General features: G+C 44.4%; 5 protein-coding genes and 1 non-coding gene across 9 annotated transcripts; 2 read left to right on the forward strand and 4 right to left on the reverse strand.

The window, feature by feature from the left end:
* Positions 1–11,924: 11,924 nt before the first annotated feature.
* spata20 (spermatogenesis associated 20) lies at positions 11,925–39,374 on the reverse strand. 2 transcript variants are annotated; one of them, XM_036530898.1, is made up of 16 exons: positions 39,164–39,374; positions 37,571–37,714; positions 37,351–37,415; positions 36,907–37,061; positions 36,337–36,480; positions 35,964–36,165; positions 35,581–35,711; positions 35,090–35,194; positions 34,206–34,280; positions 33,487–33,699; positions 32,810–33,002; positions 31,535–31,703; positions 28,513–28,721; positions 26,853–27,052; positions 26,289–26,369; positions 11,925–13,052 (listed from the first exon to the last, which is right to left on the reverse strand). In XM_036530898.1, exons 1-16 carry the CDS (start codon positions 39,349–39,351, stop codon positions 12,882–12,884), a joined length of 2,445 nt encoding a protein of 814 aa, XP_036386791.1. In that variant the 5' UTR covers positions 39,352–39,374; the 3' UTR covers positions 11,925–12,881. The 2 variants fall into 2 exon arrangements, with proteins under 2 accessions (XP_036386791.1, XP_036386780.1); XM_036530887.1 differs by lacking the exon at positions 39,164–39,374 and adding an exon at positions 38,327–38,493.
* Positions 39,375–40,553: 1,179 nt separating this feature from the next.
* Positions 40,554–44,178, reverse strand: LOC118777644 (pepsin A-like). Of its 2 annotated transcripts, none has more exons than XM_036528753.1 (9): positions 44,123–44,178; positions 43,144–43,294; positions 42,868–42,985; positions 42,578–42,696; positions 42,140–42,336; positions 41,772–41,888; positions 41,244–41,385; positions 40,803–40,901; positions 40,554–40,691 (listed from the first exon to the last, which is right to left on the reverse strand). In XM_036528753.1, exons 1-9 carry the CDS (start codon positions 44,176–44,178, stop codon positions 40,554–40,556), a joined length of 1,137 nt encoding a protein of 378 aa, XP_036384646.1. The 2 variants fall into 2 exon arrangements, with proteins under 2 accessions (XP_036384646.1, XP_036384652.1); XM_036528759.1 differs by having other exon boundaries at positions 40,554–40,677; positions 40,792–40,901.
* A 3,531-nt stretch (positions 44,179–47,709) lies between these two features.
* On the reverse strand, positions 47,710–71,748 carry pkd1b (polycystic kidney disease 1b). The gene is made up of 40 exons (XM_036527079.1): positions 71,667–71,748; positions 71,240–71,358; positions 69,655–69,802; positions 69,160–69,425; positions 68,041–68,817; positions 67,794–67,925; positions 67,417–67,592; positions 67,097–67,233; positions 63,282–66,940; positions 62,980–63,123; positions 62,679–62,810; positions 62,137–62,419; positions 61,814–62,045; positions 61,532–61,682; positions 61,296–61,430; positions 60,491–60,635; positions 59,675–60,295; positions 59,284–59,434; positions 58,737–58,989; positions 58,226–58,421; positions 57,823–57,990; positions 57,426–57,569; positions 57,013–57,223; positions 56,769–56,892; positions 56,414–56,563; positions 56,104–56,168; positions 55,621–55,838; positions 54,977–55,094; positions 54,356–54,522; positions 52,416–52,618; positions 52,086–52,283; positions 51,459–51,613; positions 51,138–51,250; positions 50,874–51,012; positions 50,606–50,731; positions 50,338–50,512; positions 49,879–50,166; positions 49,596–49,730; positions 48,604–48,918; positions 47,710–48,459 (listed from the first exon to the last, which is right to left on the reverse strand). Exons 1-40 carry the CDS (start codon positions 71,746–71,748, stop codon positions 47,710–47,712), a joined length of 11,901 nt encoding a protein of 3,966 aa, XP_036382972.1.
* Positions 71,749–75,986: 4,238 nt separating this feature from the next.
* trnaa-agc lies at positions 75,987–76,059 on the reverse strand. Its single transcript has one exon. It is a non-coding gene; the product is annotated as a tRNA-Ala (tRNA).
* Positions 76,060–77,408: 1,349 nt separating this feature from the next.
* galk1 (galactokinase 1) lies at positions 77,409–81,311 on the forward strand. The gene is made up of 8 exons (XM_036544037.1): positions 77,409–77,888; positions 78,435–78,624; positions 78,894–79,013; positions 79,645–79,780; positions 79,900–80,081; positions 80,256–80,406; positions 80,683–80,845; positions 80,949–81,311. The coding sequence occupies exons 1-8, from the start codon at positions 77,718–77,720 to the stop codon at positions 81,018–81,020; spliced, it is 1,185 nt and encodes a 394-aa protein (XP_036399930.1). The 5' UTR covers positions 77,409–77,717; the 3' UTR covers positions 81,021–81,311.
* Positions 81,312–81,573: 262 nt separating this feature from the next.
* On the forward strand, positions 81,574–105,002 carry llgl2 (LLGL scribble cell polarity complex component 2). Of its 2 annotated transcripts, XM_036525091.1 has the most exons (26): positions 81,575–82,004; positions 89,472–89,579; positions 89,756–89,853; positions 90,945–91,026; positions 92,054–92,169; positions 93,019–93,177; positions 93,820–93,982; positions 94,163–94,295; positions 94,413–94,467; positions 94,836–94,990; positions 95,105–95,316; positions 95,551–95,618; positions 95,794–95,947; positions 96,103–96,207; positions 96,625–96,917; positions 98,302–98,449; positions 98,829–98,976; positions 100,511–100,627; positions 100,736–100,902; positions 101,309–101,573; positions 102,645–102,807; positions 102,956–102,984; positions 103,687–103,734; positions 104,229–104,271; positions 104,383–104,444; positions 104,646–105,002. In XM_036525091.1, the coding sequence occupies exons 2-26, from the start codon at positions 89,505–89,507 to the stop codon at positions 104,648–104,650; spliced, it is 3,063 nt and encodes a 1,020-aa protein (XP_036380984.1). In that variant the 5' UTR covers positions 81,575–82,004; positions 89,472–89,504; the 3' UTR covers positions 104,651–105,002. The 2 variants fall into 2 exon arrangements, with proteins under 2 accessions (XP_036380993.1, XP_036380984.1); XM_036525100.1 differs by lacking the exon at positions 103,687–103,734 and having other exon boundaries at positions 81,574–82,004.
* The last annotated feature ends 6,812 nt before the right edge of the window (positions 105,003–111,814 follow it).

Below are 111,814 nucleotides of genomic sequence, written 5' to 3' on the forward strand. Positions count from 1 at the left end.
AAGTGGAGTCGCGGTTCTAAAGGGGAACCACGGCTCCGCTCTTTCAGAGCCCTAACGGTAATTAAGGACACTTTCAAATTGTTTCAAACTAGGTACTCCACTAGAGGAACTGAGCTGTTATCAGACACGACATCAAAGGAGATGTTGATTGGGCCTTCCGCCTAAGAAGCAGCAGCACTCAGACAGCAGTGCAAGGAAACCACAGGCACAGAACCACAAAATGCAGTTGGAGCAATGTGAGCGGCAGCTTTGGACCGCAGACTAATCAGCTCAGTGAAATGATCTGTTATTACATACATCATTTATTTGCAAAGGTGATGCTGGTTAGCTATATTAACCAAAACAAAGGCATGTTCAATAAGATATATTCAATAAGATACAGGGCATTTTAAATGTACAAACACAGGTTAATCCTCCATACTTACGAAGACAGGATATGTGAAAAAAATTCACTTCTGTCTGTATGGTACACATAAAAAGATATTATGGTTATGGTGTAATAATTAGAACTCTGGCACATTCTTCCACCCTTTTCATAAAATTGTTACATTGTGTGTGTGTGTGTGTGTTTGTGTGTTGGGGGGTGGGTTAAACCCCCAACACGCACACGCAAATACATTATATGGACAAAAGTATGTGGACACGTGACCATCACACCTATATGAGCTTATTGGACATCCCATTCCAAAACCATGGGCATTAATATGGAGTTGCCCCCCCCCCCCCCCCCCCCCCCCTTGCAGCTATAACAGCCTCCACTCTTCTGGGAAGGCTTTCTACAAGATTTTGGAGTGTTTCTATGGAAATTTGTGCCCATTCAACCAAAAGAGCATTTGTGAGGTCAGGCACTGATGTTGGACGAGAAGGCCTGGCCCATCCCAAAGGTGTTCAATGGGGTTGAGGTCAGGGCTCTGTGGAGGCCACTGGAGTTCGTCCACACCAAACTCGTCAAACCATATCTTTATGGACGTTGCTTTGTGCACAGGGGCACAGTCATGCTGGAACAGGAAAGGGCCTTCCCCACACTGTTGCCACAGTTGCTGTGGTGCTAAGCAACAGGTGCTAAGTTGGAAGCATACAATTGTCTAAAATGTCTTTGTATGCTGTAGCATTAATGTTACCCTTCACTGTAACTAAGGGGCCTAGCCCAAACCCTGAAAAACAGCCATAGACCATTATCCCTCCTCCACCAAAGCTTACAGTAGGCACTGTGCATTCTGGTAGGTAGTGTTCTCCTGACATCCGCCAAACCCAGATTTGTCCATCAGACTGCCACATAGTGAAGCATGATTCATCAGTCTAAGAGAACACGTTTCCACTGCTCCAGAGTCCAGTGGCGGCGTGTTTTGCACCACTCCAGCTCTTGCTTGGCATTGTGCATAGTGATGCTGGGCTTGTGTGCAGCTGCTCTATGGAAACCCATTTCATGAAGCTCCCGACGCACAGTTCTTGTGCTGATGTTACAGCCAGAGACAGTTTGGAACTCTGTAGTGAGTAATTCAGCAGAGGGTAGGTGGTTTTTACGTGCTACGTGCTTCAGTGCTCTGTAAGTTTGCGTGGTCTACTGCTTCATGGCTGAGCTGATGTTGCTCCTAGATGCTTCCACTTGACAGTAATAGCACTTACAGTTGACCGGGGCAGATCTAGCAGGGCAAACATTTCACAGGCTGACTTGTGGCAAAGATGACAGCCTATGACAGTGCCACGTTTAAAGTCGCTAAACTCTCCAGTACAACCCATTCTACTTCCAAGGTTTGTCTATGGAGATTGCATGGCTATGTGCTTGATTTTATGCACCTATTAACAATTGGTGTGGCTGAAACACCTGAACTCAATAATTATGAGGGGTGTCCACATACATTTGGATATATAGTGTATATACAGACAAGACAACATTCCATCACAAAAATCCAAACAATGCAGTCTCTTCTGATACATCCCTACTGTCCTTAAATGATGGATCCAGCCTCCACATTTTTCTTGACATTTAGAATGAAGGGAGAGGAATCAATATCCCATCACAATGAATAAAATGTCTGTGTGTTTAAAGGAAAGACCATCCGCATAGGATAATCAGGGGACAAAAGCTGGCGGCTGGTGGAGGTGATTGACCTACGGCTCTGGGGGTGAGAGACGATGAGACACCTGCGGACCCCCAGCACTCTCCTGGCACCTCTAGCTAATGGAGTCCTGAGAGGAATTAATGACTCTGTGACACTCCGCTGCCTCTCTGCTCCTCAGCTTGGCTACATCCTCTTCTACCCTTTGTGTGTTATGTGGCCACAATTCATGTCTGGGGTAAAGCGATCTGCAGGCCCTGGCATGTATATTTATTTCTAGGGGTTTCAAGCCGTGATGGGAGGTATATTACATGTCGGTGTAACAGATGTGATCCCCTCCCCACTTGCTATGGCCTCTCCAAAAACACGCCGTGGATGTTTATCCTTTAAGGTGGCTTTCTTCCTTGCTACAGCCTCTCAATTCTTTCTTCTCTACTGATCTGTTGTTAAGTAAACAGACAATGTGCAGGGGTAACCACTGTTTAAAAAGGTTTTTTTTTTTCTGTCACAGGTTTCTAGCTCACCTCTCTCCCCTCCTCTGTGCCTGTCTCCTTTCTTTACCTCTCGGTCTTTTGCTAAATGAACTCGGACTTCAGCTTCACCCCAATGAGTTTGCGTGACTGTGCAGTCCAGAACGTGGGGCTGCCTCCACATAAATTGCCTCCTCTCATCAAAGTGCGTCGATAAAAATCACCAGGCAAGAATGTAAATTGGAAGCAGATCAGAAAGCAATGAGGGGAGGGGGGGCATGCGAGAGAGGAGGTTTCCAAGGAGGGGAAAGAGACAGATGTTTTGTTAAAGGTGCAGTGCTTCCCGTTCAAAAGCCAAATCCCGTGCCTGCGCTCTCTGCCCCTCTGCCCCACCATGCGCATTGAGGGCACGCTGTATACGTGCACTGCATGTCACAAGGTCAAACTGCACATCCATGCGTGACAAACAGGCTGGTTACTTTGCTTTTTCGACAACTGGTGCATCCAAGCCTGCAGAGCTTGCGTGTCAGCAGAGCGGAAGAAAGCGGAGCGAGTGACTGCTGGTATGCCTTAGCGTCTGGGCTGAATCTCCGTGGCTGCGCAGCTCGGTGCTACCTGATTACCATTTGATCCTTTCTGAGTTGTAGAACTGCCCTAGTGTATGGAGTGAGTACAAATACAGAGAAAAGCTACTACTTCTTCTGTGAACGGCTGTTTTCTTTGGGTCTTTTTTTCCATGTCACTCTACAAACTTCCCCCTTCACATAAATTGACTGGACTGGTGCCCTGTATGTACCTTAAAGTACTGCATCATTGTGAGTAAGGAAATTAAGTTACAAAGACATGGGATGCAGCAAATTCAGTTATATGACAGAGGGACAACAATCATTAAGATTGTGTACTTTTTTGAACAGATTGACCCATATTGAGGAAGTATTGGTGGATAATATTGATGCTATTGTCTGCCCTCAGACCTTAACCCCCTCTTGGGTTACCTTAATCTATTTCAGCATAGCATCTTAATTTCTCCAGTAGTATAACGATTATAGCCATTACTATTCTTTTTACTTACGATGTTTAAAATGTATACCAGTTTATTATAATGGGTGAGCTCTGCTGGGACTGTTTCCAGGTCTTCCTTCCAGTACATTTGCAAGCATGTGTCTGTGCCGTTCTGGACATATGGAGGGACCCGCATGATGTCAGTCTGTGATTCCAGTCCAGTGGTGCTCCTCTGACAATGCGTTCACAGCTCATTAGACTGACAGTGGGCTGGGGTTAGCATTACCTCTAACTTGCCAAGGGTCTGGTTTGTGCTGTTGCAACAATGCTGCGGAAAAGCAAGAATTCTTTCTCAGAAAACATCCAAATGAGAAATGGTTTTCTGTTCTCGGTCCTTTGGTGCTGTGGTCCCAGCTGTGTTTTTCGAGCTTTAACTTTTAACAAAGAGAACAAAAGCAAATATGTGGCCTGTTTATTATTGATTGTCACTGTCATGTCAGCTCATTCTGTAGCACTGCAGTTGTAGACATGCACTACCACATCAGAAGCTCTCTCTGTCTCAATGAGGACATCGACTCCAAGGACAGGACTCCAACAACAGAGCTTATGATGAACTGAGATAGTCCCATCACATCTACAAACACAATAACTCTCACAAAATACTGCATCATTAACATCACCATCCTCATTATCATTACTGCCATCATGCCTGCTCTATCAGGGCACAGTGGAAGCGTTCTGTTACTTATTTTCTGATGACATTATTGTGTATGCGTGTAGTAGTAATTTTTGTATAAATATTTTCCAGCAGTTTCACTTGATCATCTCTTTGTTAGGCGTCAAGGAATAATTTTCCGTTATTCCCAGACAGTACTTGTTTCTCAGTTCCCACTGGAAAATATCTGTACAGTGCTTTACAACAACCCTAGTTGTAAAAAATACTATGCTAAATGTTGTTGTTGTAATCTTTGTGCAAATGTTCCAGTTTTAACCTGTGTACTCCCAGGCATTCTGGAGCCATTCCCATTATGTCTTTATGGGAATCGCCAAAATTCAAACTCCTACCGGCATTGAACCTTGTTGTTTAATTAGTGCTGTTTTACTTGTCACCCAGCTACCATACTGTGCCAGCCAGGCATACTGTAATGATCAGCTCCTGGGACCTACTACAGGCTGAGGTGAAGTGATTAGTGCTGAAATCTGATGACCTCAGTTCTGATCCATGCGCAGTGCTAGTGACAAACCTGTTAGTAGTGTGGGCAGGCAAAAATCAACATCTTAGATTTCAAAGTTTTCTCCACTGGGGTCTCCACTGACAAGATGGTGTTGTGTTCTCAAATGTATGTTGTGTCAACTTAAATATGGGCATATGCAATTATCTACATTAACAAAAATACGCTAGGGAATTTTAAAGAAATATACAGAATCCTACAGTCTTCTAGCCTGAGGGAAATTTATCACATTTCAAATTGAACAACATTGAGAGTCAGACAAAGAAAGATGAAGAAACAGAGAGAAGTTCAATAACGATTGTAAGTATTGTGATCTTCATTGAAGTATCATATCCTGTCTTTATACATGTATAACAAGAGGTCCTCATATAGTTGTCAATGGATAATGTTTTAGTGATGTGAAGCATGAGTTACACACCATATTACTACCAGTGGAAATGGCTGTAAAAGAGCAGTGCTGTTTGTACAGAGTGTGAGAACAGGACCAGGCAGGGTGATCTATGGCCTGTCCACCTCCTGCTCTTATCAGTAAAGGTGTTCTGGGCTTATGGTGGCGTTAAACAGAAAATGGAAAGCGGGTGACTAACTGGGTCAGAGAAAATGCAGAAACAGGCAGCATTACCTACAGAAGCAATGTTCTCCAGCAATGTGCTTGATTTTCCAGGCTGCTTTCACCAGTTCTGGTTTTAATTTTTCAAGGATACAACCATCATGTAGGCCGTTATACTTCGGTTACTGTTGCCAATGCGAGTCACACAGTGTCACACTACTATGCTGTTTCAAGGTCATCAGGCTCCACCCACCGTTTGCCCTCCATAACCCTGACATGACAGATGTCGCTTCCTGCTGACATTTGGGCACCCATATCCTTTTCATTTTTCATCAATTTATAATTTCTCTTGTTTACATGTGTACAGAAATGTCAACAAATGTCAGGGAAATGTCACGGGCCGGCCATGCCCAGTGTAGCCTCTGCTCTCTCTGTGTGGCAGGAAGCTTGCCAGGCTCCACAGACGTGCTATGCCCATCACCATGGCCCTCTCACACAATCTTCAATGGTTGTCAAAAGGTGTCTGGTGTCTTATTCCGCAATAAAGCACAAATAGGCGAATGCAAAACAACATAAACCGAACAGATGTTGGAAAAGAGTAAAATATCACATGCTGTTATGATGATGATGATGATGATGATGACGATAATGGCGACCATGGAGATGACAATGATGATTATTATTAGTGGTAGTATGCCACACTGTTACACTGAACAGGTCAATACTTACATTATACTACAAACATAGAGTAACAAAGTTGCTACTTGTTGCTAATTGTTCATTTCTACTTGTGTAACTGTAACTGTTGATGTTGTGTAATTACATTGTATAATTGCTGAATAACATGCTACATGTAATAGAACAATCATTTGAATTTGAAAAGAGCAAAGCTTAGATGAATAAAATAATTATTTAAATAAAATAATATTATTTAAAGAGGAGATGGATGGAGGTAGGGCACTAGTGTTAACAGGCAGTCCTTCCTACAGAGGAGCTCGGGAAGAAGGTCTAGAAATGACCCAACAGAGGAACATTGCACCCCAAGACAGCGGAGGGCCTTTGAATGGTAATACAAATTTAAGATAATAAACATCAATAGAACAAATAAAACAGCACTAAAAAGTGAAAACAAGAAGTTGAACAGAATAGTAAATACAGTTGAAGAGGATGGATGGCATAGGCACGTGAGCATGCAAAACCAGTGCCTGCAGCTTTTATTGATTCTCTCTGTATACACACAGGTACGCAACATAAAGCTACGACTGAAAAAGTAGGACAGCCACTTCCAAGTCCCCCTCCCCTTCTCCGCACAATTATTAACACTGGTTGTTTGTACGAGGTGAGAATACAGCTTGCTCTGCATTAGAGGGCACGTGTGACGCGCGCTGTGCAAGCAGTGTGACGCTGCATGCGGGGAGTCATGATTGGCCTTAGGAGCCACCCTCCTCCCTTCAGATAACTAGGCTAACATGATGAACTAGTCTTTGCTTCCCTCAATAGCCCCCATCGCTCTAGTTATCTCCAATCCAGCATGCAAAAACTGCACCGGCAACACCCAATAAATCCTGTTGCCGAAAAAAGAGCATGAATGCCGCAGTTCCTACCGTGATGGATTCTCTCTTCTCTCGGACCTCTCCTCCATGTGTTCCTCTCTGATGTGCAGCTGAAGAGCTGTGATTCTTCCATATAGTGCGAGCAGAGGAGCCCCATCAGGTTCCTTGAGCTCCATCACAGCTTACCTTTTGGTGAAGCCTGCAGTGGTCTCGCCATGGTAAAGGAGGTCAGTGAGAGAGGTGTACATGGCATGGGTCTGGACAATAGAAGGCCTCCTCAGAGGCAGAAGGTTTAGTGATGCACAATATGTGTTATAATAAGGTGTTTGTTCACAACCTGGACACATAGGAGACTCAAACCCTCTCTATAAGGACCAAATTTCAAGGTTCCAAGCTGCCGCGAAGCATCCCCTAGAAATCCAACAACCAAACCTTCCCTGGGGAAATAAATCTTTTTTTAATCATTAGTGAGCAGAAAGGTATGCATGTGAAAAGAAACTCAAGTAAGCTAATAAATGACACTGGTGGTAGGACTTGGTTTTCTTTTCTCAGTACTACGAATTTCACAACATGGATTACAGAGACACCAATTTTCTGTCTGCTGGAGCGCTCACGCACTGTACCCATTCTTGTTTTCACAGAGCCGGAGGAATCTAAGCAACCAGCACTCAAAGGGGAGGCTTCACGTGGAGAGAGAGAAGGCCTGCCCACTGTGTTCCACTGCTGAGGCGTATCAGGAGAGTACGGATAAAGGCGTCTGACTCTCGCTTTAGTCACTGTCTGATTTTTCAGTCGGAATTATTTTGAGGAGACTGACAGGGGCATGCATCGAGTTTCCTAACTCATTATAAAACAGCGGGCGATGCTTCAGAAATCATTGTGCTGCTTTACAAAAACCACTAGTCCACCAGTCAAGCTATTTGCAATGCTAAAGATTAACAATTTTACTAAGGTAATAGCATTACTGACATTGCAATTCAGACTGCACAGCATAGGATGGATTGCTTTTGTATTGCAAATTTCTTGGACCTCAAAGCCCTTCAAGTGAAAGGAAGGTGACTCACTTCAACTACCTCCAATGTGTAGCAACCAGCTAGGTGATGCACAACAGCTGCTTGCTGCCATAACGCTCAACACACATCAGCTGAGGTAGACAAGGAGGGATTTATTAAGATCGTTATACTAGGGGATGATGGGATGGCCAGGTCACCAGGGAACCCCCTTCTCTTCGCAATAAGTACCATGCAGTCTTTAATGACAGAAGTGAGTTAAAGCCTTGGTTTATCATCTCATCAAAAAGTCCTTCAACATGTCCTTCAAGACAGTACAGTCTCTCATCCATATACTAACTATGCCCAGCCATACTCAGTTTCAGCATCAGGCAGGAGAAACTTACAGGATGGTATGGCTACATGGACAATACTGCAAGTAAATACTGATGGCAAAAACAAAACAGTCTGACACCAAAGCCCAATACAAGAGCCTCACATTATGATCTTCTGCATAGGAGTACGTTTTCTACACAAAATATGATTAAGTGGCAGATACTAATGCCCACTCCACCTCTCTCTATTAGGGCTGTCCTGGACATAAATTACATACTGACAGAACTGATATCCTGGACAGTCAGGTTAAATCTGACAGATGAAGGTTAGGAAGACACAAGGACACATATGTCAAGTTATGCTCTGATCATCCCTCTCTTCTGCTGGAAATGTTTATGTTGACCACAAAAAATGCACTTCCCTTGTTTCTCAAATGAAATCATTAGGCATTGTCAAAGGGAATGGGTAAGACCATCGACCTTGACCTCAGAATTTGGTTTTGCTTGGATGCTTGGAGAACCAGAACTAGGGGAGGTGTACTCCTAACAATCTAGATGAGGGAAATTAGAAAGCAAGTTAGAAAACAAAATGGGCCTATAAGGTTTTAAAAGACATACTGTGTTGTTTAATGATACAGCATTTAAAAAAAAAAAATGTGAATGCAGCAGTGGCGTTCCATCTTTTTTGCATAATCTCTGAATAATGGAATCTGAGAAGTAGCTGGAAGTGCAGGCTGCCCTTGGACGTTCAGCCTAACCATACCTGACACCTACAGATGATTTAGTCACTTGCTTGCCGAAGCAACCAGGAGTCTGTGAGCGGAGACAAAAGCAAGATTGTCCCCGCTCGTACAGTGAACTCAGCGAAGTGTCACATCTCTGGTGGCACCGCGGAGCAGTGGAGTGAATTTACTGCCGCGCTGCAGCCCCTGTGTTTGTGCTCTCCCTCTATGACCTTCTGCGCTGATGAATATGCATGGACAGACTCTCCCCTTGCATCTTCCCGGGCTCGGGCAGTGAAGAATACTAAAATCAGATCAATCACCTTCGAGTTGACACGAGGACCCTGAGCTCTGCACAGACTCCCCCCTTCTCCATCCTTCTGACACACAGTGACCCTGGGAGGTCTCCTTGCTGAGAAGAGGCGAGACATCACTGTCCGGTGCAAAGAGTTAATGCTGGTGCATTAGGCTGATAAGTACAAGTGAAGCAACAACTTGGACTATTACACCACTACTTAGATTATTACACTGCAGCTAATTATGATTAAAATAATACTGGAGTGCTTCCTCTTATGTTGTTTGCAGAAGGTGAAAGCTTAAATTATTGCCCATCTTGTTATAAGGCTTGTAACAGGAAGTCATTGAGATACTACACGCTGATTACAGAGTGAAACCGAAATAGAGTTGAATGATTCTGAGTAATTACAAAGACTAGAATAGAATGTAACAGTATGGAAGCTAATTGAAATTCAGCTGATAAATCACAGTAAATACCAATGTTTTAAGCGGCTGTGGAGAGCGGTTCTCTTTAAGCCTCTACTCCCAAACATAGAGCTTGAGGAAAAGCCCAGGTGTTTATGAAAGTTGGGCATTCAGGTGATCAATGGAAGCTCAATCTATAATCAACCTGCTGTGGGCACTGAGCCTCTGCGTCACAGGTAGCACCAGCAGCCAATCAGCCCCAGCCCACAGAGGAGAAAAATCAATACGTCCACTCAGCAGCTCCTACCAGTCCTCGTGTGCCCTTTCTGAGAAAAAGTCCCACGTTGGAGGATGTTTGGAAGGGCATGCTTCCAAATGGCATGGCTCTGTATAGCCATCCACAACTTCTTATTTAAAAAATAAACAGGAACTGGATCATCAATACAGCGTAGAGGTGGGAGTCCCGTCCTTGTTACTAAAAATCAAACATAAAATTGAAAAGTGGGTGGGGGAGGAATTGGAAGACCAAAATAAACACACAACAAAACGTTGATAAAGTCATTTCCATTTCTAGAGGACATCTTGTTGATTCAATTGGCCTAGTAGTTATGCTCATGAAATGGTTTTCCAATAGATTTCCTGCTCGATTCTCTCTGCCCCTTTCTCTTTCTGCTGTTCCCATTTTCCCTCATGTTTCTTAACTTGTCACACTTTCTAGCCTCAAACGTTTCCCTCTGCTGATGTCTCCATTTCCGCCGTTTCTTACCTAACTACCCCTGCTTGTTCCCCCTCTCAACCCCCACTACCCCGTTCCTCCCAGTCTCCCGCCATTTCCGCCTCCCTGCTCGTGGCTGGCTTGTCTCTGGGTGTCGTGGGCCTCCTGTGGGCTCATTAGCAGTCTGGCAGGATAAGGGAAAGGGTCTATCAGACAGACACACAGACTTCCCCCTTCTCAATAATGATCTCTCGGGGGACCTATTGTCCCAACATCCCTTTTCCTGTTGTCTGAATGGGATGCAGACAGTGGAGGTGTCTGCCATATGAGATGGGAGTGCTTGCACCCTTGAGGACTCTGTCTGTCTGTCCGTCTGTTGGCTGGCAGTTAGCCTTGTCTCCCTCTTCTCAGCAGTCACGTCATCCAAAACTAAGAGCCCATGAAAATCATTAGCGAAATCATTACCCGATAATCTTTGGCAAAGGGGTTTGGGTATCCATTTTTTAGGAAGCTATGTCCAATGGTTAGTTTAAGGGCAGACTTACTCATCTCTTTTACATCTCGTCACAATCATCAGATCTGATCTGACTGGATAACAGAGAGAGTCACTGGACTCGCTGGCCCAGAGGTACTGATGCGGCCATGAGAACTGACCTCATCACAGAGCAGGAAAGCTGGTGAAGAGGTTCTCCACACACTTCATTTTGACTGTGCCTTTGCACACTGGTTTGTGCAAATTTAAGCACATTCTGTCTGTAATGTCACTTTTGTGTATGTGTAGCTCTATTACGCATGCAAGCATGTTTGTGAGCGTATGTTCAGCTTGCTGAACTGATGCAAGAGACTCGGTTTTGTGGATCATCAGAAACAAGTCTTGAGACCTCCCAAGGGTAAAATCCCACCAGGCATCATTAAAGTCATACACCTAAAAAAGTGCCAATACGTGAATGTTTAATATCCACATCTTTGAGCAGGGAGAGAGCCTGATAAATAAAGCAAGGCCTGCAGATACCCGGAGATGTGTCTGACCTGCTTGTGGAGCCGGAAGAGGAGGCGTTTGAGGAACGAGATGAAGAGGAAAAAAGTGACAAAAGAGTGACTGTACAGAACCTGACATGTACCAAGTAAAGTCAGGACACGACAGAACTAGAACAAACCCCCCTTCTTCCTCCACATAAAAAAAAACTCTTTGCCAGCACACGTTTACTGAGAAACATGGCCCTCGGCGTATCTGCCAGGAAGGAAATTGGCAGCCGAAATAAGCGTCTAAGAACAGCAAATTTGTCTGGATTGCACAGCCTTGCTGCTGTGCGTTGGCGAGGCTGATCCTCCGCTCCGCACCGAGATGGGACCGCGGTGGTGTCACAATGGCCCCCTCTCACATTGTGCTTATTCCCTTTTGTTCCCTTCCAAGGCCCAGAGCAGGGCTGGTATCGCGGTCCCGCCACATCATCTGCTCTTCCAGCTGCCACTGCAACTTGCTCTTCGCTCACAGACACAGAGTGCACATCACTCACGCACCCCACATACCTACAGACATGGCTTAGATATTACATAGCCAAAATAAAAAAAAAAAAGTAAAAACACCAATGTGTAGCTTCAGAGGAGTTTTATTCTGGTGAAAGATTTCAGGCCACCTGGAGATATGTCAGCGACAGTGAGGTAGAAAGAGTGAGGGAGTATGGAGTGTGTGAAGAGTGTCCACACCTGTGTAGAACAGCTCTGTTTATGTAATGCCTACCTGGTGTATGTGGTACCCACAGCAGATGTGACAGATGGGTTGGGAACTACTCTCTAGTACCCAACCAGCCTGGTACTTCATGTCAACCTACTGACACAGCAGGGCACAGCTTGGCATCCAAATGAGTGGTTTATGGACAGAAGCTGGGCACAGACACAGTTAGCAAATTAATTTAATAAAGCAATGGAAGATTAGTCATGAGAAGCACTTGCTTTTTATTATACTTGCATGTCACGGTATTAGTATTCTGTGTTTTTCCTAAAATCTACAGCACACTTTGTGTGGACATCTGCTTCCATGCTAGGAGTGAGGGAGAGTTTAGCAGAAGCAGCACTTTTCGTTCCAGTCCAGTGCAGCACAGTGACAGCTGGCCAGAGCGAGTCCCTGGCGAGAGAGGACTGTCCTCTGCGTTTAAGCGCTCATTCACTGTGACACTTGTCCCCTCACACAGGGCTACTGCTGTGACTCGGTGGCCACCCCTGGTTCAGGGAGAGACACGCAAGGGCGATGTGCCTCTATCATGGCACAGACTCGTGGGAGGGGGGAATGGAGGGGGACAGGCGCTAAAGGAGCGGGAGGTGTGAGGAGGCTGCTGGGAATCAGAGGTCATCCGTGAGGGAAAAACTCCTACACTGCAATTCACCCATGCATTTCACGGCCTACCTGTGTGCACGCTCTCAACGTAACTACAAGCGGGGAGGACAACGCCACTTGGGCTGCAGCCGTCTTTTGTCACAGAACGTTTGGGAAGCTAAGAAGCATGCCCGATTATCTAAGAACCACCTCTGCCGCAGCACATGCTGACATTATTCAGTCCAGCAGCTGCCTCCTCAGCTCCTGGGGGCAGGTGACGGGGAGGGCGCAGGTGAAGTTCTGGCACACGAAGGCCGTTGCTTTGCCCTCCAGGGGCCTCAGAGAGGAGAGGACGGGCAGCCGCTGGTATAGGAAGCCTTCTGTGTTGCCATCTGCCAGCATCAGGACCTGAAAGAGAGAAAGAGAGATAATGATGGGAAGGGGAGAGGACGGAGGGAAATGGAGAAAAAATGATGGGGGGGGGTGGGTGGGGTGGAATCGATATAAATTGGAGAGGATGGGAGACAATGGAGATGGGGAGAGAGTGAGTAGGTCCCCCATGAACAGAGGTGGCCTCTACTGAACTCCAGTGTCCAGATCCTTTTGTGGATTATTACAGGAATATGTGGGATGGTCAGGAACAGGCAAACATGCCTGGTACCGTTTCACAAAGCCTGGTCTTGATACTTCCCTAGCTTGTCCTCGGAAAAGTCAAGCTGCTACCTGTAAGAAAGCGTGAACAGAAAAAGGAACTGCCTCCTCAGTGTGCCAGTTGGTGCTTACTATTTTACGCACACTCGGCAGAATATGTGCTGAAACCCCTAAAGCCTCTGCTGAAGAGGTGACCATGACCTGCCCTTGAACACATACAGCACCCTGCATACATCCACCACAGATCCATACCACTCTCATGTGAAGGGTGATACACAGCTAGCGGTGGCCATGCATCACACGTTGCCTTTAATAGCATTTTCCCGCAATATAGACACATTTCCCCCTATTCATCTTCATTTCTCGCCGACTACCAACGGACCGCGCAACACTGTGGGCACTGGGAAAAGTAATTTTCTTGCGCTTTCTTTGCGCACTCCTCAGCTCGTATCGACCCCCATCGCAGAAGGAGCCGCTCTCACAGAAATAACTAAATCAGGCACAGTTCCGAGTCAGTGGCGCTGCGGTCGATGGGCGTCTGGGGCACTCCCGCGGCCCAGACGGACGCAGCAGCAGGGGAAAGGCCAGGGCTGATGCGCCATGATTTCTGCCCTGTTGTTGCAGGGGAGAACTCGCCAGGCCGTCGTCTCCCCCACAATAGATCAGCGGGGGTTTAATCTGCAAAAAAAAAAAGAAACGCTGAGCCGGTCCTGTCTGCCCGGTGCGCAGAAGGAGGAGGGAGAGTAGCCCTGGTTCTTGAGCGACTCCTTTCACTGTTGTGCGCCTGCCTCAAGTGGCTGCTGGGGGTCGATTCGCACCTCGGTCAACCGATGGCTGACACACCGGAGCTCCGAAAGTTACGTGGGCTCCACCAATGGCAAGAGGGAGATGTTTGTGTCACACATAACATGGGCCAAGCACCAGACTCCCCAGGAGGAGACGTGCAGAGCTCAGTCAAGCATGTCCACAGTAAGCCGAGTGTCGGCCTTGTTGCTTAGATGCTCTGTGTGAGGGTTTCCTGAATTGCCGCTCGGTGGCAGAGGAGATGTGCACACGGTTAATTTCCTGTACGCAGCCTGGAGCTGCCTTCAGCCAAACATGTGAAACCCACCGAGTCCGTCAGCTGCACAATGAAGATGCCACCACTGCCAATGTGAAAAGCATCATAATGGCGTGGTAACGCAGAGAAGAGAGAAGCCCTGGTGTTAAAAAAATAACCTCAGTGTGTCTTCCCTGTGTTGGAGAGGTACAGTCTGAGGTCGCAATCAGGCTCTCATGAAGCATAGCAACCACATCTAAGACACTCTAAACAGAATATAACATAATGCTGATCACTCCCTTTTTCAGGAAATCACTGACAGAGATGGGGACAATGTACAAGTCAGTGCAACAGCTTCTATGGAAATACATGAAGGCTTTCTCCACCTGATTGGCTGGGATACCATTAAAATCACTAAGCTGTCTTCAGGAAAAATACAAATATACAAGAAAAATATAGCTGCAAGCAGCGATGAGGGGGCCAAGCAGTCCAGCAGGGCAGAGTCGCCATGGCAACTTGATCTGATCACATTAAAATGCCAAATTTGATGAAGACTGGATAAAATTTGTGGCCTGTGAAATTTTTTTCATAAAAAAAAAAATAAATAAAAAATATGGCAGCCGTGTCAATTAAGTTGATTTGACAATTTGTCATGTCTCATCTTTGGGATCTCCCAAAGTATCACCTGACACCGTTGGCAATTTTAGACTCTTTTTAGGAGTGCTCAAGCACACCTAAATTTCATCTCAGCATCCCTAAATAATAATAATAATACTAATAAATTATTATTTTTATTATTATTTTCTGAAATCATTTTTAGCCCTCGAACGTTAGATTTTGTGAACTTGTCTGTTAGAGATGGGACAAACAATTACAGATTCAAATGCCTTTACTTAAACAGGTTTAACATCCAGTGTTCTTTATAAAGTCATGATGTTACACACTCCGGTATAACAGGTGCCATGGTGTGAATAGTGTCAAAGAACATTAGCTGACGTAGTTCGCTAGAGATTGTCAGCTAATGTTAGCTTTCTGAGCTAGTCTGCTTGCACAGTTGCCAGCTAAGGAGCTAACTGATGCACTTCATTATTTTAGTTAAAGTAGTCACAATGTTTCTTATTCTGATAGAACTGGGCTTTATGCTATATTTACAGTACATTTATGGACACTGAAGCATTGGAACAAACCCTAACTCATTGGAAATGTCTGTTTTTCCACAGATGGATATATGTTTTTTTTTTTTTTTTTTTTTTTAAAGAAAACAGCCAGGTTCAGGTGAGAGAGTAAGGTCAAAATGAAGTTACCTCACTGCATTGCCCACAGCAACTCAATATTCAATTAGAATAATATTATAAATTGATATGGATCAATCTATACCTTAGATTATAAATTCTCTGTTTGGTTGTTACGTTTGCCTTTTGGTTGACAGCACAAATATGGAGAGAGTAGGATAGAGAGGGAGAGAAGGAGAGAGAGCATGAAAAATATTTTGTGGTGTAAAACTCATGTTACTTACTAGTAATTCATTAAAAGTATTATTGTTGTAAATTAAAATATCATATATAGAAAAATATTAATGTATTAATTGTTATCCAGTGAAATGAGTGATTTAACAGGGGGGGTGAACACTTTTGCAAGGCACTGCATGCATGTCACATTCTCATTAGGGGCTGAGCCCCCCTAAAGGTCTGACCCTAGAATCGCCCCTGCCTGACACAAGAATCTCTTCTGCCAAGGGAAACACATTGACACTTACAATGCAAAAAGATGTTTTTGCTTATTGCAGTGCCCCCCAGTGTCCAAATGACAAAAAAATTTGGCACAACCTCAGGAAGGCATACCAAGTCCATTTACCAAGTTTGGTGTCAACACACCAAACAGTTGCTGAGATCACTGATCTCACTTCCTGTTTGGCGTCTTCGCCTCCGATTTTGATTGGCTATAACGGACAAATGGTTTCAAAAATCAAAAATCCATATGATAACTTTTTCGAGGCTTGGTCTGAAGACCACGTGTAGCAAATTTGGTGAAAATTGGACAAAATTTGTGGCCTGTGAAAATTTTTTAAACTTTTAAATAAAATCCAATATGGCGGAAAATCTAATATGGCGGAAATTGACATCATGGGTGTGTTGAACTCGGCTTGATCCAAGGAATCCAACGGTACCTCATTTTTTGAAAATCGGGCACAAAGTTCAAAAGTTAGGTGCGTAAACATACCTACAACTTTGACCCGTTGGTGGCGCACGAGTGTTCGAGGCCCTGACATCAAACTGAAAAGAATCAAGGGACCGTCCCCAAGGTAGAAACACAATGGGTGCCTACGCAACCTCGCTGCTTGGCCCCCAAAATATATATTTAGCCATATTCAGTCAAATCAGCCTCATCCACATGAGGGAAAGGATGCCAGAGGACTGCACATGCCTCACTTACTCTTCCCATTGATTGCTGATTTTTGTTTTCTTTTTTGGTTTGACTATGTGTACTAAATTCTCTAAAAAGGCAAGACTTTGGCAAGACTGGTCAACTTGCAATTCCAATATGTTTGCTGATAGCCACAAGCAAGCTGCCTCAGCTGTTGTCCAAAATTATTTATTGGTAAGATCTGTACTTGTTTGTAAAATGACACAGTTGTTTTTTAATCCTTGGTTAAGTCTATACACTGATCTTTGCCTGGAATTCTGTCCATTGTTTTAATGTCACACAAACAGGAAGATCGATGATGCAAGAATGTATTTACAGTCACTGTCACTCCTGCTGTCCAGTGTACTGTAAAGACGCTGTCATTACCACTGGAAGTCAGACAATGAGAACTGCTCTCCTGGGTCCAGTCTTGACAACTGTGACAAAATAATCAGATGCTCATCGTCCCTTCATACGCACACACACATGCACACACACACACACACACACACACACACACACACACACACACACACACACACACACACACACACACACACACACACGACCTATCGACCCTACATGCACACAGACAGAGACCCTAACCCCTTGTGATGTCATGTCCCTCAACCCTGCCCCACATTCCCATAGGCTCTGTGCCAATGCTATCACTCCATGTCACCCTCCTCCCAGTCTGTCAGCTCAATCTCTCACACACTGAACAGGAACACACACATGCACACACAATCACACAGAGTGGAGCCGAGACTTTTCAGCAGCTCTCTCTCTTACTCCAGCGATGTAGACCCCCAGCCCCCTCCTCCCCACAAAGTGCTTATTGCTGTCAGCAGACCAAGGTGGAAAGAACTGTACCACCATTACTCATTCAATTATCTATATCAAGTTTATTTCTGAGGCCATAATACATGTTCGATGTATGTCTTGTCTGAAATCACATTCTTGTTTGTTCTTCCTGAGAATAACGCAGAGGCATGAAAATGCTGTTGAGTGAAAGAGGAGGAGGTCTGGGAGAAAGGAGGGAAAGGCCAACAAATTCCTTAAACCACCTTAAATGATGAAATGGAATCTCACTACCAGCAAAGCTTCTGGGCTAATGAAACTCAAGATCAATAAAAGGGCAACTGCCTGACTAGGAAACATTTTCTTTCCCCTCTCATTTTCTATCTCCATTTCTTAAGAGAATTTCCCCCACAAGCTGGGGCTTAAGAGCTCTCACTGCAGCCCATGCAGGCTTTGACAGTGTTCTCTCTGGGGCTGGCGTAGAGGTCTACCCAGGCCCACACAGCAAAGAGGAGGAAGGTGGGGTTGGGGGATACATCTCGTGCCCCTTCCCACAAGGACACAGGCAGGATGGGAATGTGAAGAAGCTGGATCTGGCTGAATTTAAATACACTGAAACTGGTGCATAAAGACGCCGCAACACTTAAGACTCTCTCTATCTTTTCTCTGCTGCCTCTGCTGTGGGTTGCTCATTAAATTCTGTCAGGGAGCCCTGGTGCAGCTCCTCTCTGAGGGGACATTTCCCACAACTTCCAATACCTGCGGGGATGCGCAGGAGGGGAGAAACAAAGTCTTTCCACTTTCGGTGTGCAGCCTCATATCAGACAAAACGCAAGGTCTATGCTTCCATATTAACGCACCCTACATGAGCTTAACATGTCCCACAGAATCAGTGACAGGCCACGATGAGGCACAGCAAGGAAGGTCCTGATTTGCAATGCCTTCTGGGAAAGCTGGCACGCTCTGTCATCATCTCCACAGGACAGGGCTTGGGAGTACACAGAGCAATCACACTGAATTATTGAGATTGCTCCTTAATTATTACTCCTGACAGGCAAGTAATTACATTGTAAAAGGTTTAAAATGAACCCATTCATAAATTCATTGACAAGGAAGCCATATGTTGTCCATATGATGCATTAGTAGCATCTTATGAGCCTAGTCTTGAATCAACATAATCCTGACAGCTCAGAGACCCAAGACTCTTCTTCTCTTACGGCATCGTTTTTATACCACTTATCTTCCTTCCATATCTGAGTGCAGTGCTGCCATGATTACTCACACCTGCCTGTACTTCCCCATCAGCAAGCCAGCAAACAGATGGCATTCTGTAAATAAGTCCATGACTAAATGCAGAAGGAAATTACTTTTCCAAGTTCTATGAAAATAATGAATGGAGACACACCGAGGTTCCAAACTGGCAGCGTCTGATTTGAGCAGAAATGGATGAAAAGATGACACACTATGATTCTTGCATGATATTCCCTAGAGACATCCAATCAGGCTCATAAGGCTTGACATGTTCTAATGAAAGGCCGGGTGAAAAGACTCAGTCCACACTGAAAACCTGGGATGTGAGAGAGAGTGTGCTGGAGCTTCACTAGGACACGGCCAAAACGAGGGAAACCCGCATTGAGGACAGCTGGAGAAACACAGCAGCTATACACATGCGCCTACGTCCAGTCCCAGCAATACTGGGCATCTGGATGGAGCCTACAGGCCACAGACATGACATGTGGTGAAGACAAAAATAAAGACAAAGAAAAAAGAAAACACACAGCTCCTGCGACACACATGTAAATGCAAGCAGCTGCACACTAGCCGCTTTCTCCACTTCATAACCATATTCTCAGAGGGAAAGGCAGACTGTTGCCCTGAACAGCAAAGCTGTCAGCTCCAACTGCCGACAATTTAAAAACCCGCTGATTCAGACCATTTCCGCCCAACTAGTTACTTTCTCACTAATTACACACTACAATTAACTTCGGTAGTTTCACCTTGTCCTGAACAATCACATAAAATCAGTCATTTACACAGACACCCACAGGCAATGGTAGAAGTATATCGGCGAAAACTAATTACACTGTGACCGTAAAATTTAAGGACACAAATTAGCTCTTTCGCATTACTATCTCCGTATTTTTCATTTAAGTAACCTCAGCCACGTTCAAAAATGTTGAAAACAGAAAACATGAATGGCACAGGAATAAACCTGGGACTTTCAACAACAAAGCCGGATTAGCGCAGCCAAGGAACCTGATTAGGACGCATTTTCTCAATATGCTCCCTAGAAAAAATGCAGCCTGAGAATGATCCGGAACTCTGAAAGCTGACTGAGACACAGATGATATCAGCACTGGCAGCAAAGGGGGGAGAGAGAAGGATATTGGGAGTCTGATCGGGCTCATTGACTGCCTGCCTGAGAGAGTGGGAATCAGTGTCTAAGATCAGCCCAGCAATCAATCCTCATTGTTCACTGGATTCACATGGCACATGTTCTCTCTTCCCCTGGGAAAAAGCCATCTATACCTGTTCCTTATCTTTTAAATTTCAGTTATTTACAAAGCATCAGCCTGGATAACTGTCTTCCAAGAGTGACAAGCAATAGATGATACATTTTAATGCCCTTCAGGTCACTGCATCTTTAATTTGAATACACACACACACACATATATATATATAGCTTGTTATATGCAGAAAACTACATTTTCCATCCTCATGGAAATTCTGCAAGTCATGAGACACAAAACGAATGATGACGTTGAAAAAGAATAACCCCTGTTCATGAAATCTGGAAAGGGCAATATGCTGGAGATGTCTGCTGCAAGACAAAGAGGATGAGGAGGTGAAAGATAAGGAGGGGACGATGAGGAGGAGGGGAAAGAGTAGAAGGGGGAGGAGAAGGAGGAGGAGGAGGAGAAAAAGGTTAGGAGAAGAGTTGGTGGGCCATGCCTTGCCATGTTGAGTAAGGCTGGTTTAATCCCCAGCACTGTCTGGGGGTTCATTACTGCTGCTTGAAGCTAACCCTGCTCGATCTCCCACTTTTCTCTCTTGTGCTGGCCTCTCCTTGCTGTTTTATGTCTCCGTGGTCTTATTAGGGAATCGGGTCCATTCATCTCCACAGTAATCAGACGAAGTTTAACACTCTTTCCCGTCTGCGAGGCCAAGCTCTCTGTCTCTCTGGCTGCTTCCATCCGCATGGAGCTCGAGGAAATACCATCAACCGATGTCCCCACTGCACTCTTCAATTAGACACCTACCGTGCTTTTATAGTCACACCACCCGCTCCACTCAGCTTCCTACAGTACCCCTGGGTGCGCTCAGACACCCGCCCGCTGCATTCAGCTGGCCATTGTGCTGTGTGCAGAGGCAAACAAACCTGATCCAACAGCAAACCAACATCAATCTTGTTCAATGAATCATCTCTGGCATGTTCTACATTCAGTTACCTACAGTAGTGCACAGTGCAGTCAGATACCTGAGACACTTATGCACACTGAACTAAATGTAGGGATGCGTACAGTGAACTAAAGCAGTGCTACATACACTCAGCTAGCTGTAGCATTGCATGCAGCCACAACCCAGTGTGCTCCACCCTGTGACAGTCTATTCTGTGCATTCACGCAGTATCCAGTAAGCCCGTCTCAGTTATCTCAGTTGCCTGCAGAGAGAACTGTGGTCACACAACAAAGTGATTTCATCAGAACGTTTTTTAATAAAGGCTATAACTACTTGCGTGTTAAGCAGACATCTAGACGTCTAGTTTTACCTGAGCCGGTTTGGCACGTCTCTCAAGAGATAGGAGACTTACTGTGTATAATAGGGGGCAGCTGGTTCTCCTTAACAAGATATGAAGCTTTTGTTATACCCACCCAATCGTCTCTGCTCTAACCTGCCCCAAGGGTCAATCCTACCACAACATGCAAAGCATACGATAAAAAATGCTGTGCAGTAATAAAAAATTAGCAAGATTTATTACTGCAATTTCAATCAAGCTCAATTTTCTGCTTCACAATTTGAAGCATTAATTGATTTCTGGGACATCTAAATTCTACTCTCCTGAAGAGAATCAGAATTAAATAAATAAAAGTTGGCAAAATTAAAATACGTCAGACTCTACACAGTTCATTCCCCACAATTAAACCCTGAGCCCCAAAACGAACGAACAGACGACACAATAATTGGATTTAAATTAAAAAACATTTTCTCGTCTTGGTGCTTAATGTATCGTGGAGAATACTGTGCCTTCCACTCCCTCACGCCCATGTCTCTGTCTTCCACATATGCGTGCATCAGATCAGCCTCTAGGGGGCACTAGTCCTCTCTTTTGCTTGCTCCTAACTAGAAGTCCTTTACTAATGCCTTGATGCACTCTTCAATCATTAACAATTAAGAGTTATCTCCAATTGTTTTGCTTGGAATGGAAATGAATATTGATCCCAATGGCGGACCTTTACTGGTTTTAATAAGCTGAGATCCTAATCCTTTTCCTGCTCCTGACGAATCTCAGGCAGGTTTATTGCTCATCCATCCCTTTTCAGCCAATTAACGTTTTATTAACCGGACCAAAAGCACAACGCCACTGAGCTGCAAAGAGAAGGGATATCTGGCATGGATTTTGCCTCAGGCTTTTCACGAATCCTCTATCCTCTATAAATCACTCTGGATTAAGGATTCTGTCAAACTACACAATAACACTAACCCTACTACTAATGATAATATGGAAGTCCATAATGCCAGTGATAATACAGTGCTTGCTACCATGCGGTTATCTGTCTGTCATAATATTATATTAATATGATATCATGCGCATAACTTATTATTTAGGACACTCAGGGATTTTCCAGGGATGGCAGAGTGAACTACATCAGGCAACAATTTATCTTCATATCTGGTCAACTGTACTGTGAGACAGCACTGCCGGGCTGAGGTAAATGGCTTAAAAAAAGGCATTATATGAGGCTTCACCAGAGACTGTGGGTCTATTACATAGACATTTAAATGAAGAGGAGCGGTAGACAGCGCTGGAGCTCCAGAACGAGGCCTCGAGGCACAGCTGCCTGCCGTTGACATTGAGCCGTGGCGTGCGGACCGCCCCCCTGAACTCTGTCACTCACCGCATGACGAGAAAATCTCATCAGCAGTAAAAGCACCGGGCCTAAAACTCAATTTCACATATTGCACAGTGAAGCAGAAATTCATGGCTAGCATCGCCCCGTCGGTATCAATGCGTGTGTGCAAATTTGTGTGCGTTTGTGCGTGTGTGTGAGAGAGTAAACCAGTGGATTAATCTGGATATTTAAGTGCATGGTAACACCACATATTCCCTCTTCACGGGAGGCCAGGCCAGGATGCCCATGTCACTGGGGTTACCCTGAATGAAGCACCTTCAGAAGCCCGGGAGAGCCATGGTCAGTTACCATGGAGGCAGAGCAGAGAGAGAGCTACTGGGAAAAAGGCGTACAATCCATCGCCTCACTCTCAGAATCAGCTGTCAGCTGGGTACAGTAATTAGAAATAATGCCTTTTATTACAGCTCACTAATTCAAGTGGCAACTCTGCAGGTGATTTCTTCTCCAACAGTGATTTCTATCTACCTCTGGTTGCATCATCAGACGAGCGATAAAACTCGATCATCCTTGGTTAATTTCACCGTACCAGAGACACAGGTTTTCTCAAGCTCATTCTCAGAGCTCTCTGTTATTCATGATAGACGTAGGCAGATATGAATATTGTATGTGCACACTGTTCCAGCAAACACACCACCAAAAAAATGTGACTCGACTAAGCAGTTCGCTTTTTTTTTTCCTTTTTCACTGGTCCCCCCTAAGAATAGATATTTACACCAGGGACTTAAGGATGCGATGATTTGACTGCAGGTTCAGCTCAGTGAAAAGGGAATCATCTATTTTTCAGCAGGCTCCTGCGACTTTGCAATCAACACTGTAATTTGGCTCACTTTTTTTTGGTCGTGTCCAAGTCAATTAAGCAAACAATTTACCCAGAGCCCATCTGAGGCCGAGCCGCGGACAAGCCCGGATAAGCACAGACTGGGTTTCCCCATTGTCGTTCAGACAGATGAAATCCACTGTTGTAACAGCCCTTGGTAACTCATTACCGATGGCCTTCTCTTCCCCTCCTGAGTCTCGGCAGCATTAGGAGCTTTTCCCCCTCACAAATCCTCTGCGGATTCAGAGCCCCATGACTCCACCGGAGCTGCTTCGCGCGCTGTCACCGAGTGTTGCTGTTTTACCGTGGCAAAAATCCGCCCGGTCATGGTTCCTTCTGTCCAGGCCTGAAAATACCCCTCTGGACTGAACTCAAAAATCATATACAACAGGCATCGCACAAAAAGGTAATGTACAGAGAGAAGCACCGATCAACCCCCAGGCTGAGAGCTTTTTTAATAGCACTGCATTGACCTTCTTCCTTTAGGAAAATATTACTATCGTGTTGTCTCTGCTCATGTTCTCTACTATTCTGACTGCACTGTGCAGCTACATACTTCCTCCATTCTACACAGCCTAATGACAGCAGAAAAACTCTTTGCTCCACACGTGCCACACCTGCACAGACACTAGTCCTGCTTCACATACAGATGAGTGCCTACCCCGCCCTGGGGCAGCCTACAACAGGCTACAAAAGGGTGAGTGCAGATTTGTCTGCCCTTCTCCAGAGGGCTGCGAGAATGGGCACATGCGTGACTAAGCAACGGTGTCTTCACAGAAACTCTCAGTGCTCTTCTTGTGCGACGGTTTGACAGCAAATTCATTTGCGTTTCATTTTGAGCAATTAGCCATCAGCTACAGCGCACCATCCTCACGAAAGGGTGACAGCTATGAGTGAGATAATCAAGCGGACAGCTCAAGATTCAGCTAGGCCTTGAGCTTACACCAGGGACATGGGTGGTAATTTGTCACCCCGGCCTCAGCTTTCTCGAGATGAAGACGGGTCAGGTCCCACACAGGCAGGGCCCTACGGGGGAGGTGAGAGATCAAAAGTGGGGCCGTGGGGTCATGACCTCAGTTTGACGGTAGCCACTGCTGCAGAGGATTAAGTTGCAATTTTCCCGAAGTCAAAACACATTGGTCAGGGTAGTAGGATCATAGCAGGGACTTATAATTCCTGTCAGAAGTCTACAGGAAGTTTTTAGAAAACATAGGGAGGATTTCAGTAGCATCAGACTAGCTCATCACTCTAAGACCTTAGATGGTTTTTACTTGCGCAGGCTGGGTTTTGGTCTGCGTGGAAGATGGAAAATAAAACATCTGAACACTGGTGAATCAACCCAAAAAGAAGCTTTTGCAGTGCCAAGCAACTCAGAACAGTGTGTCCTGTTAATGCTTAATGCCCAGTGATGTTTTTTAGTACTTGCATGAGAAGCTGTTTGTTCCTTATGAGGCCATGTCGTTAGGCCTATGGTGAGACATCAGATAAAGCATAATGAGCTGAATGACAAATGTGCTTTCCCTGCACTCAGGGGAGGCAGAGCTGATCCAGGACCTACACAAGTAGCATGGACACAGAGCTCCCCACACAACAGAAACACCACCTGGCACCAGGTGTGGTCACGGCTGGACCTGGCCAAACGCAGCGTTCCCTCTCCTGACCACATCTCTCGGCCTTCACCGTCGCACTCACCAGCTGGGAAGCTGAGGGGAGCCCCTGCCCCAGTTTCTACATGACACCAACCACTGGCCCTGATTTATGTGCTTCCGCAGCACCACTAACTCTTCCCCAAGTGTTAGTGTGTCCCTAGGGCTTTCACGCACACAGTAACGAGCGCCCATCTAAGTCCCACAAGGACCTAGAGCATATAATTAAAAACATGCGAACGTGCGGGGATGTGCTCTTTCCTTTCATTGCACTCTGTAACCTCTGATGCACTGGGGCGCCTGCCGACCGGCTCCGTGTCGTGTCCCATGCCGATCCGCGCGTACGCCGCCAGACCGAGGAAGGGGGGCCATCCTGAGGAATGCGGCGAAAAGGGCAGGAGGAGCCTTAAAGCAGCGGAGGGATCTCTCTCAACGTGACCTTTAAACAGCAGAAACGGGTGGACATGGCCTCTGGCAACGGCCCTCAGAAAAGAGGTACTTACTAATTATTCTGAGGTAACTGAAATGTTGCGCACTGTGCGGCCGCTGTCCCCGAGCCTGCTCTCCCATGTCAGAGGGAAGTACAGAAAAATTACAGAATGACCTTTGCACAACATCAGTTTTTAGTTGCTCATTAGGGCCTTGCCAATGTTGAGGAGCACTGTCTGATGACTTGGGCTATATATACAACATTTCAGACAGATCTGATTAGCTTTCTGTGTTTCTTGGCATAGGAACGGCTTTAATGAAAATTGTGAGAAAAAAAACACTTCATGGCGAGCCTTTTCATGACTTTCCATATTGCAGAGCTTGGAATGTATCTGAGATCTAATTTTACTCTCTCTGCACCTGCCCGGCTTGTCATGGAAAGTGTAAATTGGAGTGTTTATCACCTCCTAACAATTCTCTGAGCCTGACACACTCCACAAGGACAGGGGATGGGAAGACGATCGTAACCCCACTACCACCTGTCGAAAAGGGTAAGGTGTGGTCATCTGCCCCTACATGAAGCCAAGTAGTCTTCTAATAACAGTCCTTATGGAGGACATCACCCCCACGGAACTCCACGAGCAGCAGAGATACAGGACCCCGCAGTCCCCAGGGGGTGCGACTCCAGGGGTACCTCTCAGACAGCACACACTGAAAGAGCCTTACTTTGTGGGGCAGGAAGAGAGCGTTGACACAGGCAAGCAGACAGGCAGTGTCCTCTGCATCAGGCTGGCCACAGATAACAATCTGCAAGGAGAGAGGAGTGAGAGGAAGTCAGAGGGGGTCAGGCCTGCCTCTGTACTGCAGTAATGAGGTGGGCAGGTGGCTTCTCTGTCCATCTGCCCTCCCCGGAACCTCAAGCTCGTTATTCCATGCTCCTCAGCTGACTTCCTCCCACAAGATGTGCCCTCCCAGTAAAAACCCTGTACCTGCGTGTGTTCATCTGTGTGCGTATGTTGTGTGTGTGTGTGTGTGTGTGTGTGTGTGTGTGTGTGTGTGTGTGTGTGTGTGTGTGTGTTTGGAAGGAAGCATTCTTAGGTTAAAAGTTCAGAACTATCTATCAAAGTTCTCTGTTAGCTTAATGTTCTTCTATTCAATCAACAGACATAACTGGTGCTTGGTTCATAGCAGCTACTTGCTGTGCATGTTTGGCACCTGACTGATACCCAGGGATGCTGAGAGCGACTCAGGTGTCAGTGTGTGTCGTGTGCAGGTGACAGTGTGGCTTACCTGTTTGAGTGTAAAGTGCTGGGCCATTAGGCCGCGGACCATGTCGGGCAGGGCGATGGGCACTTTGACCAGCCGATCGGAGAAAGCAGCCAGCAGCTGCTGTGAGTGCTGGGCCCACTCCTGTCGGCCCGTGTAGTGGGACAGACGCAGCAGGTTCATGGACGCCACGGAGTTGGCGCTGGGCTCCGCCCCATCCTGGTCTGTGAGTGGACCACAAATACTACAGTTAATGTTGAGACTGTTTGACTTTTTTCCTCCATCTAGGTACATTTTTTTTTAACATTATTTGCTCCAGCTGGTTATCTGATAGCAGAGTAACACAGCAGGTAACCTCACTCACAGTTTGGGAACTGACAGGTTCTGTTTGTTTCCTTTCTGTGCCTAGCAACAGCAGGAGTATCAGCTTCTCCTGCCCTGTGACCTCATCTCGCACAAGTACCCATCAGCAATTAGAGCTGTGGAGGCTGCAGTGACACCTGGGCCAGGAGAGAGACCCTGGTGATGACTGACACAACCAAGAGTTCTGGAATCACAGCTGAAGAGTGTCAGTGTCCTTAAATAGCATCTGCCAGCACACAGCTTCATGATGATACACACGAACACACACATGGACACACACACCAGAGCACAAACATACACACTCAACCAGACACACACAAGGGAATGGATGCAGAAACACATACAAACAGCTGCACATATGCGTACGTGTTCCGCTAGGGCAGAGAGATAATTCATTATTATTTTCCTCCACAGTCACATTATGGGTACGCAGTGAAATGAGGTTAAACGCTGTAAGGTTCTCGGCAGGGTGTAAAATTGAGAGTGGCGTACGGTTTGGGAGGTAATCCGTCTTCCTGTGACACTAAGAGAAGGACTGGGCTCTGACACAGAACAGCGGCGTACAGCTCCTAATGGAGCAAAGGCTGGTCCCGGGCTTACTATAATGGCGTAGTCAATCTAAAAAGATGAGAAATCTCTCTTATGTCCATTTTAATTTATCATAAGCAACAAAAAAATAAAAATTTGCCACCCCCCCCAAATATCTCATTTGTGTCAAGGCCATTTTCACAGTGCCATCAGTCAGAGACGGGGAGTGCCGTGGTATCTGTATGTGGCTCTCTGTGCATTTGTCCCATTCCTGGGGAGAAAATATGGAACCGAGCCATTACAGACACTGTGACCGGCTGAGCTAAGCTCTCCAAAAATTGTTTTTCTGTGCCGCTGAAGGAAAAAAAAAGAAGTCACGCACAAACACTCCCACACACTGGCTACTCTTTTACTGTTATTGACGCAGAATTGATTGAGACAGACAGGGAAGATGGGGGATGCTAATCAGCCGACAGGGATTGAAAGGATGGGACCCTAATTCTGGACCTAATAATTACCTTAGCAATGCCGTTTAAATTTTCATAAATCCTCTTGTGCAGCTCAACTTGTCACAAGGAACGTGCTTTTTTTTTGGTTGGACTCCTATTAGCAGGGAGGGATGCCTGCCTGTCACTGTGGGAGTGAAGCTGAGAGCTGAGTGACACCCAGTGTGTGGGTGACACCCAGTGACACCCAGTGTGTGGGTGTCACTCAGCTCTTAGGGGAGTGACTTCTCTCCCCTAAACCGGAGGAGCGCTCTGCCCACACGTCAGCCACCCGACCCTGCACTCACCCTGTTTGAGAGCCAGCAGTAGGGTGGGGTCCGTCGGGTCACTGCAGAAGTAGGCGCTGCCTTGGTCGTCCCAGAAGAGATGGTCCTGGATCAGCTGCAGCTCCTCCGCCCACTGGAGCCAGTGGGTATTCAGCGTCGCCTCATACAGGTCCAGCAGCCCACACACCACAAAGGCATAGTCGTCCAGGAAACCCGCGATGGGAGACGCACTGGGCAGAGACAGAGAGAGGGCAAAGGAGAGAAAGAGAGGCATACAGAATGAGAGAGAGGAAGAGAGTACAACAGAGACAGTTCTATTATGATCCCAACCACACGAGACAGATTTGTATGTTCATTCATAGAATGACATCATTTATTTGCTCAGCGGATGCTCTTATGCAGCCCAACTTAAACAGCTTACATTTTTTACATATTCGCCATTGATTGTTTATTATTGTTTTAATTTGGACTGTAAAACACTTTGAGCTATTTGCATGAGAGATGTCATATAAGAAAAATTCTTTTTATTAATATAATTTATTGTTATTGTGGTGATGATGATGATGACAATTACTATTATTAATATTGTTATTATTACACTCAACATGAACTGAAGTAACTGTAGTTAAAAATTGTCCTCAAGGGTTCCACAGTAAGACCTCATCCAGGGCATGAGACTGCAGTCTTCGAAGACAGTTAAGTTCCCCAAACACGTTTTACACTTAATTATTTAAAAGGTTTGGATTAATATTCTGAAATGACCTGATTGAAGCAGGTTGTCTCAGTTGCAGGAATCATTTAAAAATGAATGATTTTTTAAAATAATTATTAAGAATCAAAAAAATATAAACAATCAGTAATCAAGCATAAATCTGGCTATTTTTGCTTTGATGCATTTTTCAACACTGTGCTTGTCTGACACCATAGCAATAAAACTGGCAACTGATGTTGAAAAGAGGATTCAGCTGGTGTGAGCTGGAGTGCACCTTCATCCTCACTTCCCAGCCTGCCTTTCATGTGACACCCTCAGCAGTCGAGTGTGGGGAGACAGACGATGACAGGGGGACAAGATAGGGGAGTGATGGGGGGGGACATGGTGACAGGATGGCAGTTTGGATGACAATGGGGTGACATACACATCCTCTATGGTTTAGTGACGCCATGCAGCCCTATGGAAAAGATGGGGGCACGGGGGCGGAGGGGGTGCGGTGCCCGGAAGGCTGCACCCCTTGCTGCTATCTGGCCTCAGTGTAGCCACAGGGTGCTGTCAGATCTGTCGGCCTTCTCAAAGGGCAGAGCTGCAATATTTCTGTGGAAAATATTTGCTGGGTCTCAGATGAGAGGAGGTCCTACTTCAAGCACAGAACTTTAGGTGATGAGTGTCTTGTGTTGTTGTGTGAGTGATGATGCAGCATATCTTCATGGTGCAGAGGGAACAGTACAAGGTCTTGATGGTGACAGCACCATGAACTGATGTGTTGCTGTTCATCACCTGAGTGGCACAGAGCCGTCTGAGCAATATGCACACGCACAGACACAAATGCACAGGTACACTTACACACACACAAACACACAATCGATCACACACTCACAATATCACTGTTTTAAGCACTCTTGTACTAAGCTGGGGTAAGGGGAAAGAGACTATCCGTTTTGTCTTTTTGTTTTTCCACACAGGTAGCCAATGCTAGAGCTATGGGTCTGGTATGTGGAACACTGGCTTATAGATCTTTACTTCTCCAAAGGGCCAGTGAGAAAGAAACAAAAACTCTAGCAGTCAATTTTTAATGAGCTGCTTAATCTCAGCCCTGTCCAGCCCTCATTTTGTTCCCTGGTAATCAAGCTCAATGCGATGCGATCGCCCTTTTCTTCAGTAATCCTGCCAATAAGATGTGCATCTTTTGTCCCCCCCTTGTTACTCATGCGTCTGAAACATCCCCATGCCGTGAGAAGCTCTGGCTGAAAATGAGGCTTTTACCGCATGATGCTTCACACTACCAGTGACTGAGTGGCACTCTGTATCCCAGGGTCATATGAGTGAAACATCACGTGTTCTTGTATGAAGTTGTTACACTGTTGTTTTTGAGCCTTACCCACACTCAGGGCATATTTAATCACTTTGCAATAACACCTTGTTGAGACTGCAGAAAACTGCTCTGTATCTGGCCCACATTCAGTACGTTACACTACTTCACTGCAAGTGTCTATTACTCTTGATCATCCATACAGCTACAGTTACATTTCAGTGTTACAAATGTTTGAACTGTAACTTGCACCGACACAACCATCTTTTCAATATGCTTTCTGTTTGTTTTTGGGGCTCATGTTTGCGCAACGTGCTGTTGAGAGCGCACAGGTCTGAATTGCAAATGGGAAAATTTCGAAGGGACCAACAGCCAGGAAATCTTCCTCACGAGGCAGAAATCAAGCAGAACAGATATGCAATCAGCAGAAAACAGCAGACTTTCCTATAAATTAATCATCTTCAATCTGGCAACGTGCTGCTGCCTCGGAATTATTAAATCTAGAAAAGGGAATCCTCTAGCGGCAGATGGAGGCAAATTAAAAGCAGACTGACAGAGTTCGGCTTTGGAAACACAATGGCGACAGAGAGACGGCTCTGAAGGAGCCCTTCCTCTGTTCTCAGTAAGCGGGATGTACCAGCAGTCCATACAGAAACACACCAGAATCCATCTGTCATGGAGTAGTAATGCAAAAGGAGGCACCTGCTGTAGATCATGCTATACAGTTGTATACAACTGCGCATACAAATGAACACCTAAATGATTACCCAAATCAGACTTAAAGTACCTCCACCACGTTATGAGCTACCATGAGAGTGTGTGAAGTGATGTATGTTCTAGAATCTAGGGGTGAGAATGTGTATCGATTTAATGTTATGGATCTGAATGGTGTGTGTGAATAAATGTATTTTCTGTTTTTTGCTTTATCTTCGGCAATATTACCTTGTAAATAATTCAGATTCCCAGCTATACAGGAATATCAGAAAGAGGAAAAATAACGAGCATCGATGCTGACTTACATTTGCTCCACCTCCATCTCCTTCCCACGGTAACAGGAGTGCAGGAGTCTTTGTCCAACCTCATCCCATAGGTGATCCCTCAGGAACTGAGCTGCCTGCTCCGCCCGCTCCAGCATTGCCTTGTCGCCCAGCACAGCGCCCACTCGCGCAAACCCAGACAGCATCAGCCCTGTGGAGAGCGGAGGCCTGGTTGAGCACTCTGAGAATGTAGACTACAATGAGGTCTGTGTGCATGTAGACTAGAGTGAGGAATGTGAATATGGAGACTACAGTATGGTGATTGTCCATATGGGCCACGGGAAGGTCTGTGAATATGCAGACTATAGTGAGGACTGTGAATACACAGACAACAGTAAGGAGTATGTTCATACAGATTACAGTGAGGACTGTGAATACAGTGAGGACTAAGCACATGTTACAGCAAAAACAGTTTCAATGCATGCCTTGTCATGGTTCTTCTTATCTGTAATGCTAGGGGCTTCTTCTCTTCAGACTTGCGTTGAGTCCAACAAAGGAACACATACACACACACACTCCTCTGTGCTGACGCGCGATCACACACATCAAGCCTACATGCTCATGCAACATCTTGACATTTCAGATCACACACACCACAGTAAAAGACCAAAAATGATTTCCTGGATGCCTCTTCAGAGAGATAAATATTGTACAGTACTGTGAGCACTGGGGCTTTCCACACTTTGGAGAAAGGACTCTCAGCGTTGATTAATGTGTGGGATGAAGAAACTTTGCAGGTTGAAATCTCAAGTTGAAGTGAATTAAGAAAGTAATGGAGCATGGCTGTCTCAGGAACACTTCAATTAAGTAAAGTCTCAGTCTTCTCTTAATTAAGAAATCACTTCATTAATCACTTTCTGAGCGTGCATTACTCACGCAGGAGGTAAAAGACCTGCGCTCCCAGAAAACCTGGAAAACATAATACAAAGGCAAACCAGCACTCCGAGAAACATCAAAGCTTTTAAAAACTGGCACCAAGCCCATCGTGCCCAGTTGCTGCACAGGGAATGGCATTATTATAATATTGTAATCATGTTATCGCCGAAAGAAGGAGAACATTTATATATATATATATATATATATATATATATATATATATATACACACACACAAAGCAGGCACCATAACCAACCACAGACAGCCTGTCCTGAGTGGTGTGGCATGGTTCCAGTCCTGTCCTGTACCTCTCTCAGAGCACAGCTGCGACCTGAAGAAACCGGGTCAGGGAAGGACTGTTCTGGAAGGTATCTCTCTTACCGTTCCAGGAGGACAGCATCTTAGTGTCTAGATGAGGGGGTGGCCGGGCTTTGCGGGCGTGCGCCAGCTTCTCCCTGCCTGCGGCCAGCACCTCCTTGACCTTCTCCACACTCAGGCCAAAGCGAGCTGCAGTCAGCTCCTCAGAATAGCGCACAATTAGCACGTTCTGCCCCAGGAGCTCCCCGTGGGGGTCCTGCACAGAGACAAAGAGAGGCAGATGGAGAGAAAAAAAAGAAAGGTAGGCTGTCTCTCCACACACCTGCTCTACACTCCACACACAGCAACAAAATTAAAATGATGCACCTCCTCAGGTAAACCTACATCACACACCTCTACACAGACCTGTGCGCATATGGACACATACTGGACATTCCTAAATACACATTCCTAAATGTCTCCGCACCACCACCTCACACACACATTACTGTACCCACACCACTGTGCGCACGCGCGCACACACACACACACACACACACACACACACACACAAAATCACATATGAACTGCTGCATACAGACACAACCACACACTCACCACTGTACCCCCACATTGCTGCATAACGAACTGAAATGGACGTACCTGCTAAATACACACACAACGCAGCATATGCACACAAGCAATCATACAGAGGTGCACATCAGTGTGTACACACGCACACAGACACACAAGCGCTAGACCTGCTCAGGATCCACGTTGCCTTGCTCCTTCACGCCATAGTGGTGCATGAAGATGTCTGCCTGCAAGGCCCCTCCGGTGGCCCCCTCCACAGGCTCCCCGAGCAGGTCCCTGATCTCCCCTGCTGTCCACACACAGAAGGCCCCCTCTCTCTTCTCAATGGACTCCGCTGTGGGGAGGGAGTCTGCATCCTCCGCACTGTAGAAGCCCCCTGACTGCAGGACACCAAAGAGGGGACATGCTGCACAAGTGATCCACATTTGCTGCTGGCTGGAGCTTGCTCTGGGGTGTGGGTCAACTGCTTTGAAGACATTCAACTTTAAAAGTATGGCTCTTTGTGCAATTTAATACTAGCAGACTGCTCTAAAACTCCAGAATTTTTCTTTAAATATATGAGGAAAATTATGCGAAGAAGAAAGGTACAAAAATAGGTCAACTCACAACTTAAATCATCTTTAGTAGGTGTATAATAACTTAATAAATCTTGGCAACAATAATTATCAAGAGGAGAATTACTGTGATTGTGTGTGCTGTTCACCACTGTTGACCCATTAATCACACCACATGACCGTGCTGCCCTGTCTGCGCGTTGAAACGAGTTGACCTCATCAGCCCAGTTTTGGGAGATTTTTCCACACTTGCCTCTCGTTACGGTGATGGCTGGCACTGCAGCGTCAGCAGAGCGCGCAGCCAGGTGCTAATGAGAGGGAAGATTGCTCACCTTGTCGCTCAGGTCCCGTGAGACATAGAGCAGCACGTCCCGGGCCACATCTGCGAAGAACTGCTCCCCCGACACCTGCTCCAGGAAAACAGAGCGGATCTCTCAGCCGCCTGTCCACCGCACACAAACTGCTGAGCCAGGTGCAACACCCTGATTAAACCAGGCCTTCCACTCCCTTTGGCGTTTGTTTAGTCTCTGTTCACAGTAAAAGGAGGTTATCCTCCATTTTCAGGGAAAATACCCTAGCAGAGCTGGCCAGTAAACAGAAGGTCAAAGAAAAAACAATACCCTGGGGCAAAGATGATGGGTAAACTTTACATGAAACATCAAACATAAACTACTTCTAGTTGCCCAATACGCCAAGTTGGTATGAGTTTTACTGTCAATCTGTTCCCACTCTGTAGCACTGTAAAAAATGCTATACAGCATTCACACACAATCCTTGATTGCAAAGACATGCACTCTTTAAAGTAAGACCTCTTGACTAAGCAGGGCTCTCACAATTTGTGGAAATACTATAAATCCAGAGCTGTGGGTTATTGTTTGCCTGATAAAAATTGAGTTTAGTTAATAGTCAAATTAAAATTACATCAACAAGTCATGAACCTGCAATTTATCACAGATGGTAAAATTTTCACAGGGACATATTCAACTGATTAGACCAATTATCTACAGTATATCCTAATGTGTTAATGTGCTAGAGACATGCACAAACACACATACCCAGAAATGTTAAAAACATCAACAAAAAAAAAAAAACAAGAAGACCAAACACACAAAAATACATACACACAAATATAATGCACACACACACACAATAACACACACACACGTACACGCACGCACACACACGTGCACACACACACACAAATGTATGCCCGCACCTGGTAGGCGGTGATGTAAGCCACCGCCAGCTGTGCCTGGTCGTACAGCATCTTCTCAAAGTGGGGAACGTGCCAGGAGGAGTCTGTGGAGTAGCGGTGAAAACCCTGAGAGAGGGCAGGACAGAGAGACAGAGAAGAAAGAATACTCAGGGAAGGGAAATGTGAGAATGATGACATACTGAGCAAACGCAACAGATAAAAGCAGCCGAGGAAATCAACAAAATGAGAAGGAAATAAGAGCAGGTGGAGAGGAGGAGAGAGAAACAACAGCCAGCTCATGCATACCCTGCTGAAAATGTATTAAATCTGCACAAATCTCCAGTGTGTGTGTTTAATACCATCAGTATAGGGAGGGTGCGGCATATTACTAAAGCATTTGTGTGGGCTGAAGTAGGTGTAAGATCAGATAACCAGGAGAGGTGAAGGGCCTACATGTTTAGTGCTGTGGTAAACTGTGGTGTTCTGAATCAAGGTGAGGTGACATGCACTACCTGTGCCACGTGGTCATGAATACCCCCAAGAGCCATCATCCTCAGTGTGTGAAGAGTCATCTGAAGTGCCTCTGCCCCCTCCGATGTGGTGCGATTCACCGCCCAGAACGACATGAGAAACATCAGATTCACTGCAAAAGACAGAGAGGGCGAAGACCAGCCACAGTGTTGAGGAATGAGAGCAAAAAGACCAATGCCTCACACAATTCTACTTTTCAAAGTACTTAATCACAGTAATAAATAATGAATGTAAATGAAAAACATTCAAAATCTGTCTCCTCAGAGGCTAGGACAAAACTTAGGAGAGACAGAAAGCAGGTTTCACAGAACTTTTCCATGGTCTGCGAGCAGCTATACTGAATGCATGAGGTAGCCCTGCTGACCTGGCGTGGGGAATTTTGGTGCGTCCCTAAAGCCTCCATACTCTTCTTCATAGGAGTTGGCCAGCTGGTGGAAGCACCTCAGGGAGACATCAGTAGCAGGTGGGGGCGTTTCTCCTGGATGGGCTGTGATGGCGCTGCCCTTCTTCAGCGCCTCGATGACTCGCTCCCCGCTGGACTCAAGAGCCTCCCTGTTACTATGCCACTGCCAGATGCAGATGGACCCACAGAAGCAAGACATACAATGATGTATATAAAGTGAAGATGTAGGTAAAATATCTTCAGAGATGAAAACAGTAACATATATATAGTCTGAATTATGACAATGGCATACTATTGTGTCCATTCTGTAACAAAGAAGCAAACTGAATTCTACCTGCTCTGTTATGCGCATTAATATGGTTTTGAACCCAGGCCTGCGTCCAGTGTCTCTTGGTGGGAAATATGTGCCCCCAATGAATGGTCGAAGGTTAGGAGTGAGCCACACACTCATTGGCCAGCCTCCTCCCCCACTGGTTGCCTGAAGACAGAGGGTCACATAAGGAACACATGCAGAATGTGAATTTTTTCTTGAATATTTTCACCCTTTCTGGGAAAAGGATGCTGCTTTTTGAATATTACAGTTTGATTAACTACTAATAAATCACTTCAGATGCCCTTTGCCTCGAGAACAGGGGCTACAATGCAGCTGTAGGTATACAGCTAGCACAGCTGTGCCAAAGCAGCATATCTATAGTCCATAACCTAAACAGGGATGCATGTGTTTGGAACTCCATTGGAATTTCAAATGTTAATGTTAATTTATGTAGCTTGTTAATGACTGCAGCAATGATACAGCACACAGAAAATGGAAATGGAAAATTTCCATTTTTTCTCAAAACAGGCTGGTGCTAAGCCTGGAAAACAAACAACAGATATCACATGAGACTCTGGGAAAAGTCCCCACCTGGACAAATGTCATGTACACCTTGTCAACATCAGGTCGCTCTTCCCTGTCCACCTTAATACAGACAAAGTTATCACTGAGGATCTTGCCGATCTCTTCATCCTCAAAAGACTCCCTCTCCATCACATGACACCAGTGACAGGTGGAGTAGCCCACTATAAGGGGAGTGAGAGGCAGAGGGAGAGAGAGGCAGACAAAGAGGCAGAGAGGGCAAGAGAGAAGCAGAGAGACAGGAAGACAGAATTAAAAACAGGAACTGAAAACACAGAAAACACTGGGAGCACAAATATTTATAAGCAACTGATATTTTACAGGCTGAAGTGTTCTTTGCTCCTAACTTAAAGGTAAATGTGTGCAATACAGATGACATCAGTGAGCTAAGCAAAATAAAGGTAGTACATAATGTGCGCTTCCATGTGACTGTATACCAGGCTGTAAAATCACCTGACAGGAATATGGGCTTATCTTCTCCTTTTGCCTTCTCAAACGCCTCCTGACCCCATGGAAACCTGGATGAGAGGAAAAAAAAAATATGCATTTGCACACATTTAGTTCTAGTGAATAAATACAATTACGTCCTGAAATCTATGAAGACAATAAGTTACCCTACACGGGACTAAACAGGGGCCTTACAGAGACACATCTGGGTATAGACGGGTCTTACCAGTCCACTGGGTTGTGTGCATGCTGCAGAAGGTAGGGTGACATCTCTTTGGCCAAGCGGTTGGTGTGGCTGCTCGGGGATGCCGGTGGGCTGCTCTTCCCTTCACCTCCAGACGCCATGCTGAAACTGGCTCTACTGGTTATCCTGTGTACAAAATACATTGTTGGAAACAGTGTTAAACAACTGTTAAGCACTACAAACACACTCTTAGAGCACAGAGCAAATTTTGTTGTTGTTGTTATTGTTTTAGTATTGCTGACTAGTTAAGGACCATGGCTTGTAAGAGGTCTGTAGGACTGATTTATCTGGAGCGCCACCTCCATTGCTCAATTGAGCAAGGCACTTAAACTGAATCGCTTAAGCCCATTTCCTGCAGTTTACATGGATATGTTAAAATGTAAGCTATGTAAATTTTCATGGATACGGGCAACGGTTATGCACAAACGCACGTTCTGTATTTACATCACATTGACCTGCTGTGTTTTAACAATATGCAATTAACAATTTTGTTACTAAACAAATAAACACTAATATGGCTATTAATTTACTGTATTTATTTATCTAAAGTAAAGCTGTTGGATAACTACCACCATTGCACTTCACTCTTTATGGTCTTGTTTTTCCACTGACTCTTAGTTCGGAATTAGCTAACAGCTAATTAGCTGAAGTTGGAGCATGAAGCTAACAGACATTACAGTTGTCCCGTGCATTTGCCGTGTTCCTTTTCGCTACCCACTGCTGAGAGATAAATGATACCTTCTGATGAGTTGTATTCATGAACTAATATTATCTTCAGTTAGCCGCAGAACAGCTATAAATGATGAGATCAACACGCACAACAACTCAGAAGTAAATCTAAAAATGCAACAAACGAGTCAAACTCGCAGAATTGATAACGTTATCGCCCGATAATTTCAAGTCATGACTCGGAGGTGTGCACTGTACACAGGGAGCGCCGTAAACACGCAGTGGTCGTAACGTAATAGCAACGCATTACGCTCTGATTGGCCATGGCCAGCGACAGCTCCAAAGCGATTCTCCTTTGACCAATCATAGCAAAATCGGTTGAGTGCGTTAAAAGGAAGGTTCCCGTCCACTGTTTTGTCGCGTCGACGGCGTGGTTCACCGGAAGTACAACATATCGCAGCAACACATGACAGCTAGCGACTGCATATCAGACGAATAATTTACGTATTATAGTTTAACCAAACAACTGCTGTCGTTGAGAAGCCCCTATTTGTTTGATATAAAACGTGAAATTTATTCATAATGATCCCTTGTCCTCCATTCCATATTATTGACAATTAAGTTGCAGTTCCTTAAACGAAACTCCAAAAGCATAAACTAAGTAGCTCGCAAACAGCAGCGTAGTTGCCAGTTATTTAAATGGATAGGGATTTGTGAAGCATTTCTTTTAGACGTGCAAGCTGGCAATAGTTGTTGTACAAACGCACAGTTGGCATAGGAGGCTAAATATCAACACGTGAAATGGGCGAGCAAGCTAGCTATCCACAATGACATTTTTCGCCTGTACAGTAAAAGCTAGACTACATTCTGTTAATGCTGATAAGCTACGGGTGTCATTGACTTTACCTGAGAGTATTGTGAGGCGTCCGACTACTCAGGGAAGTGGATTTCCGGAGCGACACAAGAGTGTCTGCAATTCCCCTGCTGTATTTTGGCGTTGGCGTATAGTCTAACCTAAGCAAGTCAGAAGTAAAGCAAGACTTGATGGCGCGGCTGTTAGTTGACTGCGACCGTGCCCAGGCCAGCCTCAACATCCTGCTAATCAGAAACACTGCTGACTGGCAACCTCAGAGAATAATGACGGGTATGCTCTTTGGCCACACGATGGCTCTATATCAGGTCATCGACTCCACAAGTATCAAAATAACACGTTTTAGTGATCAGTAGTTAACTAAAACGGGGAGCATCAAAGAACATACTCAGTAGAAGTACTCAGAGCCTAGATTCTGAGTATATCTGCACATAGTATTTACAGTATAGTACAGAGTATATCCTTACTTTAATTGTGCCATTTATTAGCTTATTACCTTCGTTTGGAGTGATATCCATTATATAAATTTCACATATTCTTCATTTTCACTTGCTAGACACTTTCTGAAGAAATGTCACGTCAAGCACCACGCTAAACGGTAACCTGGGAATTAAATGATTCTATTACCTAAAAGTTCCAAAGGACTGCACAGCACTCTGAAGCTATCTTTATTGTGGCCGAAATAGCCTCAAATATTTCACACCATCACTCTTGTTTAATTGACTCCTGTGCTATCTCTGCTTCTCCAGTCAATCATTATTGTGACAAAATCTGCAAAAACTTTGTATGATTCATTATTTCATTGTTTTATATTTTAAGTAAGTTTGTTGTTTTCTTGGTTACAGTTGGGGACATTTTGTGTGAATATTTTTTACCTTGAGATCTGTAATATTACATTTTAGGCTGTAGTTGATAATGTACTGAAATTTACATGAAATTTGTGTTTATCTTATTGCATATAAGTCTCCAATGTAAGAGCATATGCCCTGATATCTTGAGATTTCAGACCTTAAAACATTCCCCAAAAACCAGCAGGCAATATGAGGGGGGATGCTATCCTGCTTGTTAGCAAAATGACCAAAATGCATGCCCCTTGTTAACCTGCCATCCCCCCTCTCCATCCCCTAGTTAGTAGCAGAGAGAATGCTGTGTGTGCATCTGCCATTCTCCCTGTTAAAAATTTAAAAATCACCCACTGCCAAAAACAAAGACCAACAGACCACACATATTGCCAGAATTGTTTTTATTTGGTTCTATTGAACTGATACTACGTGATATACATATGCAGCTCATATCGTGTACACGTGCACACAGCAGCAGATGTCACTCTTTCAGCAAAAACAATCCTGTTGAAGGACAAGCTGCAGCCTCCTGTAGGATGTTACAGTGGGGTATGCTACTGTGCTGGTACAGTAGTGAGATACATTACACAGCCTTGGCCAGACCCACCAAGTTCTGGGCTCTGTCGAAGATGGAGTAGTACTGTCTGATGAAGACATCACCCAGGATCCACAGGTTGGAGCCGCCATTGCCGAACCCAGTGCGGCAACCATAATATTGGGACTGAGAAAGTTAAGGGGGGGGGGGGGGGGGTTGTGTCAGGTATGCTGGACTCAAGAGTCTGTTTATTTAGCAAGAAATAATAGCATTATCATTATCTAGCATTAAATTTACCTGGCGGACGTAGTCACTTGCAGAGATGGTGAAGGCATGTCCATGGATGTTGAAGGTCACATCAGGCATGCTGTTGATGGAGTTGCAGTTCACCCTGGCCTGAGATATGGAAAGAATTTCTCTAAGCTAAACCCTGGTTTTATGGGATTTTAATAGGTCTGTGATTTCCCCTAGCTTGGCGGTTTCTGTGAATGCTCAGCGCTTCTTGTGATTAGTGTGACGTTTCTGATATTACACGTCTGTGTGTTAGCACCCCAAGAGTTGTGGCAGACATAAAACTCACATTTTCCTTATGATTGTCAAACACAGCAGATGTATTTATGACCCTGTGATTAACAGTTGCCTCATATTTCTTGGAGCCTCACACCACATAGATCAACTGGATTATTGTACTTGAGTTCATTACGCCAGGATGCAAAGAGAGAATTTTAATAAACTCACATCGCCATTGTATACAGAAGCTCCAACCCCTTGGTTGATGTTACTGATGTCATTGTTGGGACCAACAATCAGAGACGTGCCAGTATCCACAATAGCCTGACAACCACCATTGCAAGCCACGGTATTTCCATTGATAGTAACACTGCAAAGAGAAAACACATTGGTCATTTGTAGATTATATGAAATGTAATCATTACTATCAAAGTATTCATAAATCCACAACAGTTTTGATATATTTTGTCAGAACATTGGAAGAGAATATATATATATTTATATATTTCTTTAAATATATATATATATATATATATATATATATATATATGTGTGTGTGTGTGTGTGTGTGTATCTTATTGTGGAACAAAAATTTAAAGTGCAAAAGCAGAATTATTTGTATAAAACTTCTAACATAGAAGTATATATTCTTTATAGTATTTTTAAAATTGTTCATTCCTCTAGATGACTTTTTACTTGTCATTTCAGAGGTCAACAGTGAGCAATGGAAGACACATAGTTGCACCCCATGTGTACCTGTCCATGGTGATCTGCCAATAGGTCTCAGAAGACAGAGGGATCCAGACAATGCTCCCAGTGTAGTAGGAAGGGTCAATCCCACCAAAGGTCACCACACTGCCACTCTGGGAATTGCTTAGGAAAGAAGACAACCACTAGGTATACTTCAATTGTATAATGAAGCAGCATTCTCTTTCACACATAACTCCAGTCCTACAAGTATTCTAGGTATATTACAGGAAAGGGCATTTTTTCCTGATCTAAGTGAATGCCATTCTCAGAAAATTAGAGCTGTATATTTGTTTAAGCTTAAATAAAATTCCCAATACTGTTCATTATTTCATTGTTCGGGAGTTTATCATGCAACTTGTGCCAGAAATACTTACCTGGTGAGATAGACAGAGAAGAGGTCCTGAGACACCAGTCCCTGCTTCCACATGTTGTCAAACACAGGGGTGGCTCCAGAGGAAGAGATGCTGGGGAAGGCCAGACCCAGGATACCATCAGCTGCCATGTGGGCCATGAAGGGGGCCTCAGACTGGCTCAGACCAAAGATCTGGTTGGTGTCTACGATGCCACCCACCTTGAAAGGGGAAACTCAGTTTAATGTAAACGGAAGAGTTTCTATATTTTCTGGAGGAGTACCAATCTGCTGTCTTAGAACTTTGGAGAGCTGATGCAGTTTTCCCTTTTGAAGCTGAGATGATGTACAGTGTAAATGATGATTGCAACTTACACCTGCAGTAATAATATGAAGCAGTAATGCTACAATAATATCACCTCTAAAAAGGTTTGCAGATTTATTCTGACACTTGACTCCACACCTGAACAGTGTCGTATGCCAGAAAACCGGTCATGCTGCCAGTCCCATACTGGATGGAGAGGGGGCGGCCAGCATACCGGTAGGTGGAGGATTGAGAAGGCACGAACTTCCTGTGGTTGTCTGAAAACAAGCAACATACAAAGAAAACAAGCGGTTGGAGGTTTGAACAGTGCAACGCTCTATATATGTTCTATGTATATATGCACTTCAATATATGTGTTTTTTTTTCCTTTCCAATTGAAGTCGTAGTACAGGATGAACTACTGCATATGGCTTTTGTATCCTACGCACTGCAGGCGGCGCTGTTGCAGTAGACGGAGGGCACCCACAGGTTGGAGGAGCCAGTGTCAAAAATGACTCTGAAGGACTGTGGGGGGGTGCCGATGGAGATGACACCATAGTAAGACAGCTGCATTGGAGAAGGAATAATTTGCAGGTTTAGAAATTGAGCAATACACTGTATCAGTGCAAGCACGGCATCTACAATATTGTTTTTCACTGAAACATTGTCTTGTATATTTTTGTTAAATTTTTACTTGGTAACAACACATATCTAAATGAGCTTACATCTGCATCGTTAGTCATCTGCTCACTGCCGACAGCGAAGCTGGGGTCAAACTTGACCATGGGATTGTATGGGTATTTGCGCCTGTACTCCTCCCACAGGCCCTGCTCCTCCAAGGTCTCTCTGGCAGTCTTCCCCTTGATCAGAGGGACCCTGAAGCAAAAGGGCAGAAGAATCTTGTATTGTCCAGCAGGTAGCCAATGGAATCAATACTCATTCATTTGAATGTTCTCATTTTACATTACATTATTGGCATTTAGCAGACACTCTTATCCAGAGTGACTTACAATGTTATCCATTTGTACAGCTGGATATTGTACTGAGGCAGTTGTGGGTTAAGTACCTTGCCCCAGGGTACAGCAGCAGTGCCCCAGTGGGGAATTGAGCTGGCAACCTTTCAGTCACAAGTTCTGCTCCTTAACCACTATGCTACACCGCTGCTCCTAATTTTCTGAAAAAAAAAAACCCTCCCAAAACAGAATGTGTGGAGCCTTGTGGATCTATTATGCTGTCCTCACCCCAGCTACATTTTGAATTTTAATGGCAAGCTTACATTTGTCTGGCTTTAACTGAAATGTACACGCACAGTGGTTTAATCAAGGCTTTCGAATATGGTTACAGATTCTAACATCCAAAAGATTTGGAGCCACACCATTGTGAGATTGAGAGACTAAAATACAAGGTTGTGGAAGAAGCAGAATGTTGACCAATTACAGCACTCACACAAAGGTAAACTGACTACACCTGTCCTTGAGTCACTTCCACTTAATCCAGAAAATAAAATCTGGAAGCTGTGAACCTCTGTACTGTCACAGTGTACTCACACAGATATTGGAGCGCATTTTCCCTGTTGTATTACCTGCTTTTTTGAGATACAGTCATTCATGAAGTCAACAGCACAAAAGAAGTCACTTTGCAAGCACAATTTGTTCACTCTGCAATCTCTGAAGAAAAATGTACTGAAGCAAAATGATGACTTACTTGTGTAGGCACTCAGAGAGCGCCACCATGGCACACAGAAAGATGGCCCACTTCATTGTGTCTGGTCTGTTTTCTTGTGTTGGACTCTGAAGCTGAGTGACCTGGCGTGGAGAGACAGACCACTTTTATACAGGTGGACTACATCTTTACCGCCCTCTCTCTATCATTGTGATAAGGGAACACAGAAACCTTCAAACAAGGTATGATAAGAAATGGAATAATAATAAAGATGGATGTCCTTTTTGAACAATGTCAAATAGATATTTAACCTGGAAAAGCAAATACCAAGCTATAGTTGTGTTCTTTCCATACGTGCTAACTTGGAAGTACTATGTAATACAACTCACAGCCGCCTGCAGTCTGATGACTATCCTCATAAATTCAAATCAAATGCGGTGCACTGTGTTTACAGATATATAATAATCATACTTTCTAACTGTTCAGAACATTTTTTTTTTCTAAATCCCAACCAATTAATAAATGTATTCAGTTACATGTAGATGGGATACTTCAGTTACAATGGACTGGTGTTTTAAATAACTGCTTTTCTATACAAATCAAACTTAAGATTGCAAGAGGACTGAGGAGGTTTCAACCCACTGAAATCTTTGATGGTGACAGAGACAGAAAAACTACTAAATCCTCAAGGGCATTTCCATAAGAGAACATTAAAAGTTAGGTTGATATGAAGCTCTTATTAGCATCAGCTGAAATGAACTCATTGAAAGACATGTTCAAGGTTGGATAGTTGAAAGTGGGAAGTTATCCCAGTTTCTGTGTAGTGAAGCAACACTATTATAGGTTCTTTACCCCCAAACCATTCCTGCTCAGTGTCAGATCGACAGGGAAGTGAACTTCAATTTAAATATAAGTTCAAAGCAAAAAATCTGATCATCTTATTCCTTTTTTAAATCAATAAAGCTGATTTCAAGTACAGATATTTTATAAAGAAAATATTTTAATTAAGCATTCCCTAGTTCATGAAAAACACACACTTTATAAACCAAAACAATATCCAAACCAGAGAAACAGGTATTCAGAGAAACAGGATTAGAATACAGTTTTGGCTCTCTCACCTTCACAGACAGCTGCCAAGACAATGGGGAACTCAGACTGTCTATTCATTTTATAAAGAAATGTCCTTTTGTGATTGCATTTTGAGTAAATGTGCAATTTTGATTGTAAATATTGGCATATTTGTATTGAAAGCAGTTTACCCAAACCCCAATTAAGTGATTTTTAATTTTATTGCATATTAGTCCCGAAAGAAAATGCAGGAGGAAAATATCAGAATAAAGAGAATTAAAGACAATGTCCATCAAGGAGTTCTGGGAAGAAGAGGATTACTGTGGGAGATGTTTGAAAGAGGTCAACATGTCTAGGCGCAGGCTGGATCAAACATTCTACTGATCTCTCGCACCGTTGACCATATGAACACTAGTTGCTCACTTGTTAGCATTACAAGGACAAAATAATTTCTTAGATGTACATTGTTGCTGTTGTCGTAATTGCTGAAATACACATTGTACAAGCTGACAGACCTATATCAGGTTACATATAGGAGGTTTATAAACCTATAAACAGCTACATTCAACATTTGTATCAAAAGTGTAACATCAATACTGTACAATACTGTGCTAAAGGTAAGGTCCTGAAGGTCCTAAATCATACCACTGTAAATGAAATTACAATGTTCAACACTGTGCTTGTTGTTGCACAGTAACAGTAGGCCTATACTAATGTTGAGCTGTTTTATTTTTACTTGATTGCATAAGTTGTCAGGCGCTGTAAGAAATGAAATAAAACATTGGTATACTCTTTTAAAAATACACACATAACCTAAACTGCATCAACCCTAACCCTAACCCTATTGTATAAAACTCCTCAGCTAAGCCAAAATATCAAAATGTCACATACACTGGTGTATGTAAACACGCATTAGCCATCTATCTTCCAAATTATATCTCAAGTCAAACATATCCTATCACACTATCGGAAACCAGAGTAATTTGTGCCTATATTAAGAGATTAAATGTTCTTGGTTGTTTATTTAAACCAATGATAAAACATGTTGTAATGTATGCAGGAGTAGAGATGTCTTTCCACACCCTGTTTGCTGAGCACTTTGGCTTGTGTGGTTATAAGAGGAGCATTTTATTTTATTTTATCAACAAATACATACGACCGCGGGTCTGAAAGGGAAAAGAACTTGAGAAAGGACACATTTGTTTAACTATGAAAATTAAGGAACTCTTTTAATTTGAAATGTATTTCATTTTGAAATGTGAAAGTCACTTTTAATTTTAAATTTCATAACCTAATTTAATATATCCTTTTGTTGATTTTAGTTCCATTTTTATTCCTTAATAATTTAACTCTTAAATTCTTAATCAGAACATGTAAATATTTAAATGAGCTAATTATTATAGTATTTATTTTGCCAGGTATAATCAGTATTTTTCTGAATTGTATTATTTTCCTTCAGTGACGTCTGGAAAAGATCTTACAGAATCAGTCCATGAAGGTTACATATCACAAATCCAACACACATGTATGCTTGAGCCATTAGGCCATGTCCTTTCTTTATTCCAACAGTGATGAAGGTTAATTTTAGCAAAGATTACAAATTGTGAGCATAATATATACACTACACTACATATTTATTGTGTGTGTGTGTGTGTGAATGATATACTATGGTTCATCATAATTATTTAATCCATATCTAGATTACAAAACAGATGGCTTTTATAGCTGTCCAAAAATTGTGAATTTAAGTAGCTCATTGAGACATAAGGCCAGTGACCTGCAATTATACGCAGGTGAAAGCTGAAACTGTTATAATTTCAACAATGGGAATGGCAGTAACATGTATCTGTTACCACTGTGATACAGTACTAATATACATCACAATACTTGATTGGATGAAGGAAAACAGTATGCTTAAACATGTGGATGCAAGAAGCTGATCTCTCCTCATATATTTCAATAGAACCTTTTCATCTCATTAATATTCCTCTTCTAACAGTGATTTTCCATGATGTGTAGGAATAAACTCTAACAATTTGTCCAGTTAACCACTCCCTATAAAAGCTTTTTTCCATAAAGGATATAAAGTTATCTTAAAAGTGATCCTTTTAGCAAAACTCTAATTCATGAAGTGTTGTGGAAGCTTTTTTTCATCTTTGTACTATATAGTGGTAATTAAGGCACAATCTTTTCCCTACCTATATGTCCAAAAAGTGAAAAGAAAATTTCAGATCAAATTCATTAAGTATCAGCCAATTCTTCCAGCGCTTTTGTAGTGCCAAGCCACATGCAGAACACAACATCCATGTCATGACACTTTCATATTTTGGACAGAAATGGATTATTTGAGCAGCTGTAAACAAATTGTCCCCCAACACACAATCATATAAGTTTTTCTAAGAAGATTCCATGGCAGTTACTTTAATTTGAAAGTAAAATTCATCAACAAAGCTAAAACAGTGAAACTAAACTTTTCTTAACTGATAAATCTTATTTAATTAGAATGAAAAGAACTGCCGAATGAAAGGAAGGGTCACTCGGTCTATTTCTTCATCCATGGCTCAGTCAGGCCCATCAGGGTGCCAGGCTCTCCTCTTCACTGGTACCCTGTCACAGGCCAGACTCCTCTCCCCCTCCTCACTGCGGGGGCGAACATAGAGGGTACTGCACAGCGCCTGGGGAGACCTCTGAGCAGCATCAGCAGAATGCGAGGCACCTGAATGCCAGGCCCGACGTCCTGGGACTCGCCTGATCCGATTTTCCACACCAGAGGCCCTGCGTGTAGGCCCACTGCTGTCTGCTGTGACAGGTTGGGCCGTTTTGCATGGGTCTGGGTTCTGCCAGGTCTCAGAAAAGGTGGTGCGCGTGCAAGGGATAGTGTGGTTGCAAGAGAAGAATAAAGGAAGAGAGGGAGGAAGAGGAAAAGGAGGAGACAGAGTGGAGAAAGAGGGAGCGGGTGTTGACATTGATCTCTTCCACACTGAATGCTCTTTGCTGGCTTGCTGCTTTTGTCTCTGGATGATCCTACTCTGGGCCCCCTGCAGCTGCAGCTCAATGCCATGCAGGTCATCATTCAGCTGGTTCACCCGGTCAAATTGGGATAGGAGGTTGTTGAAGGCAGGAAGCAGCCGGTCCAAGTAGTACTGGGCATCAAAACCATCAGAGAGGCATGAGTCCTCTGAGCCCAGGGACTGGGCAGAAGCCAGCCGAGGGCTGGGTGAGCTGTGGGCTGAGAGACTGGACAGCTGGGACCCCAGGGAAGATCTGGAGGGTGGTGACACCATCCCCTCAAATTTGACTTTGTGCCTGAACTGTAGAGAGATGACATGAACATGGATGTGGTGATCTTTCAAGTGCATAGATAGGTTTTCTCATCAAATAGCAACTCTTGTTTTTTTTAATAAATCTGTTCAAGAAATTTTCTTTAAAGAACATTAAAGAGATCAGTGCGGTACCCCCTTGGTCTTGCTGAGCCCCATCCAAAGCTTGAGCCTCTTGATGAAGAACTCCACCATTTCGTAGTCCTGAGGCTCCATGACCGGCCGGTACATCTCCGTCTGCACCAGCCTGTAGGAGCGAACCAGCACGGCCCCGCACAGCCGTCCCAGCACCCACAGCCCCGTCCCCACCAGGGCCATGCAATACACAGGCCCCAGTGCAGGGTGTCGCTTGCACAGGCGTCTGATGACTCCCCGCCCACGTAGCGCAGACACCATGGTGAGACTCCCCTCCCACACTGTCCTGAAACCCTCCACCGAGCCGGAGAACAGCTGACAAACACAAAAGGTGAGAAGGTGCCCCAGCGTGACTCCCAGTGGCAGGCTGCAATGTTGCTTAATTACGCTCAGTGAAAATAAAGCTTTCCAAACTGGTGAGCAATGTGGAATAACAAATCAGAAAAAAAGGACGTAATGCAGATTTCTGGCTAGAACATGTGTTAATCCTAACGCGTGTCATAATCAGACTAACACTGCAACTAATTCTGCAGACACTGCTCTGAGTGCAACTGCAATACATAGTAACCTACTCAGACATGTATAAGCAGTGCACTCCTTTTTGAAAAAAAAGGAAGGAAGCTTGTATTTGCTCCTTTATGAGACAACGGTGTGCTGTCTCTACATTTGTTGGACCAGAAATTTTGTGCAACCTAAACTACATATTGGGACCACTTTAAATGTCCATCTAACTATACATGATTGCACATAAATTAATGAAAACCTTTATAATGACCTAAATCTTCACACTAACATATTGTGCTGAAAAAGAATAAACATACATATTGAAAAAGAGCACTGACAAACAAGTAATCGTTAGCGCTGCTTTTTAAAGTGCGAAAAGCCTCCCCCTGGCACAGACGGATCATTAAGGCGTGAGAGCATGTCTTCATATGCCTGGCAAACCTGGGGCACCTCCCCTTGGCACACCGCTGACCGGGTCTCCATCTTACCAGGCTGCCAGTGTGCGAGAAGAGCAGCAGCAGAAGCACCAGCAGGCAGACGACTCCACTGAGCTCTCTCCACGCCTGCAGGAGAACCCGTCCAAACACCACCCAGCGCCGCACGAACCGCAACACTCCTACCATCTGCAAGCAAAACAGCGGCACATTCCCGCTCAGCACGTTCATTACAAGTGGGAGTTTTAAGTTTAAGAAATGGCAGTGAGCCAGGTGGTGCTGCACACATGTAAGAACTGTGTTCCTCTGCTTAATATAGTCAATTGCTTTGCAGTACCTTGAGGACAAGCACAGTGAGCAGGAGTGCAGAAAGCTGGGAAGAGATCTGGTCCAGCAGGGCAGCTCTGTGGAAGTTGGTGAAGGTTTGGGGCTGGGAGCCATGCTGGGAGAGGCTGGAGGCAGACACGTAGAGGAAGGACATGCGCAGCACTGCAGTGGCCAATGACAGCAGAGATACCAAAAGCTGCAGACATAGGCGTCCTTGATACTGGCAGTGACCCTGCTGCCTGATCCCTGCCCACAGCTCACTGACCAGGAAGGACAGAGCGAACAGCAGCAGCAGCACCTGGCAAAGAGCAGGTGACATTTTTGAAATGCTCTGTGACCTCATAATGTCACACCTCATTTGAATCTTCCACTTCCTTAAAACACAACAGTTATGTGATAACATGGTGGGTAAGGATTAAAGAGGCAGGCATTAGCACAACTAAATGTGGGGTTGTTTTCTGGCCCTTACCATCATGGCGAGCTGTAAGTGAGGGCCAGAGGAAGATGGTGGCATGTGAAAAGGCTGTATGGAGATGGAGGTGAGTGCGCTGTCGGCCTGTGGCCACTCCAGCCGGATAGTCACGGCGACAAAGAGGGCGGTTTCCCTGTGGTACTGCGTAAACTCCACATACACTGCCCTTGTCCTGGGAGGGCGAAAGCATGTCAAAGATAAACCACACACCTGGATATCTACGTGAGAAAACACGTTTATCCAAAAAGCAAACAGCGTGACTCACGCTGCGTTGATCCAGTGTGTGCTCTGCAGGCCAGACAGGAGCTGGCGGGTGAGCTCCGTGTTGTTCCCCAGCTCCACCACGTCCCCTCCCCCGCTGTGCCCCTCGCACTGGCCGCGCCGCCACAGCCTGCGGAGAGGACAACACAGAGCTGACCCTGCCGCTGACACACAGACAGATCGTTAGGGCATGAGAGACCAGGCCGTCATATGTCTGGCAAAAGCCGGGGAACAGCAGAAACTAACGAAGCAGTAACTCATTGATGTCTGACCAGGAGAGGAGGTGTCCAGAGCAGCTGTTGAGCGCTGAGTCTCTCTGTTCTCCAGATGGCGTGTGCAAGGAAACGGGGATGACGGGTACAAACGAGGTACTGCTAAATCCCAGGGAATCCTTCACATTAGCACAGCAGCCTAGGGAAAGCAGACAGGAAAACAAATGCGAGCGAACACATTCATTTTACTGTTCTTGCCGTAAGTGAAAGTGAATTCAAAACACAAAATTGCTTATTTTTTTGGCTAAGAACAACAGGCCTTACCATCCTGAGACTGTTCTTTCTGTAGCCGTGGCAACCCGACCAGGAGCAAGAGGGGATTCTGGTGAAGGTAGGGCACCAGAGTGTTGTCCATCCACTGCCAGGCCTCAGACCACCTACAGACACCAGCACAGATGAGTCTGAGCTGGGCTGTCTCTGAGCTGAAAGTCCCCTATCTCTTTTTACGCTTTGTGTTGCACTGCTCTTCGACAGCGCATAGCTGAGACAATCAGCAGAAAAATGATCAAACGTCTGAGGAGAAACAGGGTTTATGAACTGTCATAGGTGCAAGTGCCAGTGTTTACACGATAAATGAACACTTACCGTGTCAGCGTGCTGAGGTTCAGCATCCCAGCTGGAGCTGTGAGCAGAGATCGTTTGACAGCGGAGTGCAGTAATCTTCCCTGCACAGCCTGGACACTGTCCTGGTAGTTCACCAGCAGCACTACCAGCAGGAACAGCATGTGCACTACACAGTTCTGCCAGTGGGGGTAAAAGGAAAAAGATGAGTTTGTTAACATTTCAGATGCTTAAATTGCTTATGCCCTTTTGCAAGTTACTTATTTTATGCTATGTAGCGTGCATGTTATGTTACATGGTTTGTTATGTTTTCATTAGTGTTATTAAGCTTCTCATAGTTTGCATCACCACATTTGCTGTACTTTTTAACATTAAATCACTGTTTCCTCAAAGCTAACATTAGCTAGAATCTTTCCAATCTAGTGCTCTAATCACACCGGTTTGACCGTACGGGCTAATCAGCTAATCACACCGGTGTGACCGTATGGGTGAAAGGGTTAATCTGGGCAGGTTCAGAACTACACATTGAAAACAAAAACAATAGATAATGTGAGAAAGACAAAATCCTCAAAAGCTGTAAAGTGCCACACTTGCCAGCTCACTGCTAATGTTGAGTGTGTTATAATCCAGGTTTCAAGCTAATGGCATTACCTTCATGAGTGATCTCAGGGCCCGCACCTTCCTGGCCTCCTCCTTAGCGTGCAGCAAGCCATATCCACATGGGGGTCTCACCCTGCCCCCATGCTCCGCTCTCCCTCTCCTCACCGCAGCTTCCTGACCCAGCCGCTCCTCCACCTCTGGGTCCACTGGTCTTACCACTGCAGCCAGGAAGAGAGCCTGGACGCACACCTGTGGGGACGCACACCCTTGCTCTGTCAGGCAGAACAAAACCATGCTCTCGCTACATGCAGAATGCACAGGGCAGGGCCTGCGGACCCGGGGGCCCAGGATGTAGGAGCCGCTAAGCACTTGTTAGGTCACCTTGAGAGGCTCCAGCAGCAGAGCCGAGGTCAGGCAGGCTGAGGCGGCAGATATGAGCCACATGAGGAGCACGGAGCTGGAGAAGCTGCTGCCGTAGAGCCCCACAAGGGCCAGGCAGCCCCCCAGCACCAGCCCTGCTAGCAGGTAGGTCACACCCAGCACCCAGGAGGGAAGAAGCCAGGTGGGAGCTCCGCGAGCCACACCTGCAACAGAGGTGAGACCGGTCTGTGAGTATCCAACACACGTTTTGAAAATAGTAATGAAACGAGGAAAATCAGATCAGAAAAAGGTGATGTGGTTCTATGACAAGTTCAACTTTTCGCTTCACTGAGAGCTTTAACAGTGAATAGGCCACAGGCCAAAAGTGAGAATGGACACTCAGGCAGCATTGCGTAACATGAAATAAGGGATGCTAAAGTATTGGGAAAAACTACAAAAAAAAAATCCTCTGAAGTCCCCTGTGGATTATATCCGAGTTTAAGGAGCTTAGTGAGATAAGTTATAAACCACAAACAGAAATGAAATCTACAAAAAAATGTAGAAATCGCAGGAAACTGAACACAAGCCAGTAAAGTGCTGATGTACAAGAAAGGGCATCACACCAGTACATGAAACTATGTGAGAGTCAGTTCAATTTGCATTTGCCATCATGTAAAATATTGGACATCAATCAGCACTATACATATTCTATGCATTTTCCAAAGGAGGGAAGAATTAAATTATAGGGATCTGTCAACATGACAGAGTGGCACAGTACAGGCGGCATTGAAGAAAGAGGGTTTCTCATAATGGATACAGAGTGGAATGTGGAGTATCCCCCAGGACCAGTATATGTTATATTGTAAGACTGATAAAGGCGTTGATAGCAAAATACAGCATTCAAATTGGTCGATGATACTATTAACTTGGAGTGAGGCAAACAGCTCTGAAGTTAATAATACAGGGAGAGAGGAATAAAGTGCAAGAGTAGATGGAAACTTAGCGACTAATACGCAACAGCAGTAACGATGAAGTTTTATATTGGCAAAAAGGATTTGAAGTAAGGATCTATTATGGTGAGGGCACACAGTTAAAATGAGCAATAGTAGTAGAATAATACAGTAGTGCTGTCAAGAACTAGATATTATACTAAAACAGCAAAAAGGCAAACTGGATGCTGAGGTACATAAGAAAAAACGTGGTGTAAGTCAAAGGAGGTTGTACTAAAATTACACAATGCATTAATTGGACTATTTAAAATGCTGTGTTCAATGTTTGCCATTATAAAAGAAGATGCCAAATCTCTAGAAAAAGCACAGGGCGTGGCAATAAGACTGGATCTATGTCTATACCAGATGCCTTATGACAAGAGACCAATGAGAGAATCTTTTTTTGTCTCAGTGTAAGGAGGCTCAAGGGAGGTTTGATTGAAGTGTTTCAAATTTTATTTCAAAATTTTCAGAATTAATGAGTTAGCCCATGGCAAACATTTCAAACAAAGTTCTGTCAACAGAACTAGAGGTGAAAAGGTGAAAGTGAGTTCAGAGTCACACCGACATTTGAAATATTCCTTCACGAGTTATTAATTTGAAATATTCCTTCACGAGTTATTAATACATGAAATAATTTCCCTGGATTTGAACTGGAGTCACCAGGGGATCCTGGTGACTATCAGACTTAATACAATGATAACATACAGGCAAATAACTAGCTAAGACAGGCTTAAAGATATGTTCTTCTAACGTTTTATCATGCTCTCATGGCATTGATTGCTGAGTCATTCGCCCCTTTTAATAGTTTTATAATTACGTGCTTTCTGGAAAGTTGAAGAATAGTAAACCTTTTGTTAAACGCGATTGGAAGAGTTAGGATTACCAGATTTGAAAATGGATAGTGAATGCATGCATGTCTATGTGTCTGCTGTGATGTCAGCAGTCCTGAGGGGCAGGGTCCCATGTTACCTATGCGTGTGGTGGAGGAGGTACCCAGGGAGTCTGGGGAGGGGCTGGGCAGGAAGGTGCTGGCAGTGGTGAACACGGACAGGGAGGAGGGAGACTTGCAGAGCCCTGCCCCGTGTGAAGGTTTCTCCTGGCTCAGCTCTGACCATCCACTGCAAGTGCTCTCCTGGCTGGAAAACACACAGGAGACTCTGATTCCAAGCGGTGATTCAAACAGAGGATAATGAGAGCCATGATTGGCTAGCACAGCGGAAAGGAGCGGCTGTAAAGATCCCTGGGTGGGAACTTTTTTTTACAAGAACCATGTAGGCAGAAACAGCAAGTCATAAAAGCATGTGATCTGCTTTCCACTCCCGAGAGCCCCCCCCCCCCACCCCTGTTGTTTGTATGATGTCATTTGATGTAATTCTCTACTGCTCTGCAGGTCCCCAGGTCTGAATGCCTAAACAATAGGAACATCGTCGTCTCTGCCCCTCTCATTAATAACAGAATTGCATCTTGTGAGAGGGCCGACGGGTCAGACGGACTATTTTATAATCTCTGCCGGTGAAATTCTGCACAATGCGTGGACTCAGCTGAGTTTTCGCAGTTCTCTGGAGTCCGAGGCATGCGGCAGTGACTCACGTGTCGGACAGCGCAGTCTCGCAGGGTGAATAGCGACCGCTATCAGAGGTCACTCTGCCTGAGGATGTGCTGCTGGCCCCAGCTGTGCCCGTAGCTATAGACTGGATCAGGTCCTCCTCTGGGATCAGAGGGGGAAAAAGAAAACAGATTAGGTGAAGCTCTGAACTGTGTGGGAGGGATGTAGTCATAAATCAAACTCAGGTACTTTTGTGTTGCCTCCTGGTAAGTGCAAGGTTTCCATTTCACATAAAATGATTGTTCGACATAACAATACAGCAGGGTGAAAATAAAAATAAATAAAATAAAATCTACAATAGACCGCAGTCATCCCTGTTTTGGGACTGAATATCTTGCAGGTTAAGCCTTGTTTCATTTTGTGAAATGGCTCCTTTCCTTGACCAAACACCCCTTTCATAGATTTTTTGCTACCTATTTACTACTTCATACATTCCAATAAAAAGGAAATCACTAAACAGAGTGGTAAGGCATGTTTTCAAGTGCCATGAATGGGAACAGCTCATAGCTTGTTCAACAATTTTTCCAGGCTGAGTGAGGTGTAGGCAGCTGTATGTAGACTGGCACATGGGCTATGGAGGCAGCAGCCATATGCTCAGACCAGATCAGATGGAAGTGGAGTGTCTCACCGGAGAGTGTGAGGAGGTTGTGCTGGAGGCTGCCGGAGTGGGCAGGATCAGACAGAGGGAGGGGCGGAGGCTGCTCTGGGGAGCAGGCCGGTGAGCCTAGACGCAGCTGCAGCAGGGCCTTCTTCCTTTTCAGCAGGCGGGCGTGGCTCAGGGGCGGCTGCCCCTGCAGCTCCGGGAGGTCGAAGATGCTGTCACAGGAGGGCCATGGATCTGCTTCACTGGGGATGGGGTACGAGACAAGAGGATTTTAATGGTTACACCCATGTTCATAAATGAAAACAAAGTGATTATCAAGAGACAATCCAAAATCTATTGTTTGTTGTTTGTATAAATTGTAGGCTGCATCAAGACAAGGTCCTTTAAGGTCACTTTAATGATGTCAGCGTTCAAAATTGGCACACAATTCACAAAACCCATATAAAAGTGATTTATCTAAACATTAAATAATAATTGATGATTTGTAATAAACAGGTGGACTCTAACCTCTCATTGCCCAGTTTAGAGGCATTCCAAAAGGTTGATTCTATGTTCTTGCTTCCCAGAGAGTCCTGCAAGAGGTAATGTCAGAAAATCAATAGCCAATGTACACACTGTTAGGGGATATCTACACATGATGGGGCGCAAAGAGGATAAACTTCCAATAACATCCTGAGGAGACATTTATGTACAGGTTCAAGATGTGAGCCTGGTGCTTGATGCCCATTCCCTGCCAGGTGACATTACGATCCAATGGAGCTATGGTGGAGTGGATGTTCCACATGTGGAAGTGAAACACACAGTTGTGTGTACTTACCGAAGAGTGAGACATGGCGTCCAGGATGGAATCCATTCCCCCTGGCAAGGACAAGAAGGAGGAGCTGGCCAGTTCAGGGTGGCTCAGGTACACGTCCATTTCCACTGTCTGAGACACAGGGGTTGAAGGTGCCGACTCCTCTGCTGTCACCTGGGAAATGGCCATAGAACCGATGTTTCAGACTGATCTAAGCACATCTAACTGAAAAGGGTGAGCGCAAATGTTTGGCACCATCATATTGTGGTGATTTCTAATCAATTAACACCTCCCAGTAATACAATCAGAGGGTCTGTGGTGCAGTAATGTGAAGTAATGTGTGCAAACGCAGTTCTCCAGGATGGGACCAGTGGTGTACCTTGCTGCCAGTCTTCCGGAAGAGGAAACAGAAGAGCAGGTGCAGGGGAAATACCAGGACAGACACAGCCATCCCCACGGCAACAGTCTCCATGTTCACAAGCAGGCGGGCCGACACAGGACCACTGCCACAGACACAGGAGAGGACTTACTTCAAGCACAATGTTCAGGCACCCTCTAAACCTCTTTAAACTCCTAGAGTAAAACAAAAGGGTGGTCTGGTGTGGATTGTGCTGGTTATCCACCTGGTTTCTTTGTTCCCGACAGCACCGTACCACACCGCCCCCACAGCCAGGTACAGGTGCAAAAGCAGGGCGCAGCAGGTGACCCTCTGTGCACGGGTGAAGTTGCTGTATGAAGGGCACTCCCACACCGACACCCAGAGGTGGCGCTCAAACATGCCGCACACCAGCTGGGTTCTGAGGACCCGTGTGAAGTGCTGCAGATCCTGGGGGCCTAAAGTGAGGAAGGAGCACAGTCTGACATGTCTCTCACTGGATATAATCTCACTGTGGGTGATGATGTGTGTAATCCTGTTGATCAAAAGTAGTGCATGATAATATTAACTGTGGCGGATACACTTCTTAGTGCCAAGATACTGTAAATGAAGATTTAAGATGACTCTTCTATGGTATTTCAAATGAATACAGACACTTACAGGAAGCAAGCACCTCCTTCTCTACCATCCCACCATTCTTGTCATTCTCCACAGAAAGCCAGTCCTCCACCAGGAAGAAATACATGATGTCAGTCTGTTTGTCCCACACAACCACATGCTGCAGGAACCAGGTTGGGTCCAGGCCTACAATAAACACATACAGTTTCAGTGGCATAAATCTCAGAAGTCTGTGCTTTAAATCTCAGATTTTCAGCAGATGTCCTGTAAATCTGAGAATTTCACAAGGCTTCTGCTCGCAGTTTCATAAACAGCAGACTTAATCTTGGAGACAATGACAACACCAGTGCACATAATACATGTATATACTAGATAATACTGTATTCCAGTCAATGCAGGGACCACAGATTTTTTGCCCACAGACTAAAAGAGCACACACCTGTGTTGTCATGCCAGATGCGTATTTTCCAGATCTCTCCCAGGTTGGCATCGGTCTCCACCTGGAAGTCGTCCAGAGCGTTCCTCTGGAAGGCCCCCTCGCGCTGCAGGTGGCGTGACCCACTCTTGTTCAGACCGTACAGGCTGATTCCCACGTGAGCTGTGGTGCCTGGGGAGGCAAAACGCCAACAATTCCACCACTGTGACAAGCCCCACCACCAGCCCACATCTCCACAGGCCTCATCTACTCATATATGCGTGTGGAAACCCCAAATGACCTGGGAGGTTTTAATGGAAACCATGATAACTACATTCGCGCTGAAAAAGTCACATATACCACATAACTTAGGAGACTTTCAATATGTCAGGACCATAGATTTCTAATGATTCCCCTTGACTCTTACCAGATCCCCTGGCCCAACCGGTCTTCACCAGGATTCGGTACTGGTAGTGACCGGACTGCCCACAGAGCGGGACAGTGCTGGCGCGGGTGCTGTGCAGGTGGTCCAGTTTGTGCGAGAAGAGAGCGATGAGCAGGTGCATCAGCAGCAGGACCGCACACACAATTCCTACCACCACGTTCCTCACAGGCCCCTCTGGCTGCAAGCAGAAAGAACAGGGAATAGAATTTCCACCTCACTTCATCTTTTCAAATCAGCTCGGCTTTAAATAAAATGTTAAGCATACCGAAATGCCGCTCGCTTCCTCGCGTTATTGAGTTGCTCTGAGTAAGACTGATGGTGATGTATTGCAGAGACATTTTTGAGTGCAAGTCTGTTGCTGTCTCCCTGTGGCGCTCACTGGAAACGCAAGACACCATCTTTGGTCTGTGTATGCAAAAGAGTAACCCTGACCACTCCGCGTGCAGAGTTCCTCCCCCTGACTGTCGGAAGGGATTCATTTTGCGTGACGCACCGGCGGGAGCAGCACGACGGCGTCGGGGTGGACGAACAGGCTGGCCCCGAATATGGTGAGGTGCTGGGTGAGGCAGTGGGCTGTGCGGGAGCTGCTGCCGCTCAGAGGGCTGAGGCCCTCGCTGCTCCAGCGCCGCTGCTCCAAGCTGAAGTACTGACACAGAGAGGTGAACACGTACACCGACGCCCGGACCGTCCCGCCAGTCAGGGAGCTGGTCACATTCACATGCAGCTCCTGCCCAGAGCTGTTCTGCCTGCGCACACATACATATACGCAGACACACATAAACAGACACAGACACACACACCAATTAATCATATGTATCCATGGACAACACAGTGAAAGGCAGAATATTACATACATATTTTTAAAAAAGTAATTAAAATATTTATATCTCTGAACTATAAGTGGGAAACATTTTATGTGTGGATTCAGTAACGCAGATATTAAATTGCCTGTCTCTTAAGGTTATATCATACATCGATGTGAATCGTTTTTGTACCAACAAGGGCGAATGAGCAGAGACAGTATTTATTAAGGGACTCACAGGGGTGTGAGGAAGATGGTCTCCTCCACGGCAGGAGATTCTGCAGAGAGAGAGAAGTACACCTCCCGCATGAAGGAATGCTGAGACAGAGTAGGGGCTGGTTGGCTGGCCACCATGATTCTCACCTTGCCGCTGCTCTCTGAACCAGTTCCTTCACAGATACACACAAATACAGTTCACCGGATGGAGCTTTTGATGTTGTTTCTTTGTGCTGTTTTTAGCTGTATATTTTAGATAAGGGATTCATGTTTACTGCAGAGAAAAAATCTGGAGAAAGTGGAAGCTACCCTCCCTTCACTGGCAATAGCAAGATCAGACTCACAAGAGTTAGCTTATCTTGAATGTCATAAAAGGTGCTTCATTGAGGTGAAGATTATCTTAGGCAGGCTACCTGGAAGCAGGCTGAAGTTGAAGGCAAGGAAGAGCCCTGCATGGGGGTCAGTGTCAACAGCTCTCACTGTGAAGTTGAGGGATCCCTCAGCGGGGAGGGTGATGTTGACAGCGGTGGCCCCCTCCCCCTCCGCCGGCCACCCGGAGGACAGGCGGCTCGGCAGCAAGACGCGGATGGCGCGGTCAGGCGGCAGGTTGGCGATGGGGATGGGCTGGCCCTGCGGCGTGGCGAACTCCATGGCCGCCAACGTGGTGGAGATGGGCGGCCGGGCGGCCGGCACGAGGCCGTTGTTCCCGTCGAAGCCCAGGAGGATCTGCACCACCTCCTCCCTCCCCTCGCGCAGCTGGGCGCTCAGGCTGTGGGGGATGTGGAACTGGCAGGGGCCGGAGTGCTCAGTGCACAGCAGGTCTGCCGGGTCACTGCGCCGCCCCACCGCTCTGATCCGCGGGGCTGTCAGAGTCAGGGCCTCCTCGCCTCGCATCCGAGTCTGCATTAGAGATCGCATCAGCTCCCCCGCCTGGCCAAAGACAGACACTACAGCCTCTGAGCTGCCAAGCCGGCCAGGTTGGCTGCGGGGCTCAGGCCTGGTTGTGGACTCCGCAGCTGCAGCCATGGAGCTGCCTGAAGAGAAACAGACATTCAAACTAATGAAAATGCGCAACCCAAGAGCTGAAGAAAAACCTTCCATCTACTTTTTTATTATTTATTCATTTATACATGGAAATTTTCAAGTGGAACTGCAGCTCCAGTAAATGGCACCAGTAAATGTCTGCCTGTTTGAAATGTCTTAGAAAAATGCAGCGTTCCTGTCTGTACCCAGTATGTGTAGAATATTCCTGCCAGCGTCTAGGGAAGTGACATCACCAGGTTCCGTCTGCTCTCCAATCACTGCGATCATCTTCTCCACAGCCTTCAGCACCGTCTCCTGACAGCCTTCACATGCCAGCTCCCCGGGCACCGCCTGCCAAACACACAGAGTTCACACACCCAATTATAAATTCATACTGCTCATTAAAGACACAGTGACGGCAGTCTGTGCCAACCAGATGAGCCAAACCCTGCTTTGTTTCTGGTATTCTCGAACACAGTGCTTTTCATCACACAGCAGGAGGTTTTTTTACACTTCCAATCAGATGAAAAAGTACTTCTAGTCAAGAGTGAATCGCAACAGCCTCACATACAGTACCAGTCAAAAGTTTGGACACACCTAATTAAGATAAGATCTAAAGACTTGTGCTTAATGCTAAATTTGTTCCTTAGACAAACATAAATTGTGAAGTTGATGCCCATGTAGAAATTTCCTTCCGAAAAAAATTAATTTTGAAAAATATTCTTGCCTATTTTGAAGAATCTACAACATAATAAGACAATATTTTTGTTTATAACACTTTTTTGGTCACTGTATAATTCCGTTTGTGTTTATTCATAGTTTCAATGTCTTTACTATTGGTCTAAAATGTGGAAAATAGTAAAAGTAAAGAAAGAGAAGTGTGTCCAAATTGTTGACTGGTATTATATGTGTTTTCTGTGCAGCGCAGTAACCAGTAATACAGCGGGCGCCAGCGCTCTTGTGCAGCTCTCTTGTTGAGGTGTGGCATTACTGGGTCGTGTGGGAGCTTACCGTGCACTGTGCCAGAGCAGAGCTGACCTGCGCGGCATCCCGCAGTGAGGAGACAGGGAAGGAGGCCACCGCACGCGTTACATTCTCACGGATCAGCATCCTGTCCTGGACGTCCTGCTCACTCACGCTCTGCATCTGCGGCAGGACACAGGGCACAGTGCGAGGCCCGGATAAAGAGCACAGCGCTGAATGCAGGTCGCACGCACTGTGAATTCTAGCGTGTGCGGCACACCCACCTGGTTGAGCTGGCTGGTCAGAGCGATGGAGAAAGGTATTACTTCCTGGGGGTTTCCTCTTTGGACTAGAGCCCACAGCTCTGACTGACTCTTATTCTTCAGCCAATCCGTGAGTGCTTCACCTTCATTAGGTGGCAGTACTGTTAATGTCCTGCAACAGCGTTGAGTAAGCATGGAGCAGATGACCAATCAACAAGAATCATCAAGAATCTTTACACGTTACGTTAATCTATTTTTATGAATCATTTCTAGATGGTCAATTCATTCCAGCTCCCTGCTTACCTGTTCAGTGCAGTGACAGTGGCTCCCAGATTATCCTCTACCTTCACCAGCACAGTAATGACAGACACATTTCCACCTGAGCCATGGGAGCCCAAAGGGACTAGGGTCCCAAAGGTGTGCTGGGTGCCTTTGTATAGGGTCAAGAGACAACCTGATTGGCTATCATCCTGACATACCTCCGCCTGTAAGGTATATATCAGCTGGGTGGGCTCACTGTCTCCATCCACCCAACCTGTCAATGTAAAAAGAAACAAAACGGAGCACGTCAAAGAAAGCCTTGAACAATGGGGCTTATGGGAACTGCAGGAAATGCATGTTCTTACCTGAGCAAGCATAAGTCACCACAGTCTGCAGGAGACGAATGTCTGTATCAGGGGTCAGTGTACATACTCCCCCGTATGGGGGACGGTTGGGGAGCAAGGTTATGCTAGCAGACCCCCAGAGCCCCACGGCAGGTTGAGACATGTGGAGTGTGAAGGTGTAGGTCAGTCCATCCAGCAGCACGCCTGGTCTGACCACCAGGTCTGGACCAGTGGCTCCTGTGGAGGTTGTGAATTCATTCAGCTCCAGGAGCTCATCATTTGAGCCTTCAGCGGACCATTTGTACTGCAGACACAACAGAGATTATGTAAGAATATATAACACACAGAGGTGTGTTAAATATTAAGATACCATAATTTCATTAAAAAGATTTCCTGTTTGCAAGTCTTTTGTGTTATACTCTATTTTGCACAACAATCCAGTAAACATATTAACACAATCTGTAAGTAAAAGTGAAATTTAATTAATGTAATTTTAAAACATTTGATAAAAGTCACATTAATTTTAAATGAAATGTTCTGAAACCGTGATGTGGAAATGGTACCTTTGTAATACCACTGCAAGAGGGACACTTTCCAGAGAGGGCTAGGGGGAGACTGTGGTGGAAGGAAAGGAGAGTGCTGCAGGATACACAGTCCACACTCACTGGCAGCACCTGTCCCTGCTGCACTGCCACCTGGGGGCGCCAGAGAGCCAACAGGAAAGCAGGAATAATTTTGACAATAACGGTAATGGTGGTTGCATTGCCACTTTGTTTAGCACTGATGTGGCATTTACCGAACTGCAGTGATTTACATTTAGCTGTGAAACTGAGCAAAAGGCAAGAAAGATGGTTTAGGACTTACAGACTGAGTTGTGGAGGCCGGCAACCTCCCTGCTTTTTGAACAGTGAGAGTGAAGAGATACACATTCCCAGGCCTCAGCGTTTGGCGGGGAACCATGAGGATGCTGCTATTGCTGTGCACAGGAGGTAAAGGATCTTTTGTGTTCTGACAGCAAAGAAAATGAAACATACAGCTGAAAGAACAGAGCAGTGCAGCACAAGAAATCCACAGGGCATGGAAACTTAAATTGAGGATTGGGCCACTTTTTTATATACTTTCATCCTCAACTGTGTTTAGCTAGAGAAGTCAGCAAACAATCTTACCTCAACAATATAATCCCAGTGATACTGCAGAAGCTTGCCTTCCTGGAATCCAACATCAGGATCATGTGATTCAGTACCATCCAATAATAGATCTCTGTGACTTGACCAGAGTCTGTGTGATCCTCCCTTGATCACAGGGACCAGCTGGCTGTGGACCACAGTGATTCTGATGCTCTGTTGCTGCAATAGAGGTGTGTCCTGGATGCAAGCAGTGAACCTCAAGCAGTAGGATCCTACAGCCAGTATGCGCTTGGGAAGCATGAGAAATGGTGTGGTCACATCTGTAAGATTCACCAGAGGTATTCTGTCATCTTCACCACAGCCTGGAGCTCGAAGCACCTCCCACATGTAGCTGGTCTTGTACATGATGCAGCCTTGAAGATCCACATTAGCCTCAAAGTAGCTTGGTCTGGACCTCAGGATAACAGATTGTTTCTGGACCAGGGAGACTTTAGGACGGGTGCACTCAAGTCTCTTTGCTTCAATGGGCAGTTGTGCCACAACACGGCTGATATTGTTGAAAACTGTAACCTGCACTATGTACCTGCCAGGAGTGCGATACAGGTGACTTATAGTGTGTGACTGAGTGATTACTGTCTCCTCAGCGGAGTCGCCAAATTCCCACTGAAAAACCAGGTTGCTGCCATTATTTGTGACGGCTGAAAAGGTGACAGAGAAGTCAGTATAAATTCCTGTTGAATTACAGACAACTCTTACGTCCTGAACTGGCCACTCTATGTTTGCCCTCTCACTCAAGGATTGTGAGCAGAAACCATTGCTTGCTTCCAGGCTTACAGTCAGTGAGCCATTGCTGGGAGGAATGTAGAAGACCTGTAGCCCTTCTTTGTATGAGGGTTGGTATCCCACTAAATGGAAAATCCAATGGTACATAACTGGAGATTTACTTTGCACTTCTGCCTCGAAGCTGGTTTCTTTCATAGATTCCAAAACTAAAGAGCAGCAGTTAACTAGCCTTAGTCCCTTGACCTTCTCCACCACCTGCACAATCAGACCCACGATGGAGGTGCTCACTTGGTTCCAGGCCCTTGCTCTGACTGTATGGTTTCCTACTGGAAGGTTAGAGGTTGTAAAGTTGTTTTGGACCAGATTCACTAAAAAATCCCCATTATTAAACTCTAACGAAAATTGTACATCACTTCCTTTAAAGATCATTGGAGTAAAAACAATGGGGTCACCAGCACAGACTGTAGAGCCACTCACATTCAAACTCAGGCCTTGAATAGCATCCTGGGCAGTGACTCTATGGGAAACTGTTTGCCAACTGATGTCATTTGAAGCATTGAGAAATACCTGGTAAACCCCTGCTTCCAAAAAGGAGTATACAACTGATTGCTTGTTGCCCAAACTGGCAGATCCACCATTTGTCATGAAAAGTTTCCACTCCCACTTTAGGCCAGTTCCTTTTTCAACTGATCCCAGGAGTAACACAGGGGAAATGCACGGGACAAAGAATGGATTTGTTTTATGATTTATCTTGAAGTTGACTTCATATATTTCCTCCTGGACTGTGAGCTGTTTAGTAGCTTCACTAGAGCCAAGCACATTCCTGACTGACACTCTGACAACAACAGAGCCCAAACTTGTAAACACATGAAGAAGTAAGGGCACGTGTGATGGTAAGGGGGAGAGGGTGTCGCCAACATACCAGAGATGCTGGAGGTCGGTCCCAGTTTTTACACTCGCTGAGATCTTCACAGGCTTTCCTACAGGCACAGTGTCCCTTGTTGTTGAGATCATGATTCCTGAAATACGCTCTACTGCCCTGAGTGAAATGCTACTGTTCATTCTTCCTAGACTGTTGGACACTATCAGCTCCACCAAAATATCCCCAGGTGTTTCTGTGAACAGCTGGAAATGTTCTCCATCACATATAGTCTTGATTATTCCATTCTCAAGAACTTGCCACTGGTAACTCAAGTGAGAACCCTGAATTACCGAAGCAGACAAATGGATATTTTCCTGAGTTGGTACATACCTCATGGATACCAGACTCTCACTGGTAATGTGCAGCCCTTGTATCCTTTCTAAGACCTCAACTTCAATGGTGGCCTCCTGTTTGCTAACAGCATTTTGTGCAGTCACATAAATCTGGTAAACACCCGCCTTGGGAAATATATACCTGAAGGTTGATGTTCCTAACTCAGGTGGGATGGAAGGGTTCACTGACCAGTAGAAGCTAACATTATTCATGACATTCAATACTGCCAGTACCTCTGTCTCTTCCCCTACTTCTGGAACTGGCTGTTTGATTTTCAATGCCAGGCTGGACACAGGAACCAATACGTCCACATCTAAAGCTACAGACTCCTGGCTCACCGCATTCTGAGCTGTGATGGAGACTGTATACCTCCCAGCAGATGTGAAGGCATGAGAAACATACTTGCCTTCATTTCTGGGAGAGCCATCTCTAAAATCCCACTCCACAGTTACATTGGTGCCAGAGCAAGTCTCTACCCAAAAAGAATAAGTCTTGTTGATGATCACTGCACCACTGTGACCATCATGTGTTACAATCAGTTCTGTCACAGGCTTTTGGACTGTAACAAGAGCTTTTGCTGTCTTGTTGCTGATACTGTTACTGACTACCACTGAAACTTGATGGATTCCCTCTTCTTCAAATACAAAACAGTAATGAGAAGGGCCTCTACCTGGATAAATGTTGTTAGAGTTGTTATACCACAGAAATTGGTAAGTATGTTGATGGATTAGCTTTGGATAAACAGACACATTGAAGCATACTTCCTTCCCCAGTGCTACAGCTTCACTTGAGGAGTTTAAAATTACGGCAGTTATGAGGGACTCGACGCATATGGCTGTATGATAACAATGAGATCCCACAGAGCTGAAAACTGTTACATTGATTTGATAGCTCCCTGGGCTGGAGTAAGCATGCGCAACTTGGGAATTTCCCTGGATAATGGTCACAGGAGTTCCATCTCCAAAGTCCCAATGAAATATCAATGTGGGGACATTCCCTGTCACAAGTGCTCTGAGATGAACCTCTTGTCCACTCGCCAAGCAGCCATGAGGCAAGATCCCAGTTATAGTCAATGTATAGACTTCCACTTTGATTTTCTGGACTGCCTGACTAACTGGGTTAGCCACAGTTACTATGACAGAATAATTCCCTGGGGACTTGTAGATGTAAGAAATGTGGCTGTCAGTGAGGTTTTTAAATGTTGACCCATTGTCCAAGTCAAACGTCCAAAGGAGACTGGTGCCGGAACAGACACTGCCCTTGATTACAGTGGTGGAGCCCAGCTCATTGGGTCCACTGTAGCTCAGCTGGAGTCCAGAGATTGTTTCAATAACTTCCACAAGCATCCAAGATGTCAGAGCAGACAGAGTGTTGCTGGCGCTGACTGTCACATTATATACACCTGCTGCTCTCAGAATATGCCTAACTTTGCAGTCAAATCCTTTTACTTCCTTGGAATTGTCACCAAAGTTCCATGTGTACAATATTCCATATGGGGAAGGCCATGGCAGAGCTTCCAAGTCGAATGTTTGGTTGACAATAAGGATAGCAGGGGTGGTTGACAAATGCAGTCCTGCCAGTGGACTCCGCACTTTCACCACCACAGACTTCTCAATCCTGTCATATCTATTAAAGACTTGTACCCTCAGCATGTAATCATCTAGATGAGACAAAAATACAAAGGAAAATCTAAAATCAGCAAACACTTCAGAACAATTTCAAGGAAGACATGACAGAATTTTCAGTTATTTATTGTTAAGAGAAAATAATTATTGGGAAAGGCCTGCATGTCCTGTGTGTACTAAAGGACTTTCACCTGGTTGTATGAAGGTGTGGCTCACAGAATCCTGCAGGTAGATCTGTCTCACTCCCTGCTCTATCTGGGAACCTCTAGACTCCAATGGAGGAGAAAAGGAATGGTTGACACCTGGGCTGTTATCACCAAAGTCCCACCTGCAGGAAAAAGATGTTTAAATAATAATAAAAATAATAATTAATATCTAAATATAACAATACAGGACACTGATACAATTTCACAGTGCCTGTTCACAGTCAGGGATTAAGTCATATATATAATGAGACGCACTCAAAATGAATTAAATAGTTTACATTACAACAGCTTATAAATCAGGTTACCAGAAGGTGATCCCAATGGAGATGTCCACCTTGACTCTGAGGGTGAAAAGCTGCTGGGCATTGACAGCAACGACCTCCCCAACAGACAGGAAGGTGGGATCAGCCAGAGGAACCATCATTTCTGCTGTGAGCCTCACTTCCAGGGACTGCGAGCTCACAGGATTCGATGCTGTGACCTGATGCAGGGAGGAGGGTAAATAGTTACATTGTACCTGTCAGCATGAGGATAGCTGAGTAGACATCACTTATCAGTGTTATCTGGTCACTTATTTCTGCTTTTTGTATTGTTTTGTTCAGGGCTATTATATAGTGAACCTCTCATCATGCATGTAACAAGAGTGTGTTTAGTTTAATCATGACATAACAGTATTGCTTACATTTAGCTTGTACTCTGCTGGCTTCTTGAAGACCACGCTGTACATTTGTCCTTCATAAGCAAATTGAACCAGGTTATCAATGACCCAGGTGTATTTAACTGATGAGCCACTGTCCACCATCGCCTGGAATACCTGCAGCCATGTAAGAAAACAGATGTCAACATGCATATGACTTAATAATAACATAATAATAATAATAGTAAATAATAGTAAATAAAAAGAAGAAAACAGACACTGGATATCCTACCTGTGAAACATCAACTAGCATTCTCTGATCTCCATGGGGCTGCATCTTGAGCCCTGTCACGGGCTGGTGACCCTGCAGCTGCACTGACACACTCTGGGAGCTGATGTTGTTCGATGCACTGATGTTGAGGATATGGGACCCTGGGGTGGAGAGCACCACAGTAGCATGAGAGAACCACGTATCAGAGGTGTCTCTCTCACAGCCATGGTGGGACATGGGCAGCTCTGGGGGACAGGAGGACAGGAAGGGGACCCTGGTTTGGAAAATGGGGTCCGACCAGGTGCTGGTGACATTGAACCCTGACAGTATTTTGATAACGATGAATGTAGGGACATTGATGGGGAGGTTTATCCGGCCCTCCTTATCCAGCATGGGGTGCACAATGTGGAGGCCTGAAACAGGACTTTGTGCCTGGCCTGGATTTCTGGCTTGGGTGCTCCTTAATGGGGTGCTCATCGTCCCCATGTATGAGTAGCCACTGGGTTCATTCTGTCCTGTGCTCAGCATTGGGGAGACAGCATAAGGATGCAGTGTGTCCGCATAGAGCACCCGCAAGTCACACACCACCCCATCAGCCCACTGTCCTCCAACTGGCATGGCAGACAATCCCCCCTCCCACCAACCGCCCCACTTAGTCCCCTGGAAGGACAAGTAACTCTGGCGCCAGGCAGAATCAGAGCTTTTCAGGCACTGTAAGAAGCCCCCCACCTGCCCGGTGTGCTGCACTGCCAAGATGTCATCTGGATATACATTTATTTCCTTTTCTGGCAACACCACCTAGGACAACCATGAGAAACAAAGAAACCAAAAACATTGTTTTAATACATAGTAACAGCACTCCAATCAAAGCTATTCATTCCATGATACTGATCTGATAATTTAGCCAAGTCAACCAATTACACAATGACACACATACGTGTTGTACACATTGTACTATGCCCAACATTAGACTGTGATCCTTCTTTACAAACACCTCAGCAGGGTAATACCAGTAATATGGGTGTTTTTTTCTTCTGAAGGACAAAATTTTGTTTCCCAGGATATTCCATTAACATCAGAGCCAGCCGATCTTTGTGTGTCTGTAAAATGCCAGTGTATGTATGCCTGCATAACACTCACATTCATATGGGCAGGCTTAGAGCTGGGGGGCAAACTGAGGGACATATCGGCCACCAAATGGTAGAAGGGCGCCAAAGCAGGGTAGCGGGGTGGTAGTGGGAAAGTAGGGCCACCATTCGGCATGTGATATGAGCTACAAGGGCTAGTCACTGGCTGACAGCTCTCCAGCAGATGGCACCAGTAATGTCCAGTGACACAGCCACCTGTGGTGTTACACAGGGGGACTGGGGAACAGCAGCTAAAGGGGTTGTGGAGAGAGCTGCAGCCTGTGGAGGAAGAAGGAGGAAGAGGAGTCAGAAGACAGAGAGAGAAGGTTTAACCAGACAGCAGACTGCACAGAGCATGATTATAAAGTCCCTAACACATAATGACAAAAATCAGCTTTAGCATTTAATTACTGAAAAATAAGCATAATATCACAAAGTATAAAAGTATAATAGTATGATGCTTTTGATCGTGAAAACGTAAAGATTTGAAAACTGTGCCTTGGCTTACCAGGGGGTATGAGGTGCAGGTTGGGACTGCAGTAGGGCCGCAGGATCTGCACTTTGGCGTAGGTATGGTGTTGACTGGGCTGCGTCACTAGCTCTACAGACAACACCTGTCCTGCGTGGCTGAACCAGAGGCCTGGAAACAACATCATCTGCACACACACACACACACACACACACAACAATCAACAACTCAATTCCTCTACCATGCAACAATAACATCTCAGTGAAAGAAACTTCAGTGCATCTGAACTGTGAATTTCGCTATGGTTTTTAAGTCATATAATGTTATATTCTTTATTTTTTGGAAAAAAAAATTAAGCAAAATTTAAAACAATATCAAGGTTTATTCTGGGCAGTTACATAGTACAATAACATGCAATTTTATTATACTAGATAGTTAGCTACCTTACCCAGCCATGGGTGGATCAGGGAGCTGGCAAAAGTAGTTTGACAAATTTAGGCCGAGATGAAGTTATCAATCTTCACTTAACATTACAGTCCAGTCAGATATATTCCATTTTGTGACCCCTATTTAAGATTAAAGTCCAATTAATTTAAAAATCTACGTGTTAACTGAGCTAACTGCACAGGCACATTCAAATTTAAAAGGATGATTTTAGTAGATCAACAGGTTTAAAGGGAGGTCAGTGAGGGGCACAGAGATACTTCTCGGCCAGCATAACTATAGATACAAATAAGGATATGAGTAATTCAAGCGCATTCATATAAATGCATAAAAAACACAAGGTTGGTTGTCTGGATGAATATATTTCTTTTTTTACAACAAAAAGTGTTATTTTTGAACCAACATTTGTTGGTTCATTTTCTACACAGAATATTAAACCATCCAAAAATATTTAATCATAAAGTATCCTATGACACTTTTTACTGACATTCATATGCCATTAAATTTTTTTAATGCGTGAAAGTTCTCCCCATACTCCAGCCCCAGTGTCAATTTTTAGAACAGAGATTATCTGATTTAATTGGTTGGGAACAGGCAGATCTCCCCATCATTTCATATTTACCTTACCTAAACCCGCTGTCCACTAGTTAACTTTTTGGTGTTGCCATATTAACAGTGCTGGCTTTGCTCCAAGCTTGCTTTGCAAAACATTGAAGCTCCACTTTTCTCATCCAAAAGGTAGCAATTTGCTCTAGCAAGTAAGTTAGTGACCTACTAAATCTGGATTTCCAGGCATTACACTAACGTTACGGCTAATATTGTTTTCCTTTGCTTCAGTATGTTAGCTATCAGTTAGCTTAGGAAGCCATCATGTGATTCCTTAGTCTCACAACAGCAAAATGTAACATATAACAATAATTAGCAAAGGACAAATGTGTTTGTCAGAGTTAAAACTGGGAAAGTATGAGCTCCAGTATGTCCAAGATAAACTCTCTGTCCGATCATACAGTATAATTTAAAACATGTCAATTCTGATGCAGAGCAATATGCAACACATGCAAGTATAACATCTTTCCATACTCTCTTGGACTTCTTGGTGTCCCCATTTGCACTGCAACACATTTGTCCTCAACCCAACAAAACATTACAAAATCACTGATTTAAATTTAATTGTCCTTACCTCCACTCTCTGCTGTCCTGGGTCTGGGGAAGTAGAGAGGACTGAGGCTTGGGTCACAGTGTATACCCCGGACATCAGTGGGACCCCTGTCAAGTAGGTGTCAACAGATGGCAGGGAAACTACAGAGAACGAATGGGGAAAAGTGTTCATTTTCTGTTATTGTTTCCTCAGACCAGAAGCATGTGTGACAGTCTGATGTTTGCATATATCATTATACAACAGTTTACAAAGTGCTGTGAAATGCAGTATAATACTTTTATTGTGCATAATATACGTACAATAAATGTACATACACAACTCTTAATACTGGGGAAAATAATCTTCCATATGATATAAGAAAATATAATCTTCTCAATGGAATACCGCAGGCCTCCCATCACATTAACAGATAACAAGAGAGAGAGAACTGTCCATCTTGAGGTATTACCTGGCACCTTCTTCTGACACAGGAAAGGGTATTTTCTGCTACAAGCAATAGTCCTCCACTGTCCCACTGAACCAAGGGCCATCTGATCACAGACCCCCTGGCTTTCACCACCCCTCTCCCTTCGCTGGTAGCTCTGTGTGAAAGATTCATCTGCATGGTGTGCTCCCCCTCTCCTTCCATCATTCACCCAGATCCACACACTTTCTCCACTAGATAGACAAACACACAGGTAAACTGATTGATACATATAATAACACAGCAACATAAACAGATATACCTATCTATCTATCTATCTATCCAAACATTATAAATGTCTGTGGCTTATGTCTATATGATTATGTCTATGGTATAACATCTCTGTGGGCTACACATTGATGTTGTTCTTTCCTTCTTTCTCACATCAAGGACTTTAGAAAGAAATAATGCAGACTGGTTACTCACGAGGAAAATGTGGTGAGGACAAATTTCTGGTCTTCAGTACTGTAGACACCAGCAAGGTCACCTCCACTTGTCTGCTGGCAAACTTCTCTTGCTTCCAACCATGGTGATGCTGATGCCGATAGCCAATAGCAATGCAGATTTGCTAGATGGATGCGTGCCCATTTCGGGCAAGGGTACTCACCTAGAAAAATTAGTTTTGAAACATTACTCAGAAACACCACGTTTTTTTCGTGTGAAATACATTGTCTGTAAATAGCCATTGGCTTGAAATTAGCTAGCGTCATCTATCTCTTTGTCATCTCTACTTTACCCAGATAGGTGCTCTCAGATGGCATCTCTCTGTTCATTTTGGAAAAGTGACAAAGCATAGAATGCTGAAAATAAAACCAAACGCTGAAAACCTCACCCCAAACACTGCTTGTTGCCACAGTCAGGATGAGTGCGAGCTGAAGATACTGCATCACAGTCATATTCTTAACACCACTGACAAGGTGTCTCCCGGGAGAGAATAAGAAAACTCTTCATATCAGCTGTGCGGAACTAGACAAGGTCCCATTTCATGGTTTGTCCTTTGGTCAAGAAGCATGAAGCAAATTCTTTTTTTGCAGCTCCCTTGGGAGTCTGTGCTCAAAGTCCATCTACTGTGTCTTCCACAGTCTTTCATCTGAGTTATTCTATCATTTCCTCTGCTTCTGTTTTCCCCTGACATGTTTTCTGTTGCGTTGCCTTTCTTGCTCCATTCCTCTGTCTGTCTTTCACTGCAACAACACCTCGGCACTCATATGCCTCATCTCACTCCTTTATTCTCCCTGCCCTCTCTCCTTCTCATTTCTTTATTTCTCTCCCTCTCTCCCCCTGCCCTCTCCTGCCTGTGTGACCTATCAGCATCAGGGGGCCTGTGTTTTGAAACTTCTTTTTCCTCCTGAAGGAACTTTGATGACTTCAGTTTGTCTCACAGCAACAGGCAAAGGAGACTAGTGGTCATCTCCTCATTTACATGCCCTAAAACCCCCCCACCATCAATGGGCAGTTAAAACTCTTCAGTCAGGTTAATTTGTGTAAGAACACAACTCCACTTACATGCTTGAAAAAAATAAACAATTTACAAAAAAGCAAGGATTTTGTGCCAGTGTTTGAGGCTATGGCAGCATGGCTTTTGTTGTGCAAATCTGTGGAATGGGCCAAACCAGTCCAAAAAGAGGAGCATTTACATAAAAGGCTTTTGTCCACAGTTAAAAGTTTTGTGAGCATTTAAAAATGCCATGTGACGCATCAGTTACTCTGATATATTCAGTTCAAAATCAACCTTACATGAATGATCCATAGAGAGTAAGTTGCTGTTGGTCTCAGAATACTGAAAATGTTCCCACAAACCATGAAATTTAGAAAATACTAATGACCATAGAAAATGTTAAGGTTCATCATGAACACAATCTGTGTTGCTAGGTAACAGAGCAGATAAAGCAGCGGTCGAGAGTCATTACCCTCTCTTCAATGCGAGCATTTCCTTAGCAACAGAACAGTTGTGCTGTGATGACGAACTAGAATGGGGACAAAAGCTCATTAAGAATAGAGAATCGTCTATGATTTAACTCTGTTGGCCAACACCAACTGCATCTGCACACAGTACCTGCTGCAAGCATTCACACTGGTGGAGCCAGTCACTGCACAGCAATGCTTCTGTACAAAAATCCATATCACGTATTGCTCAGGTGAAGGACATGTACTTAGAATCACAGTGAATTATAAATCCACCCCCTGACTGAGGACAAATACATTCCTCAAATGAGGCCAAAATAGTCTGATGATTCATTTTTATTCTCTCTGATCTACCTGCAAAAACAAAAGATTTTGGCATGAAGTTCTGTGAAAGTCATTAATTTCCATGACTCTTAAATGTAAGTACCATGCATTCTCTGCAGATGCTATGGCAAGATTACACCCTGCTTTGCAAATAACCATACGTCATGTACTTTGATGTGAGCACTTCTGGTTTTTAAGCAGTGATCAGCGGTATTGTAAGGGAGCAGATCCCTTGGTGCCTTGTGCTGCTGTTTAGATGCTGTAAATAATCCTGAGGCTCACTCTGCATGGAGGCACAGTGGGTTCTCAGACTCCACAGCTCGTAACACACGTTGCATTCCAAGCAATGTTCTCCCACTTTACAGCCCTCCTGTGTGAACCATTTGATCATTCCATTGCAGTTGTTTGTTTTTTTTTACTTTTTTGCTTAATGACATGCATATGATTATAATGTTATTTACTACCTCTTGCTCTTGCTCCTTGTATAACCGAACAGAATTTATCTGCCCCCCAAACCAAATTTATTCAGATGAGGAAAAGAGTGTGTTTTGGGGGGGGTTGAAAATACCAGACAGCATAGCAATAGTGAAGCAGATCGCCATGGTGATAAGGTCTAATTAAACAGCCTTTACCTCCACCCAGCATTCTTGTTCTACAGCAGCCCTGACTGGGAGGGACCTCAATAGGGGGACTGACACTTTGCTTTACAAATACTGGGGGGTGTGTGTTTGAATGTAGAAAGGACAGAAAGTGCCATTAGTTCCCATGGCAATATTCAGATGGCTTCATTTCCAGTAACGTGCAAATAATTTTTGTGTTATAATTATTATTTTTTTCCTTCAGACTGGTATGAGTTAGGTGTTATCATGGTAGGTGCAGAAGGATCTGCTTTAGAAATTAAAGTGTAGGCTAAATAAAAATCAAATTATTCTCCAACCCCAACTGTGTGTTTTAGTGTCCTCCATCAGCAAAAGACCTGCAGAGAGATCTATTTGTCTATATAACTTCCCCCTGTAAAAAGTACCTCAGAAGCGAATACTTTATTATCGAAAAAAAATCTGTCAAGGCAATTTGACTGAATTGAAAAATATCTTTACAAAACTTATAAACGCCAGAGAAAAAATACTTCAAATACTGTGTATGGATCCTGGCAAGCTAGAAAAAAGCATATCTAATATCTTGATGAGATAGCACGATCGATTTAGGTTATGCTTATGCTTCACATAACATTTCACCTCATTGAAACTTTTGACTGTCATAGATTGCCCCTCAATGCCTGAAATTCTGCGGGTACTTGAATGACACCGACAGCGCCTTCGGCCGTCGATCGTCATCTTAACAGATGTCAGGCAACGCCACCCGCTGGACAAGAGAGCAATTATCAACGAAAAGCAAGGGACTATCAATATGAGGAGCATTATTCGGAAATGGCAGACCATGAGAATTGTGTTTTTAAAAAATCCAGAACAGAAAATACCATTGCCCAGACGTCGGCTACTAATTTTGAAATATACATGATGGGCCGTGGCGAAAATATACAAAGACGAGGCCTATGGGGCAAAAAGTAGACTTGTGGCAAAAATACACAAAAACTAGATCTATGGGACAAAAAGTGGACTTAGTTCGCCAGTTGGGTAAACGATAGTTTTATTTGGAAAACAACTGAAAAAGTTGTGAACTATAACTTTGCTTACTGTAAATCCAAAAAGTGTTTAGTAGTCGTTAACAACTTATAAACTTTATCTACTCCTTATCTCCCCAAAATATTCGAATTCATTGGTGTTTGTACATTATTTAACTGTATTGTGTGAACAAGTAATAACAGGCAATGAAATATTTTTTAAATAATATAAAGAAAATTGTAGGCTAACTATAATCCTCCAATTTCAGAGAACGATAACGACGGTTGTTAAACGGTGTCATTAGAGTCTAAGAGAGTTATTTCACGAGGATTGTTTACAACTGTACTGTAGCACTGTAACAGAAGGGGGAGTTTACGTTTGTACAACTGACGTTAGCAAGGACACAATTTAACACTACCATTTAAAAAAAAACCGAGTTGCAGAGAGAAAATATTGGAGGATGCGGGCATCGATCCCGCTACCTCTCGCATGCTAAGCGAGCGCTCTACCATTTGAGCTAATCCCCCTCGCCGAACACGGAAGAGGTAGCAATGTTTATAAAGTTATATTGATATAACCCAAATTGGCCAACATCGGCCAATTCAACAAGATATAGTGACCCCTATCCTATATTAATCAATCATCAAATTTACAGTGGCGGTAGGTTAAGTGTGACTTATTTTTGGATGAATGTTGGCGAGTTTCAATGGTCTACAGCAGCGTTTCCCAAACCTCTCCTGGAGGACCCCTTGTCCTGCATGTTTTTAGAGCTCTCCCTGCTCCGACACAGCTGATTCAAATGATCAGGTCGTTATGAACTCCTGAAGCTGCTTAATAACAAACTCGTCATTTAAATCAGCTGTGTTGGAGCAGGGAGAGATCTAAAACATACAGGACAAGGGGCCCTCCAAGAGAGTTTTGGGAAACGCTGGTCTACAGGATACTGAGGAAACGCTTATGACGGCTGATAAAAATTGGCATCGAATTGATGTTATCTGAATAGTGTAATATTCTGCCGGAATGAGCAAACAAATCAAGCTGTGCAACAATAACGCCTGACAAATGTGCCACAACAAATGTGTTTTTTTTTTTAATTAAACAAGGGGCGATGTAACGATTGGCCAGTATGTTTGCAACGCTGCAGTTCAATGCGTGCGTCTGTTCGGGTACCCTAGACAAGTTACTTTTTCTTGTAATATTTTAGATTTATATTGTTCTAAAAGTAGCCTGTCGTTGTGCAGTTTGGGTCTGGGAATATGTCAGAGATAGGCCTACCGTCTTGCTACATAGGTAGGTTTCTGTACCGTGTACATTTTAATGGAGTAGACATAGATTGCAATTTAAATTTTTAATATTTAAATCCATGAACTGTAGTAGAGAATTGCTTGTGGCATAGTGATTATTTGTTATACCACATTATCCATTTTGAAAGTCTCGTGTGTCCTAACAGGCAGTCGTCCACTGTGTTTTGCCACATTTGTTGTTCTTTAAATCTTCATATCCCTACTTAAATCCCCCTTTCAGCGTTATCCTTGCATTAAACTCCCTACTCACGATTACTGATGCCTATTTACTTTGCCTTTGAACGTGTGTTACACATACATCTTGACTACAAACTCGAGTTTATATGCTATACTTTCTTGATCATAGCAATATCTAAAACAAATCGAGCATAACTTGGATAATCAGGTTAAATGAAGAAAGAAACTGTATATGTACCCAGTTTAATGAAATATCCCCAGGCGTGGCAGAAAAATACAATACCCAGATGCCCCACGTGTGACTCGAAGCCAATCAGAATCCAACATTTAACGCCATTGACTAGAAACTCCCTCTCTTACGTGTAATTAAGGAAACGAGTGGCTGTCATGTGCCTACAGGAGTATTGTAACTTGAATTGAAGTGAAAGGGCTCCAAAACAACTCGGACTTAAGATACACAGAGCCATTTTCTTTTTGGAAAAAAATCTTTGCGAGTTGCAAGGTATTCAAAACTAAATACAGCTCAAAAAGTTAACTATATCGGTTAAAAGCGCAGTGTGTAACTTTGCAGGTCTGCCTTTCTAGTGAGTACTCAATTCATACAGAGATAGCCGATTTAAAGGTAGCTAGCTGTCTTACTCCCGATCTTTCAGCTGACGACTCTTATACGGAATACACCAACTCGACGCAGATATTTTTCCAAAATGACCAGCTGCTGTCCTGTGCCAAGTGTCAAAGATATGGTTGCAGAGGCTCGGCAGGTGTTCCGGGAAAGCTTCGGGGGACAGGATCCTGAAGTGGCGGTGTGCGCCCCGGGGCGAGTCAATTTGATTGGAGAGCACACCGATTACAATGAAGGATTCGTTCTACCAATGGTGATTTAAGATGCAAGCATACAAAAAGTTACATTTGGTGAAAAAGTGTGCCTAAACTGGCTTGTTAGGTGGCTGTTTTGTTAACTTACATGTTTACATGTAACTTACATGTTTTGTGACGATTGCAGTTGTAAGGTTCTGCATTTGAGGTCTGTTTGTTGTCATTTGGTCCAATGTTAAGTAGTCAAATTTAACTTTAACCTGATTGTGATTCCATAGTATGTCGTATTTTTCTCTTTATGTTCAGGGAAGGAATAATTGAGCCTATTGCAATTGTAAGATCATGAGCCCACATCCCACAAAAACAGGAAACAACAGAAGTGGGATTATTATTATTAGTCGCAGTAGTAGTAATTGTTGTTGTAGTGTTCTGGTAGTTATTAAATTATTAAAAGTTTTCTCTTGCTTGAATGAAATACCCTAATCTTTCTGTAAAATGTAAACAAATCGTAAACACCACTGGATAGCAATTGAAAGGCAACATAATATATATCCAAAATGCATAGCATGACACTTACATTGTTAAGTCTGTATGTCCCATTACAGGCATTGCCCCTTGTGACAGTTATGGTGGGTAGTCGGACCCAAGACCAAAATGTTTCTGTTGTAACTGCAAATGAGGCTGTGGAGGAGCCTAGGAGAGTGGACTTTGAATTGCCTAAAGACAACCAGCCCCTGTCTCCTGGGCAACCAAACTGGGCAAATTACGTGAAAGGAGTTGTGCAACACTACAGGGGTAACTCCATGTTCAAAATAATTAATCTATTCATTTGATCAGTAGTATTAATTTACAGCGGCATACATCTGCATTGTTAAACCAGGTTGGACATTAGGAAGCATGCCCACACATTTAGGTTCATAAGGACTCTTTTAAAACATTAGGATAAATGTTTCTCTTGCAAGGACAAATTTTACATCCGTCTGATGGAGTCATCCTTGTGTGTATGTGTCACTGATTCCATTTAACCAAGATAAGAACTCACCACTCTCAATCTCTGTGCACAGCACAACCCCTTCCTGGATTCAGAGCTGTAGTGGCCAGCAGTGTACCACTAGGAGGAGGACTGTCCAGTTCAGCCTCTTTGGAAGTTGCAGTGTACACATTCCTGCAGCAGCTGTGTCCAGGTAAGAATCAGTCCTGATACTGACAATCCTTAGACTACTCAGTGAGACACAGGTATCATAGTTAGAGGTGAATGTATTGAAATGTGCGATACAGATAAATATTCCAAATATTGCAATATTCCAAGGACATGAGATACAGCCTTGGTGAGTTCTCTGCCAGACTAATGCCCTGTTGAACTTCTCACATATAATTAGTGTTAACCTCTCTGTCTGTCTCTCTCACATACAAACACAAAACACTCATGATTCATACTTGACCCATATGGCCCAATCATGAGAAAACACAGGAAAAGTACATATATGAATTGGTTAATGGATGTGGATAAGTAGAGGGATGACATTGTGAACAGAATCATTGACTTCAGTGGTATAGCTCAGAATGAACAGCCATACCCTGCACACATACTGCATTTATACTGGTTTGTACTGGTTTGTAGACAGGGCCAGTTTTTACGACAGTATATTTTTAATCGGTCTTTTTGGTACTTTCCAGAAGTCAGTAGGCAGTAAAGTCATGTGATTGTTTTCATCACCTAGCAAGTTTTGTCCTAGAATAAAAGAACATGCAATCAGGTAATGGTTTATAATTTTAATTACAGGGATTATAATGGTTTCTCACCCCTTCTTGCAGATGATGGGGACAAGGTTGCAAAAGCTGTGGCATGTCAGAAGGCCGAGCATACCCATGCTGGAGTGCCCTGTGGCATCATGGATCAGTTTGTGTCTGTTTTGGGCAAGGAGGGCCATGCTCTCTTGATTGATTGCAGGTACGGGCCCACTCACATCCATGCAGTATTCTTTCTCTTTCAGTACATCCTATAGATGTTCTTATAACACTTCCATGGTTGACACAATTTGTACCTCACATACCCTGTTGGTCCTCCAGGTCTTTAGAGGCCACATTAGTGCCACTGGCTGACCCCAGCCTGGTCATCCTCATTACCAACTCCAATGTAAGGCACTCTCTGACTGGCAGCGAGTACCCAAGTCGCCGGAGGCAATGCGAAGAGGCAGCAGCAATTTTGGGCAAGAACAGCTTGAGGGAGGCCACCCTGCAGGATCTAGAGGGTGAGAGAAACTGGGAGGAAGGGAAAAGTATGACAACCAAAATGAGATGATGAATGGGATAGAGAGGTAAACGGGAGAATACAGATAGCTGAAATTTGTGAAACCTTTTATTCTGAAAAAACATTCCATAATTTTTATGGTAGTATTGATAGTTTTATGTTTCCGTGCTGCCAGATGCCAAGGGGCGCCTAGATAGTGTGACTTTCCGACGAGCGCGTCATGTGATTGAAGAGATTGGGCGCACTACGCAAGCAGCAGAGGCACTGAAACGAGGGGCGTACCGAGAGTTTGGCAGACTAATGGTGGAGAGCCACAACTCACTCAGGTAACAATACAAATAAATATTAGACAAAAACCTACATATAAAAAACATATTACAGACTCATAGACATTATATTCAGGTAAAATGTATGTCATTAGTGAACTAGTTATAAAATCACAAGTGTCCACAGAGGAAGTCTTGAGGAAAAGGCGTGTTGCTGCCTGTACTGAAAGCTGCTGCAGAAACTCAGTGAAGGAGGAAACGACTTCACATTTTTTGTTGCTTACATGCAAATGTGTGTGTTTTTTCTCTGTTCTGGAATGTGGTGATGGTTGCCAGGGACCATTATGAAGTGAGTTGCAAGGAGCTAGATGAGCTAGCCTCTGCAGCCATGGGCGTGGAGGGTGTTTACGGCAGTCGCATGACCGGTGGAGGTTTTGGTGGATGTACTGTCACCCTGCTGGAGGCTGAAGCTGTAGACAGGGCCGTCAAGCACATCAAGGTGGGTTGTGATTGATCATGCCCAAGTGTTTATTCAACAAATTGATTTCCATGTCATTATGCTTGCTGTTACAAGAGCTGAACTTCCTTTGGTGTTTGTGTAGGAACATTACAGCGGGTCCCCCACCTTCTACATCACTAAACCATCAGAGGGAGCACGAGTCCTCAGCCTTTGAGTCAGGATTGCCGACTTGCACACGTGCACAGATTCATACAATACATACTTTTACGAAAAGTTACAACTGTTAATCATGAACCATTGCTGAGAAAGCTTCCAACAGGGGTGCTTATTGTGATTAATATAACATTCAAATCAAGATCAAGTGAATGTACTTTATAGCACTGTTTATTAATCAACAGGAAGATTGCAGAACATTACCCCTTGATATAAAATAGTGACTGTTCATTGTCTTTTTTTTCTTGCTTAACTTTTTTTTCCAATATGACAGAACTGTCACTTGGGAAAGCATGGCCATAAATTGAACGTGTTGAACATTTTTTGAAAATAGCAATTTATTGGAATTGTAGAAAAATAAATAAAAGACTTCAAGTAGTACTGTAACGAAGATAAAACTGACCTCGAATCATTGTATTTAATTTGTTGGAATACTTTGCACAACTTTGACTTGAATTGCTTCATTTTAAGTGGTGTACTAATAATAATTAAAAAAAAAAATTCGAAACCAGCTAATACACAAGTAAGCACTTCCTTCGAGTAAACCGAAAAATAGGAGAGCCATCAGCTAGTTGAACGAGACAGCTAAGGTTTGAACAGAGAAATTCCTGGTTACAGTACCGCGTGTGCTAATGTAAGTGAGAAGCCGAAACTATTTCTCATGAATAATGAATCACTCCCCCCTCCTCACCCGTAAACAACATAATCCAGGAAGCGCAGCTCAGAGGAGGAGCCGGCCAAGGCTAGTCAGGTTGAGGACTCAACTCGGGTGAGGGCTGCAGGAAATATCGAGGCTGCCATCTAGGAGCGAAACGAAATAAAACGGACATATAAAACGGGGAGACGCGAGTTGCCCGCAGTGAGATTATTCGGATTTCAGGCTACGGCACTGAAACGCAGAGCGGAAAGGTGGCCACGGGAAACAAACTGAAACAGAGGGTGGAAACAAAAGTGGACAGCTGGGGCAAGGGCCGCCGAGAGTCAGGTGAGTTTGTCGTTGGGCCCGTTGAGGAGTGGCGTCTCCACAGGTGAATGCTAGGTTGCTAGCGGCGTGAGCCGGATAGGAAGATGGTCGCAGCTTTTTTCTATCAAGCGAACGGCCGAAGTCTATAGCTGAGCCAGTTAGTGGAAGAAATTACTGTGATGATGTATGCAGCCGAGGTTGTTTCTAGCCAGTCTAGTCTAGCTAGATACCAGAGAACTGTCATCCCATTCAGCTAGCTAGGTTTTTGAAAAGGAGTAAGGGGGGCTTGTGAAGCTAAAATACCTCCTTAAACGTTCAGCAAACCACAATGCCCTCTCGAGTACTGGTCTGGCTTGCTAGCTGGTAAGTTAGCCGGCTAACTAAAAAGACGCCCGTTTTCGGAGAGATGAGTGAACTGTTCGGAAGGAAGGAGTTGTTTGAATTGCTAGGTAGCTAACCTGCTGGTGGCGTTAAGCCTGAAGTGACAGCAGTTAACGAACGTGGATAGTAACTAAAGGAAGTGTTAATGTCAATGCACCATATGCGTCGGCTAACTAACGTAATCAACATCTCATTTCATAGACACCCAGCCAGTGGGTTATTACTCGGTTAACGTTTGCTAAACTGAAACGTGGTACTAACGTGGCCACTCTTCGGTGGCGGTTGCATAATTTTGTTAACGTTAAACTCGCTTAAAGGAAACAGTCCGCCGCTGGGTAGATTGTTCGCTCACTGCCGCGAACGAGGCGTGTCGCTTTGCAGGTAGACTCGAGAGTTTGCGGACGGGTTGGTTTCGCTGTGTGGTGAGCAACCGTGTTGTGGAAGGGGCGGGGGGATTTGCTTGTAAATGTCTGCCCCACACCGGTTTGTCCAGTTGCTATTGTTCTGGACCAGATAAGTTAGCCTGCTGGCTCGCTGCGTGACCTGGCGATGGCGATGCCGGAGGTTATTCTAATTTACACGCTGACTTTTTTGAGTTGGCTTATGAGGAAAATGATAGTCACAAACCATCAGAATCCATAAAACACGCTACGGAGGATGTCACATACCGGTAATTATCTCGATCCATGAAGCCATGTAACTTTGATCTGCCGCACACGCGGGGCCAGGCTGCAGTGGTAACTTGTAGTCAGCTGGCGAGCATTTTTCGCCTGAGGCAAGTAGCCTTACTGCCTTGATATTTCTAAAGATAACCGGAATCGGGTTGTCTAAACAATGCATTGCGATCTTATGTAAATCCTGGCATTTACCTGGTGTGCGGGTACTTACCAGGACACCACAGATATGTTAACGTCAGGCTTCCCTTTAAAGGTGCATCATGATACATCGTAAGACTTGTTTAAAAATCGAGAATTGGCTTCTCACTTGGCAGCCTGGCGAGAATTTACCGGTGACGACTGAAATTAGAATGAGGTATTCTTTGTTTTGTTTTCCCTTTTCCTTCTCCTACTTAATAAGAGACTGACGGAGAAGTAAAAGTATTCCAAAGCCAGTGCACCCACAGCTAAAATTTGAGTTGGTTACTCTTCTGTTTACAGGAAAGGGGGTAAGTTTAAGGAGTGACATCCTGTGAACCACACCCAGAGCACTGACAAGATCTATAGTACATGTACTGCAAGAAAGAAAGTGTTGACAGCACTTCTCTGCTCATCAATACTAGTTTACAGAAATGGACACTTTAGTGTAAGAACTGTTATTATTAATATATCTGAGCTGTCTTTTTAATGGTAAGGATTGTCAAGTCCAGTGACCTTCTGACTGTCGATTGAAACTTTTCCTGTGTATCCACATATATTAGTGGTTTGCCCCATTCAGTCACATTCTGTCTAAGCTGCACTGCAGTCAATTAAAATGTTAAGTTTCATCCAGTAATCAGCTTAATCCTGTCTGTGTTGTAAAGCACCCAGAAGACTTGTGTAGTTTACCACAAATAATAAAAAAATGTACTGATATTTCCTTCTGCTTTGTCTGTGTACTTCTGTTGCACAAAAACAGAAGAATTTAAAGCCAGAAACACACAAATAATTTCATTTTCAAATATTCTATGGATGTCCAAATCTAATATTCAGATAATTGAACCTGCCCCCCCCCCCCCCCCCCCCCCCAGGCACTAAATCACAACCTCATTTCTGTGTAAATACTGAGTCAATTCATAGATATCTGCTGCCATTCCCATTTCTAAACAGGAAGATACCTGAGGATTTTTATATTTTCCATCATTAATATTGATGAGAAAAAACTTAACTCATTATGTATTAACTGATTATTACAATAATTGTAAATTAACAATGACTTTCATACCTTTCCTTACACTTGATTTGTACTCTCATGGTCAAATATTAATATAATCAGATATTTAATCTTAAACATCTTTGAGTTTATCTGCTTTAAAATATATTCCAGTGCTGTAGTGGTGACTATCCCTCAGGCGGTCACTTCCCCATTCGCCTTGATTCTGTTTGGAAAGGACATTTTTGTGTGTGCTCGACACAAAGATACAAAATAAATGCCAACCTTAAGTGACGGCATAAACAAGTACATCAAGCAAGGGTTGGAACAGCCCGAATACTCAGGAGACCCGGAAAGGTTTGTGCACCTTGAGCTGCTGGAAGTGCAGGCAAAGTGAGTGTGGTGGTGTCAGTGTGTCCTTGATCACGAGCATGATTTGCCAACAAGAGTATTCTCTCCCGCACTGTTGTCAGTGGTGCAGTTGTACAGTGGTCTGACAGGTTTTCTGTGCTTGTGACTGAATGAGGGTTTAACTGTTTACAGAATAGGTCTTTCCAGTGTGAGCTCCCATTGCTCATTTTCATGTAATAATTTCTTGGGGTTTCAGCTGTGCTATTTTAAACTGCTGAAGTCACTGTTGAATTTTTAGGCCCATGCGTTACATACTTCAAATGCTAGGCATTTCTTAGATGTCTGCCCAAGCTAAAATGTACTGCCCGTGTTGCTTTCTTGTTTACAGAGGGAGGTTCCTAAGGGTTTTAAATGTAATCTGAGTCCTTTATTTGGTGTGAGTTGGTCCCATGTCTGGACAGGCTTACACTGCAAGAGTTTCTTTTTTTCTTTTACATTTCTTCTCCCCTCATCACATGTTTGCTCTACAGCAATGCTATGCAGAGAATTTGATGATGTCACATTTGTGAGGGAGAACTTGTTGAGCTGCAGCATGGAGTGTGAATACAGTACTGCAGTTAGGAATGGAGGGTTCTGTGTTTCAGACCTGGGTTCAATACTGCCCTTTAGCCCTCTGAGCAAGGTATCTTGTCTAAAAACCAGCTGCGTAAGTGGGTTTCAGAATTTGTGTGAGACACAGTGTCGTCACTGATTGGGATAAATTCGCTTCAGGTTGTTGCCTGTGTCCTTAAAGGTCCTGCTGACTCCTCTACTTGCACTCATATTTGTGTTGTCACAGACCTGGGCCTTGTCCTTAACTAAAGTGAGATGGTCAGCCAGAGTGCTTATTGAAGTCCCCTGTTCCACAGCTATGTTTGTCAGTCACGCTTACACCTCCTCTCTCTTTTAAACTCATTATTTCAGTGCCCAGTAGAATACACTGCGGAGGTAACAATTGTTGATTCTTCAGTTCCTCCTTTTGTTTGTTTCGTGTGTATTTTTTGTTTTGCAGAATTAAACGCTTCCAGTAGTAATTTCAGCTGAGTTCAAAATGGCCACCTCCACCCCAGCGGTCCCACAAAAAATAAAATAAAATAACAATGCAAGCACACTGTTAAAGCAGTGTTATTTTCTAATTCATGTTGGCCATTTAAAGTGAAGATTTGGGTAGTTCCTGTTCACCTTATTGGTAATTCCTGAGGTCCCTCTGTACGTAACTGCTTTCAATTTGACACCACTCTTTCCTCAAATTCTTTCCTAAATTCAGTGTTTTTTAATATACCGCTCCGGCATTGCTGTGGTCAAAAATCACTTTTCACGCTGTTGCCTGAAGACCAAGGCTTTTAGTCCCCATGCAGAGCCTCTGGGCTCTTTTGTACTAGTTGCATTCCACATTGTGACACCTGTTGGCATTGAGAGGAAGTTATTGATTTCTGCAAATACTCTTTCCCACAAGTCACCATGTGTTAGTGGAGATTAAACAGAGGAACATAAAAGGCAGCAAGTGCTCTGATTGTCCGTATTTTTCAGCATGAGGGTACTAATTTGATCAGCTGGACTTCCTTTGGAAACTGGTTATTGACTTTTCATGTAATGCATTACAATTTATTTAAACAGTGTGATTTTAAAAGAAAGGCTTAAAATGCTTGCCTCTGAAAGTCATCAGTGATAATCCCCTTGATGTGTTTGACAGCCTGTGTGATTTCCCTTTCTTGTGTCTGGAATAGATTACTGAAAATAACTGTGTGAAGTGTCTGACCTCAGACATTTGTCTTATAATCTGCCTTTTCCAAATTAGGGTACAAGACAAGAACAGAATAGCAGTGAAACATACTCAGCCTTTGAAGATTTTTTCCATCAATAAGGGCTCTTCTCAGTAATGTCACTGAGCCTATATGCAGTGAACAGTGGAAAGCACTGGAGTGTTACTGACTACAGAAAGGGAGTGTCTTTAGCTGAATTTGATGGTGCTGTGTTGTTGATGCACTCTCCTGAAATCTGACAGATTTTTGGGACTGATGAAAGCAATGAATGACCACACCAAAATGGGAAGTGCCTGGCCACTGTGGTTGTAGGAACCACATAATCGCTGCTGTTGGAGTGTCGTGTTTGGGTGATAATGCAGAGAAACCACATATCCAGCCCCACACAGAAGTCAACAGTAAACCCCACTCTGTCTGCATTAGCATGTGTATGAACCACTGACGCAGACAATGGCATGACATTATATCGATCTCCAGTCTTTAACATTTCTAAAGGAGGGGTAACCTTTGTAATGTGCTGGTATCTGTGAGCTCAGACACACAGATGCAAGTCTGTTTGGAGAAAACATCCTGTACACACACACATATGCGTGTTTACAAAGCAAATATTCAAAGACCTTTTGTTTCTTCTGTGGATATTCTCTTTGTGTGTGTGTATGAGAGAATGCTGACACATGCAGTGATCGAAAGGAGGTGATCAGCATCTAGCTGTGGCTAGCCTGTACACCAGGTCAATGGCAAGGTTAAGTGAGCAGTCTTAATCTGCCCTGCAGTGGGACTCCCTCATTCCACTGTGTATTAAAGCAGGGAGGAGGAAAGCACAAATTAACTGAAGGAACAGTCACGGTCCCAGTTACTAAAACAAGCACTAATAATACTGAGAGTAATAATAGAAATATGCACTCACACAGTTTTCCAGTCACGGTGGATTGGGTTGGGAAAGCTGGGACAGTCAGGGTGTGAATCATGCCAGACAGTGGGTGGAGGAGTCAGGTTCACACACAGTCATGCTCAGACTTGGACTCAGACATACATGCACACAAGTCACTGGTTTCTGAGGTCTCGGGGACCAGCCAGTGTGGAGTCCTTTCATCACACATCATGTGATCTACAAATGATGCTGGATTGATCCTAAACCCTAATTCCAGGAATGGATTTTTCCAGTTACAAATCAAAAGGATTAAGCCTAGCGTATCAAGTTGAATAATTTTATTTATTGAACCCAGGTCTTTATGTCAGTTTTACAAACTATTTAATTATGTCATTTTCATGTGGAAAATGAATTTTTGAATGTCATAATTGCATTATGCTGAAAATTTTAAAATTTGATATTATACTATGGACTATATCACCTACGATAATTTTATTTTACACACTGCAGTAGGACCTTCCATATCAGGGACTTAGACTCTTAGACCCTAGTAAATCCCCTGTAAGTATACAAATAAATCCCCTTGTGCAGTACTAGGAGCTCATGCCATACTGATTAACAGGCTATTCTGGCTTGGACTGGTAGACAGACAGGTATTTGGTTTAGAGCCAGTTTTGTAGAACGTGATGTTACGCTCTGATATTCTATGGGGTGCTGTCATGGACTTCACTGAGTAATGTGCTCAATTTCATAATAAACTGCTTCTTAGTTGCTGTGTACTTATGCCTACTATATAAGGGTGGTTAGGAGCCTATGCTGAGAGTATTTGATGTTAGCATTTACATTCATACATGGTTAGAAATGGCAGTGCATATGGTTGTGTGTTCCTCCTCATACAGTTTTGGTAGGGCTTGCATGTTCTAGTTTAACTGTTAATGGGGAAAATGATGGGTAAATCACTTGGTTTCGGTTTCATTTTTAAAACAATAAAACATTATATAGGCATGTGTTGAAACATTTGAAACATGAACTACAAAATCCAGTTCTAAAATGTGAAACAATTGTGAATACGTTGTGAAAATTTCTGATTTATTTTTTTAAATATGTGCATGGAATACATACTGTTCAGACGTTTGTATATGCATCTTTTGCATGTACTATAAGTCACTTTCCACTGCCTCATCCTGATCCACTTTAAAGGGGGTTAAAGTTAGCATACTGTGAGACATTTGGAAGCAGTCATCCTTCTGGAGCTGTGATAACTGCATGTTTGGTGTCACGGCACACTGTGTTGTAAATTATTTTTTTAGTTATCCCAGCACAGTAGCATTGTGAAACAGTGCAATACAAGCTAAAGTACACAAATGGTATGCATATCATTCAGAAATGATCCCAAACTCAAGACCCACTGTTTGGTCTGAGTTTACTTACTTTAATAATATTTTGCTAAAGATAGATTGATGTTTATGTACTGTTTATGCTGTATATTACTTTTTGTTTTGCCTTCAAAAGGAAAATCTGAACACTTTTTATTAGAATTCAAACTCATTTAGTAATTATTCAAAAACACCTCTCCAATAAGAGAGACAAACAAAAACTGAAAAATACAAGGCCTACGTACTGATTGGAAACAACATAAAAATCTGTATTTTCTGAAGACGGGCTCCGTTAAATGAGGTATTCATTTCATAGTATAGATAAATGAAAAGCAGACAGCAGCCTGCTTCCCCCTCTGGTTTCCTCCTGAACTGGCCGTTTCTGCGACAGGTGCTTTCATCAGCTGCTATTTGCGCAGGAGAGAGGCAGGGTGCCAGCTCAGCTCGCTGGTGGGGCAGAACAATGGACACTTCAGTTGGGCTTGTCGTGTCCTTTGACCTCCCGCTCATGTTTAAGAAGAGGGAACAGTGGAGGGAGGGGAGGTGAGGGGGAGGGGGGAATAGTGCCCCACAGAAAAGACCCCCCTCAGGAATTTCTCTTTTCTCTTTTTTTTTTGACCCTCACTCAGCGCTTACCAACCTGAGCCACATTTTTGTTGCCTTGCCCCTTTTATTTTGCCGTTTCAGTGAGCTTGATGTGATGTAATTCCGTGCCTCCTCTGAAGCGTGCTTAATACTGCAACTGTTGTTGCTTTTCCAACTGTTTTCCAACCACAAAACTGCGGTTTGTGCTTTAGGCTGCCTCTGACCTCTGTCTCCCGTGCATCACTTTCCCTCACACCCCCCCCTCCCCCCCCAGGTAGCGTAGTGGGAGCAGGCTCGGTGAGGGAGAATGAAGAGGTTCCGGCGACATGGGCAGGAGTCGCAGCGGGACAAGCTTAAACAGGAGCTCTATCAGTTCAACAAGGTGAGGTCCTGGAACCAGTGCTGCACGGCTAGAACTCTCGCTAAACCTGCATAGCCTATTGTCATCTTTTGATTTGTATTTTAAGACCGCTTCCTCTTTTTCCTCGTGGATTGTGTGATGTTGTGCGATGGTTGATATAACTGAGACATTGTGTCCGTTTCCCTATCTGTGTGCAGACCGTTGAGCATGGCTTCCCCCACCAGCCCAGTGCTTTGGGATACAGCCCTACCCTGCAGCTCCTGGCCATCGGGACCCGCTCTGGTGCCATCAAACTGTATCCTTCCAATCAGTCTGCCAGGTTGCTGGGGGCCAGAGGGGCAGAACAGTGCTGTGTGTGTCTGTGTGTGTGTGTCTGTGTGTGTGTCTGTGTGTGTGTCTGTGTGTGTGTGTCTGTCTGTGTGTCCGTGTGTCTGTGTGTGTGTCTGTCTGTGTGTCTGTCTGTGTGTCTGTCTGTGTGTCTGTCTGTGTGTCCGTGTGTGTGTCTGTCTGTGTGTCCGTGTGTGTGTCTGTGTGTCTGTCTGTGTGTCCGTGTGTGTGTCTGTGTGTGTGTCTGTGTGTCTGTCTGTGTGTCTGTCTGTGTGTCCGTGTGTGTGTCTGTGTGTGTGTCTGTCTGTGTGTCCGTGTGTGCGCGCGCAGAACTCTGTAGTTCTGGCTGCATCTCCCATGTCTGTTTTGAATCTTTTTCTCCCCTTTCCTTTGTCTGGGTTTGACAGTATATGTCTATTATTCTGTTTGTCCCTTTTAGTGTGTGTGTGTGTGTATGTGTGTGTGAGAGAGAGAGAGAGTCTGAATGGCTATGTTTGTGTATTCCCAGGGTGTTGTGCAACTGCACTCTCTGGTGGTTAAGCTGGCAGGAGTATTTCTGTAATTGTGGTGGAACCAGTCTGAATACCTGCTCCAGCGACAAAAGAAATAATCCTTTATCTTTTGAGAAGTGCACTCTGCCCCCTCCCTTCCTCAAGCACACACACACACACACACACACACACACACACACACCCTTTTGTAAACTGACCCACTTTTTATATATTATACATTATATAAATATATAATAGTAAAAGAGAATACCCTGTTCAGGGAGGCGACAGCAAGCTGTGTTCTTCAGCAGAACTGAATCTGACAGAGCCATCTGAACCAGTCTGTACCCGCTGATATCCAAAACCACAATATGCCACTAAGCATGGTTCCTTAGCGCTGCTCTGTGTTGTATCTCTACATCTTTATTGGCTGGTATTCCCACGGCACAGAGCCCATATCAATGACTCACTATCATAGCGTATCCGAGTGGGTGTGTGAGTGAGCGTGTGTGTGTGTGTGAATTTGTCGGCGCGGGCGTGGCCGGCATTTTCCTCAACTTGACGTCAGTTACGGGGCTCCAGGTGTGGAATTCATGGGACTCCATGAGGAGAACGCCGCGGTTACCCAGGTGCATTTCCTCCCACACCAGGTGAGCGTTATCTCTGTCTCTCAGCATGTTTACACTAGCCTAGACCAGGCTGCTCCCGTGTGCGACTGTGAATTGTGTCACATCTGCATCACCTCCAGGTATATTTTGGACCCGTCCCTTTCCCGTACATTACGGTGGTGATCATTGCTGCATATATGTTGCACGTTGAAACCTATTGCGTGATGTGGAGACTTAAAATATATAATTTTAATTCTTATGAAGGGATGGGTGTATTATTATTAATATCATTAATATTATTGCTGTTGTTGTTTTGTTATTATTAATAACAATTAATAACAACAACAATAGTAATAATAATAGTGATTATTTTGTTGTTTTGAGTAAAAGTAGCTATGTACTTTTATTGTGAAACAGCCATAAATCTCTCTGACTACCAACCAGCATTTACAGGCTTTCACACATATTCATATATAATTTATTTCATATATTAGGTCCGTTTTAATGTCTTATTTAACTAGGAGCAGTATTTAGTAAAAAAATAGTTTTTTATATACCTAATAAACACAATGGCAGGTTCCAGTCTGTGATTCCCACCACAGTTATTCATCTGTATAAAATCTATCCTGAGCAGCTAGAGTGAGAATGGTGGCTTATTTTCATGCTGGGGCTGCATAATTTAAATTTGGTACTGACACAAAGTTTTAATAGTTACCGGTTAAATTCACGCTGCATGTGACGAATCAATTTTCTGTCAATGACCCATGTCAGAATGTTTTCTAATATAGTACTAAGAATTAAATACCTTGAGTGATTGTGTAAACGGCACGTAAGATCTGATTGACATATGGATGATTGAGAGACTAGCTGCCTAGCACCTTACAAGCTATATAACCAGGTCTCCTTCTGCTGTTAATGACACCTCTGGCAGAAAGTTAAAAGATGTCTCACAGCAGCGGGGTATAATTTAAGTAATTTAAGTTTTTTTTTAAATAAAGTATGTAAGGTCCCTTGTGTTGCTCCTGTCCCCACTCACTCCTCTCTGTCCTGTTTTTCCTGTGCATGGAAGGTTGAGCTGGTGACCCTGCTGGATGATAACAGTCTGCACATGTGGACGTTGCGTGCACACCAAGGGGTGTCAGAGCTGCTGGAGGTTGGGCGTTTCACACTGACTGGGCCCCCAGGGTGAGTACTGACACACACCGTACCACAAGTGACACACACTACAGTGATATAACACTGACACACATGCGGTGCAGTGATATATACCAACACATGCACTGTAATAATGCACACTAACACACTGTAGTGGTGCAACCCAACACACACTGAAGAAGCATACTAACACATACCCCTCAAACTTACTCCCTGACACACAAACTGTACTGATTAACCCTGACACATACATACTACTGTGACCCTGAAATGCACTGACACAAGCTCTTCTGTAGAAACTCTTTACACTGAGGTGCATACTGACACATCACATATGCACAAAAATGCATATACTCTGAGAAGCACTCTGACTCTGATACAACACAGTGCTGTGCATTGACCCAGTGTTTATGACAGTCAGTGGGGCGATCACTGGTGCTCTCTGGCTGACACTGAAGCACATTACATTATTACAGTGCATTCATTTAGCAGATGATCTTATCCAGAGCGGCTTCCACCAGAATAGAACATAAGTGTATCCATTCAAGGTGAATGAGCAACAGTGTCAGACCAGTCTAACAACACTCCCAGACCCGTGAGTGTGAGCATAACATTCTTCAAGGCCTACCGCAAGTTAACTGCAATGTGACTAGGCAACGGAAGCAAAGCATACTTCCATACATCAGTCACTAGAACAAAGAATCCAAAATATACCGCAGTACTACACGTAAAATAAACAGCGAGTACTAGAGGTAGCAGGTGTTAGGGGGCGGGGGTTGAGGTGGATCTGAGGGGCAGTCTGAAGCGCCATCGCCCTCTCCGTAAAAAGGCATGATCTCTGTTCACCTGGGGACCTGAACATGTAAATCTCTGTCCCAGCGCACCTCCGAGTGTGACGCGGGTCACGGCGGTACTGGCGCACTCCTCTGGGGAACTGCTGCTCCTGGGCACGGAGGGTGGCCACGTGTTCGTGGTGGAAGTGCCCGGCTTCAGGGAGCTGGAGGAGATGAACATCAGCGTGGAGGACGTACAGAGCAGGTGTGTATCCGCCCGTCTCCTCACACGCGCTGTCTGTGCCCCAGCGGAGAATGAAGGTTGAAGGACTTGATCAGTAAAAGGGGAGCTGTGCGTCAGCCTGTGAACTCGCACCTGTCTCACGCACAGGCCAACTCAACTGGTTTGTATTGACTCGGCACAGCTGAAGCATTAATGTGACCTTCAGCATCAATGAGGATGTCAGTAAAAGCTGTTTGCAACAACAATGAATGACGTAACCTATCATTCAAAAGTCACGGAACATATTCGTGGTTAATGTCTTCTGTAACAGTTACACTGATGTCCCCATTATTTTCACTTTCTAACGGCACACACAGATGTCTGTGCGTGTCAATTAAATAGATTACTCTTCCAGCACTAATTGCTGAATTCACTGGGTTGGAAACATTGGACCCTTTTTAACCACAATTGCGGATAGACACAACTAGGAACAGCTATTGATTAATCTCTAAATGAGTTCCCTTTTTCCTTGTTACTTCACACAAGGGCAATGAGAGCACCACAATAAATCGACACATTTAAGTGGCATCTTCTCTTCTGGCCTAATGAGTCCTTTGCATTCATCCCCCATCACTCTGTGTCGCCCCTGATTACCCTCGCAATCCTGGCTGTCCCTGTCCCCAGGGTTCCGGAAGAGTATGTGGGCCGCAGGAACCTGGAGAGCGTGGAGGCGCTGCAGGAAAACCCTCTGCACCCCCGGCAGGTGCTGCTGGGATACGGGCGGGGCCTCATGGTGCTGTGGGACCTGGACAGAAGATGTGCCACACAGCACTTCCTGGGCACGCAGGTACTTGTTGTTACTCACAGTCAGCATAGCTCAACTACTTTAAAAACACTTTGAGCACACAGGTGGAATCGCCATGAACAAAGCCCTGCTGTGTTTACTGCTTTGACTTCCTGGGTCAAAGTATGATGTTGCTGATGTTGCTCGTGTGATGATGTTTACGTGATCCCACTGCCATTGCAGCAGCTGGAGAGCGTGTGGTGGATGCAGGATGGGAAGCAGATCCTCAGCTCCCATAGCGACGGCAGCTTCTGCCATTGGCCAGTGACAGAGGAGGCCACACAGAGCGAGCCTGAGAAGCAGGAAACGCCGTACGGTGAGAGTCTGCTCTGCCCATACGCAGGCCTCTCCTTCGTGACTCTGTCAAAGGGACGGCGGTTATAAGGCTCCGAGTCTGCTGGCTAACGATTGCTCTTTGTCTCTTGTTTCTTAGGTTCCTTTCCCTGCAAAGCGATCTCCAAAATAGTACAGCTGCCCACAGCACAAGGGTGAGTATGCATTTGGAAGAGGAGGAGGTGGAGGAGTGCGTTTCATTTACCTGTCAGGGTTAAGATAGGTCTGCGGTACATTTATGTGGGTGTGTAAGTGCCTTCTGTGTCATTAACCCAGAAAGTACTCATCTGACTCACGGGGGCTGTAATCATTAACTCCTCTCTTTGAGTGGGATGCGTTTGATCTTTTTCCTTTTTTGTCCTCCTCTGTTAATGTTTTTCTTCAACCCTTCTCCTTGTTTTATAGAATATAATGTCACATAATGCCATATAATGTCACGTAATGTAATATAATGCAATGTAATGTCTGTCTGTTTTCCTCCTATTTTATTCTACCATGCCCTCTCTGTCCCTGCTCTCTCTAGCCCCTCATTCCTGATCTTCAGTGGAGGAATGCCGCGTGCCAGCTACGGAGACCGACACTGCATCTCCGTCATCCACAGCAAGACCCACGTGGCGCTGGACTTCACCTCCCGCATCATCGACTTTTTCGTCATCAGAGATGGAGAGCGGCACAAAGGTGAGGGCGGAGGGGAGGGGGTTGTGTCCCGGCTTCCTGCGTGGCACGCTGACCTAAAAAGCCCTTCATCGGTCTTCCGCACTCCCTCACCCTCTCTCTGCTCTGTGATCTCAGGTGAGCCCAGCGCGCTGGTGGTGCTGGTGGAGGAGGAGCTGGTGGTGGTGGACCTGCAGACGGAGGGCTGGCCGGTGATCCAGACGCCGTACCTGGCCCCGCTGCACTGCTCCGCGATCACGTGCTCCCACCACGTCTCCAGCATCCCGCTCAAACTGTGGGAGCGCGTGCTGGCCGCCGGGCAACTGCAGAACACACACTACTCACGGAAGGTACGCTGGCAGCCGAACCGTGTGAGAGAGGAACTGCGACTGGCTTTGGAGACATGTTGGATTTGGGGATTTGCCTATTCTTTTGACAAGCCATCGTCAAATATGTCTGTTTTCAGGAGTGACGATATTTCTATTCCCCCCTCTTTCTTATAAATTTTATTTCCATCTGTGAACCAACTCTGGAATGAGCTGCCCAGTTCAACTAAGGTGAATGTGAATGTCTTGTCCTTACAGCCCTGGCCTGTGAACGGAGGGCAGAACCTGGCCCCAGACCCCCCTCAGAGAGACCTACTACTGACAGGGTGAGCGTTCTTTCCACTGCACTTCATTACAACCATCCACTTTATCGAAGGTAGTGAATAGATAGAGCTATCATTTATCATCAGGTAGAGCTGCCATTTATCATCAGCTTTCAAGTCTTTCTCAATCTCAGCACAGACTCAGTCCACTCTCCTGTTTCCTCCATTTCTCTGACAGACACGAGGATGGGACGGTGCGCTTCTGGGACGCCTCGGGGGTGTGCCTCTACCCAATGTACAAGCTGAGCACCGCGGGGGTCTTTAACACCGATGCTGACTTTAACGACAACCTGAACCAGGGGGCTGAGGGGGAGTGGCCTCCATTTCGTAAGGTGCGGATCAGCCAATCCAGCCTGAGCAAGGATAACATTGTTCCCTGATTTTGTGACTTTGAGACACGCACATATAGCACAGTCAGTGTGTTTTGGTCCTTAAAATCCATTCTCATTTCTGATACAACAAGTAATTACGTGTCATGCTTTACCAGGTGGGCAACTTCGACCCCTACAGCGACGACCCTCGACTAGGCATCCAGAAGATTCACTTGTGCAAATACAGCGGCTACCTGGCTGTCGCGGGCACCGCAGGACAGGTGAGTGCAGTAAGATGACTAATCATCTTCACTGACTCCTGGGGGTTTATTTGATTAAGACGCTGCATTAACCAAGTGCAACCTGACGCCAAGTAACTGGAACTTCGTCCTAATGAAGAGACTGCAATAAAACGTGATCCTTGCCTCTCTCCGAACCTCTAATTGTTTGGGAAAGTATCTGATTTCTTTCGAGTCGCAGCCATTAAATAAACATGTCCAGGGCAGTCTAGACGGAATTTCACAGATTTCCTTGACATAAATACAACCCCGGTGCTGAGTGACATTATGAAAACTACAGTTGTGTGCTGTCGACAGACTCATTGGGGAAATGAGAAGATGGATGTCCACATGACTCCTCTGTGACTGGTATTCCAGCTAAGTGGGCGTTTGTGTTTGTGTGTTTGTGTCCCTCCGCAGATCCTGATGATGGAGCTGAACGACGAGATGGCAGAGCAGACTGTGGAGGCAACGGTTGTGGACCTGCTGCAGGGCCAGGAGGGCTTCCGCTGGAAGGGCCACGCCCGGCTGGAGGTGAAAGAAGAGCCCGTCAGCTTTCCCCCTGGCTTCCAGCCTTTCTCCCTCGTGCAGTGCCAGCCGCCCGCCGTGGTCACCGCCCTCAACCTGCACTCTGAGTGGAAGCTTGTGGCCTTCGGTACTAGCCACGGTTTCGGCCTCTACGACTACCTGCAGAAAAGCACCGTCCTGGTCAGGTGAGGTGTATATGTGTGTGTGTGTGTGTGTGTGTGTGTGTGTGTGTGTGTGTGTGTGTGTGTGTGTGTGTGTGTATGTACAACGATGAACCAAAACATTATGACCACTCACAGGTGAACCGAATAACGTTGATCATCTCCAAACAAGGGCACATGTCAAGGTTTGCATAGATTAAGCGAACTACCAGTTCTCATAGTCAACGTGTTGGATGTAGGAAAAATGGGCAGGAGTAAAGATCTGAGTGACTTTGACAAGGGCCAAATTGTTATGGCCAGACGACTGGGTCAGAGCATCTCTGAAACGGCAAGGCTTGTGGGGTACTCCCAGTCAGCAGTGGTGAGTACCTACCGACAGTGGTCCGAGGAGGGACAAACCACAAACCGGCGACAGGGTGTTGGGTGCCCAAGGCTCATCAATGCGTGAGGGCAACGAAGTCTATCCCGCCTGGTCCGAACCAACAGAATGTCTACTGTGGCACAAGTCACAAAAAAATTTAATAATGGTTATGGGAGGAATGTGTTATAACACAATGCATTGCACCCTGCTGCGTATGGGGCTGCGTAGCCGCAGACCGGTCAGAGTGCCCATGATGACCCCTGTCCACAGTCGAAAGCACCCACAATGGGCACGCGAGCATCGGAACTGGACCTTGGAGCAGTGGAAGAAGGTCACCTGGTCCGATGAGTCCCATTTTCTTTTAGATCACATTGATTGCCATGTAAATGTGCGCCATTTACCTGGGGAACTGATGGCACCAGGATGCACTGTGGGAAGATGACAAGCCGGTGGAGGAGTGTGATGCTCTCAGCAATGTTCTGCTGGGAAACCCTGGGACCGGCCATTCATGTAGACATCAATTTGACACGTGCCACCTACCTAAACATCGTTGCAGACCAGGTTCACCCCTTCATGGCAATTGTATTCCCTGATGGCAGTGGCCTCTTTCAGCAGGATGATGCGCCCTGCCACACTGCACACATTGTTAGGGAATGGTTTGAGGAACATGAAGTGTTCAAGGTGTTGCCCTGGCCTCCAAATTCTCCAGATGTCAATCCAATTGTGCATCTGTGGACCGACAAGTCAGATTCACAGCGGCTCCACCTCGCAACTTACAGGACTTGAAGGACCTGCAGCTAAAGTTTTGGTGCCAGATACCACAGGACACCTCCAGGGGTCTTGTAGAGTCCATGCCTCTGTGGGTCGGCGCTGTTTTGGCAGCGCACAGAGAACCAACAGCATATTAGGCAGGTGGTCATAATGTTTTGGCTCATCTGTGTATGTATGTATGTATCATGTTAGATCACTTGGTGGATGACAGCAGTGTGCTGTTTGTAATGATATGGTATATGTGTGTCATGTTACTTACTTCATGCCCCCTGGCAGGTGTACCCTGAACCCCAGTGACCAGCTTGCCATGGAGGGCCCACTGTCCCGTGTCAAATCCATCAAAAAGTCCCTGCGCCAGTCCTTCCGCAGGATTCGACGCAGCCGCGTCTCCATGCGCAAGCATCATGCCAATAACGCGGCCAAGGTAAGGAGAGATGCCCATCACTCTGCCTCCTCCACTCCCCACTCTGATACCCCAGTGGTACATATTACATTACATTACATTGTTGGCATTTAGCAGTTACCCGTTTATACTGCTATTTACTAAGGCATTTGTGGGTTAAGTACCTTGCCCAAGGGCACAGCAGTGCTCCAGCAGGGAACTGAACTGGCAACCTTTTGGTTACAAGTCCTGCTCCTTACCACTACGCTACACTGCCGCCCACAAATTAGGTTGACGTCATCCTTTATCAGCCTTAGTTTTTCTCTTTCCATACCTCCTGTGCTCTCTCTGTCTTTCATGTCAGGCTCTCTACAGTGTCTTTGCATGGCATCCGGCCTTATTCCCTCTCCTTTGCCTGCAGGTGCAGGAGTTGAACGCACGACTGGAGGCGGAGCTGCAGGAGATGGAGCTGGCGCCCGTGCAGAGGAAAATCGAGGCCCGCTCCTCCGACGACTCCTTCACCGGCCTGGTACGCACGCTCTACTTTGCTGACTCCTTCCTCAGCGACGGTAAGTGCTTCTCCAACTGTCAAGTCAAGGCTGAATTGCTCCCAAGAGAAATTAATTAAATGAACGTTCCACCATATATATTTATTAAGAGCCCCTTGACATTTGGCATTCAGATTCTAGCCGTCTGCCCTTCTGATACATCACTAAGGTGCCAAATGAAGTGTGAGAAATTGGTTTGGTTTCAAATTGGTTCAGAGTGAACGCCTTTTTGTGCAAGAGATTCATGACCTAGTTTCCATATTGATCTGCACTTCCCGCCGATCAGGGTTGTGTAATCCCTGCCAGCAGACCGCTCACTTACTTTGTTAAAACAAGCGCACCGATTCTCAAAAAAGCCAACAACTGCAGCAAAAAACATGGTTTGTCTATCTTCTGCTCTAAGTTGTATTGTGCAGCTCCCAGTCAATGCTCAAGGTTAAGAACATGAACTCAATGTTAAGAACATGAACTGGAGTAATGTGCAAGGAAAAATGTCTTTGTACATTTGTATTCATCTTTTAATACCATAAAATAATCCACAGTGTATTTGCAGGCAAGAGGCAGTGAACTTCTTCCTGCCCAGGATGTGTGACTGTGTGCACTATAGAATGTGTTTGCAAATCCACCTCAGAACAGGGTTGGCAATGAAATGCTTTAGATTCCCATGGGTTTTCCATTAGTCCCCATACATACACATTTAGAGCGCGTGATTAAGCATTCAGTTGGCAACATGTGAAAGCACTCCATTTTGGCACGACACCATAATGCACATTTGCATTTGATTTATGTTTCAAGTAGCCAGTGTCCCGTTTCATGTTCATAATCCATTCCAGCCCATCAGAGCCAAAGCAAGAAATTGAATCACAGGACTTGAAGTTTCACTGAGTCACTCTTTCTTCAGTATTCTGTGTTATAACCGTGGCATTTTTTTATTTTGGTCTGAAAACTATTTGATTGTTGGTGTGTGCTTTGTCCCAAAACAAATATTGCTCTCTGTGAAAAGCAGTCTGAGTCAAGCGAGTAGTCCAATGTAGGCTGTCAGGGAAGCTCCTTTAACAAAATAACCACATCCTGTAAGACACTATGGCTTGCCATGGTGCACTATATGTGTTAGTGTAGTTTCCTTACTATGTACCATGTTTCAAAGTAGCAAAGGAAATAACGCACACTTACTATATTGACTCCAAGATTTATATAAAAAGTATGTGTTTCAGCCATATCTGGGTCAATACCAGAACACAGTTTCTGCACTTTCTCCTGCCAAAAATTTTGTTACTGGGTGATGATTTCATGACCTCTATTGAGAATTGCAAATTGGAGGAAAAGAAAAAAGTATGGGGCATTCGAAGTTTGAAGAGTAATAATAAACTTTATTTGTACAGTTCTTGTCATACGGATGCTCAATGTGCTTTCCAGACAACAGAAAATGAAAGATGATCATAATAAAAAAAAAAAAAATAAATACTCATACTGAAAAACTATTAGTAGTTAAATTCACCACTGTACCCAGTGCAGGCAGCCGTGTCTAATCTCTCCCACCCCCTCTCTCCTTCAGGCAGTCACAACACGCCCTCACTGTGGGCGGGCACCAACGGCGGCTCCGTCTTCGCCTACATCCTCCGCTTGCCCGCCGTGGAGCGCAGGACCGAGGATCCCATCACAGCCCATCCTGGTGAGCAAACGCAAAGGTTAAATAATGGCTTTATCCCATAGCTTTTATTTCCCTTCACTCATCTCTCTTCCCCCCCTCCTCCTCCTCTTCCTCCTCTCACCGTTACAGCGAAGGAGATCCAGCTGATGCACCGGGCTCCAGTTGTGGGGCTGGTGGTGCTGGACGGGCGTGGTGCCCCCTTGCCCGAGCCCTTGGAGGTGGCACATGACCTCGCCCGCAGCCCAGACATGCACGGGTCACACCACTTACTGGTCATATCTGAGGAGCAGTTCAAGGTGAGATGTTGCTAAACCGGTTAGTGCCGTTTTTATTTTTCATATATTCTTTACAGATGTGCTGTGTGAGATTGCATTTTAAGTGATATTCAGTGGCAGTATTCCTAAAATAAAAATTCAGTTAATTAACAACCCTTGTATATATGTACACAGTACAAGCAATCACATGCAGGACCCTAAGCGCTCAGATGTGGACACAATCAATAGTAGTAAATGAAGGAAACAATGATCTTTCTCTCTCTGTGCTTAATGCATTCTAGTTTAACAAATTACTTTAGAAAGAAATATGTATTTGTAAATCAGTGGGGGCGTTAGAAAGGGACGCATTCTTCCCACTGCACAAGTGTTGTGTTTATAGGACGTGCTGCCGTCATTCCAAACCCGCTCACTCCCTCCGTCTCCACAGCTGTTCACGCTGCCCAAAGTGAGCGCCAAAATGAAACTGAAGCTGACGGCGATCGAGGGCTCCCGCGTGCGCCGGGTGGGTGTGGCCTGGTTCGGCAGCAGCCGGGTGGAGGAGTACGGGGAGAGCGGGCTGGTGGTGCTGACCAATCAGGGCGACCTGCACGTGCTGTCGCTGCCCGCCGTTAAGATGCAGGTCCACTACCAGTGCATCCGCCGCGAGGACGTCAGCGGCATCGCCTCCTGCGTGTTCACCAAACACGGGCAAGGTGAGCGTTCTGAAACACCGCTGTACACGCGTGTACACCTAACACTGACACTGAGAATAAAACGGATGCATACACCTTCCACAGTGACACATGCATAGTCACATATGTGCTAGGGATGGGCATTTAAGCATATTTAAATGATTGTTTAAACTCTGGAATGCTCTGTGGTTTAAACAGTGCATAATTATATTGTTATATTCGATTTTATGTGTTTTAATGGATATTGAAGTCATTCAGACATAGAACTGATATACAGTACTTCATAACTGTATAAATGAGAGAACAAATTTCTTTATTGTCCTTAAATTTGTTAACATAGTTTTTAAGAACTCAGACAATAAAGCAAATAATCCAAACTCTAATGGATTTGCATTTACAAAGAAAAAGAAAATACATGTCCTGTGTAGTTAATTATAGGATTTTAACACTTCACTCCAATCTGTTGATCTTTAAGACTGAAAATGGCAAAATCACACCTGAATCACAGTGCATTCGCTTCAGTAACTGTCAGATGACTGATTTTTTTTTTCCTCACTTTCAGTGGTGACAGTTCTACTTTGTTCCTGTGCTGCTTTCTTTGAACTTAAAATCATGTTGTATACCTGGCACTGAGTGGAGGTTAACTAATTTCCTTTAAAATACTGCACTTCTTCCACTGTTGTTCTGTTATGTTGTGTGCCACTCTGAAAGATGGAAACAGATCCTTTCCACACATGATTCCATTATGAGACATTATTTTACAACAGAATTATGGTATTTTACATACTAGTTTGAGTGAATGCTCTTAGCTGCTATCATTAATATACAGTATATTGATTGAGTAGTACAAATCCATAACATTACGACTAAGGATTGTTATTAATATATAATCATTATTATAACTTATTTGAATTATGTCACATTACTGATGAAACCCTCTTAAATGGACACAAAAGCTCTGTCTTTCAATACTTAAACGTATAACAGCCCATTCCTTATATGTGGAGATGTCTCTTATAAAAATGTCCATGTGCACTTTGAGGCACTGCAGACCCTGACTCAGGTGCTGATGCACATGGTCTCTTTTGGCAGGGTTCTACCTGATCTCTCCATCTGAGTTTGAGCGCTTCTCGCTGTCTGCCCGCTGGCTGGTGGAGCCCAGATGCCTAGTGGAAGCGCCCCCTCGACCCTCTGGCTCCTCTGCCAGCTTCCCTCCCTCCAGAACACAGCCAGATGGGGCCCCCACAGAACACAGGTGACGAAATTATACACCCACTCATTTCTTTACCCATGTGGATATTTCTTTTTTTTCAGCATGGGAAAAATGTTCTTGATCGCAGAGTTTTTATTGTTGTCTCAAATTTTGTAATTCTCTCATCCATGTATACTTGTTTGCATTCCAGAGATTACAGGATTCCCAGTGAAGATTCTGGTGAGGCTTGTTTTATTAGATTGCACAAATTAAATTCAAAGCATCTGTGTACTAAAACATGCTTGCATGTGTAAGTGTGGAAGGAGCACTCAACCAAAAAAACTGTCATTTGTGTATTTGCTATAAAACTGTCAATCCCTTCCCTCATTTTGAAAGTTAAACCTGGTACCGGTGACTCAAGATACATTTGTGGAATGTGTAGATTTGAGACTGTGGTCTTCAGGACTCTGGCAGTCTTCCTCAGTAGCCACCAGGTACCAGTCTGACCACAAAAGACCCATCTTACTCTGTAGAACAACCAATACAGAACTGACTATTTTTGTTATTATCTATGGGATACGCTACTATTCTAGCCATGGTTTGTAATAAACCAGAAATTCGTTTTGGACCCTTGTCTCTTCTTTCATCATTGGCTTAGTGTGGATATGTAGGTTTTTTTCATCAATATGCTGTATAGTTAAAATTGCATGTTGGTAAACTACACATCACACTTCTTTACAGAGTGCATTCTGAGATGGATTTAGCAGGCCATTCTCATGTGATCTATGGGAGAAAGTAGTGGGCTGTTGTATACATGACAACGCAACAATTTAGTAAGAAAAAAACATGACCATTTTTTTTGACGGAGTGCTCTTTCCAGCATAATAGTACTTGAAGCTTCTGGCGGCCTGCTAGTCTGACTGACCTGTATGTGCATTTCAGAGAGCTCTGCCAGACGAGTTATGGAGCATGCTTTGCTGAATGATGAGAGTGAGTTCAGTAGAGACCAATATCTATAATTTCAGGGGTGCTTTATGCTAAAGTTGTGCATTATTATTTATTCTGTTTTTGGGTTACAAGTATGTGGAGGCTGTCATTAAGAATAAGTATGTGGAAAAGTGTATATATGCCACACAGTGTAGTGGTCACAGTGTTGTAGTACAGAGAGAACAGCAGTATCAATTGTTATTATATTTTTGTGTGCTTTCTTCATACATTAACAATCTAAGGCCATTTATGCTGTACCACAAAAAAATGTGCTTGCATGCAGTGTCAAGCTAAACATAGCTCTCTAACTGCTGGGACCCTTCATGTATGTCTGCAAAATTGTAATCTTCTCATAATTAGTACTGCCATGCAGCTGCAGAGAGTGAGTTATTTTCTGCATACTATTCTACAAGGCCTGCTTTTATTTGTAGGTAGCTAGAAAGGTACAGAAACTGCTTTGCTCCATTTACTTGACTCGGTAATATTTTATCACACAGAGGTGCTCCAGGAGATCCAGAAGTCTCTAGAAGGAGATCAGATGTGAGTAAATGTCTCTTTGGGCGAATTAAACGGTCTTTGCCCATCCATCGTGGCTTCCTGTTGGTCAGGTTTTGGCAAGCGTTCAGGCTCATTATGCCTTCTGTCTTCTAGGACGTATCTGGAGAATAATATGAAGACCCTGTCGGCAGGTGGGACGGTGATGAGCAATGGAGGTGAGGTCACTGCACACATGCAGGAGGGTGGACAACATCCAGGAGGATCTGTACACTTTACACCTTAAATATACCAGTGAAACTAACTGGTAATAAGCGTTAGGTGGCTCTGCTTTCAGATGTAAAATTGAAGGTGCAGGTTGTGTTATGCAGTTCCTGCTCTAAAGTGTTTTTTTTTTTCCCCATGGCATACTCTCACAGAATGAGCCACCCTTTGCTGTGCCTGAAAGACCTTGGAGTTTACCAGCACTCCTGCCTTGCCAATGCCAACGACACCAACAACACTACTAGTAGTACCACTACTGAACTGTAACCCTGGTCCAGGAGGGGCTCCCACTCACTCACTGCTACTGTACAGGGAGGAAGGGGAGAGGGACCATTGCCTGTGCCTCTGCCAACCACTGTATCTCTGCCTGCCTTCCACACCTGCCCTGCTGTACGCCCCCCACGACCTTCGACCGTTTGCTCTGGACCCTAGTCATCCAGGGGGTCTGGTTTGCACAATCATGAACCCTCCACACTGTGCTCTTCTTCGGGAGACAGAAAAAAAGAGGGGTCGCAGAGGAATGTTGTTAGTTTTTTTTTTTGGTATTATTTTATTTTTTAATTATTATTATTTTTATTTTTCGAAGGGGAAGCGTCCCCTTCAGTGATTTATTTTTATTCTGTAGTGCTTTTATTCTGACTCGTGTGATTTCTCTAAATTCAGTCCTGTTGATTATATAACATCGAATCCAAGACAACAAACTCGACAAGGGAAAGATAAATCCGAGGAGAAGGAATGCTTTTTTTTTTTTTTTTTTAACAAAAGGAAGACCAATGCTGAAGTAATAAACATAACTGTAAAGGAAAAAAAAACAGGGTTGAAAATGACCAGCTATTCGAAATGGAACTCAGAATGGATATAAGAAATAAGCTACTTTTGAACCACTTGTGGATACACCTTGGACAGTATTCATAAAGCATTAGTGTTCCAGTCCACAGAGCCTTCTCTGCTGTCCTGGCCAAGACACCTGTGGTTCAAGAGTACAGTCAATAGATCTTAATTCTTTTAGGTACTTTTCTACTGCTTTGTAGCACATATTTTTTTACTTTCTATGGGAACAACTTTCTACTGGGTTTTTTTTATGTAAACCATGGAAAATGTAATTTAGGAATGTAATTTTAAATATTGTAGTGAAATGTTTAATATATATGTATATGAAAATCTGTACCCATTTTTATGGAGGGTTAATTTTAAGGGGGGTTGGCTGCTATAATCTAATCTGACAAGGAAATATTTTGGTACTGTCTCTTGAAATGCTGGGTATTTTATAGCATTTTTGGTCTAGAATATATTTTTGTAGCGAATCAGTGAGTATGAGAACCCTAATTGTAAGTTGTAACTTCACACTACAGTACGTCCTGCTGGAAGAGTAAAACATTTTTTTTGCACAGAAGTACAGTGTTTGTCTCCTTATTTCAGTTTTTGTCATAAGCAAAATACTGAAATCCATGCTATTTTGCAGGTATTACTGGTCAAAGGATTTATTCCCCATTGGAACTATCAAGCTGCCATGTTGATATTCACATTTGTTTTTTAAGTGAGCACATAACTGAAATTGCTGTATACAAAATTAACATGCCTTCTTTTTGGGTACAATGAATCCTATAAAATGTCCATTGTATCATTTTTAGATCTAGCACAGTAAAGTGGTTTTATACACTAATAGTTCATTCTGATTTGCAGTATGTGCACAGGCAATGCCATGTAACTGTGCACATGCACAGTAAGTATAATGGTATGTAAGCGTGTGAGTAACTGGATGCAGCTGTATGTAAACTCGCCACACCTCACTGAATTCATTTACTTTCAAAATGTCAAATCTCTGAATATATGGACTCCATTTTGGCACTTATCTTTTATTGCAAATTTATGTAAAAGATGTGTAGAATCTTTTTGACTTTGTACTGATTTCCAGCACCCCTTTTATGTCCTATAGAGCCCCATTTGTTCCACACATGCCTTACTAAAACTCATTTTACCAAATACAACCTGGTGTTTAAATGTGATTGTTTACTGATTTAGTGCAACCCACATTTTTCAACATATATTGGGGAAAGTTTTTTGAGAATTTAGATTCATGGCTCTACAAAAATGTTATAATGTTAAAATGGTAATAAATGCTGATTATATTCATCCATGGGGGGGGCAGGCATTGAAACCTCAGTAAAAATGTACAACAAAATGTATTTAACATGGCACATTTTACAAGAAAGGTTGTCACAAAGCACTATATACAGAGGTTTTCCAGGGGGAATCGAACAAACAGAAAAACCCTTGGGCCAGTCTGGGAGAACGTGTAAATGATCCCTGACCCCTAGCAACGTTACAATTAAGTGAAACTCCTGGAAAATCTTTAAATTCAGAAATACACACAATCATATATGGTGAAATATAATGTAAATCTTCAAAATCAATCTTTGCAGTCTTTTAAGTGGTTTGGGTCTAGGTATATAATGGGCTAATTCATCTTGGAGCACAATTGACATTCTGTGCCGATGACATTCTTTCAACCAGGGACTGTAGGAGTTAGAACACCTGTGTACTGAGGTGGTAGAAATGCATTACTGAGTATTTACCACTAACTGAAAAAAAAATATATACCAGGCAGTATCTTTTTTGTCTTCCAGTCTCTTTCTCCATATTTTTATAATGATGTTCACATTCAATGTACAGGTGATTTGGGATCATATTTTCATCATTTCCAAGAGCGTTCCAAGCAATCCTCAGAGATTAATTAGAACAGGCATCTGAATATGTTTTGTTCCAAACTAATGCCACACAATGGTGGTACACCCGGCAGCAAGTCTGCATAAAAGAAATATGTTTCTTAAGCTCAGCAATGTACAAAAAATGGTAATTGTTCCTGTGTTAATGTAAGAAATCCACATTCTTTTTCCACATTAATATACAGTTGTTTTCATTAGTTGCCTTGAGTTGTTTTGTCTGGAACTTATGTCTGGTGAATTGCAGAAAGAAGTGAACAAAGGTAGGATCAGTTGTCATACATGCACAGCCAAGAGTTCGGTCATCCATTATTGAGAGTCGCTTTGTCCACTAATTGACTGGGCACAATCGTTCAGCCGTAACATAATCCCAATGAAGAATGTTACTCAATGGCAGCTGGCTCTAACATGCATTTCATACATTGGCTGTGTGGGGAAATGATTAAGAGAGACATCTGTCTTAGCCCTGGTCCATCCTGCATGATATGTGCTGAATCTTTCATGTCTGCACGTAACCCAGGTACTGATGGTATTTTCCCAAACGTGTTTTGAAGATGCAACCTGTTTGTGCCAATGTGTTTTGAAGATTATCACAGGCAGGCTGGATTGAAATGTGGATTAAATTTAGCAATGACACCAGAGAACCGTTTGTTATTTGCTGTAAGTGCCACGGGATTTTTAATGACCATGGCAAATTGGAAGCTTGGTTTAACATCTCAGCCAAAGATTTCCTACAGCACAGTGTCCCTATCATGGCACTGGAGCACTGGTCTACTGTTTGGTCCAGAGGGAATACTGCCCTCTACTGGCCTACGAACACCATTCCTTGCAGCATACTGTTTTCCCCAGGAACATTCCCATAACTGCAGACTAAGCTCAGGCCTGCTTACCTTTATAGCTATCGGGCAGGAGACATGTTTGCTTATTTATTCAAGCCATCCATTAACTCAAAAACATGACGCCTTCACAACTACCACAGTCATAATTATGTGCCCTTATAGAAATATTCTTTAGTAAATATTCTTTATGACACATGATTCTTAGAAATGTAACTTCCTAATTAAGATTGCTCAATCCACAGTACTTTCACTGGCATACAATTTTTGCAACAGGCTCTGTTCTGTAATGTAGGCTGTACTGTTCCTAATATATTTCCATTATAGTAAATTTAAATGAATACTGTATTTGCAAGAATACTACATTTATATAATAACAATAGTTCAAATATGAAGTTGTTTCTGTCAGGGCAAAGGGAAAGAAAAGAGGAACTGACTTTGGGTGTTGTACCCTAACAAAGTCTCTCTCTCTCTTTCTCTCTTTTGCTTTATCTTTCTCCATACTTCTCTCTCCCTTTAACCCATTCCTCCCCCTTCACACCTCTTGATCCCTCCCTTCCTCTTTCTTTCTTTCTTTCTTTCTCCCCTCTCTCCCTCTCTCTCTCATGTATCATCACCTATTGTCAATCTCTCCTCACAGCTTCTCACCTTTCCAGCCCCTGTTCACCAGCTGCCAATATGAATGGCTCCATAACCCTACGGCTCATCGAGCAAAGCTGAATAATTCACAGGCAGCCCTCAATGTGCGTGTGTGTGTATGAGATGCTTTGTGCTGGTATGTGTGTCTGTACGTCTGTGTGTGCCCGCATGTTTGTGACTGTTTGTGATCTCAGCTCTCTGTGTTCGTCAGTGACACCTGCTCCTCTGCACAGGCAGAAACACTGCACTCTGACAGGACCCCTACCATGAGGCCAGCTCACCTGAGACGTCAGGTAAGCAATATTGCACTGAGACAAGCTTTCACTATGTGGCTGCTTGTCTGTGTGTGTGTGGGTGGGCTTTGTTTGGGCTGAGATGTTTTGCTCTAAACACAACTGAAAATTATGGTGACGCAAGTGAACCTTTCTGAAAACCTAAATTGCCTTTTCATGGCCTGGGTTTGGAAATGTAAATATACACACCAATCTGTCTGCTTTCGAAAAGCATATTTAATTTCACATACGCATTTAACATGATTCAAGTTAACAAGTTGCAGAACAAAACAGGGCTAGGTGTTATCACACTAACAAATCTAGGTATATCAAATGAGAACTAGCTTAAGTTAGGTGTTGGATGTTAAGTAAATGAAGTAGGATTTCTGTGATGGTTACCTCAGTGGCCGCCCATTGTCTCTGACCTAAGCTTGGCCAGATACCAGAGCTAAATCCCTGAAACCCAGTCCTGCTGATGACAGTGTTAGCCCTCAGGCTTCTTTCACTTCGGATGACATACATCCTACGTGACCTGTGTACGTGATGCATGCATCTTTGGGTCTTCAGTTTCCCAGTTCCTGTAAAAGAGCCCTAGTTACATATTGTATGGGATTAAATAGTATAACACAAATTGTGCAACATTTTCCATCACTCTTCCATTTACTTAAGTAGTAAAACCTCATTTCAAGATGGCCCTTGCAGAAGATCACCCATGATTAAATGCAAATGTTTTGAAGAGATGTTGATTAAATTAACTGTGTATAACTGCTCACTGATTACTGCAGCATGCAGTCTACCTTTAGGTTTCCCCCAGCTAAAAGGAGTTTCTCCTCATTAGGTATTCAAGGGAACATTAATTCCCTAACCTTTGAAAAAAGTGAAGGAGAAAAGGACTGTGGCTATGGCTTCTGCTAAATCACCACGCAAGAACAGACAAAAATCAGAGGCAGAGCAGAAGACTGTGGATAAGGGCCGTGCTGCAAAGATTAAAAAAGATGCTCCTGAGACTGGCTATGGGAAAAAGAAGGGCAAAAATGAACCCATAAAACCAGAGAAGAGTGCTCCAAATGGCAAGTCCAAACTGGCAGTGGCTAGTAAGGTTGGGAAAGATGAGCAAGAGAAAAAGGGAAAAAAGAGAAAGGATGAGGCTGAAAAAGGAAAAAGAGACCAGAAATCAGAAGTAACAATGGCTATCAAAAAACAATCCAAAGCCTCAACAGAGACTCTCAAGCAAACAGGGAAAGGGGGTACCTCAGATGGTAAGACACTGCCTGAAAAGGAGAGTACTAAAAATGTAGCAGCCAAGGGGGGCATAAGCAAGGCTGTCAACTCTAAACCTCCACACCTTAAAGAGGAGCAAATGAAGACTAGTGTGGAAAAAAATGCAAAAAAAGAAGAGCGCAAGGCAGTGGAGACCGAAGAAGAGGAGTCTCACAGTGAGGAGGAGAGTGGGGAGGAAAGTTCAGAGGAGGAGCAGGACACTGAGGGAGAGAAGGAGGAGAAAGAGCGCCCTGAGGGAGCTGTCAAGAATGGAGCCAGTGAAGTCAGTTCTGAGGAGGAGAGGTGCGACGAGGAAAACGAAGCAGAGGAAAAGACAGAAGAAGATGAAGAGGATGCAGAGGAGGAGACAGAAGAAGAGGAGGAGGAGGATGCTGAGGGACCCTTGATGAATTCCATGTTCAAAGGAGAGCCTTTAGAGGAGCCCACCAGCAGTGACGAGGAGCTGGAGACAGAGGAAGCGCACGCTGATAGGGCAGAGGAAAACCACACCCCCAGTAAAAACATTACCGCAAGAAAAAAGACTGGACTCAAGCTAACGACTCATTTACTGGGCCAGGGAGGGAAGGTGAAATCTAAGATCCAGCTGAAAAAAGAACCTGCTCCAGCAGAGAAACTAAAACCAGCAGCGCCCACAGCAGCTAAGGCCCTCCAAATGAAAGGATTAGTCCTGAATAAGAATGTTCAGGATAAAAGCAAGTCCCAGATCCTGCAGATAGCAAAAACAGCAAAGACAACCAAAGTGAAATCATCGACAGACCAGAAGGAAGAAGAGAAAGCCTCACCATCAGAGTCCCCAAAGGGCCAGCTGATTAAGCAATCCCATGTGATGTTGACCATGAAATTAAAGAAGAAAGAGGCCAGAGTCACTCAGCGTCCCAAAGAGGAACCAGTCAAAGAAGAGAAAAATGGAGGACCTGCTAAAGAGACACAAGGCACCAGTCGGCCACAGAATATTGGGCTAGTCCTCGGGAGGGTAAAAATGGCCTCTATAAGATCCCAGGCCAGGAGGAAGCAAGCAGAGGCAGAGGAGGCAGCAGCAGAAGAGCCTGCAGAAGAGGTTGCATCTTCTCGACCCACAGACCACCTCTTGGCTCGCCGGAAGGGCATGAATACTTTGCGACGCGTCTCTGGCTGGATACAGAAGAAGATCCCTAAGACCATCAATCTTAGGGCTAAGATAGCAGCTGTTTCCCAGGCCATCAGCATCTCCAGGTGGCTCGCTGCCCGGGCTCTGAAGCGGCAGAGTGGCACCACAAGCTCCAAGCAGAGCCTCTTCCGTCGGAGAATGGCTTTGCGCATCGCCAGCACCGCCAGCCTGAAAAAGAAGGCTCAGTTGCCAGATTCAGGAGCAGACGGGGACGTGGAGACAAAGCCGACTCCTCAGGAAAGCTATGAAGCTACGGAAGCAGAGGCACAAGGGGACTCATCTGATGATGCTGGCTCCTCACAGCAAGCCTGTGAGAGTCAGAGTGAAGCCGAGGAGAAGGCCAATGCTGGAGACGCCAAATATGCCATTGTCTTTCCCAGAATGCATAAAATTGGCAAGGCCAAAGTAGGTTCCCCTGCCTCAACC

The sequence above is a fragment of the Megalops cyprinoides genome, chromosome 1, assembly GCF_013368585.1.
Source record: "Megalops cyprinoides isolate fMegCyp1 chromosome 1, fMegCyp1.pri, whole genome shotgun sequence".
In the NCBI taxonomy this organism is placed as follows: Eukaryota; Metazoa; Chordata; class Actinopteri; order Elopiformes; family Megalopidae; genus Megalops; species Megalops cyprinoides.

What these genes read in the sequence shown, in the direction of transcription:
- galk1 (XM_036544037.1), top strand. Translation starts at nt 77,718, where the DNA reads ATGACCAGCTGCTGTCCTGTGCCAAGTGTCAAAGATATGGTTGCAGAG. An exon ending in GCTCTCTTGATTGATTGCAG is followed by an intron (nt 79,781 to 79,899) that starts GTACGGGCCCAC and finishes TTGGTCCTCCAG; the next exon opens with GTCTTTAGAGGCCACATTAG. An exon ending in GAGAGCCACAACTCACTCAG is followed by an intron (nt 80,407 to 80,682) that starts GTAACAATACAA and finishes GATGGTTGCCAG; the next exon opens with GGACCATTATGAAGTGAGTT.
- pkd1b (XM_036527079.1), bottom strand. Translation starts at nt 71,748, where the DNA reads ATGGCCCTTGGTTCAGTGGGACAGTGGAGGACTATTGCTTGTAGCAGA. An exon ending in CGGTTGGGCCAGGGGATCTG is followed by an intron (nt 57,991 to 58,225) that starts GTAAGAGTCAAG and finishes TTGCCTCCCCAG; the next exon opens with GCACCACAGCTCACGTGGGA. An exon ending in GGCTCAGCAAGACCAAGGGG is followed by an intron (nt 48,460 to 48,603) that starts GTACCGCACTGA and finishes ATCTCTCTACAG; the next exon opens with TTCAGGCACAAAGTCAAATT.
- spata20 (XM_036530898.1), bottom strand. Translation starts at nt 39,351, where the DNA reads ATGTTGAGGCTGGCCTGGGCACGGTCGCAGTCAACTAACAGCCGCGCC. An exon ending in TAAGCCCATATTCCTGTCAG is followed by an intron (nt 37,062 to 37,350) that starts GTGATTTTACAG and finishes CTCCCCTTATAG; the next exon opens with TGGGCTACTCCACCTGTCAC. An exon ending in GAGATGGAGGTGGAGCAAAT is followed by an intron (nt 28,722 to 31,534) that starts GTAAGTCAGCAT and finishes GTCTCTGCCCAG; the next exon opens with TGCGTCTCCCATCGCGGGTT.
- llgl2 (XM_036525091.1), top strand. Translation starts at nt 89,505, where the DNA reads ATGAAGAGGTTCCGGCGACATGGGCAGGAGTCGCAGCGGGACAAGCTT. An exon ending in CGCTCTGGTGCCATCAAACT is followed by an intron (nt 89,854 to 90,944) that starts GTATCCTTCCAA and finishes ACTTGACGTCAG; the next exon opens with TTACGGGGCTCCAGGTGTGG. An exon ending in AGAGACCTACTACTGACAGG is followed by an intron (nt 95,619 to 95,793) that starts GTGAGCGTTCTT and finishes TTTCTCTGACAG; the next exon opens with ACACGAGGATGGGACGGTGC.
- LOC118777644 (XM_036528753.1), bottom strand. Translation starts at nt 44,178, where the DNA reads ATGAAGTGGGCCATCTTTCTGTGTGCCATGGTGGCGCTCTCTGAGTGC. An exon ending in CTCTCTGAGTGCCTACACAA is followed by an intron (nt 43,295 to 44,122) that starts GTAAGTCATCAT and finishes CTTTTGCTTCAG; the next exon opens with GGTCCCTCTGATCAAGGGGA. An exon ending in TGGCAGATCACCATGGACAG is followed by an intron (nt 41,386 to 41,771) that starts GTACACATGGGG and finishes TTCTCTTTGCAG; the next exon opens with TGTTACTATCAATGGAAATA.